The following is a 124,041-nucleotide window of genomic DNA, read 5'->3' as shown; positions in this document are numbered from 1 at the left end:
CTCCCGGCCAGGTTTGCCCAGAGATCCTGGAGGTTTTGTGCCTTCCTCTGGGCACAGAGCAGGGGTCACTGGGGGAGTGGGAGGGGGGAGTTAGTTGTGAATTTCCTGTGTTGAGCAGGGGGTTGGGCTAGATGACCCCTGGGACCCTTCCAGCTCTATGTTTCTATGTTTCTTCTGTGTGTCCCCTTCTCCTAATAATTGTGGCCAGAGGAAGATCAGGTGGGGCAGAGCCTCATACGCAAGCTCCCCTCTCAGGAGAATCAATGGGGCTGGGCAAAGCCTGCTTCTTTTTGCAGGCGTGTGGGGTCCAAGGGTCTGGCGCTCAGAGATGGAGTGGCCGGAGCGAGACTGTGCTAGGGCAAGCCGAGCAAATGGCAAATAAGAGCGGTGGGCCCCACTGGCATGAGACCTGGCTGAGCTCGGGGTGTTCCTCTGTCCAGCAGTAGACTCCGGGTAGGAGTAGTTACTAATCAAAAGGCTGGAGTGAATGAATGGAGCTTCCCATGAACACCCTAGACCTGGGATGTCAAACATAAGGCCCGCGGGCCGGATCTGGCCCCTTGAGAGCTCCTATCCAGCCCACGAGCCAGTTGAAGCAGCCACCCATTCCCCACTCTCGTTTGGGGCTGGCTAGGCATGGCCCAGCCCGACCAAGTGACATTTATGGCATATCCAGCCCTCGTAACCATTGAGTTCAAGACCCCTGCCCTGGATTGCAAAACCAGCAAAACTTGTGAAGGTCTCGTCCTCCCCTTGTGCTTGTGATGTGTTACAAAAGAGGTGGGACAATCAAAATCTCAGCCTGGAAGGAATGGCACGGGTTGAGGTGGGGGGGGACTCCCCCAATTCAGCCTGGTCTTGCAATTCAGCCTGACATGCGCTCTGATTCATAGCAGTGGCTGGTTCTGAGAGGGTTCGTGTTCACTGGACAAACTTCCCAGTGTGGTATAGTGGTTAAGAGCAGTGGTTTGGAGCAGTGGAGTCTAATCTGGAGAACCAGGTTTCATTCCCCACTCCACCGCATGAGCGATGGTCGCTAATCTGGAGAACCGGATTTGATTCCCCACTCCTACGCATGAAACCAGCTGGGTGACCTTGGGCTGGTCACAGTTCTCTCTGAATTCTCTCAGCCCCACCTACCTCACAGGGCATTGTTGTGGGGAGGGGAAGGGAAGGTGATTGTAAGCCAGTTTGATTCTCCCTTAAGCGGTGGAGAAAGTCGGCATATAAAAACCAACTCTTCTTCTTGGGTATCGGAAGCCGCTCAGGAGGGTTTTATGGTGGCACCCTCCACACCCAAGTGTTGCACCTCCAAAACATGATGCTTGCACACGTGCACACCCAAAATCTGCACCAACCCCATACACTGGCCACCTTCTCCATTGGTGTCCATCAGGAGTCTCCTTTGATTGTTTTGAAAAGAAGACCGGACACAGAAGACAAGGAAATGCCTCCCCCAAACACAAGCATATTGCATTGATTTTTTTAGGTGGGGGAGCCCTTTCTCCTTCCTCTCCCACCCAAGTTCAGAGACCCATTCTGGAATCAACACTAGGGTTGCCAGGTCCCTCTTCGTCACCAATGGGAGGTTTTTGGGGTGGAGCCTGAGGAGGACAGGGTTTAGGGAGGGGAAGGACTTCAGTGCCATAGAGTCCAATTGCCAAAGCAGCCCATTTTCTCCAGGTGAACTGATCTCTATTGGCTGGAGACCAGTTGTAATAGCAGGAGATCTCCAGCTAGTACCCAGAGGTTGGCAAACCTACCTGACACCCTCCAGCCAAGGGCACCTGGGGCTGGGCAAAGGATCCCTGCCCTCTTCTCCCTGCTCCAGCTTGTACCATGGATGCCCCAACTACCAGGACACAACCGAATTGCCTAAACAATTACTCCGCCTGGGCCCATCCTTCTCCCGTCCCTGTGGGCTTTACTAGCAAGTACAGTTGGCATCGAGCCTCTGCCAGGATCCCTTGATGGCAGTTTCTATGAAGGATCTTCCAAAATTAGACCGCAAGTTTCTGTGAGACCCTCTGTTGCTTGAGCTTGAAAACTGGTGCCCGCAGCCCAACCCATAAGGAGCTTCTCCTTGCAAACCTCATCGAAATAGGCAGGAACGACACAAGAGCATTACCATAAAGGGGTAACGAATAGGGCTGCCAGCTCTGGGTTGGGAAATAACTGGAGATTTTTGGGGTGGAGCCTGAGGAGGGTGGGGCTTGGAGAGGGGAGGGACTTCAATGCCATAGAGTCCAATTGCCAAAGCAGCCATTTTCTCCAGGTGAACTGATCTCTATCGGCTGGAGATCAGTTGTAATAGCGGGAGATCTCCAGCTACTACCTGGAGGTTGGCAACCCTAGTAACGACCTGGAGGACTGTAGCAAACCCTCCCCCCCCACCTGCCCACTTGGATCTGTCCAGTTCCTATCCTGTTGCCCTAAAAGATGCTCCAAATCCAGGCTGGCTGGCTCCCCCTGCCTTCGGGAAGTCTGCTTCTGGGCAAGATTTCCCCCTTTAAGGGAGACCTCAGCTTCGCCTCTCTGATCGCAACCTCTTGCTGCATCGGTTAGGAATCGGTTTCTTTTCAAATGTTTTCCCCATAACAGTTGTTACCGCACTAGGTATTCCCAGCGATGTATTAAGAGTATGAAAATGTTATAAAAAATACTGTTCGCACTTTCTATGTATTCCCACCGATTTATTAAGAGTTTGAAACTGTTATAAAAAAATACTGTTCGCACTTTGTTTGGCCCCTTTAGCTGTGAAGACGTCTTCCAACCATTTTTTAGCCGTGGCATCCAAAAACCCTTTTAAAGCGATGTTTTTTATAACATTTCCAAACTCTTGATACATCACTGGGAATGCATAATGCGGTAACCCCCAACGTTAATCTTAGCATTGATTTCTGATCCTGGCTGAGTTTCCTGATCATCACCAGCTAACTTATGGCTGAAAGGAAAGTCACGCTGTCTTAGAGTTGCCAGGTTCTCCCTGGCCACCAGATGGGGGGTGGGGGAGGGTTGCCAGCTCCAGGTTGGGAAGCTCCAGAGATTTGGGGATGGAGCCTGGGGAGGACAGAGACCTCAGGGGAGCCATAGACTGCAGCCTCCAAAGCATCCATTTTCTCCAGGGGAACGGAGAAATGAGCTGTAGTCTGGAGATGAGCTGTAATTCCAGGGGATCCCCAGGTCCCACCTGGAGGCTGGCATCCCTAGCACTGTCGCCACCCCCCTTCCAGGATTCAAGAGCAGCGAAGCCGCCACCCCAAAATGCAGCTTTGGAGGGAGGGAGCTGGCTACAGGTAGCCTCAGGGTTGCCAGCTCCAGGTTGGGAAATACCTGGAGATTTGGAGGGTGGAGCTTGAGGACAATGGGGTTTGGGGAGGGGAGGGACTTCAACGGGGTATAATGCCATAGTAGGGTTGCCAGCCTACAGGTAATCGCTGGAGATCTGCCGTTACAGCTGATCTGCAGCTGATAGAGATCAGTTCACCTGGAGAAAACGGCTGCTTTGGCAATTGGACTGTATGGCACTGAAGTCCCTCCCCTCTCCAAACCCCGCCTTCCTCCGGCTCTGCCCAAATAAACCTCCCACCAGTGGCAAAGAGGGACCTGGCAACCCTATGCCGTAGACTCCACCTTTCAAAGAGGCCATTCTCTCCAGGGAAACTGATCTCTGTCGCCTGGAGATCCGTTGTATTAGCGGGAGATCTCCAGCCACCACCTGGCGGTTGGCAACCCCAGCCTTCAGCCAGTCCTGTGGTCCCAGAATTAGGGACAGCCTCTCCCACCTCACCCCACCCGTGGCTTTTTTGGGAACCCTCCACGTGTTCCTCTGAGGCCAACGTTACTGGCAGGTGTAACCGAAGATGCGGCCGCCGCTTCCCCCCTGCCGCGTATGCTCAGCCCAAAACATGGCTGTTCCCCCCTTCTCTATGAGAAGGGGGCCACTCTAGCTGGGCTCTTGGTGGTTCTGTTGGGGAGGCTGACGGGGGGTGGGCAGGTGGGCATCATGCGGGAGGATTTTTATCTGTAAAGTGTAACATAAGAGTCAAATTCCGAGCTGCTCCGACTGTTCCGAGGGGAGGAAGCAACCTTTTGGACTGTTTCATGAATAAACTGGTGTTTTAGAAGAAAAAAACCTTGCTATGCTGTGTTGATTTGTGTTCTGGGGAGGGGACAGAAGAATCCTGCAGAGCAACAGTTCTCAGATTGCTTTTTTGCGGGCAGCCTGCGTTGCCTTGGATTCGGAAGCGTCTTGAGAGGCAGCGTGATGTAGTGGTTAGAGAGTTGGATCTGGAAGACCCAGCTTCGAATCCCCGGTCTGCCATGGACCCTCGCTTGGTGACTGGGGTCCAGGTCACACTGGCAGCTGCATTCCGTTTGCCAACTCTCTCCCAAACTCTGATCTGGCCGTACTTTTCTAACATCATGGCTGGATTGCTGTAATGCGCTTGGCAAAGACAAGTCAGAAACAGCAACTGGCTCAGAACATGGCAAGCCAGCTGTTGTCGGGGACTAGCCAATGGGAACGTCTCTTGCCCATCTTCAAAGAGCATCGCTGCCTGCCTGTTTTCTTCGGAGTCCAATTCAACATGCTGGTTAAGACCTTTCAAGCTCTTCAGGGCCTCCGACCCACATCAAGGGCTGTTTCTTCCCATTTGCCCCTGTACATTAGCAATAGTCCTCAGGTTGCCAACCGCTGGCTGTCCCCGCTGCTTAGGGCAGCCCACCCTGCATCAACCAGAGCCCAAGCTTTTTCCACTGGAGCCCCCGCCCTGTTGAGCAGGCTCCCTGGGGGGGGCACCATCTCCAAAGGTTTTTAGGAGGTGCTGCCAGGCCATTTTATTCACCAGGGCTTTTATTTATTTGTGTTATTGAGAGCCAGCATGGTGTAGTGGTTAAAAGCGGTGGTTTGGAGCGGTGGACTCTGATCTGGAGAACCAGGTTGGATTCCCCGCTCCTCCAAATGAGCGGTGGACGCTAATCTGGTGAACCGGGTTGGTTTTCCCACTCCGGCACATGAAGCCAGCTGGGTGACCTTGGGCTAGTCACAGTTCTCTTAGAGCTCTCTCAGCTCCACCTACCTCACAGGGTGTCTGTTGCGGGGAGGGGAAGGGAAGGTGATTGTAAGCCGGTTTGATTCTTCCTTAAGTGGTAGAGAAAGTCGGCATATAAAAACCAACTCTTCTTCTTATTTATAGGAGCAAAATTTTATTGTATATAGCCATTGGCCATCACAATCTACTAAAACAGACAAACAATAATACAAATACAATGGATTAACAAATAGAATCTTTAAGTAGGTAATGGAACAATTCCATTTAAAAGATAAGTAACTGCCAAAAAAAAAAAAAAAATCAGTGGGTTATAGATCAAATAAAGCCTGAACTGACCCTAGAAGCTAAAATGACTAAACTGAGGCTGTCGTATTTTGGCCACATTATGAGAAGACAAGAGTCACTAGAAAAGACAATCATGCTAGGAAAAGCTGAGGGCAGCAGGAAAAGAGGAAGACCCACCAAGAGATGGATGGACTCAATAAAGGAAGCCACAGCCCTCAATTTGCAAGACCTGAGCAAGGCTGTCAAAGATAGGACATTTTGGAGGACGTTGATTCATAGGGTCGCCATGAGTCGGAAGCGACTTGATGGCACTTAACACACACACAGATGCTCCTTCCGATATCACCTTAAACCTTAAAGCAAACAGAGACTCTACATGATGCATATGCATCAATATCAGACAAGAGAAATATCCTCTTTTCTGCATCCGAATGTATACTAATACCGGATAATATTCCTGCCAAAAATTTAGCCCTGGGGCCAGCATACAATGGGCAAAATAGGATGCAGTGAGGTAAGTCATCCAGCGTTGAGGATCCACAAATGCAGACACATTGATCCCTTGGCGTTTGAGAATAATGCCCAGCCAACAAAGCTGTTGGCATAGACTGAAAGCGCAATGATGTAAAGGACGCTCTAAGATTAGAATTTGTGATGTTGGCTAAATAGGGAGCTCTAAAGTGGTCATTTTTAATTAATTTGTGCCACAGTGCTGCTTTTGATTTTAAAATTAACGATTGATCGATCAGTGCGTCAGCTTTAAATACCCAGCCTCTAAGCTGGTGGTTATCAGCTAAAATTCCTAGAAGATCATCAGGGATGGAGTATTGTGAAATATGTTATTTATAGTCCACCTTTCTTACTCAGAGCCCTGTGGCGCAGAGTGGTAAGCTGCAGTACTGCAGTCCAAGCTCTGCTCACAACCTGAATTCAATCCTGACGGAAGTTGGTTTCAGGTAGCCAGCTCAAGGTTGACTCAGCCTTCCATCCTTCCGAGGTCGGTCAAATGAGGACCCAGCTTGCTGGTGGTAAAGGGAAGATGACTGGGGAAGGCACCGGCAAACCACCTTGTAAACAAAGTCTGCCTAGGAAATGTCGGGATGTGACGTCACCCCATGGGTCAGTAATGACCTGGTGCTTGCACAGGGGACTACCCTTACCCTTACCTTATCTTTCTTACTCAGACTCAAGGCGGATTACTCAGAGTGAGTCAATACAATCAACAGAATGGGATATTCAATGAACAATTAAATGGGATCAGGGTTGTAGATAGGATTGCCAGCACTGGGTTGGGAAGCACCTGGTGATTTTGGGGGTGGAACCTGGAGAGGGTGGGGTTTGGGGAAAGGGGGGGACCTCAGCAGGGTATAATGCCCTAGTGTCCATCCTCCAAAGCAGCCATTTTATCCAGGAGAACTGATCTACATTGCCTGGAGATCAGTGGCAATAGCAGGAGATCTCCAGACCCCACCTGAAGGTTGGCAACCCTAGTTGTAGAACCAATCAGAAATCTAAAAACAGAACTGAAGCAAAGCATAAGTATTAACATGACACATTAAATTATGCAAAAATTCCGTAGTACGATCTTAGTTTCAGCAAGCTAAACACAGTAGTACAGACCACAGTCCTTAATAATTTATCCAAGGAACTTTTTGAATCATTTAGTACAGTGCAACTCTATTGTCTTTAAGGGGGTCGTCTGCAGGCAGGGTTGCCAGGTCCCTCTGTGCCACCGGCAGGAGTTTTTTTGGGTGGAGCCTGAGGAGGGCAGGGTGAGGGGAGGGACTTCAATGCCAAAGCAGCCATTTTCTCCAGGTGAACTGATCTCTATCGGCTGGAGATCAGTTGTAATAGCAGGAGATCTCCAGCTAGTACATGGAGGTTGGCAACCCTATCTGCAGGCATTTTTTAGGGACCAAGGGAGTTATTTGGTGTTTTCGTGTATATTTTTAATTTGAGTTTGTAAGCTGTCTTGAGTGTCAGTGAGGTGGTGTACAAATCAATCAATCAATCAATCGAGTACCTCAATGAGAAGATTATTCATGGCCAATGAGCTTTCATCACAGCTGGCCACTAGGCACCAATGCACAGCTGGTCATACCAAGTGACTGGAAACCCCCAGTATGAACCCCCACAGTATGCCCCAGTTCCCAGAATCCTCTGCAAGGTGTTTCTGCGGAACAAGCTCCCCAAAGTCCAAAATCCAGAGACATTCTCTCCAAGGGCTGTTTTTCTACCTTCAGCAACTTGCCACAACCAACATGCCACAAGAACCTCCGTTGTAAGATTTTTCTAACACTGGAAGCAGCAACCACAATCTTTCCTGAGTCTCTGCTTCAGACGTTGCGACGCATCCCATGAGCAATAGACAGAGGCTCCATGGAGAACTGTGCAGAAGGGAATTATAATTGAAACAGGATCCAGCAGGAGCAGCCTCTAGTGTCTGCAAACTGGGGCAAATTGGACCAAAACCATGGGGGGGGGGGAAACATGGCCAAATACTCCGATAGGATTGCCAACCTCCAGGTGGCACCTGGAGACCTCCTGCTATTACAACTGATCTCCAGGGTTCATTTAATCTCTAGTCTTCTTTAACCTCTATGTGGAACTATTGCCAAGAACATCAAGAACTTCAGAATGGGTTGTCACCAATATGTGGATGATACCCAGCTTTATTTTTCCTCAACTAAGCGTCTGGAAGCTGCTGTGAAGATCCTGGGCTAGTGTCTTGAGGCTGTGGTCAAGAGATTCAGGGTAAATAAACTGAAGCTTAATCCAGACAAGACTGAGGTGTTGCTTGTGGGGATGACAGAGTGCTTAAGGTGGGGTTATCTTGGACTGGACCTTGTCTGTGGATAGACAGGTTGGTTCTCTTGCTAACAGTGCCTTCTTTCAGTTACATCTGGCTCATATATCTGGCCCCTTAGACTCTGCAGAGCCATGCTGAGCCACGCTACCATAACTTTCAGATTGGCTACTCTAATGTGAACTAATGTGAACTAAAGGGGCGGCCTTTGAAGACACCTCAGAAGCTTCAATACGTACCAAATGCAGCAGCAAGTTTCCTGTCTGGGGTCAGGCGCTTGGAACAGGTAACTTCAGTAATGTGTCAACTATGCTGGTTATGCATTTGTTTCTGGGCCGAATTAAAAGTGCTGGTTGTCATCTTTAAAGCCCTTCCCAACCTAGAGCCTTCATGCTTATTGAACTGCATCTCCTCGGATACTCCCGTGCACCAGCTACCCTCCTCAAACAGCCTTCTCTTGGTAGTACTCTCACCTAGGAGCGTCCATCAAGTCATCAGCATTTTCTGGGATGTCCAGTCTTCTGGAATGGTTGCCAGAGTGGATGCAGAGTGTGTGTTCAGTTGCTGCCTGCAGGAAGACGTGTTAGACCGTGTTATTTCGGAGGGCATTTGGTGGAGAGTAAACTATATGGGCAGATTTGGTGGCATGTTTGAAAATATGAAGTTGCCATATATACTGAATCAGACCATTAATCCATCAAGGTCAGTTTGGCCCAAGACTGGCAGGGGCTCTCTAGATCAAGATCCATTGCATCACCTACAGTGTGTGTGTGTGTGTGTGTGTTAAGTGCCGCCAAGTCGCTTCCGACTCATGGCGACCCTATGAATCAACATCCTCCAAAATGTCCTATTATTAACAGCCTTGCTCAGGTCTTGCAAACTGAGGGCCATGGCTTCTTTGATTGAATCAGTCCATCTCATGTTAGGTCTTCCTCTTTTCCTGCTGCCTTCAACTTTTCCTAGCATGATTGTCTTTTCCAGGAAGATTTGTTTTCTCATAATGTGACCAAAGTATGAAAGTCTCAATTTAGTCATTTTAGCTTCTAAAGACAGTTCAGGATTGATTTGATCTAGAACCCACTTACTTGTCTTTTTGGCATTCCATGCTATCCGTAAAACTCTCCAGCAACACCACATTTCAAAGGAATCTACTTTCTCCCTGTCAGATTTATTCATTGTCCAACATCACCTACTATCTGATCCTTTTTAACTGGAGATGCCTGAACCCAAGACCTTCTGCATGGCAAGGAATGATCGACCACTGAGCCACAGTCCCTCCAGTCTAACTTGGTATTGTAGTTTTATTTAATTTTAGTTGCTTGAGGCTGAGGAAACAAGGCAGGATATCAAAATATCCAATTCTCAATGTGGCCCCAAATCCAGAGATTGGAGCCATGGTTCGCAGAAAAATCTGAAATCTTAAAAAAAAATTGACACCCCCTAATAATAGAAACAGTACTTGTATATTTAAGAAATGAATGCTCTGTGAAATCTCAGTGGCCATTGTAGGGAGTGTTAGGCAACTATAATCATATAGCCAGCCTTGAAATCTTGGTTTCTGTCAGTAAAAGGCATGGGGGGAGGGCTTTCCAGGACTATTTTGGCCTCCCAGTCCACCCCTGCTCCTCTCCCTCCTGCCCTGGAGGAAGAACTCATCGGGGCCAGGCTCAGCAGCAACTACCAGGCACCTTGCTACCATGCAATTTGTTGAGGTGCAGTGGTGGGCTTGGTTTGATGCCACACAATTCACCCGGACCCAACCATGCAACTTGCGCAGTTTGGACACAGCCGACCGGAGCCACTTGCTAGCACAGGACTTTTGCAACCTTGCTAGATTTTTCCCAGGGAGAGGCTGCCAGGGGAAGGGAAGGAGGGAAAACTGAAAGCCTCTGTGGTGTAGTGGTTTCTGTCAAAGTAAGGTCTAGGATGTGTGTGTGTGTGTGTGTGTGTGAGGTGCTGTCAAGTTGCTTCCGACTAACGGTGACCCTATAAATCAATGTCCTCCAAAATGTCCTCTCTTTAACAGCCTTGCTCGGATCTTGCAAATTGAGAGTCGTGGCTTCCTTCATTGAGTCAATCCATCTCTTGTTGGGTCTTCCTCTTTTCCTGCTGCCTTCAGCTTTACCTAGCATGAATGTCTTTTCCACTGACTCGTCTTCTCATAATGTGACCAAAGTACGACAGCCTCAGTGTAGTCATTTTCGCTTCTAGGGTCAGTTCAGGATTGATCTCTAACCCACTGATTTGTTTTTTTGGCAGTCCATGGTATCCGTAACTCTCCTCCAACACCACATTTCAAAGGAATCTTACTTTCTTCCTAGAAGCTTTCTTCATTGTCCAGCTTTCACACCCATACATAGTAACAGGGAATATGATGGCATGAATTAACTTGATCTTGGTTGCCAGTGACACATCCTAGGATACACAGATGCAAATTCCCACTCTGCCATGGAAGCTCACCATTCTCCCTCAGCTTAACCCACTTCACAACCCACTTCACTTCGCAAGGATGAAATGGAAGAGATACAGTTGCCAACTCTGGGTTGGAAAATTCCTGGAAATTTGGGAGTGGAGCCTGTGGAAGGTGGGGGATGGGGGGGGATAATGCCATAGAGTTCACCCACCAAAGCAGCCATTTTCTCCGTGGGAACTGATCTCTGTAATCTGGAGATCACGTGTAATTCCAGGAGATCCTGGAGGTTGGTGATCCTCAGAAGAGAGGAGAACAACGGAAGATGCTTTGGGGATGAGTGAAGTAAATAAATAATAAATAACGCAGTAGCCTGGGCGGGGGGGCAAGATGAAAGAAAGATTGGTTTGTGGTGGGAAGAGGAGCAGGAAAAGGGGAGAGGATACTTTTACAATCTGGATATTCCCATCCTCCGTAGAGCATTCTCTCTTGCTAGGCTCAATGCCTTTCCATCAAGGATGCTGTATGGAAGGTACCACCAAATCCCAATACAGGAACGGATCTATCCCTGTGGTTCCAACTCCTTGGATACAATTGAACACATACAGTTTGACTGTTCTCTATACAAAACATCCCGTGGGAAATGGTTAAAAACTTGGTTATATTCAAAACACCACCTGTCTAATAAAGTAAAATGTCAATTCTTATTGAATGATTCAGTACCGGAGATTACCGAGGGTGTTGCCAATTTTCTAGTGGATGTGATGAAAGTGCAAAAACCTACAAGCTCTGCTATTTGATTATATTGCTCTTTGTTTTATTTCACTGATTTTATGTTTTATGATCCCTTTTTGTAACAATTGTAATAATTTTTATGCCAAAAAAGGCCTATGAATGAATGATATGGGAGCTAGGCGGAGGAGGAAATAGCGTCAGGAAGAGGGTACGGGGGCAATTAAGCGATCCCTGCACGTCCTTGCGGGTTCCCCGCTTGTAAAACAAAATGTTTAAAGGCATGCATTGCTGGGCTGTCGGATGCCATTCTTGTTCCTCTGGCAGAGGAAATCCAAACACAACCCTCTTGCTTGGAACGTTTATTTTCCCTCTTCCAGGTCAGGACGCAGATGAGGGATTTGTTTTAAATCACCTTTTTGCCACAAAGGACGGCCTGTGCGTTGGCAAGATCAGTAGCTTTATGTTTCCTTCCACTTCCCTCATTAAATTTACTTATTAGGAACAGGCTGCGATCAGATTTTCGGTGATTAAAAGGCCGTCGCATCTCACGAAGAGCTTCCACTCTGCGGCTCCAAAAATAACCCGGAAATCTGGTCTGCAGACAAAAGAATCGCCCCCCTCTTCTCACGCCTCCCTTCGGCAGCTGGCCCGCAAAGCGCATGCGCAGCTTCGCGACCCAGGGGCGGAAACGGACGAGGACCGTTGCAGGGAGGCCGTCGAAGAGGCCGTCGGCGCAAACGCGCACGCGCAGTGCGGGACGCGCCTGCGTCGAAGAGGGAGCGGCGCTTGCGCGGAGCGGCGCGGGGAGGGCGGGGGGAGGAGTGAGAGAAGCGGGCGGAGGGAAATTGCGATTGATCCCCGGCCGTGCGGGTGCCGTTCCGTACGCCTGCGCGCCGGGGCTCGCCGCTCTGCGCATGCTCCCCGCGCACAGGGGAGGGCGCTCTGCGCCTGCGCGGGGAGCGCTGTGGCGGCGGGGCCCTGTGTCTGAGGCGGCGGCGGCGGCGGCCGACCGAGCCCGCCCGTTCCTCTAGCGGAGGCAGCCGCGGGCCCCGCCCCCTGTCATGGCAGCCGCGGCCTCCGACTACCCCGGCCCCTGCGGGCGCTTCCTGCGCAGGCCGACGCCGGCCAGGCCCGTCGGGTAGGCCGAGAGCGGCCGAGCGAGCGAGCGAGCGACCAGAGGCAGGCGGCCGCTCTCCCCTCCCCCCCTTCAAAGGCGCCAGCCGAGGCGAGCCGCGACAGGCCCCGAGGCCCCCGCAGAGCCCCTCCGCCGGGGCCGCTCGTGGATGTGGGACAGGATGGAGGCCAAGACGGTGGTCTACGACCTGGACACCTCGGGGGGCCTGATGGAGGTGAGCGGCGGCGGCGGCCCTCCCCCCCTCGGCCCCCCCCTCTCCCCTCCCCCACCCCATGGCTCACCCTCTCTCTCTCTCTGCTCCCCTCCAGCAAATCCAGGCGCTGCTGGCGCCTCCGCGGAGCGACGAGAGCGGCGGCGGCGAGAAGCGGAGCCGGCGGCCGGACCGGGGCGAGCCGCACCCGCCGGGCCCCCACGCGCAGCAGCACCACCACCACCACCACCCGCACCACCCCCACCACGCTCCGCCCGGCGGCGGCGGCGGCGGCGCGCAGCACCACCACCACCCGCCGCAGCACCACCCGCCCCACCACCACCACCACCCGGCCGCCGCCGCCGCCGCGCAGCACCGGCGCAGCGGCCGCGCCACCAACCACGACAGCTGCGACAGCTGCAAGGAAGGCGGGGACCTGCTCTGCTGCGACCACTGCCCCGCCGCCTTCCACCTCCAGTGCTGGTGAGCGGACGCCGGGCCTCCTCGCCCCTTCCCCACCCACCCACCCACCCACCGCCCGCCCCGGGTCCCCTTGACAGCCCGCGGCCGCCACCCCCTCGGTTGGTTTTCCCCCGCGGAAAGGCCCGTTAGACGGCCGCCTCGGAGCGGAAGCGCGCCGGCGCTTCTCCTCCCCGCCCCGGCTCCTCCGGCCTCCCTCCCCTCCCCTCCCCTCCCGCGCTTGACAACATGGCGACCTGCCCTGAAATCGTGATTATTTTATTCCCAGCGCCATTTTGCCCGGATCGTCTCTGCGGGCCGCCTCCCCCCCCCCAAAAAAAAATCTCCCCGCCTTCGCTCGGGGGTGGGGGGCGCCTCGACCCCGCCGCCCCCGCGTCGCTTCCAGACGTGGCAAGCCGGCGATGGCCGCGGCCTCGCAGGAGACGCCCTGGGGGCACGCTGCGAAAGACCGTGGGGCGGCGGCGGGGGGGGGGGGAGAGTAGATGGAAGGAAAGACGGTCTCTCCCCTCGTTGGCTGCGCTCACCTCTTTCCCGCGCCGTCGCACGGAGGATCGGGCCCTTCTTCTTTCCGGATGCCGCTGTTTTTGCTTCCCCGGGGCTGATTCGGGTCCTCTCCAAGCCGCCGTGCCCCGTGGGGAAGGTTTTTCTGGAGGAACCCATTGTTCCGCTTACGGACGTTCCTCTGTGTTTGCTTCTTCCAGCTCCCAAAGCAGGCCTGCTTTTTTGCTTGTCCGCCGGGGGCTTAGGAAAGGGCTTGTGTGGTCTGTGTAGCTCCGTCTGACTTCAGAGCAAGGTTGTTCAGAGGTGGAGGGGGGGTGGGGAAGGTGCCCTGCTCTTGTAGCAAAGGGGAGTTGGTGGCTGTAACAGGGAGCAGCTCTAATTGGAGAAATGCCGCCATCGCACCTGGGTCTGCAATCTTGCTTGTGAGCAAAGCCTTGAAGACACCAAGGAACCTAGGGAGGGGGGGGACCCGCAAATCCCTGTTGTCTCTTCTGTGTGTAAACTGGTTTCGTAGAGCTGCAGTTGGCTTAGTTTGTGTTGGCGAGTCCGGATGGAGAGAGGCGGCAGCGGTGGCATGCGAGCATCAGGGTTCCAGTTTTAGAGTTGGTGTGACCATGTCCAGCTGGGAGGTTTCTGGAGAGTGTGGTTTGGCTCTCCCGTTTTCTGGGTCTTTTGTTGCTTGGTATCAAAGCAAGTGAGGCTGTAGGGAGGAGAAAGGTAGCGAGGAGAAAGGTAGTCTGAGGCTGCATCTTGCAGTTTAGTGGCTGAAGTGTGAATGTTTCCTTGAGTCCTTGTGGGAGAATGCTTGCTTGCTTTCCTCCAGGAAATCAGAGCCAGTGGCATCCTTCCCGGAGGCGCAACTTGAGACTTAGTTGTACCTTTCTTGCAAACCGCCTGCAAATCGGCCATTTTGCTTCCCAGCAGGCAAGACACTTTGGGGTCTGTGCCTCTCGTATCTGCTACATTATGGCCACCTCACTGCAATGTGAACCGCGACTCCAGTAAAGATGGACATACCGTTGCAGATCTGAAAGTGACTGCACCACAAATAAGCCAAACTTCAAAGGGAATATACAATATAAAAGTACTGAGTTAGAACGCCTCAAGAAATTAAGCACCTATCATACTACCTTAAACAGACTTGAGATTCCTTATTATAATTTCTACTAAGTCATCAGGACCCCCTTTTTAGAAACTTTGATTGGCTTTTTTTACTGTGTTGGTTCATATCACAGCCCTTCCCTAAGTCTCTTGTGCTTCAGGCCGATTCTTCCTCATTTAATTGTTTATCCTACTTAATTACGCTTTACTTATCAACACCCCATGAGAGAGAGCCTGGAAGTTCTGACTTCTATCGTCACCCATTATGCATAACAACCGAATCCATTCCAGTCCCTTATGCAGAGAATCACAGTAAGCCTCTCTCTGCCCCACCTTCTCCCCCCTTCTGTAGTTTTCATTCCAAAAATGTGGCAAATGGTTTCCACTTCATAGTATTTGAAGAAGTGAGCTCTGACCCACGAATGCTCGTGCTTGAATAAATGATTGCCCTTAAGGGGCCACTAGATTTCTCTCTTGTTTTGCTATAATATACTAACACAACAACCACTTCGGAATTATCCATTAAAGCTGGCCGTGAGTTCCAACTGCTGACAGTGTATGGTACCTCATTGAAGCTGTTTTTAGCTTTTGTTAAGCCCTCTCTTCTGTTCAAACTTCCGTGACTTTTAGACAGTTGGTTTCTTTGTTTGTTTAACTGTGGTCTTGCTTTGGGTGGGGTCAGTTTCCTGTGTTCATAATTATTACATCTCACCTCAGATGCAAATGAAATTTACTCGCTGTATTTCTATGCCGCTTTACCTCGTTGCTTAAAGTGGTTTGCTGTAAAACAAGCACATTAAAACTTACCAGAGACCTGACATATTAGAATATTAGCACAATTAAAGGCAGTTAAAAGCAAGTGAGCAAAAAGCCCGCTTAAACAATACAGCATTACATTGCGGCCTCAACTGGATGAGAGAAGAAACAGCCCTGACTACAGCTGGCAGCCCCTTCCATAAGGATTGGGCTGCTGTAGAAAACCCTTTTGCCCCAGGATCAAGGGTCTCACCTCCCTTAAGGAGGGAAGAGAGCGCTAACCTTGTGAGGATTTTAAGGTCCGTCCAGGCTCTCATGGGGGAGAGGCAGTCTTTCAAGTACGTGGGAGCCAACCTGTAAAGGGCTTTAAAAGGTCAAAAACAACACTTTGCACTGGATCTGGAGGCAAGAAGGGAGTTAAAACATACTGCCATCATATGGGTGCTCTGGCTAGTTCCCATTAATAAACAGGCTGTCACATTCTGGATCAGTTTGCAGCTTCCAAGTTTTTGGGGGCAGTCCCACACAGAGCATGTTACAGTATTGTGGTCTTTTCTGTTGCCAGATAAGCTGTGTCCAAAAATTGGTGAATTACCCTGTCCAGGTATAGGTGAAAGAAGGCTCTCCTAGCAATAATGCTGACCTGCTTGTCCATTGATAACATTGTGTCAAGGAGGTATCCCTAAGCTCTTTACTGAATCCATCAGCTTCAGTGCCACCCCATCTAACACAGGCAACAGAATCCCTTCCAGGACCTTAACATTTCTAAGCAATGTCACCTCTGTTTTATCTAGATTGAACTTCAGTTTGTTCTTCTTTTGCAACTTGATCATGGCCTCAAGACTGTGGTATCTGGAGGCTTTACACAAATAGACATACCTTGGTGTTATCAGCACATTGATGGCACCCAACCCCAGAACTATGGACAATGTCTCCTAGTGGTCTTACATAAATACAGGTTGAATATCCCTTAACCGGACATCCGGACTGATCTGCAAACCGGACCTTTTGAGCCGGCATGCAGGCATTACTCACAGGCCCTCAGCAGTGCCATTGATGGTTCAATATACACAAAAATATTTTAAAAAATTGTTTAAAATTGCATTTAGGCTATGTGTATAAAGTATATATAAAACATAAATGAATGTCATGTTTAGACTTGGGTCCCATCCCCAAGATATCTCATTATGTATATGCAAAAATTCCAAAATATTCCAAAATACAGAAACATCTGAAATATGAACCGCTTCTGGTTCCAAGCAGTCCAGAAAAGGAATATTCAACCTTTATTAAACAGCTCAGGAGAGAGGACATATTCCACATGTCACTTCCCAAGAAATAAACTCCATATCTCATTTCACCAGTTTTGAACCCTATAATTTGTTGCTTTTTTTGGTTTGTTTGTTTTCAAGCAAAACCTTTGTACTCAACGAGTCTTTTGGAGTAAGGTGGGGTAGAAGTACCATAAAATAAACATGATTTAACTGGAGTGGTTAAATGCCTCCTGTTGCTTTGGGCATTCACATGTGAGAGCTGGGTGCAAAATGCAGCAGGACAAGGTCCTAGCCGTAGTTTCGAGGAGAGGTTCCAGAAAGTGTGTGGGAAAGTGACCCTCCTTGGGGCCTGAGAACCTACTAAGAGCCTTGAGGCATCTGATGGTGAAAGGTGCACAAATTTGGGCTGGCCTTGGTAACCAGGTAAAACATCTAGTTGTCATAACCCTGCTTTAGAGAAGGAGGGGCAGGTCTATGTTGCTCTATTGAATTTTGGAGGCATTCAGAGTGACTCTTAAAAACAATGTAAGATTAGCAGTGCTCTTTGCCCTACTTTCCTGTCCAGCTCCAAGCTTGGAAGGTAGGCTGGAGCTTGCCCATATTGAGCTGCATTTCATGCCTTGAGTACCCAGCAGAGCCCTTCTTGTGAGCTTGCAAGTGGGGAGGGCTGTTGAAGTGATTGCCCCCAAGGTTCTGTTGGGCTTCCAAAGTACCGTATGTCAAAGCCAGGCGCTGCATCACTGTAGCCAGAGAAGGGAGAGAGCAAGACACTTAATTGGCCCGTGTGGAGGTGTGAGGAGATGTTCACAAGGAGAATGGGTGCATCCTTATTTTTTATCTTTTGCTGCATCTTCAAACCTGCCGTATCTATATGTGTTATCATTGAAACAGAGTGGTGATTGAGCTCTAATGGCTTGATGTTAGCCCTTGGGCCAGTCGCACACTCTCAACCTGACCCGATCTCACAAGGTTGCTGTGAGGATAAAACAGAGGAGAAGAGAGTGATGTAAGCCACTTTTGGTCCCCATTGGGGTGAAAGGCGGAATATGAATAAAAGTAAATAAATCAGAATAGAGAAGGGCTGTGTAACCGTGGTTACAGCCCGGATAACCTACAAGAACCAATGAACTCTGACCGTGAAAGCCTTCGACAATAAAATAGAGAAGCTTTGTCATTTTGTTTTTCAGCTGTTCCTTCCCTTGCGATTCATGGTGCTTCTGTAATATTGCTGATCATATTTTAGCTTGTCTTCCATAACAAGCCTGTGACATTTGTTCTGTGACTCTCAGGAATTTGAATTAGCTGAGGTTGCCTGATGGCTGAAGTTGTTGTGCTTGGAACTCTTTGCCCTCATTTAAGATGAAGTTTGGTCTAGGCATCTTACCATAGCCAGCATGCTTACCATAGCAGTGACTCCATAAAGAATACAACATGAACTTGAGCAGCAGATCAAAGCAATTTAGCTTGCAGCTGGATCTGGGAGGAAAACTTTTTAATAAACTGTGGGGTTTTTTAAACCCAGAAGGTGTTCCTTTGTTGCTTCCTTTTGCATCTCTTTACCTGCAGGGACTGGTTGAAATAGTGTCTTTTCTCCCTCCTTAAAAGCAAGAATATGTGCATGCACACACCTCGCAGCCCAATAAAACCTCTCTCTTTTGTGTGCATTTATCATCCTGCAAGTGAGCTTAGTCCACTAAAGGCCATGTTGCCTCACAGGCAGGTTTCACAGAGGAATTAAAAGAATGTTGGGGGCACTCACTGCGTAAAACAGGTAACTAACAAGAAGAAAAGTCAGTTGCAGAATTCATGGCAGGTGAACTGGCTTTTCTCCAGAGTACCAAAAAAAGGCCTCCTTTGAACTCAGGACTATGGTATGGTTCTGGTCAAATCCCATTTCTAACTTCCTGTTTGGCTCTCAAGTTGAGGTCACTGTAGTAACAAAACCACTTAACTTCCTGTGGAAGAAAATACAGGCCCTTGTAAGAGAATTTTCCTTTTGCACCCAACTTCTGACACATCGTTGAGTTGCCTTAGAAGTGCCTTTAAGCTGTCTCCCCAATCCGGGTTGTTCCCACGGTCAGTCGTTTCTTTTCTGGGGACTGCTTGGTTGTATCTCAGGTTACTGGTCTGAGCGGCTGGCTCAGCCTCCTCTGTCTAGTGTTTTGGCACCCCCCTCTCCAAATAGTTCTGTGTTTCAGAGTTGCAGCAAGTGCACAAAATGAGCTGGCAAAGGATTGTGGAGTCAAATGGGTTTTATTTCTCTGAGTCTGTCAGTTAATGTCTGCCTCACACAGGGTAGGAATTCTCTCTGCCTCCTGAAGTTAGTGCGGGACATTATTGGCTGTATTTCCCTCCTCTTCAGTCTACTTTTACCTCCCTCCCCCAGGTCCATTCAGTTCTGTACCCAAAATTTGAAGTCTGTATACATTTTCTTCTTTCTGCCTGTAGACTAGTCAAGAAAAAAGATTGATAGGCTTATTAGTTATGTTGGCCTGGGCTAGCAGTAGGGTTGCCAGCTCCGGGTTGGGAAATACCTGGAGATTTGAGGGATGGAGCCTAGGGAGGGTGGGATTTGGGGAGGGACCTCAGAAGGGTATAATGCCACAGAGTCCACCCTCCAAAGCAGGCATTTTCTCCAGGGGAACTGATCTTGATCATCTAGAGATCAATTATAATAGTGGGAGATCTCCAGGTGCCACCTGGAGGTTGGCAGCCCTAGCTAGCAGAGACCATAATAATTTCCCGTGGTATAGAAATTAGTGAATGATAACACTGTGGAGGGCTTGGGATGTTGCAGGCGCTAAATTAATGTAAAAAAATTGCCCTGGCACCGTGGTACTGTGACATCTGGGTTGAACCTGGAACCTCTGTGGTCATGCTCTGTGATTTGTTTGTCTGAATGTTTTATTATTAATAGTTAATTCGTTAATGGCTGCTTACGGGGATGCAGATTGTGGAGAAGGCTTTACATGCAGAAACATTCCAGGTTCAGTCTCTTGTTAAAACAACTCAGGTCTAGGAAAGAGGCCTTGGAGAGCTGCTGCTAGTCGCAGCAGATAGCCTTGGACTGGGTGAAATGCTCTGACTGAGAATAAGGCAGCTTAGTATCTTCAGGGTTGCATTTGCCATGACAATGACTGACTAGAACGAATGTGCACTGGGATTGTGCAGAGATGGGCTGAGCTACCTAATGCCCCAGAGACCATGGCAGGCAGAGGAATCTCTGGACGTTTATTGGCTGAGGTGGTTACATTCCAAATTTCTGGCTGCCATTGACCGAAGAGCAGGAAAGAAGCAGGGGACTGGAAGAAGAAAAGGCAGTGGGCCAAAGGAAACAGGAAGGCCTAAGAAAGGAGACTTGTGATTGGCATATTCCCCTTGTTAACTCTCAACCAGCAGAGTGTTTCATGTAGTTGCCAGGAATCTCATATTGACTTCGACCAGATTTTTGCTTGCAGCTTCTGTAGCTTATCTGTATCACTGCTAGGCTTGCATTCCCCCCACCCCCAGCGACAGCTTAGCCTGAATTTGGAATGATTACCATGAAGAGCTGGCGTTGGTTACCTAGAGTGTTGAAGAGTGTGCCTGGTTCTGAGTAGAGGATAACTTCCTCCCCAAATAGAAATATTTGGTTCTTGTATCCTTTTTCAACTACCTCTTCTGTATTACCCAGGGCTGCTTCATACATGCATGTTTCTCATGAAGATGGTCCTTATGGTGACTTATACATGCAAAGGTTCAAGCGCAGTGGGGGGGAAAATACAAAACCTCTGAAGAGGTCAAAAGATCAACCAGCTCACAGAAGCTTACATTGTCCCTTCCTATGACACTTCTCAGTGAAGTGAGTTCACACATTCAGCTGTGTTGCACAAGCTTGTGTGAACTGTACATTGGTTGTCAGGGAGTGTGGGATTGGCTTGGCCAGCCAGCATGGAATGGTTTAGGGCAGAATGAGAAGCTAAATAGAACCATGAGTGTGAATTCTGTGGAAGCACTAATACTGGGGGAGAGAAGGAAAGGCATGTGTGAACTGGCATTGTTTACTGGTGTGGGGTTTATACTCCCTCCCCCCCTCAAAAAAACTTACAGAGCTGGAGCGGATGTGATTCTCTTTCTTGTCTGAAGCTCTTGAAAGGCTTGTTGAATTTGCCTGAAGCAAATTCACAGATTTTATATGCTGTTCTTTAAAGGAACTAAGGAGGATTTTTCTCTCCTGGAAATTGGTTATCAGGAAGGAAATGTCAATCCCAAAGTTGCTTCTTTTTTAGATGTGACTAATAAAGCCAAACAGAAGGTAAAGTTTTCACAAATAGCCCTGTCTCAGGCTGGGCAATCGGATAAGCACCCAGGTCGGTCTTGTGGCGCCAATGTGCACCTTGGGCCTCTGGAAAGCGAATGGTTGTAATTAAGAATCTGGGTTTATTGTAATTTGACCCTCACTTCTCCCAAGCTTGACTGCCTTTCTCATGGGAGGCCAGGATTCCACTGTGCCTGGTGTGCAGCCAGCCCCATGCAGCTTAAAGTGCGGTTGCAGCTTTCAAGGCCCTGTTTATTGTTGAGTTTCCTAAAAACGATTCTGAAGCGCATGCCGGCATATACGGGGGAAGAGCACAGGTCAGTGGTGAGTGCATGCTATGCTGGAAGTAAGTCCTGCATTGAAACCTTGGGATCTCATTAAAGGCTCTCGGGTGGCAAGACTCCCATCACTGGTCAGAGTGGACCATTTTCTTACAACATTTATAACTCACTCTTCTGCCCAGTCAGGGCCTCCAGGGTAGCTGTGTATGTGTGTGTAAAGTACCGTCAAGTCACAGCAAACTTATTGCTGTAAGGTTTTCCAGGCAAGAGACTAAAAGAGGTGGTTTGCTATTGCCTTCTTTGCATAGTGACCCTGGTATTCCTTAGAGGTCTCCCATCCACATGCTAACCAGAGCCAACCCAAGGTGGCTACCGTTGAATTAACTTGGTATAGGGATGTTCCTTTATATGTAGACATACTTCCTGTTTCAGAGGTGGACTTGTAAACACTGCCATGGTAGGTGATGGTGCTTCAAGAGGAGTTGGGTGCTGTTTCAAAATTAGGTTCTCGTATTCTGCTTGTTCTTGGATTCTGTGTTTAGAGAATAGTAGAAGCCTGCTTGCCCTGACCTGGATAGCCCCAGACTAGCCTGATCTGGGCACATCTCAAGAAGCTAAGCAGGGTTGGGCCACGGAGGCAGGCAATGGCAAACCACCTCTGAACGTCTCTTGCCTTAGAACCCTACAGGGTTCAGTTGTGACTTGATGGCAAAAGAAAAGGGGGAAAAAAGGAAGACGCCTGTTTGGAGAGAGCTGGAAAGTAACTCCCTGGAAGATTTCGAGAGACATCAGAAGGAAGCAAACTTGAACACTAGTTTTGGCAAACTGGGCTGATGACCAGTTGTATGACTTAACAAACCATAATTTAGAACAAAGCTCTTTAAACTGTGGGTAGCGACCCCATGTGGGGTCACGTAACTGAATGTAGGGGTCGCAAAAAATTTGGCAACAGTGTGCAAATTTGCTTTTGTCTTTAATAAATAGTAATATTATATGTATACCAAAGAATTGTTTTAAAAATAAACTTCGTTATGATTTATTATCAGTAGATGTTTGATTTGTATACCTATTTTATATACCTGGGGTCGCGTAAAAATTTCTTGGGCAAAAAGGGGTCAGGAGTGGAAAAAGCTTAAGAAGCCCTCATTTAGAAGATATATCCAAAACATACGTTCTCAAACTGAGAATGCCAGTGCAGAATGGAGGCCTCTCTGAACACAAGGGTCCTGCCACGTTGAGCTCTTGGCTGGGCCGCCTGTGTCTTTCTGAAAAGGAGGCTTGGAATCTGCTTTGATATGGTCCCTTGGCAGGGCCACCTTAGTACAGTTTGGCTTCCTGCTGCGGCTCCCTCTGTGCCGTTCGTGTGGCTTCCTCTGTGGATTCTTGTGCAGTAAGCAGGGCTGTTGCAAATTTGGAAGCCAAAGAGAAAACCCTGCTTGGAAAAGATGGCTTTCTGGAGCTTGGATCAAATGCGACTGGAGTTTCTTTCCCCTCCCCTGTGCAAATAGTTCTGTTTATAAAGAGTTTGCCAAGGGTGGGGGAAGAGAAAACACTAAACTTCCTGAGAAACATTCAGCATGCTGGGTCTTAAGCATGCAAAACACACACAAACGCGCACACACTGGGCGAATCTTACAGCAGTGGGCCTGGAGGAAATCGCATATCCTGACCTGCCCAAGAGCTTTTCATGAACACCGGGAGTGTACTGAGAGCTCAGCTGTGCACAACACTAGGAAATGCATGGACAGAGCCATCCTTTTTTCAAATTTAATTTTCAGGTTGCGATCAATACCTCACCATGGGGGTGGGGGGTGGCCTTCCCTTCAGTGTCTTATCTGAAATGGTTCCAGGAGGCGACTCTGTACCTCATGGGGTCATTTCATATCAGGAAAACAGTGTGAGCTGGAGAAGCTTACCCTTCCTTGAGCTGGTTGTCCCAATTCAAACGGCTACCCGATTCAGACTCCTGAAAGTTGGATTTTAAAAACTACTTGCAGCTCTGACTGCAGAACTCCCAGGCATGTTGCATGCGGAGGAACGCTACGCCAAGCTGGAAACTGCCGTCTACAGGGTTTGAACTTAGCAGTGGCCTGAGGACAGGGCTTTGCAGCTCAAAAAAACAACAACAACCCACCCTTTCCCAGTTGTCTGGCAGGTAGTATCCAGCTTTTGTTTTCATTGTGAAATGCTGCTCTGATCATAGAAGTGATAGGATGTTGAGAGCAGGTCCTCCAGGAATTCTTTGTAGCCGCAACAGGGGAGGAAAGAAGGACTTGCAGGGGGGGGGAGGGATAAAAGGCCAAGCCCTCCTAGAAGAAACGGGCTTTCCTTGTCATGGAGGATTCTGTGATTGACTGAAAAGGTTGGGAGAATAGGTAAACACTGAGAGACAGTATATTGCAATGTAGAAACATCATTTCTGTGGTCAGGCTTAAATGATGTGTGGTCAACATTGCTGATAAGTGTATTTGGTTTTAATTAGTGTTCTGTTGCCTTGCAGTGGTATGTGAGTTTTACAGCAAACAATAAGGTATCTAATGAAATGACCCTCTTGTTTCACGCTTCTGAAATACTTGTGGTTTTCAGGAGGCAAAGGCAGCAGATGTGTATTGTGTTTCATGTAAATATCATCTTTCATCCCGAAAGGATTTCAGATCAGTTTGCAGCCTATATATAGAATTCAGAAGGTGGCCATATCAGGGATGAAGCACAGCCCCTACCAGCTCCCAGGAACTCCTGCCTCACCTAGTCAAGCCATAGGAGCCAAGTATATGAGAAACACCAGGTAAAGTTAAGCAGGTACTAACTGGGGGGCAAAGCAGGGTGATTCTTTCAGCAGGACGACCATCACAAAGAGGTAATATCTTAGAAGACTTGCAGCGAAATCCTTTGTCTCTGTGGCCACCCGATTCCCACAACCTCTTCCTTGGTTTTGTTCCTTCCACCTGGAAAGGGATGAATTGCAAATGTTGGTTTCTGAATGGCATAACTTGTTTTAAAGGCAGGTGGATTTTTAGTGATCGGATTGGAGCAACAGAAGCTCTTGTGACTGCTGTTTTCTCCTTTCCTTGCTTCCCCCTGCTGGCAGGATCTTAACAAAGAGCTCTACTGTGAGGAGGGAAGGGAGCTGTTTCCTGATCACTGATCTGTCTGTTGGAAAAGATGAGCTGTTTCCATTTCTCTGGTTTTGGCCCACGGCAGGGAGCTATGGCTTGGGAAAATGTCTGCTAGGGAAAGCAGTGGTCCTGCTGCTCTTCCTTTGTGGTAGGAAAGGGCTATAGCCAAGACAGTTCACATGCAGGTGTTTGCCCCAGAAGACCTTTAAGGGACAGCTGCAGAGAGGCATATATGACTTGGTGCAACACAGCTGTTTTGCAGAACTGAGAGTTTACTGGCGTGGCAGTGTTTGTTCTTTCCTTCTCAATGGGTCCCAGTTGAAAGTCATTGAGTACCTTAGGTACGAGAGATGGGTATGCTATTGAGGCCTGTCGACTGTGACCCAGCACATAAATAGCAGAACCTTGAAAGCCTGTCTTTCTGTAAGCTCTGTGGTCAGTTCCAGAAGTCTGGGATAGGGGGTCCTTCCAGAATCTCAAAACAGGCGTATAACTTCAAGAGACTTAAGAGTCCAACTCAGCTATAAGTGCAGAGTGCAGGTGAGGCTTGGAAGCCACACACACCTGGAGGAGAGTGGCAACACTTCTTAATAAATGTGATCAGAATCACAAATATGGAAACTTCTATAAATGCTTCTCCTGAGGATGGTGAGGTCTCAATTCTGGCAATATTAGGGCTTTTTTCCCCTCATTGTCAAATCTGGGTTGGGGGAATGTTTTGTGGCCCTGAAGCTGGGCTGAGTGCTGAGGGGCAGCAAGCTTGTGGGAATGAGCAGGGTGTGCTGCACAAAGGGGCCCTTTGTCTGTTGTCTGTGGCACACTCCGCATGGATGGGTACTTGTGTGCCTTTTGCAGCTGAGGCTGAATGCGTTGGTGCATGTCATCTTCCTTGCTGTACAGGCTGGATCCTGCCTTTTCTTGCCCAGTGTTTCCAGAATGCCATCATTATACCCCCCCAAGTATCTCCAGCATTGCAGACAACCTTCCCCATCAGATCTGTGGATAAAGCCGTTCTATGATAAAAATGGCAATTTCCTCAAGATGGGGAGGGGCTGTGGCTCAGTGGTAGAGCATCTTCTTGGCATGCAGAAGGTCCCAGGTTCAATCCCTGGCATCTCCAGTTAAAGGGACTAGGCAAGTAGGTGATGTGAAAGACCCCCTGCCTGAGACCCTGGAGAGCCACTGCTGCTCTGAGTAGACGATACTGACTTTGATGGACCGAGGGTCTGATTCAGTATAAGGCAGCTTCATGTGTTCAAGACACAGAGGGCAACTGTTAATTGGAAGAATAAACTATTAAATGCTAGTGTTCCCCTTGGCTTTTTAAAGACAGGTCATCGCCTTCAGCTGTACTCGCAAAACCTCCTGCCAAGTTGTTGTGAGTCAGAGGTTTTGTTTATGTTTCCTCCACTGTGCTTGAACCTTTCGCAGGTGATGCTTTTCGGCCTTCAGACCTGTATGGTGTTACAACGAGTAGCAAAGGGTGGATTTTTTATCATCCTCTGCAGTATGCCATTCTGTGGCACTCAGAATGTACTCAGGCTCTGCTATAAAGCCATTTTTGAATTTTTCACATTTACTGGAACCATCACTAATAAATGGAGTAAAGATACTGATTCTAATTGTTCAATGAGCCTTGTATCTATTGTTGCAGTAGCTTTTACAACAGTAATCCTGTAAGGTAGGCCAGCGCTATAATCACTGTATTGCAGATTGGGAGTTGGGCCTGAGCATGGTCCGGACGTCTGCTGAGTTTGCAGCAACAAATCTGAATTTGGATTCAGGGTAACGTGGCTGAGCATTTCTCTGTGTCTTACAAGCAAAGAGCAGCCCTGTTATATTTGTGCTGGTGTCAGAAGGGGACGGGAGCCTTAATGTAATCAAATGTTACTGGTGGAAATAATGAGCAATTGTGAAGTCCAACAGCTGGTCAAGATATGTTAAAGTGCTTTCTTAACATGTTTGCATACCAGCATTTTTTCCCAGGCAGCATTTCTCACTGTTTCCCTGACACCTCTCCGAAGTGCATTAGTCTCCCAGCTTCGCAGGGATTGAAACTTGGTCTCTCCTGTGCCCAAACTCTACCTGTAGTACCACTCCAATTCCCTTCCTTACAACAATTCTGTAACTAAAATCTGGTAAAGAAAGGGACAGAATTTCTTTGTGTGTGAGAGAGATGTTGACATTCCGGTGCATGTTGAACCCTTTAAAGCACGGGCTGCCACCTTTGCACAAAGTAGCCTTTGCTGGCCCAGGAGCATCAAGGGAAGATAAGCAGCCGTCCCTTGGGAGGGGCTTCCTCGTAATGGTGTGGGCAGGCTGTGTTCTGGCTCAAGGCGGCCTTCAGACTTCTCGGATCCAGCATCCATTCCTCGCTCCATTTCCTGTCTTTCCTCTGTTTGCTTTCTTGTGCTGCTTAGGTTGGGCTTCTGCACATTCTAGACTTTCCCCTGCCCTCCGACTCAGTGTGTGGCTCTTTTCTCTGAGCCCCTGCCCTCTGACTCAATGTGTGGCTCTTTTCTCTAAGACGCAGCATGAAAACAAGGGGGAATAGGAGCACCCGCTGGTACAACCCATGTAAAACCTGGTCGCAATCTGCAAGGGCCCCTGTGTGAGATCTCTCTTTGCTGAGGCTTCAGCAGTAAATGGTATTTGGGAAGGTCAGCCATGTTCGGTTCTTCTCAGCAAGGTGTTCTTGCCCCAAGAAAGTGCTTGATAATGTTGGACACCCTTTCCCCTTTGCAAGCCTTGTGTGCACCTGTAGAATAACAGCTGTCCTATCAACTAATTTAAGGTGACTGTATGTGATTCTGGATAGCTTCTCCGTGAACTCCATGAGAAAAGAGCTTGAAGGGGGCAGGGGGGGCAGGGCCAGAACCCTTGTGCTTTGTGAAGTTTCGTCATAAAAACAGAGGGTAAGGATGGCAAGCAGCCTCCAGTTCTTCGGGCAGAGAAGCTAGCGGTACATCCAGCCAGAAGGCACGGTCTAGAAGGAGGGAGAGGAATGCATCTCCTAACAATCCTGGCTCGAAATGGATATGCATCCTGGTCACATGTTGGAGCTGAAGAGTAACTGTCTGCCTCTTGTCTCTTCTCATAGTAACCCTCCATTAAGTGAGGAGATGCTGCCTCCAGGGGAGTGGATGTGTCATCGCTGCACTGTGCGTAGAAAGGTAAAGACGAGACGTTTCCCGAATTGAACCTCCCGGGCTCCGGATGTAAATCTCTGTGCCTCTGTTGCTGGAAACAACCCAAGAGATCTGGCAGCTTTGGGGGGAAAATGATAAGGAAGAAAGCAGCAGCAGCTTGCATTTAAAAAAAAAGTAAAGATTATCTTAAATCCCAGCACGTTTGTTTCAAATGGCAGCCTTTTTCAGTCAAGAGAAAAACTACTTCTTCAGTCTATGAATTGTTAGATGAGTTAGGTCACGGAGCACCTTTGATGAATTAAAACCACCTGTGCCTCTGCTGCTGCTCAGCGTGGTAAATCCACTCTAAGTTGCTGTTGTTGCTTAGCGTGGCTGCGACCTGCCCCTTTCGCTCCCTCCTCAAACAGCTGTATTGCGAGTAGGTTGCAGCTGTGAAAGGGGAGCGGTTGCCGCACTGGCACAGGCCTCTGCCTCTTTCAGGCTGGCAGCTTAGATTGCCAAGCAGCCCAGTTCCTTCCAGCTAGCTTTAAAAGAATGAAGCGGCCTCCTGTTGTTGCCATGGCAGCGAAAGGGGAAATGAGTTTGTGCCTGCCTCGTGTTGTATGGGAAATGGGCGAGGGAGACGATTGGGCCGGGTTCTGGCTTGTCGTCGGAGATGGCTGCCCGATTTGCTGCAGCCAACAAGCCGGCACGGCTGAATGCAAATATTGACTCCTGGGACTGCCAGCTTGAAGGTGTGCCTGAAGAAGAGGAGGGCTGGAAAAAACATTTCAGAGCCTGGGACTCTGAGGATTTCTAGGGTGCAGTTCAAGTGACAGCTTTTCCTCTTTTGCTGCCTCATGGGAGGCACCCCCACATTTGTGTGTTGCCTCTGCACCTGTTTAAAAATTCCGCTTAGTGCAAACACAAAATTGTGTTTGGGCCATCTTCAAGCGCTATGCTCTGGAAGTCATCAAATCCCCCAGACATGTACCAGAGGAATCAAACGGTACGGCAGATTGCTTTAATGGAGAAACTCGTCCACGAAATCATACTGTCAAAAGGGTTAGTCACAAGGACTGGTGTTCTTTTTCTTAACATAAAGAATTGCTCAGCAAAATGCAAAGCCATCAACTTCTCAGGAGTCAATTTTAGAGGACGTTGCTGTTTAGTGCACTTTAGTGAGAGCCAGCGTGGTGTAGTGGTTAAAGAGCGGCAGTTTGGAGTGGTGGACTCTAATCTGGAGAACTGGGTTTGATTCCCCACTCCTACACATGAGTGGTGGACGCTAATCTGATGAACCAGGTTGGTTTCCCCTCTCCCACACAAGAAGCCAGCCGGGTGACCTTGGGTCACAGTTCTTTCCCAACTCTCAGAGCTCTCTCAGCCCCACCTACCTCACAGGGTGTCTGTTGTGGGGAGGGGAAGGGAAGGTGATTGTAAGTAGTAGAGAAGGTCGGCATATCAAAACCAACTCTTCTTCGCTTTCATAAATGTGATCAGAATGTAAAGAATTTGACTGCTACAATTTCAGCAATCAGTACCTTTCACATATCCCACTGGATACTGCTATTGCATGGTAACTGAGTGCCTGATAGGATGTCTTCATACATTTTCTCTTGTCTTGCTCTTTGTATTTCTCAACTTCATGCTTATGTATAATCAGAAAGTTCATTTAAAAAAAAAAAAAGCTAGCCGTACTTTCCCTAGTACTGAGGAGGACGCCTCGCATTTTCCCATTCTGCCCGCTGTGTTAAGTCTGGCTACCTGGTTGTGTCTTGCAGAAGCGAGAGCAGAAGAAGGAACTGGGTCATGTGAATGGCTTGGTGGACAAGTCTGGGAAGAGGACCACCTCCCCCACCAGCGACGCGGACTTCTTGGACCGGTCGAGTGGCGGCAGCCTCCGGGCGCTCTCTCACGCTCGGCTCCTGGAGCGCCGGGCAAGCCGGCCCGGCACACCTACGTCTAACGCCAGCACCGAAACGCCCAACTCGGAGCAGAACGATGTGGACGAGGACATCATTGATGTGGATGAGGACTCCGCCCCCGCAACAGAAACCGACTGCGGGCAGCCCCATCTGAAGCGCCCTTTTGAGCTGCTCATTGCCGCTGCCATGGAACGGAACCCAACCCAGTTCCAGCTGCCCAATGAACTGACCTGCACCACAGCACTTCCAGGCGAGTGGAGCGCTACCCTCGTGTGTGCTTTGTGTTCCCAAGGGGCCATCTTGTTTCTCCCAGCTCCCTGTAACCAGGTGCCAGAGGACATACAGGATGCGGCCAGTCAAGGGTCTGAACTGCACAAGATGAGGCAGGCCTTTAACCCACCCTCTTGTTCTGGGGAGTAGAGGCGCCCACCATAAGCAGGGCACTTGGGGCAGGGGTGCTTAGCTCTTCTTCTAACGTCCGCATGTTTTCTCCTCCCATCACCCCGCTTTCCTCTATCTGCGAGTTTAGGTGTTATCGAAGTAACAGGGAGCTGTTTCCGTCTTCTCCTTTAGGTACTAGTAAGAGGAGAAGGAAGGAGGAAACCAGTGGAAAGAATGTCAAGAAAGCACAGCACGAGTTGGACCACAATGGGTTGGTTCCCTTGCCAGTGAAAGTCTGCTTCACATGCAGCAGGTATCCACATGGGTGAGGGGGCAGAGTGAGGCATGCCGTCGTGGTGTTTGGGCTTCAAGGGCCACTGTGGAGTTCTGTGCCTGCTCTCTGGTGATGGGAGGGGTGGTCTAGGAGCCTCAGCAGGGTCTGCTGTTGGGTGGCACCAGGGAGACCTATTGACGTTGGCCATGCCCACGTTCTCCCTTGCAAAATAAATGGGTGGTGAGAGGAAGAATGCGCATCTCTCTCTCTTCTCCCCCTTCCCCACCTTTTCCAAGGAATTTCTGAGCACCTGCAAGAGCAGGCGATTCCCAGCTTTTTGTTGTTCCAGGGTCCAGATCCTGCCTCAACCATAGTCAGCTAACAATGTCCCTGCCTTGGTTCCTCATCTGTAAAATAGAAATTCCCATAGCCTTTTATGATGTGTAGGAATGACGGATGTGAGGATGAACTGAGAAGCGGCTTCATCTGTAGATGGAGAGCTGCCTGAATTGTGCCTGGAGAAATTCTAGGTGCTGAAAAGCTTCTGGTAGTGCTCAGGGGGTTGTGCGGCACTGCTCCTGTCTGGATAGTCATGAGCGGTCCTCCTGGGGTGATTCCAGAGTGGTTTGGTGTGTCAGAGGTGTTGCCTCAGCCATCATTCCAACTCATCAGTTCCTTGCTGTAATTGTAGTCCCCCCCCCCCACTACCACCACCAGAAACTGTCTGGGTACATCTCTGGGCCAGCTTGCCGTTTTGTTAGCACTTCATCCGCTCCTGCCAAGGCTGGCCCCTCTCCCATCTGGAGTCTGTTTTCTGAGAAGCACATTGGTGGGGACAACTGGAATTTGCCATTCCTCCACATCTAGTGCTAGGGAGCCCAGGTCCTGCCCACTGCAACACTGCTCTCTCCCCCTTCCCTGCACCCAGTAGGGTAGCTGCAGCTTGGCCTTGCCTGAGGAGCTTGTCTTGGGGTACGCCTGTCTTACTGCCCTCAGGGCCAGTATCGCTTTCTGTTGCTGCTGTTGAGCTGCAGGACTTCCCAGTTACTGCTTCTGCTGTTCCTCTCCCACCACCCTCCACCCCACCCCATGTGACATTTCCTCCTCCTTTTCAGGAGCTGCCGGGTGGCCCCTCTCATCCAGTGTGATTACTGCCCACTCCTGTTTCATATGGATTGCCTGGAGCCTCCACTCACGGCCATGCCCTTAGGCAGGTGGATGTGTCCGAATCACATCGAGCATGTCGTGGTAAGCCAAGCCCCCCCACTTCCGGTCGCCCTACTGGCATTTATTTTATCTGCGCATCCTCCTCTTTCTTGCCGCAAGTCACACGGTTCCCCTTGTGGGGGGTTGTAACGTGGCTCCGCTTCTCCTTTCTAGCTCAACCAGAAGAACATGACCCTGAGCAACCGGTGCCGGGTGTTCGACCGCTTCCAGGACACCATCTCCCAGCATGCTGTCAAGGTGGATTTCCTGAGTCGGATCCACAAGAAGCATCCGCCCAATCGGCGGGTGGTGCAGTCAATGAAGAGAAGGGGTTTGAAGGTAGAGATGGCAACGTTGCTGATTAGTGGCCAGCAAGGAAGGGGGGGCTGAGCTGGCTCCGCATCTCAGTATTGAGGGGGCCGGGCAGCTTTGTTGCCTTCCAGTCTCACAGCTTTGCCAGCAGTGAGGCTGCATGGTTTTGGAAGGAGGTGATGCCCTCTCCAGTCGATGAGGTTGTTTCCTTTCTGGAAGTCACAGGCCTGGTTACTGCTCTTAATAAGGAGCTTTCCCTCCTGCCATGTTTGTTTGCTGTGAAACCGATATGTGAGGCAGCAGTACTGTATGTACTGTAAGGAAATGGTTCAGAAAGATTCTTTGGTAAAGGAATAGGCACAGAAGATCACACTGCTGTGTACTGTCTCTTGCTGTAAGTATGCTCCTGTGTGTGTTAAGTGCCGTCAAGTCGCTTCCGACTGATGAATCAGTGTCCTCCAAAATGTCCTATCTTTGACAGCCTTGCTCAGATCTTGCAAATTGAGGGCTGTGGCTTTCTTTATTGAGTCAATCCATCTCTTGTTGGGTCTTCCTCTTTTCCTGCTGACCTCAACTTTTCCTAGCATGACTGTCTTTTCCAGTGACTCTTGTACTTTGGACACATTATGAGAAGACAACATCCTCAGTTTAGGCATTTTAGCTTCTAGGGTCAGTTCAGGCTTGATTTGATCTATAACCCACTGATTTGTTTTTTTGGCATTCCAGGTTATCTGTAACACTCTCCCCCAACACCACATTTCAAAGGAATCTACTTTCTTCCTGTCAGCTTTCTTCATTGTCCAGCTTTCACACCCATACATAGTAATAGGAAATACAATGGCATGAATTAACTTAATCTTGGTGGCCAGTGACACATCCTTACACTTCTATGCTCCCACTCAATAATAAATGCTGAGTAATAAATACTGACTGCTCTCCTCCTTACAGGTTCCTGATGCTATAAAATCCCAGTATCGGGTTCCACCACCATTGCTAGCACCCGCGTCCATCAGGGACGGGGAGCTCATCTGTAACGGGGTCCCCGAAGAGTCCATGCATAAGCACCTTTGGAATTCGGAGCACTTAGCCACCCAAACGGAGCAGCAAGAGGTAAATGCAGAGAAGCACTGTCCGATGTGGTTCTGTAAGGCTGCTTTGCAGCCAGTCTGGAGGGGGTCCTCCTCTTCAAGTCTTCGGCATTGGGCTATGCTGACAGCTGGCTCTTGTATACTGCATTCCCCACAACTCTAATAGCTGGCGTTGGTGTGCTTTAAAAACATTCCCTCAGACAGCTCAGCTGGGAGTCCCCCGATGAAGATTTTGCATGGAAAAGTGTCACCTACTAAGCTCTGATTCTTGATGAGCTACTTCGGGAGCGGCTCTGCCTGAAAAGCAGGAGAAAAACCTAAATGTTTCCCCAATGCTTCCCAGGAGACCACCTTGTGGCACTCATGCCAAGCATCTTAGATGTCTTCAGGCAACCGCTGTGCAGGAAAGGAGGCAGTTTCTGTTATGGGAGAGGCCCAGCTGAGGACTTCTTGCACTGTTAAGGTGGAAGATGCATCTTGTCTGGGCAAGTCTGCATTCTGAGATCCAGAACTAGGTGTCTGGCCTATCTCCTGTGGGGCATTAAATGGCCAGCTTACCTGGCCTGGAAACCTCCAACCCCTTTTGTTGTAGATGGTCAGGCTCTCTGGAGAAGACCTGGGAAAGAGAGACAATAGCATCTATATTCCCCTCTCCCCAAATAACAAAGTGAGTCCCTAACATGTGCCTTGGGCTACCAAATGGTAGGAGGGATAGAGCCATTTAAAGTTGGTGGGGGCTATCAGGAGGCCTGCCATGGCCCCTGGGGCATCAGCTCACCTTTCCAGTACAAGAAAGAGAAGCCCTGCTGGATAAGGCTTGGTGGGCAAGGACAGCCTTTGAGTCCAGCTCTTCTTACAGGGGGCAGTTCTGGGGGTACCAGTACCTTTCAGGCTGAGCAGTTATTTCCAGATTAACTTCCATTTGTCCAGCATGGTGACAGTCAGCGTGGTGTAGTGGTTAAGAGTGGTGGTATGGAGCAGTGGGCTCTGATCTGGAGAACCGGATTTGATTCCCCACTCCTCCACATGAGTGGTGGAGGCCAATCTGGTGAACTGGATTTGTTTCCCCACTCCTCCACATGAAGCCAGCTGGGTGACCTTGGGCTAGTCACACTCTCTCAGCCCCACTTACCTCTCAGGGAGTCTGTTGTGGGGAGGGGAAGGAAAGGTGATTGTAAGCCGGTTTGATTCTTCCTTAAGTGGTAGAGAAAGTCGGCATATAAAAACCAACTCTTCTTCTTCTTCCATCCTCACACCTGTTGGAGGGTGTTGGTGGGCTGGCCGTGAAGGTGGTAGGGCTGTGGGGTTGTTTGGTCGCCGGGCAGCCCGTGGCGTCTTCTGAGTGTGTGACCTTTGTGTCTCTGCTTTCAGTGGCTGTGCAGTGTCATTGCCCTGCAGTGCAGCATCTTGAAACACTTGTCTGCTAAGCAGATGCCTTCACTTTGGGACTCTGAACAGGCAGAAACAGCCGACGTGAAACCAGCAATCGTGGCCGACGGCTCCCTCACCGGCCCATACCAGACAGCTGACAAGGCAAACATCCCTTCCATCTACCCGGCATCCTGTGGCCCCGGGATGGCCACCCAGAACTCCTTGGGCTCTCTGCAGGAGGACGCTCACTACCCCACGTGTCCAGACAGGCCCAAGAAGGCGTCGCCTTGCGGGACATCCAACGGCCCCAGCCCAGCCTCAGAGGTGAAAGTCAACGGCCCGCATTTCTACAGTGACTCCGGCGCACACTTGACTGACTCTCCGAGGCTAAGTGGGCAGGGCAGTGTGATATCTCCCGGCCTGACCCATCGGCAGCCGTGGCCCAGGCCCTCCACACCTCCGGCAGCTTGCGGGCTCCTCAATCACATGGCAGGGGCTGTTGTAAAGACTGAGAATGCGGTTGGGCCTGTTTCTTGCGTGCACCGGAGTTCTGTGCCAGTTGCGGGCATGCCGACGTCCATCCTGAGCTCCTGCACCAGCCTGGAAGTGGCCGGCACTTTGCAGAGGAAGAACGCACAGACGCAGATCGGGCCTTTGCTGACCACAGACTTGGGGGCAATGGATTCTCCTCTGACTGCCACCCGGGCACTCACTCCTCCCCAAGCGACCGTGGGCGACGGGATCTCCGCCGTCGGAGCAGCTCACGGATTTTGCTCCCCAGCACCGCCTCCAGGTGAGTGGGCGGAGGGGATGGCTGAATGCTGAAATATTCAGGAGAATTCCTGAGTGTGGGCGATGCTACCCCCTGATCAGAGTGGGGTGACAAGGAGAGCCCTCTGGGGGATTCTTTGGGGAGGAACTGTGGATCAGAGCACCCTGCTTTGTACGCAGAATACTTTTATCTTCCCCACCGGCTGTCGGGATCCAACTTCCTGTAAAAAGAAGAGTTGGTCTTTATAAGCCAACTTTCTGCACCCCTTAAGTGGTACAGACTCAAACCGGCTTCCAATCACCTTCCCCTCCCCACAATAGACACCCTGTGAGGGAGGTGGGGCAGAGAGAGCTCTAAGAGAGCTGTAACTAGCCCAAGGTCACCCAGCTGGCTTCGTGTGTAGGAGCGGGGAAACAAATCCAGTTCACCAGATTAGCCTCTGCCACTCATGTGGAGGAGTGGGGAATCAAACCCAGTTCTCCAGATCAGAGTCCGCTGCTCCAAACCACCAATCTTAACCACTACACCACGCTGTAAGGCAGCTTTGTCCGTTATTATACTTTTTCACCTGAAACTCCTGTTCCATTTTTCCTTTGGCAGCTATAAAGTGTTCAGGGGTGTAGTAAGGGACGGCCCCGGTATTTGCTAAGCCCCGCTGTCTTGGCGGTTGCCCAGTTGATGGCTTCTGTTGTCTTCTGCTTTGGTCCTAGGGTGCTCGTGCCTGTTTTCAGTACAGTATCCAGAACATGGTTGGAGCACCAGTCCTGTGTGTGTTCTTCTGCGAAGGAGAGTACACTCCCCGCCCCCCACCCCCTTTGCAGTCTTACTTGTTGCATTACTTGTTGAGAGCCAGCGTGGTGTAGTGGTTAAGAGCAGTGATTTGGAGCGGCGGACTCTGATCTGGAGAACCAGGTTTGATTCCTCACTCCTCCACATGAGCGGTGGACACTAATCCGGTGAACTGGATTTGTTTCCCCACTCCTGCACATGAAGCCAGCTGGGTGACCTTGGGCTAGTCACACTCTCTCAGCCCCAGATTTATTTTATTCAGTAAAATAAATCTGGCTGTTATGGGGGGAGGGAGCTGTGCTTAATGGACCATTGGTCTGATTTGGCAGGACTCTTTTGATTTTCATAGGCCAGGTTTGTGTACTTTTGTTATTGTGGCATTCTCCAGAGAAGGCTCAGAAAGCAGGATGGTCAGGCAACTAGGGGATTTGTGCATCTTAGTACCAGGTTTCCCTTCCCCCTCCTGTGACTTCTATTAAGTGGGCCTGCTCACACTAAGCGTAACTCTTCCATTTAAAAACCTCTCTCTCACCTTATTTCCTGGAACAAGCACCCGAGATTTATTACAGTGCTGTACTAAATCACTAAGAAGCATCATTGAAAAGCCCCAGTAATACTTAACAGCACGTGTAAAAATGAAATAGTTTCCTCTACCCAAAAAGGAAATGGTACCATGTGCCATGATTTCAGGAGCTCAGTTGAGGCTAGAAAGAGTGGGTCTGAGGGTGCGTTGCTGCTAGAAATGGTCTTTAGAGTTGGGTTGTAGTCAGTGGTGTCTCTCTGTCTCCGTTGGTGGGCTTGGGGGTCTCACTGGATGTTCTGGGACTGCTGTAACGATTGTCACCATAAACGTTTTGCACGCCTGCTGTGCAGCAGGCTAGAAATGGCCTGGCTCCATTTGGGGAGAGCAGCAATAAGGTGACAGCTTCTGGTTCTCTCGCCTTCCTCCTGCAGACGGCAAGGTCAGCCCGAGCGTTTTAACGGCGCCCTCAGTGCTGCCCTCCAACTCTGCAGCCCCCCTGGACCTCACCTGTTCCCTGAAAGCATTAATGGATGGCAGCGGAGGTGAGTCCCAGCTCCTTTCTGTTACGTGTTTCCAAAAAGCGGTGTGCTGGTCTGCAGGCTGCCAATCGCTTGCATGTTGATCTTGCTTGCTGCTGTGGCGGCGGTGGCCATGTGACCTGAAACAATCTCTTCCTCACATGGGCTGGCATTGGCATCCAAACTCCCCTATGTAGAGATGTAAATTTCCAAAAAATTTGAAGCCTGGTGGGGAGAGGAATGAAGTTTTGAGCAACTGAAATGTTTATAACCCTGTGCTATCAAGCCAACTTTTAAAAAACTAATTTAACAATGAAATCCATCATTTATAACTTAGCATATCAAATGATAGAGCCCCTGGTGCAGAGTGGTAAACTGCAGTCAAAAGCTCTGCTCACGACCTGAGTTCAATCCCAACGAAAGTCGGTTTCAGGTAGCCAGCTCAAGGTTGACTCTGCCTTCCATCCTTCCGAGGTTGGTAAAATGAGTACCCAGCTTGCTGGGGGTAAAGTGTAGACGACTGGGGAAGGCAATGGCAAACCACTCCGTAAACATAGTCTGCCTAGTAAACGTTGGGATGTGACCTCACCCCATGGGTCAGTAATGACCCCGTGCTTGCACAGGGGACTACCTTTACCTTTTATATCAAATTATTCTATTTGGCATATTCATGGAATTTAAAAGCATAAATGTCTTAGTTTTCCATAAGGAATTGCAAACATACCCAATAGTTGAGAGAGAGTTGCAAACTGCTGCACCCCCTGCAACCTTAGCGCATGCATCTTTAATTTTTGCTCTCTGAAAGGTGTGGGGGAAATAAAAATTGAAGGTAGAAACACATCCCGTAGCAATAAAAAATGTATCATTTGGACAGAAATGGCCTTATAGAGTCACAGTACACAAGACTGCCAGTATATTTGGATATCAGATTATTTATAATGTTGCTAAAATACTGGACTCTTTGAAAATGTATTTATCATTAAAGACATTATAGCATATCAGCTGTTGCCAAAATTAACATTTAAACAGGAAACATATTCAGGAAAATATGTTGTATACGTCTTCACTATACATATAATTATCTAACACTGTAGGTTTTCTTGCATAAAATTTTTCATGCTGCACGTTCTGAATAAAACTTGCCTAAAAAAAACAGTTCATTAATATATATATATATATATATTTGGAGTTGTTTTTTTCAGTGCTCCCCCCAAATTTCCCAATTTTTCTACCGGACAAATTGAACAGAGTCCTTAGATTTTTTTAATGCTATACATTTAGAGCAGTGGTTCCCAAACTTTTCAAGCCACCACCCCCTTGGTTCCACAAACTCAACCCCAGCGCCCCCTACTCTATCCTATAAAAAGCATTATTCAAAATAGGAGTTTCAAAACAGTAACAATTAATTGCACATCTATTCAAAATCAAATGAAAACTTTTTAGTTGAAATTTATTCAACAAAACTGATGAACTTGATCCAGTGGTACCAGCTCTTCAAAGTCTGGAAAAATATTCTGATAGTTTCCACCAAATTTGCCAACATGGTGCCATAGCTTGATCTATTGTAAATTTGTGAACAACACAGTTGAAGGGGCCCACCTCTAGCGCCCCCCTGCTGCCCTTGTGCCTCTTAGTCTCCCCCTAGGTAATCCCACCGCCCCCCAGGGGGTGGTACTGCCCACTTTGGGAACCACTGATATAGAGTGATGGAAAAAACCTATCTTGAGAACCATCACACTCATTCCAAAAGAAAGAAAATAGTTCACAGCTGGGGGGTTTTCCCAGCGCTTCTCAAAAATTTCCTTTTTTTTTCTTTTCAGAATTTCCCCATTTTCCCGCTCTGAAGGAAGGGCATCTTGATCTTTGGGTGTTTCTCACCCATTGCTAGGGGTAGGCAGGACTAAACTAACAACTTCCTGTCTCCTGGCGAGGAACACCTCCCCTTCCAGTTCTTCTCCTGCCTTCGCTGGGGTGAGAGCGTTGCAGCCATAGCTGCTGCCTAGGTCTAGTGAAATTAGGTTAGAATAGATTATTTTCCTTACCTTGCCGTATCTAATTGTTTTCCCTCCCTACCCTCCCTCTCGTTTGGGTATGTTTGTTTTTTAAATTTAAGCTCCCGGCTCTGCCGACCATCAGCTGAGCCACAGGAGAAACAGCTAAGCCGCGGGAAAGACGCGGCAAACAAAATGGCTGCCAGAGAAGCTGCATCGGAGGACATCGAGCTCCTTTCTGATGCAGATCAAGAATTGGCCTTAAAATCGGCTCCCACCGTTAGCCGCCCTGGCAGACTATCGGAGAGGGAGACCGGAAAGTCGTCGCCGCCATCTACTTCGGCTGGAAAATCGCTGAAGAAAAACAAGTCTAATGGCAGGAAAAAAGGCGGCAGCCGCAAGCGCCAGCTTAAGCAGAGTTCCGCTTCGACCTCTAAGGTCCCCGCTGGATCCTCTGCTGCACCTTTGGATGTGGAGCCCAGGATACCTACAGAGGGTAAAGTAACCCACTCTTCTGAGGAATCCTCCCACGTTTGAACAGGTGCATAGTATGATAGAGGGCTCCATGGAAAGACATTTTCAGAGGCTCCAATCTCTTATCCTACCCTTCCAGCAGGATTATCCCTCAGCCACTTCCTCAAGGGTTTTCATATAGTTGGACATCTTCCCCTGGGTCCTCAGTCATATCTGAAACCATGCAGGAGGAGCCTGACTACAGCCAAAGCGCCCCCCTCTAGGCAGTGGCCCACTAAGGCAGCTATGAAAGCAGTGCCAATTAGCCAAGAGCAGAGAAATGAAACCTACCCTGTGGATAGGGATTTTGGGGCTGTCGATAAGGAGGAAGGAGAGTTCGTTTCAGATTAAGAACTCTCCATTGTTCAAGAACAGCAGCCTCGGGTGTTCTGATTATTTCCAGCCTCTTTTGGCCAAGGCACTTTTTGCTTTAGACCTATCTGATGAAGCTGAAGCTCCTGAGGAATCTAAGCCTAAATCCAGATGTAAAGGTTCCAAGGAATATTTCCCACAATGTGAGGTCTAGACTATTAAGGTCCCCTTACCAGAATACTTTGAGAAAGTTATTAGAGCTGAATGGGACAAACCCCTACATAATAAACAGTTCTCTGGCAATGCCAAGAAACTATATGATATGGCCTCATATGCAATAGATATGTTGGAATTGCCTGTGGTAGATGCTCCTATCTCTGCCCTTCAATCCTCTGACTTCCTGGCAGAGGATGGAGTGGGCTTTATTAAAGATCAGCTCGATAGGAAAATGGAATTTCTTTCCAGAAAGGTGCATGAGGCAACTGCACTGTCTATTCAGGCCAATACCACAATAGCACTGATGGCTAGGGCTTCAAATGCCTGGATAAAGAAGCTCACTCAGCTTTTACCCACCGCAGATAAAAAAAATAGCCGAGGGCCTGTCTCGAGTGCTAAAGGCGTCCTCCTTTATGACAGATGCCTCCTTGGACACAGTAATCTTCGCTGCTAGAGCGGTCGCCTCCAATACGGCCATTTTCAGGGCCCTATGGGTAAGGCCATGGTCGGCTGAGTACAGGTCCAAGACCATGTTAATGGGTCACCCATACAAGGGTGGAAAGTTATTTGGAGAGAGACTAGATAAGATGCTCTCCAAAATTAAGGATAAAAATAAGGCGATCCTTAAATCCCATAAAAAGGAACCCCGTCCTGGCCAATACTTTCAGTCCTTTCGATCCTACCATACCTTATCCAGGTTCAGATAGGATCAGAGACGCCCACCCTGGGCTCCTCAGAGAGGGTCCTATCAACGTTTCAACAGATTCAACCGCCCCTCACAACCACAGTCCTTTAGGGCGGACAAACCTGACTAATTCTTCAAAGGAAATAAACAGCGATGCCAGGGATCCAATAGTGGGGGGAAGGTTACAACTTTTCCTTCCACAGTGGCACCACTCCCAGACGGATGCCTGGGTACTACAAATTATTCAGCAGGGATATCTAATAGAATTTCATCACAAGCCTCCAGATCTCTTTGTCGCATCGCCATGCTACCGCAATGCTGTAAAACATCAGAGAACGATGGAAGCCATTTCTCACTTGATCCGGATCGGGGCCATAGAGGAAGTACCTATTCAGGAACATCTCCAGGGAGTTTACTCCATATTTTTCACAGTCCCCAGAAAGAATGGGGACTGGAGGGCTATCCTGGATCTCAAATTTCTCAATCGATTCATCCAGGCCAAACATTTTTGCATGGAGACACTGCGAACCATCATAGAGGCACTGCATCCAAACACCTTCACGACATCCATAGATCTCACAGAGGCTTATATGCATATAAGACGAGCCTCTTATGGTGGACCAAAGTCGACAATCTAACAGTCAGACAACCGTATCTACACGAACAGCCAGTCCAGATGCTTACAGACGCCAGCCTCGAGGGATGGAAAGCCAGTGGCAGACTCCTTTGCTCAGGGCGTATGGAGCCAGTCAGAAACATCTCTCCACATCAGTCTCCTCGAACACAGGGCAGTACGCCTAGCCCTTATCAAATTCCACAACCTTGTCAGAAACAAACATGTGCTAATCAGGACAGACAATGTGGCGACCAAGGCCCACATCAACAAGCAGGGTGGGTCTCACTCCTCTCGCCTGCACCAGAAGTCATCGGCCATCATGATCTGGGCAGAAAAACAACTTTTGTCTCTGAGGGCAGAACGGTTATGGGGCATCCACAACACTGAGGCAGATTGGTTAAGCCGTCAGACCCTCCACGAAGGGGAATGGATGCTGAATACTCAAGTCTTTCAAGCCATCACCAGCTGGTTTGGAACGCCCACGGTGGATCTGTTCGCCTCAGTCCAGAATCGTCAGGTGGAAAGGTTCTTCTCCCAGTTCTACCATCCGGAAGCAGAGCAAATGGACGCTGTTCTGACTCAGTGGCCTCCGGGTCTCCTATACGCCTTTCCACCACTTCCTATCCTTCCGAAAGTCATCAGGAAGATAAGGGCAGAGAGAGCGGAAGTCATCCTGATCACTCCCAATTGGCCATGCCGGCCGTGGTTTCCTGAACTCATGGAGCTCTCCATCAGGGCACCTTGGCAGATTCCGACATCCTTGGATCTCCTTCAACAAGGACCAATGATTCATCCAGATCCTGGATGGTTTCAATTGTCCGCTTGGAGGTTGAAAGGGCAAGGCTCTTAGCCCTTGGGCTTTCCATGGAGATGGTGGGGACCATCAAAGCCAGACATCCTTCTACTACAAGGATATATCAATACACCTGGAAAGCCTTCTCCAGGTGGTGTCACTGGAAGACGATCAACCCTATCTCTCCTAAGCTACCTCAGTTACTGGACTTTTTACAGAACGGTGCACAGCAGGGCCTTAGAGCGGCAACCTTACGAAAGCAAGTGTCTGCTATTGCCTCAGACTGTCTGGATATTGATGGGATTCCTCTGTCATCACACCCTCAGGTTAAGGCTTTTATTAAAGGAGTAGCTCCGGTGACTCACCGCTTCCCTACCTGGAGACTGAACACTACTTTCTGCTCTAACCAAAAGTCCCTTCTAACCTATTAGAGAAGTTTCCTTACGATTAGTAAGGATGAAGACCTTATTTTTAGTGGCCATAACCTCTGCCAGGAGGGTTTCAGAATTGGGTGCCCTCTTTATTCGCAAAGACTTGTGTATCTTTCACAAAGATAAAGTCGTGCTACGTACTGATCCCTCGTTCACCCCCAAAGTGGGTTCCCGGTTTCATCAGTCTCCCTTCCTTTTGTCCTAATCCTTCTACTCCCAGAGAGCGGAGTTGGCACACCTTGGACCTGCGTAGAGCTATTTATATATCTAGAACTGAATCCATTAGGAGAATGGAATTTATGTTTATCTCCATTTCTGCACCCAACAAGGGACTTCGCATGTCCCGACAGTCTATCAGCACATCCATTAGACAATGCATCAGAGAAGCCTACCTAGCCAGTGGTCTCCAAGTTCTGAATGGGATCACAGCCCATTCACTGCAAAGCGCAGCCACGTCGGCCGCATTTTTCAAACAAGACTCCACTGAAGAGATCTGTAAAGCGGCTACTTGGTCCAACGTGACTACCTTCATTAGACATTATCGAATCAATACTATGGCATCCGCCGAAGCGGCATTCAGCAGACGTATTTTACAGCACGTGGTGGAAGATGATGAGGACTGAGTTCCCACCCGTTATTTCATTGCTCTTGGAGATCCCAAAGATCAAGATGCCCTTCCTTCAGAGTGGGAAAGGTACATTGTTTACTCACCGAGAAGGTCCTTTCCGCTCTGAAGTAGAAGGGCATCTTGCCCACCCGGAGATGGCAACATCATCTTACAAGGGTGGACTGAAGCACACCAAACTGGCCTACGGTTTCAATCGGCCTAATAATATTGTAGCAATACATATAGAATGGTTCTAAGTTTATCGTTCAGTTTATTGTTGTTTGTACTCCTTGTTTGTGAGTGCCTTTCCCTGTCTCTTGAGCTTGCTGTAGAATAACTGGAAGGGGAGGTGTTCCTTGCCAGGAAACAGGAAGTTGTTAGTTTAGTCCTGCCTACCCCTAGCAATGGGCGAGAAACACCCAAAGATCAAGATGCCCTTCTACTTCAGAGCAGAAAGGCCCTTCTCGGTGAGTAAACAATCTACCTTTTCCCCCTGGACCTTCACATTTCTACTCTCGAGTCTCGTCAGTGAGCCTTTACTAGGAATGTTGCAACTGCTGTAGGCTTGAGGCGGGCTGACCCACTGCAGTCTCCTATTGCTTGCCACTCTCCTACAAAAAAGCCAAAGGCGGTTGGTTACGACAGAGGCAGCACACAGAGGGGGAAATGCTCCATATGTCTGTTCTGACTCTGAGATAGCAGGAGAGCGGGCTAGCCCTATCTGATCACGTTTCCCGCTGCTGTTTCCTGCTGCGGGAGCAGCATTTGCTCTAGGACTGGATGCTTTGCTTCTAGTAGCCAAGAGAGGTGTACTCGGCACTCGCCACTCACAACCCCCTCACTCAGCAGCCTTCTTCTTCCCTCGACAGAGATAGAGATTAGCATGCTGGACGAGAAGCTGGTCAAGTTCCTGGCCTTGCAGAGAATCCATCAGCTCTTTGCTTCCAAAGTGCAGCCCCTCACAGGCAGCAGCGGTGCCTCCCAGCCCAGCCCCGAGGGCAGTCAGGCTGAAGGTAGGTGCAAGCAGAACTTCGGCATCTCCCACTGCTCTTGGGCATTGGTCGTACGCAGCGTCTGCCACCTTGCCCGCTCTGGAGGCATGGAGGAATACCAACATGTTCAGTCGAGCTACGTTTTCAACCACTGCCACACTCCTCCAAAGCAAATTGTGGAGATGAGTGGACAGTGGGATTTGGGAGCATCAGTCACACTCTCAAATTATTCTCCAGGCCTCATCAACAACTTATTGGCTTTTCTCTTTTGCGGTTTCCCATCATGGGGGGAGGGATGATCCGTCGAGGCTGGGAGCCTGGCTGGGGCTGTTTCTTTCCCCCTCCTCTGAACTGCTGGTTCCCTCCAGGGCTCCATTTGGGTGCTGCACAGGAAGCAGCAAAGAAAGGGCAGAAGTAGCAAAGAAAGGGTCGGCCCTGGCTCTGGCCTGGTGGAATGCTCTGCCAAGGAACACCAGGGCCCTGCGGGAATGAAGGTAGTCCCACAGGCTCTGTAAGATAGAGCTATTCCACCAGGCCTGCAACTGAGGGCAGCCGCAAATACCATCTTTGCTGGCCTCCCCCACCCCTCACCCTTCAAGTATTTCAAATGGTTTGATTGAGGGGCAGCCTTCTGTGTGGGATTTTGTAGTAGAGAGGGATTTGTATGCCATCTCTGATTATAGTTTTAAGGTTTGATTTTATTAACAGTTTTATTGTTGTTGTTATTATATGTTTAGTAAGTTTTTTAAATGATGTCTGCCCTGAGCCAGCTTGCTAGGGAGGGCGGACTACAAATATGAAAAATAAAAATAAAATACGAAATACATAAATGATAGATGCCAGTTGCTGGGTGTGGGGGCTAGGTGGAGATCAGGGGCTTATTCCCCTCCCAAGAGATTTGGGACTTGCTCCGCCAGCGCTTTTGCAAATGGGTATGGACCCATTTTATAGACTAACTATAAATGAAAGAGTCAAAGATACTGAGTGTCAAACGGATCTCTTGAGATCCCCTGCATTTATAGCACCTCAACATTCCAGGTATATTCTAGCACCAGCTGTATATTTATACTCCCTGGAAAGGAACACACATAGGAGGGCCTATACACTGGCCAGATGTGCAGCCCTACCATCTACCATATTAGAAGGGAGATTTAAGAAAATTCCCAGGGTGGAGAGACTTTGCCCATGTAACACAGGGGAGCTGGAAACCATTGAGCGTGTATTTTTTAGATGTCCCCTCTACAAGTCAGCCCTTCAATATTATTGACCCTTTGATTAGGGAAATGGGCTCTAGTGATGAGGGTGAATGGACCAAAAGCTGGAGCTGGGAGACAGCTCACCAATCACCACCCAGGTTGCAAAATAACTATGCAGTAGCAATGAAGCTATGTCACCTTAATGTACTTCCTTAATCTGTGGAAATGTAAACTTGGGTGATTCCTAATTTTATTGGCCTTGGTTGTAAACATCTACTCTGTATGGTCAGTTTCTAGCCGCAAATAAGAATTTATTTATTCCCCTCCCAAGAGTGTTATGTTTTGAAGCACTATTTTTTTAGCATTTGCAACAAAAGATGTGCGTATTTTACACATAGCGTCTCCAACCACCTTAAGCCTAGCCCCCTGCCTATTTTTAGAGGGAGTGTTCCAAGTGGAGGTGCGCTCGGTGCCAAAATAAGGGTAGGACTGAGTCTATTGGGGGGGGGGCAGTTTTAGACAGAATGGACCCATTGAGGAAGACACCGAAATTCTACTTTAAAAAAATGATTTGTCCCTTCTCTCCTCCCTTTCCAAAAACAAACCCAAGCCCTCCAGCAGAGACCGAGGGCTGTGCAGGTGCTGTCCCTGTTCCAGCAGGGACCGCTGTTCTGCCTCAAGCAGTTGTTGGCAAGAGGTCATGGCCTGTGGCCCGTGTTTGCAGAGTTTGGCTCTCATCTGAAGGAAAGCATGCTCTTGCCCCCCCCCCATGCCTCAAACTTGAGTTGTCAGGAGGTTGTTCTCATAGCTCACACGACTGAAGGTGTGTGTTCTCCCCCATAAAGGATCCTTTCAAGTCCTTTGCACACAGTTCGGACCTCCAAAAAGATCTTTTTAAAGCTATGACACCCTGTTGAAGGAATGAGGGGCAGGGGAGGCGAGGTTTTTGGGAAACCAGCATGGCTTTTCATACCCTACTTCGGACAGCCAGGAAGATGCCTGTTGGGCTACGGAGCCAGTTGCGTGCGCATCTGAGAACAGATTGCATGTTGCATTCTGTCAAGCGCAGTGGTGTGTGTGTCAGGAGCCAGCATCTTCATTCAGAAGGACATTCAATTTAGGCTGTGGTTCATGTGACATCTGGGTGGAAGGCTGCTTTAGGGTCTGGGCTGCCTTAATTTGATCAGGTATAAAAGCCAGTATAGACAAAACACTGTATCACATTCAAAAGGAATTCTTCTCAAATTATATTATGTATTCTAACTTTATCAATTTCTGACAATCATATACAATATAACAACAATATTATATGCAAACAAAAAGGATCCTAATTGGTTACATACAAACTGAAAGCGCAGTGCTAATATTTCTCACTATGATTCAATAAGAGTTCATAAATCTTCAGCCTCGTGGTATACGTTTCATACATAGGTTGCCAATTTGATCAGGGGCAGAAGTTGGGGGGGGGTGTTCCAAAGGCGAGGGCTTCCTCCTCTTTTCCCTGCTCCTGCCTTTGTTCTTAGGGGGATGAGGTGTGTGTTCTGCTCCTGCCATCTAATGAGCGCCTCTGCTCTGCTGTCACAGGGGAGGGTATTGAGGTAGGTTTCTCTCTCTTCGGGGGCACTTGCTATTGAGATCACCTTTCTGTCTTGCAGGGCAGAGGAAGGAGGTGCAGGCCCGGGCTGTCTTCTACCCTCTGCTGGGGATGGGCAGCGCCGTCAACATGTGCTACAGGACCCTCTACATTGGGACAGGCAAGGGCCCACTCATTGCATGGCTAGGGACCCCCGGCTAGAGCGCGGCCCACAGCTCCCAGCCCACCTCGAATCCCCCTCTGGGCCATGCAGAAACTCCACGTGACCGTGCTGCAAGCCATTCCCACTGCCAAGTCAGTTGGGAAAGGGGTCGTCTCGGAGGCTTCCAACTAACAATTGGAGGGGGGGGCTTCCCCTTCACATGGGAGGTGGGGGGGCTGAATTCCCTCTCAGCATCTTTCCTGCTCCCAATTTGGATTTGCCTTCTGCCTGAATCCAAGCTTGCAGGTGACCCAAGAGTCTCATCCCTTCTCGTTCCCTTGGCAGGAGCTGACATGGACGTGTGCCTTACAAACTACGGTCACTGCAACTACGTGTCTGGCAAGCACGCCTGCATCTTCTACGATGAGGTGAGCTTGTAGGCTGTGGGGGGCCCCCTGCACAAAAAAAGGCCTGTGATGCATCCTGGGAAGGGAGATAGATTAAATGCATGCATCTGCTGGGGGGCGGGGGAGGGTTAGGTAAAGTCTTCCTTCTGTGGGGTCATCCAGAGGGGTCGGGGGCCCTTGCCCACTTGAGCACATGAAGGTACCTTCTACTGAATCAGACCTTTGGTCCATCAAAGTCAGTATTGTGTCAATTGTACTGTTCGCTCAGTTCAGGAGGTTTTAATGCCTTCTTGCTTTCAAGGCAGAAAGGGCAGGACTAAATTAAGAGGAGGGGGCAAGGTGTCTCTGGCCTTGCAAGGGAAGTATATCAGGCAGGAAAAAAATTGGGTCTCCTCTGTAGTGAACACATGAAGCTGCCTTTGTCTGAATCAGACCCTTGGTCCTTCAAAGTTAGTGTTGTCTACTCAGACTGGCAGGGGCTCTCCAGGGTCTCAGGCAGAGGTGTTTCATTTCACCGACTTGCCTAGTCCCTTTAACTGGAGATGCTGGAAATTGAGAACCTGGGACCTTCTGCATGCCAAGCAGATGCTCTATAAACGGAGCCACGGCCCTTCTCCGGCCCTCGCCATCCTGGTTATTTCCCTGGTGAATGGATTTCCTTTTTCCTCCTTCCCAGAACACCAAGCATTACGAGCTGCTCAACTACAGTGAGCATGGCACAACGGTCGACAACGTCCTGTACTCGTGTGACTTCTCCGAGAAGACGGCCCTCACCCCTCCCAGCAGTATGGTTGCCAAAGTGCAGAGTGTGATCAGTAAGTTCTAGATGCCACGGCCTCTCTGGCCGGAGAAGCGCTGGGCTCATTCCTGCCGCCACGTGTCATGCACTGGAACCTGCAGTGGCCCCCGTTGTGTGAAGACCCCCCCCAAAAAAAACTTTATGCCCCTTGCACAGTGCCGCGCACCTGAGCAGCTTGCAGAGAGAACTGAGCATCTCTGACCTCCCCTCTCTGGCCCAGTGGCTTGTCAGTTTGTGCGTGTGTGTAAAGTGCCATCGAGTCGCAGCTGACTTACGGCAACTCAGTAGGGGTTTTCAAGGCAAGAGGGTAACAGAGATGTTTTGCCATTGCCTTCCTCTGCATAGCGAGCCTGGGATTCCTTGGAGGTCTCATCCAAATACGACCTTTCTTAGCTTCTGAGATCTGACATGATCTCAGAGGTGCTGACCTCATTTGTTATGAGGGCCAGATATGACATACATGTCACTTGGTCAGGCTGGGCCATGCCTCACCAGCCCAGATTGGCGGGGGGGAGGTGGCTGCCTCAGCTGGCTTGCGGGCTGGATAAGGGCTCTCAAGGGGCTGGATCTTAAAAAGAGGTTAGATGGCCATCTGTCAGCAATGCTGATTCTGTGACCTTAGGCAGATGATGAGAGGGAGGGCATCTTGGCCATCTTCTGGTCACTAGGGGTGTGGGCGGGGGGAGGTAGTTGTAAATTTCCTGCATTGTGCAGGGGGTTGGACTTGATGGCCCTGGTGGTCCCTTCCAACTATGATTCTATGACCATATATTTGACACCCCTGAGCTAGCCTTTACTCTCTCGAAATCTGGTGAACCCCCTTCAGGCCAGCTGCCTGTGCTCTACTTTGGGACATATTTGGCAGCTTAATATTCATCAGAATCTGGCCCCCAAAACACCGTGCCTCTGAATGCTTCTGGTCTCGTCATTCTCCGTGTCTAGTCTTCCTTGCATCAGGATTGGTTACCATTGCAGTCTCTGTGGAGCTTTTAAATGTTTTTGAAGTACCAGATAGCCCAAGCTGGCCTTCTATGCTGATTTTCCTTGGGAGCACAGAGAAAAGCGCCAGGACGTGCTCACCCAGGCAAAAGCCTTGGGCCAGCCCCCTCTTGCTAGCTCATCTTTGTGTGGCCTCCAAGTGCTGCAGCTTCCTTTTCCAAATTCCCCCCCTCCTTCCCAGGAAACCCACATCACTGGCTTGGGTGTTCTTGCTCTTCACATGCTTGGGAGCCAGCGTGGTGTAGTAGCTAAGAGCAGTTGTTTAGAGCGGTGGACTCTGGAGAACCGGGTTTGATTCCCCGCTCTTCCACATGAAGCCTGCTGGGTGACCTTGGGTTAGTCACAGCTCTTCTAGAGCTCTCTCAGCCCCACCTACCTCACAGGGGGTTCGTGGTGGGGAAGGGAAGGTGACTGTAGGCTGGTTTGAGTCTTCCTTAAGTGGTAGAGAAAGTCAGCATATAAAAAACAACTCTTCTTCTTCTACCTGATCCAGAATGAAATACGCAGTCACGTTCATTCTGGAGAGGCCCTGTCCTCATCCACGTCTTCTTTTTCCAGAGCGCCACAAGAACCGGAAACAGGAGGAGGAACAGCCGCCGGCACCACCGCCGAGCGAAGAGGCAGCCGTGATGAGGTCCCAGGCACAAGGCTCGCTCCGGAAGCCCTGCAGCTGCAAAGCCAGCAGCTCCAGCCTGATCGGGGGCAGCGGGGCTGGCTGGGAGGGGACGGCCCTCCTGCACCACGGCAGCTACATCAAGCTGGGCTGCCTGCAGTTCGTCTTCAGCATTACGGAGTTTGCGACCAAACAGCCCAAAGGGGGGGACGCCGCTGCCTTAGCACAAGACACAGACTTGGCCGAGAAGCTGTCCTTCAAGCCTCACCAGGTCCCCGTACTGCGCTCCAATTCAGTGCCCTAGGAGCGGACCCGGGGGGTGGGAGGCCTCCCTCCAGATCGAGGCAAAACCCCATTGACTCGCGAACCATGTCTTCTGGATTCCCCCCACCCACCCCCTACGCGGGCCACGAGACTGTTGCCGCCCTTTTGCATGAAGTGAAGAACTTTTACCTTTTTTTTTAATTGTTTGCTCAAGTTTTAGGGGCATTTGCACATATATTTGTACTATACATTTCATTTAAAAAGCGAGAAAGGCAACTGCAGCGCCCGGGGCGGAGCCGGCGAAGGCAGCCGGCTTGCGGACGTCGCCGGGGGCCCGAGCGCTCCCCTTGCAGTTGTAAAATAATCAAAAACTTGTTCTATTTTGTGCCAGTGACAATAGTTTTATATTAAAAAAAGAGAAATACAGTTTTCATACAGCAAAAATCTCTATACAATTATCACTGTTTTATTTAATGTAAAGACGTGCTATTCTCCTGCCGGTTTCTCCCCTTCCCCCCCCCCCGGCCTCTGGTGCCCCCTCCCTGCTACAGTTGCACTAGGTGGATTGTGGGCAGCGAGAACAGAGGCCTTATTTTTTCCCCCGACGGGCATCCTCTTTTTTTCTTTCGGGATAATAAGAAGTATTTGGGGGTTCTGTGTAAATACATCCAGTGACGGCATTGTTCCGTGTTTTTTAAGCTGTGTACAGTGCTACATGTTGGTATGACGTTGCCTCCGGTTGTCTATTGTAGCAAAGCGTTTCTTTGTCGTAAGCCTGTTTTTGTCCTTTTGTTCCACCAATCACCACCTCCTCCTCCCCCTTCCCAGCCCCGTTCCTAAGTTCTGATGTACAGAAGTAATTGCAATGTTTTAGGCTTTACAGAAACTTTTTTTCCTGTATTCTGTATATAAAACAACAAAATCTGTCACTCGCTGGTTTCCGCCTGTCTGTCCGGACCTCGGGCCGGCCCTGTCTCGGCCGTGTAAAAGCTCCATCCGCGGGGGGGCGGGGGTTCCTGGAGGCAGATTCCCTGCTTGTGCCTCCGCCCTCCAGAGCAGCAGCTCCTCCCGCGTGCTGCTGTGTGGACCGGAGCTGATGGCTTCCCCTTCACCAGGTGAAGATTTGGGGCCTGAGGGAGGCCGCCCCTTCCTTTTCCTGCTTTGGCATTGCGGCAGAGGGATGGGCAGCAGCCCCACAGCCTTGTGGGAAAGCACTCCCTGCCTTTTCACAGTCGCCGCCACCCGCTCGGCCCTGGAGGCAAGAGCTGCTGAATTTCAAACAGTCTTAACGCTCACTTTCTGACCTAGACATTCTTCCTTTTTTTTTGTACGAAACCATTGAAGATCTTATGATTGTTCCAGTGGCATTAAGTCTGTATTAATAATAAACTCACATGCTACGATTTAAAAAATCACACCGCTGGGCTAGGCCTGCACCATTCTTTTATTTTGCTCTCCTTAGCTGCCCCGAAGACCCTAGCGCCCTCTCTCCCATTTCTTCACCCCAGAGGCACTCAGAGGCAGAACCCTGTGTTTGGTCTGCAGGTGACCTTGGGCATCTCTAGTTCTACAGGTATACACCGAGCCGCAGCTCTGCTCAAGCCCCTGCCAGCCAATGTAAATGGGGCAGGCCAGTGGTGTGAATCTGTGTAAAGCTGCTTCTCCAGAGGACCCTCCCTCCTCTGTGCTCCTGCTGCAGGAGAGAGGGCAGTTTTTGCCCCTCCTGGCTGTTGTCTGTGTGGGCACAGAAAGCGAGGCAGAAGACTCCCTTCCATTTCATACGATGGCTGATTGGGACAAGGGCATTCATCCACTTCCCTAGAGATGAGGTGGTGGCAAAGTACCAAAGAGAGAACAGATCTGTGTTAAAGAACTTGCAGCCTGAATTTTTGCCAAGTGAGGAAAGCAACGGGGAGGGGCTGTGGCTCAGTGGTAGAGCCTCTGCTTGGCATGCGGAAGGTCCCTGGTTCAACTCCCAGCATCTCCAGCTAAAGGGACTAGGCAAGTAGGTGATGTGAAAGACCTCTGCCTGAGACCCCAGAGAGCCGCTGCCAGTCTGAGTAGACAGTACTGACTGATGGACCACGGGTCTGATTCAGTAGAAGGCAGCTTCATGTGTTCATTAATGTGAACAAATACCGTTGCCATGCACTTGCTAGAGAAAAGACGAAAGGGGAGAATACAAGATGGTGCATCAGCAGAGGTCACCTTGAGGGTTCCTGATTGTCGGGAGGGGGGCTGTGTGGAATTAGGGTGTTACGGTAGCTTTCCCAAAATGTTTGGCACCATCCCTCCTGGCTCATTTGCAGGACATTAGCAGGTAGGCACCACACTGTAAGGCAAAATGGAGAGGATGGGAGAGTAGAAACTGAAGTTGAGAGGGGCCCAGTTCCTCATAACCTTGCCCCCCCCCCACTAAAGATTTTTTATGGCCATGGCCCACAGACCAGCGCTAATCACATTTACATGTTCAAGTTACGTTTTCTCCCTCAAACCAACTAACAGAATAGTGTTATGAACAAGTTCTCGGTTTTACTTTGTTTGTGTTGTGTGTTTCTGGCCACCTTGAATTTTTACACGCCTTCTGCTTGCTGATGGGAGACTCCTTTGTTCTTCTAAGCTATAGCTGATGTTCCTTCTGTCTTGTGGGCAGATGTGATGAGCTGTGATTCTCAAGTTTATTCTGAAGGCAGCCCTGTTGAGATAGTCTTCAGGGTGCCTTCCCCAGGCACGTGGACGGCACTTCATACTCTCACAGAGTGTCGTCCAAAGGGAGGGAATCTGCCAGTCAGGAAGCCGGGCTGAAGTTTTCCTGGAACCCTACATTTTGCACAAATCTCTTGGACCCGTGAGCTACAATAGGCAATGGTAATCGTTACCATGCAGTCCCTTTGGTCAAGGGGAGGCTCAGTGGTAGAGCATCTGCTTGGCACGCAGAAGGTCCTAGGTTCAATCCCCGGCATCTCCAGTTAAAGGGACTAGGCAGGTAGGTCATGTGAAAGGTCCTTTTGTTTCCAACAGCCAGCTACCTTGGGAATCTTTAAAAAGACTGGCATGAAGAGAAGGGATACATCCAAGGTGGCGTGCAGCATTGGATGCTCAGAGGCTGCCTTCCTCGCTGCCCAGGGGGCTCCATAGCTGGCTACTCTCGATAGGTGTGCCTTTCATGAATTTATCTAAGCCTCTGTGGTTGCCGAGGGGCTGTGGCTAAGGGGTAGAACATCTGCTTGGCACGCAGAAGGCCCCAGGTTCAATCCCCGGCATCTCCAGCTAAAGGGACTAGGCAAGCAGGTGATGTGAAAGACCCTGCAGAGCTGCTGCTGGTTGAGTAGACAAGACTGACTTGGATTGACCAAGGGTCTGATTCAGTAGAAGGCAGCTTTATGCATTCTCAATCATTTGGGGAGGGGTGTGGCTCAGTGGTAGAGCCTCTGCTTGGCATGCAGAAGGTCCCAGGTTCAATCCCCAGCATCTCCAGGTAAAGGGACCAGGCAAGTAGGTGATGGGAAAGACCTCAGCCTGAGACCCTGGAGAGCCGCTGCCGGTCTGAGTAGACAGTACTGACTCGGGTCTGATTCAGCATAAGGCAGCTTCATGTGTGTTCAATGCAGCAGGAAGGTAGATTTACTAACCCTTGGAGGAGGGGTGCATCCAGCCGCCGTGGTGCCACGTTTCCACTGAAAACGACCCAGCAGAGGGCGGACAGAACGATGGCGCTGGTCGTGATGGAAAGCCCCGGCCTGCCCAGCGCCACAGCCTTGCTCCGCGGCTCCTGCGCGCCCCCCACCTCCGCCGTGTTTACTTCGGCTTCCGCAATCGCCTTACCATGCTTACCCCTCACCCCCTTCCGGCTTTTCGCCAGCTTTGCTCCGCATCTCCTCAAAGCGGCACCGGGCACGCCGGCCCATTCCCCAACTGTGGGGCCGGGCCATTTCTCGCCGGCTTGCGAAAGTGAGGTGCTTCGCCCATGCAGGCCCAGCCGCCGGTTGCAAAAGCCGGGTCTCAGGCAGAGGTCTTTCGCATCACGGGCTTGCCTGGTCCCTTTAACTGGAGATGCCGGGGATTGAACCTGGGACCTTCTGCACGCCAAGAAGATGCTCTGCCACTGAGCCCCAGCTCCTCCCCTAAAATGAAGCTACATAGTCAGACCCTCGGTCCATCCAAGTCAGTATTGTCTACCCAGACCAGCAGCGGCTCTCCAGGGTCTCAGGCAGAGGTCTTTCGCATCACCTACTTGCCTGGTCCCTTTAACTGGAGATGCCGAGGATCGAACCTGGGACCTTCTGCATGCCAAGAAGAAGCTCTGCCACTGAGCCACAGCTCCTCCCCTAAAACGAAGCTACATAGTCAGACCCTTGGTCCATCAAAGTCAGTATTGTCTACTCAGACCGGCAGCAGCTCTCCGGGTCTCAGGCACAGGTCTTGCACATCACCTCCTTGCCTTTAACTGGAGGTGCCGGGAATTGAACCCAGGACCTCCCGCATGCCAAGCAGAGGCTCGACCACTGAGTCACAGCCAGGGCCGGATTTAGGTTTGATGAGGCCCTAAGCTCTTGAAGGTCATGGGGCCCTTTATATGTCCAGCTGTCCTTTGTCAACAACAAATTGTCTGTTTTTGGTGTGGAATATATGCTATATGGTAATTTATGGACCTAATAGGTATCTAAAGCCATTTGCACATAACAAAATACGTATTTTATCAAAGTAATTGTTGAACTGAAATACAATTAAGAAGAAGTATATTAATAGTGCAATAATGATTAAGCTCGAACTTAAAATGATTTTTTATTCATAACCAACTTATTTATTTATTTATTTATTTATTTATTTATTTTTATTATGGTTTTATTTTATTTATTGTCGAAGGCTTTCATGGTCAGAGTTCATTGGTTCTCGTAGGTTATCCGGGCTGTGTAACCAGGGTCTTGGTATTTTATTTCCTGACGTTTCGCCAGCAGCTGTGGCCAGCCGGCCACAGCTGCTGGCGAAACGTCAGGAAAGAAAATACCAAGACCCCGGTTACACAGCCCGGATAACCTACGAGAACCAATTTATTTTCTTTGTTTTTTATCTTATATTTTGGAAATGTACATCCAGATTTTTTTTTCCTTTAAATTTTTTTTTGGGGGGGGGCAAGAGAGTGGGGCCCTAAGCTATAGCCTGTTCCGCTTCTAGGTCAATCCTGCACTGGTCACAGCTCCTCCCCGATGGGACCCGAAGCCGACCGCTGCCCTGCCGTTCATCCCCGGGCGGGGGCGGTGCAGATGTTGAGAGGCTGAGATGCTGAGCCGCCAGCGGTGCTGGGAGGAGCGCAGCCCGCTCCGGGTTGGGAAATCCCTGGGGGCGGAGCCTGCGGAGGGCTTGGGTGGGGTGGGGTGGAGCGCCCTGGATCCCCCAGCGGGGAAGCGATCGCTTGCCGCCGCCTGCAGATCGGTTGCTCTCCCGGAGATCTTCCCCGGCCGCTAGCCTGGTGGGCGAGCGAGGCAGGCGGGCATGGCGCTGATGCTGGCGCTGAGCGGGCTGGCGCTGCTGGGCGGCCTCTACCTGTGGCTCTCCTACAACTTCTTGAAAGCGCCCATGTGCCGCAACCGGACGAGCTTGCGGGGCAAGACGGTGCTGATCACCGGTGAGCGGGGGCGGGGAGGGGGGAGTCCCTGCGGCTGGGGAGGGGGCCGCTGCGGAGAAGGCCCCGTCTCCTCGCCTTGCAATATCCCCCCCGCAGGGCCGGATTTAGGTTTGAGGAGGCCCTAAGCGATTGAAGGTCGTGGGGCCCTTGATGCGTCCAGCTACCCTTTGTCGACAGCTTTGCCAACAATATTGGTGTTGAATATAGGCTATGCTTGCAGGGGTTCCCAACCTTTTTTTGACCAGGGACCACTAGGACTTTTTTGTTCGGTGCAGGGACCCCAAGGTCCGAAATAAAAATTCCGAGAATTTGAAAATAAACTTTAATCATAACTGGGCAAGAGTCCAGTAGCACCTTAAAGACTAACAAAAATATTTTCTGGTAGGGTATGAGCTTTCGTGAGCCACAGCTCACTTCTTCAGATACAGCTAGAATGTGAATCCATCGGTCTTTAAGTAGAGGAACAGTATGTAAATATGAATAGCAGGCTTGATGGGATTAGGTGTGATATGCAGAAGAGTCTGTGATGTCCAGGGGACAATCAGTTAATCATAACTGTTAGTTAAACATTAAACTTAGAATAATATTTGCATATATATTTTTATGATAGAGAACTTCTAATTGAAAATATTAATTTATTATGGGTTTATAACTTTGTTTCGCGGACCTTGATTTAGTTCTTGCGGACCCCTGGGGGTCCACGGACCCCCGGTTGGGAACCAGTGGGCTATAGGGTAGGTTCTGGACCTGATAGGCATCTAAAGCCATTTGTACATAACAAAATGTGTACAGTGCCTTCTCGCTTCTTGGCCCAGACGTGCAGCAACTGGTTCCAGTTCAGCTGGTTTGCTGGGATGCTCCAGAGTGAACTAAAACCCACACCCAGCGGGGCTTGCTTCTCTTTGATTAGGAACAATTTTGTGGGCACGTTTTGTGTCAGTTGTGCCGTTCTCTTAGTTCAGGAGGTTTTAATGCCTTCTCGCTTCCAAGGGAGAAAGGGCAGGGCTAAATTAAGGAGAGGGGGCAAGGTGTCTCTGGCCCTGCAAGGGAAGTATAACAGGTAGAAAAATCTGTCTCCTCTGTAGTGAACACATGAAACAGACAGACAGACAGACAGACAGACAGACAGACAGACAGACAGACAGACAGATAGATAGATAGATAATTTATTTGCGGCACTTAGCCAGTCAAAACATGATAAAACGGAAAGCATGGACTAATAGATTCTTACAATCAAAGAATTACAGTCCGAATCTTAAAACATTTTTAAAACATTAAAAAAAAGAATTACAGCTGGGACACATCTGTCAATTGCGCTCTTCGAAGGCGACGAGTTTTCATTGCTGCTAAACAAAGTTTCGCAACCTGAAGAGTGGTTGAAGGATTACCCCCTTGTAGGAGCATCTCAAACCTTTCACCTGCCCTGTCAGGTCTCAATCTCGATAAGAGGGGCTCAATAAACTTCGAATAGGGTAATGTATAGCAATTGCAGTTCAGGAGGGCATGCTCAACAGTTTCTAAGTCTCCTGATTTGCAGGGGCAGAATCTCTCTTCCCAGGGAGTCGTCTTATATTTCCCCTCAAGCAAAGCAGATGGTAAGGCTGCACATCTGGCCAGGGTAAAGGCCCTTCTATAATCATTTATCTCTAAATAGTGGAGATAGGCTGCTAGTGCTAGGATGTGTTTAGTATGGAGGGGTGCAGTGAATAGAGGCGCCCTTGCTAGATCTGTTCGGGCAAAAACGCATGGTCACTTTATCCTCCTTTAATCCCTGTTTTAGCCAAGATCGAACACACATTAGGCAAAACGCATGCATTCGATCCTGGCTGAATCCTGGCTGAAACAGGGATTAAAGGAGGATAAAGTGACCATGCGTTTTCGCCCTTTGTCTCTCGATGTCTTTGATCCTTTGGGATGTAATTAACTTAGTTTGTTCCCACCCTAACTGAAGTAAAGCTGGGGGTGTAAAACCCAAGTTGTTTGATTTGACATCTATGGCTATCACCCATCTGGATCTAAAGGAGTCACATAAGATCACTGGGAGAAGACCATTAGGGTTGAAGTTAGTTTTCAGCCAGAGAGAGATCGAGGACAGGACAATCCTTGCCTCCACCTTCATCATGCCAGTTTTGAAACGTATCAGAGCATTTGGAACACATCTTGGCAATTGCAGGGCAGCTCTAAGGAACTTAGATTGCACACGTTCAATGGAGTAAGACAAGAGGGTGAAGAGTCGAGTTGTGTTCCATATAGCATTTGTGCTAGGGTTTTCGCCTGATAAAGTTTGAGTGCTGCTGGAATGTAAAGTGCCCCTTTGGTCCGGAGGAAATTGATTATCAAATGGGCTGACCTTTCCCCCAAATTGGCTACATGAGTATTATGGGCCAACTTGGATCCAGATGCCTGGATTGTCGTTCCAAGATATTTATATTGGGTGACCTGTTCCAGCCTGTGGCCATTAATTCTCCCCCTCCTATATTTAGGACGTCTACCAAAGGGCATGACTTTTGTTTTATCGTAGTTGATCATCAGGCGTTCTTTCTCGCAAAACGTTGCCACTCTCGTAAGTGCCCTCCTGAGACCAACTGGGGTTCTTGAAAGAATTACCGCATCATCGGCGTGGAGCAGTATATGAATATGCCTGTCCGCCAGTTTAGGAGGATGCAAATCTGGTGCTTTCAATGTGTTAACTAGATTATATAGTAGGCAAAAAGCTGGGGGGCGAGAAGACAGCCCTGCCTAGCACCTCTATAGGTGCTTATGGGGGCAGTAAGATGTCCTCCTCTATTACACCTGACTCTCAGTGCTGTATGTCCGTGCAGGGCTCTCAGCAACATCAGGAGCCTTTTGTCTATGTTTGTGGCTTTAAGCTTGTCCCAATCTCTCTGATAGAGATCAGTTCCCCTGGAGGAAATGGCCGCTTTGGCAATTGGACTCAATGGCATCGAAGCCCCTCCCTTCCCCAAACCCGACCTCCTCAGGCTTCGCCCCCAAAACCTCCCGCCGGTGGTGAAGAGGGACCTGGCAACCCTAGTGATCGGGATCCGGTTTAGCGGATCTGGGCCCCGAGGCTAGTATTCCTTTGGCTCCCAGCCCTGATCTGGAGGCGTGGTGGTGTTTACTAAGGCCGGTGCCAGTCATTTTTGCACCCTAGGCAAGGCTAACTACTTGTGCCTGCCCCCCATGACTAACCAATTTTCAAAAACAGATGTCTTGTAGAAAAATAAAACTTTATAAGACGTTATAATTAATTATATTCCGTAACACTGTTGTGGTACGTACCTTAAAATAAAAAATATATAAATTGTCAGTTGCATTCCCCCGCCCCTAAGAAACTAATCGGTTTAAAACTGCCCCTCAGGCCAGTTCTGCACCCCTCTGAGGTCTGCGCCCTAGGCGACCGCCTAGTTCGCCTAATGGTAGCACCGGCCCTGCGTGTTTGTTAATCTGTTGCAGGCAAGCGAAAATGAACAGGACTTGTGTGGCGTTTCAGAAACGTATCTAAGCTAAAATCTATCCCAAACGTTGTGGGCTTTTCTTGAAAGATTCCCGGGCTCCTGAAATCCTTTGGGTGAACCGGTAACATAACAAGCTTAGATAGGGTGGCCAGCCTCCAGGTGGTGGCTGGCGATCTCCCGCTATTACAACTGATCTTCAGCCGAAAGAGATCAGTTCACCTGGAGAAAAAGGCCGCATTGGCAATTGGACTCTATGGTATGGATGTCCCCTCTCCAAACCCCTTCCTTCCCAAAAACTCCAGGTATTTCCCAACCCAGAGCTGGCAACCCTAACTGTGGGAAATTGACTGTAACCAGGAATGTTTGCAATAATCAAAGGGGAGAGCCAGAAAGGGAAAGCATTTTTCCCAGTCCCCCAAAAAACCCCAACCCCCACTCTACTGGCTGTTGGGAGAATTTTCTTACCCTTCCCCTTTCTCTCGGTCCCTCGTGATCAGCTATCTCTCTGCCTGCCTCTTAGCAGGAGCAGAGTTCAGAGAATTTAACCTTGCACACAAGCCACTCTTAAACAGCACACAGAACAGATAACAGTAACCATGTAGTTTTATTGGATTCACAAAAGAATATACGGTAAGAAATAGGGAAAGGCAATACTTAACTAAATATATATGACAGAAAGTAACAGACTCACAGACAGACAGACAGACAGACAGTAACAAAGGCCTTTGGGTCACTTCCAAAGAGAGAGACAGAGATGGCAACCATTCAACGGGTCTGTGGTCTCTCCGTGGAAGGACAAAGGTCTGAGCATCTGGACACCTTCTTATCGGCTGAATCGGGAGGAGAGGGTCTCAAGCAGACCCCTCCCTGTCACATTCTTGAGGAAATGAGTCTCCACAAATCATGAGGCTGAATTGTTTAGAAATACCTTGTTCCATAATAGGTTTTCCATGTCCAGGTCTCTGACAGCCATCCATTCATCCGTTACTCCTTGTTCATAAATAATTTCCTCCCTGCGTCAGCAGGCACTCTGCTGTCCGTTTTAAATGACCGTGTTACCCCTGCACATAATTTCTAGGTACCTAATGTATTCTGGGTGGCTAACTGTTAGTAATGCAAATCTCCTGTTACTTTCTAAGGTCAGGATCCTAATGGAAAAGTTGGGGTCAGCTAGAGGGCTGCTTTCTGAAAGCCTTAGTCAGGTTTTGTGTGACTATAGGTTATAATATTAAGGTATGAATGTGGTTATTCTTAACCCAAATTATAAATATTCTCGCCACCCTGGCATCTTCTTATTTTACCAGATGCTTTACAACAACCCTGGGAGGTAGACTAGGAAAAGACAGAGAAAGTAGCAGCAGGTTATCCAGAGAGTAATAGAACGGCTCAGACTGGCTTCTCCTCCTCCAGTGGAGTATGGCACTTCAATGAACCAGCCCATGATGGAATCTGACTACAAGAATTCATTTCCATCGAGGCTTGAAATCCTCTTCTTTGAACCAGAGCAGCTCTTTTCCTGCCAGCTCTCATTGGACTTTAGCCCAGACATGCTGCAGCGGGTTCCAGTTGAACTGGTTTGCTGGGATGCTCCAGAGTGAACTAAAACCCACACCCGGCGGGGCTTGCTTCTCTTCATTTGTGCTGTTCTCTCAGTTCAGGAGGTTTTAATGCCTTCTCGCTTCCAAGGGAGAAAGGGCAGGGCTAAATTAAGGAGAGGGGGCAAGGTGTCTCTGGCCCTGCAAGGGAAGTATAACAGGTAGAAAAAACTGTAGTGAACACATGAAGCTGCCTTCTGCTGAATCAGACCCTTGGTCCATCAAAGTCAGTGTTGTCTACTCAGACCGGCAGCAGCACTCCAGGGTCTCAGGCGGAGGTCTTTCACATCACCTACTTGCCTCGTCCCTTTGACTGGAGATGCCGGGGATTGAACCTGGGACCTTCTACATGCCAAGCTGAGCCACAGCCACTCCTCACATGCACTGATCCTTCTGGAGACTGTATGACATCTGGCCCTCTGGACAGATGTGGGTGGGCCTCTTAAATCTACCATGCTGACATGTGGACTGAGGGAAGAGGAAAGTTCTCCCTCATCCCCAGCCAAGGAAGGAGTCCTAAAAATCGTTCTAAACACAAACTAGGCCAATCCTAAGAACTCCCAGAGAACTGCTTTAATCTTGTACTTTGCTGAGTGCTGGAGAGGGGCAGCGATTGCCTTGGGATTTGGGGAATGAGATTTCCAGATGAAAGAGTAGTAGTTCTTGTTGTTTTTTAACCAAAGTGGACTAATAGCTATCAAGATAACTGTGAAGCCATTATGATTTTGTATTCAAATACCTATTTAACTTATTTTACTTATTTACTGAGGGCAGCAGGAAAAGAGGAAGACCCAACAAGAGATGGATTGACTCAATAAAGGAAGCCACAGCCTTCAATTTGCAAGATCTGAACAAGGCTGTCAAAGATAGGACATTTTGGAGGACTTTCATTCATAGGGTCACCATGAGCCGGAAGCGACTTGATGGCACTTAACACACACATTTTTTAATAACTTAGTAATTTAGCTTATCTAGATTCGAGTCCATTAGCACCTTAGGGACCAACAAGATTTTTTAGGATAAGTGCTTTGAAGAGTCAAAGCTCCCTTCGGAAAGCTCGTACCCAAATAAATCTCGTTAGTCTGTAAGGTGCTACTGGACTTGAATCTTGCTGTTCTACTTCAGACCAACATGGTTGCCCTCTGAAAGTAAATTAGCATATAAAATTATATAAATTATATATATTTCAAATTATATAAAAATTTGAAATGTGTCAGGCCTTTGCTCCAATGACAGGGCCCTTGCAATGAGTGGTTAAAAGCGGTGGTTTGGAGCTGTGGACTCTGATCGAGAGAACCGGGTTTGATTCCCCACTCCTCCACATGAGCGGCGGAGGCTAATCTGGTGAACCGGGTTGGTTTCCCCACTCCTACACTTGAAGCCAGCTGGGTGGCCTCGGGCTAATCACAACTCTCTCAGTCCCACCTACCTCACAGGGTGTCTGTTGTGGGGAGGGACTGGGAAGGTGATTGTAAGCCAATTATTCTTGCTTAAGCGGCATATAAAAACCAACTCTTCTTCAACTACTGCCAGATCTGGGTGTGTCACGCAAATTACATGGTAGCAGGTTGTTCAGGAGAGGTGTGCAGTGGCTGCTGTCACACAGTAGCAATTTGCCAGATAATCATCTGGCATAACTCCCGGTCCCTGGTACAAGTTGTGCAGTAGCAAGTCTTCTGTGGTTTGTTTATCTTGTTAAATTTATTTTAAAAAAACCCCGCCAAACCTGGGTTCACATAAATATAAATTATATCATAAAACACAATAAAACATTGGTTAAAGGCAGCCCGTAAAGTCAGTGACAAGCAATAGCATATATCCAGAAGGCATAACTAGTATGATATATAGGCCACTGCTGTATTCCACATCCCAAAGATACAATGATTTGGGGTGGGGGGTGAGCAGGGTAGGGAGGCCAGCCTTGATGGTGGAAAAAAAAACGTAGCTGGGCTCATTAGGGTTGCCAGCCTCCAGGTACTGTTGTAATAAAGAATAGTAAGGGGCTCTCAATGATTACTGAGAAAACGTCAGGATGTGACATCACCCCATGGGTCAGGAATGACCCGGTGCTTGCACAGGGGACCTTTACCTTTTTACTCAATGATTATACAAAATCACAAGTATTCAATTTGACATATAACAGTTTACTGTGTCCACATTACAACACTAAGACAACAAAGTGCCAAGTGATTCTCTGTGTTACAAACAATCAACATACAAAACAATAGTTTAGAACTTTGTTTCAATCATCAGACTTGCATTTTTTCTATATCCTTAATCATCTACATGTGCAAAAAAAATTTCACTATATAGTTGTTTAATTTTACTCTTTTTAACAATATAGCAAAAGCAGTTTTCTAATGCCACTAAACAAGGATACAATGTGGCTGTGAATCGTAAAGTTGACAATGTAGCTCAACGAGATATGACGCTATTATACAAGAATGTCGAAGAAGAAAAAGGCAACGTAGCTAGATTAAATATAATGCTACAGTGCAAGATAGTGATGGGACTTGGAAACGCAGTCCGGATTAACAGTCACGCTTTCACTGCTCAAGGCAGCTTCATCATCCAAGATTTCCAGTTCACTGTTATTCCTACAAAGTATATCCACAAAATTACAATAAGATGTCTGTTCTTGTCTTATAATGTATTTATCAAAGTAAAAGTAGAAGAGCGAGCATACCTTGAAGGCAACAATATTTGGCATAAATTTATTTGGCATAAAAACCTCCCACCTATGGTGAAGAGGGGCCTAGCTCTGTCTTGCAGGCCCCGTTGCTGCCAGGCCTAGCCCAGTAAGTCCTCCCTCCAGGGCAGGGAGGAAGGGAGCAGCAGGGGTGGACTGAGAGGCCAGAATGGACAAGGAGAGGGCCCTCCCCCTGCCTTTTACTGACGGAAACCAAGGGTTGAAGGCTGGCAGTATTGTTGTGGTTGTCTAGTAACCACCACAATGTCCACTGGGACTCACAGAGCATTTATTTCTTAAAGCTCCAGGTGATGTTTCTTGTATTGGGCGGGGGTTAACCTCCCCCTTTTTTTAAAGACTTCAGATTTTAATGCAAATTTGGGACTTTTCTCAAGTTTGTAGTAAGGTTTGTCTTGTCTGTTCATGGCCCTAATCTGCGAATTTAAGAATCCGCATCTAGGGCCAGGATGAGAATTACATATAATGGATGATAAATGCCTGTTTTCTCCAAGCAAATTTGTGACTATGCCCAATACTTAAAGGGTGAGCGAGCTGCAAACTGAAACTATGAAAAGAAACGATGCTATTTTAGCAGTTTAGTCTCAGCATTTGCCACCAAAGAGGTGGGGGTGGGAAATAAAAGTTAAAAAATATAAATATAAATTTTGTAGTAAAGAACAAAGCGTGTGGTTTGGACAGACCATCTATATGAATATTAAGAAACTTTATAACATTGAAAACACTGAACATTTCAATGTGTTATCATCATACACAACATACCCTATTAATTGTGAACCAAACTAGTCACATTTACTTAATAAATAAATCCTTGAACATGTAATGTACATATACAGTACAAACAAGAACCCTTATTCCCTAATGCAGGAGATCGTCATACATAAAAATCTTTACGCATTTTAAGTAGAATTTCAGTCCTTTCAAACAAAGTATTTCTTTTTTAGGGCTCCCAAAAATTTCCAAATTTTTCTGTTGGAAAAATTGAACGAAAGGTGTTAATTAAAAATGGGGAAATCGGGGGGGGGGGTCTCAATGTCTTTGTTTTTTGGGGGAGGTAATATCTCTAGAAGCCATTCATGAAACATAGCTGAGGGGGGGTTATGATAGTATTCACTAGGAAGTATCTATTCTCTTGTCTACATCCCATTCATTGCTTCCAGATGACTGGGGAGGGGAAATTTTAAGACAAACTGGGGGAGTGCTGCTTGCTTTTCTAGGCCTTTCTAGAAAGGGGTGTAGTTTCATAAGGTAGCTTCATAAGGAAACCACAGGTGGCCTGCTTTTGCTCTTGCATGCCCCAAACTTTCCTTTGTGGTTGCCGTTGCCTTTGCTTTTACACGCACCAGGCTTGCAAATACGTTTTTGGCCTGCTTTCCAGATTTAGGCTCCTTATCAGTTTGCGGCTACTTCTTAGGAACTGTGTGGTAAGCTTGCATTAGGAACGGAAGATTGTTCACATCCTGCTTCTGTATCAGTTGAGCTGGTTGAAAATCCATTCTGTGATATGCAAAGAGGTTTGAACGGTGTTGGGAACTGGGGCAGATTTGTGCTTGCTCACACGGCAGAGGCTGGGCTGCTCTAGTTCACCTCTCGCCAACTTCATCTCTCTGCTGGCCTTTTCCAGGTGGAAACAAAGGGATTGGGGAAAAAACAGCACTGGATCTAGCCCAGAGAGGAGCTCGTGTCATCCTGGCCTGCCGTGACAAAGCACGAACAGAATCAGCAGTCTCTAACATCCGGAGGGTGAGCGTTCCCTGCCTTCCTCAAAAGGGTGTTGTTTCATGCACTGAATCTCCAGTCCCTCCCAGGGGGAGGGTCGAGTATCAGGGTTACTCCATGAACGCATTTGAACACATGAAGCTGCCTTCTACTGAATCAGACCCTTGATCCAACAAAGCCAATATTGTCTACTCAGACCGGCAGGGGCTCTCCAGGGTCTCAGGCAGGGGTCTTTCACATCACCTACTTGCCTAGTCCCTTTAAGTGGAGATGTCGGGGATTGAACCTGGGACCTTCTGCATGCCAAGCAGATGCTCTACCAGTGAGCCACAGCCCCTCCTCCCCTTGTAAGGGCCATAGCTCAGTGGTGGAGCCTCTTCTTGGCATGCAGAAGGTCCCAGGTTCAATCCCTGGCATCTCCAGTTAAAGCGACTAGGCAAGTAGGTGATGTGAAAGACCCCTGCCTGAGACCCTGGAGAGCCCCTGCCGGTCTGAGTAGACAATGCTGGCTTTGATGGACCAAGGGTCTGATTCATTATAAGACAGCTTCATGTGTTCCTCAAATGTGTTAATGTGTACCTGTTGTGGGGAGAGGAAGGGAAAGCAAATGTAAGCTGCTTTGAGACTCCTTAAAAGCAGAGAAAATCGGGGTCTTCCAACTGAGAGTAGCTTGGCTTTGGGCTGGCAAATATTGCCAAATCCTGCAAATGGCAGCAGCCGCTAAATCCTACTGTCAAGGAGAAGCTTTCCCACACACCTACCTGGTCTCCTGGATGCTTCCATTTTAGCCTCATTCCAGCTCTGGCTGCTGCTGCAAGTGTAGGGAAACTTATCTGCTTTGCTCCCTGTGTCATTGAATCTGTTATAAGCACTTCCCCCAACTTTTCTCTGCCCTCAGGAAAGCGGGAACAATGAGGTTCTCTTCATGAGCTTGGATCTGGCTGACCTGAGCTCGGTGCGAGCGTTTGCGGATGAGTTCCTGAGATCCGAGCCTCGCCTCGACATTCTTATCAACAATGCAGGTGAGAAGAGGAGTTGGTTTTTCTATGCCATTTTCTCTACCTTTTAAGGAGAATCAAACCAGCTTACAATAGCCTTCCCCTCCCCACAACAGACATCTTGTGAGGTAGGTGGAGCTGAGAGAGTTCGGAGAGAACTGTGACTGGCCCAAGGTCACCCAGCAGGCTTCATGTGGAGGAGTGGGGAATCAAACCGGGTTCTCCAGATTAAGAGTCTGCTGCTCAGGTAGAGGAGTGAGGAATCAAACCCGGTTCACCAGAGTAAGAGTCCGCCGCTCAGGTGGAGGTGTGGGAAATCAAACCCGGTTCTCCAGATTAGAGTCCGCCGCTCATGTGGAGTGGGGAATCAAACCCGGTTCACCAGATTAGAGTCTGCCGCTCAGGTGGAGGAGTGGGGAATCAAACCCGGTTCACCAGATTAAGAGTCCGCCTCTCATGTGGAGGAGCAGGGAATCAAACCCAGTTCACCAGATTAGAGTCCACCACTCCTAACCAATACACCACGCTGTCTCTTAGGGCGACTTGGGGCAGAGATGTGCAGGCAGGCGTAGTTTCCTGCTCAGTGCAGAACACAGGTCAGGAATAATGGAGTGAAGAAAAGTGGGGCGGCCAGTCCCAAGGGATTCCTTTATTGCTCCTTTCTGGTGGTTTGGGAAGTTCCTTCCAACAAGAAAGGCCCTGGTGTACAGTTGCAATTGTTTAATGCTGCCGTGTTCCCGAACAGGTGTTTCGGCCGGGGGCAGAAGTGCCGATGGGTTCAACTTGACTTTCCAGGTTAACCACCTCGGCCACTTCCTGCTGACCAACCTCCTGTTGGACCGACTGAAGCGCTGTGCTCCAAGCCGCGTGGTGGTGGTGGCGTCACAAGCCCATCGGGTAGGAAGGATCGACTTTCAGAACATCCACAAGCCAGTAGATGGGCTGCTGAAGTTTTACCAGGCCTACTGCCACAGCAAGTTGGCCAATATCCTGCATACGCGAGAGCTGGCTAACAGGCTGGAAGGGACCAACGTTACCTGCTACGCTGTTCATCCAGGTGGGTGAACTTAGCTCTTGCAAAGCTAACGAGGTACGGTTGTGGGACCCTTGCAGGTCCATCGAGGGTGGCCTCGTTTTCGCAACCCTGGAATGCGAACTGCTTCCTTTTGCGCATTGGTCACAAAGGAATCTCAGCTCTGATTTCTGCCTGCTTGTGTCTTCTAAATAGAAACATAGAGGTGGAAGGGACCTCAAGGGTCATCCAGTTAAACCAGGGGTGGGGCACCTTTTTTCCGCCAAGGGCCATTTGGATATTTATAATATCATTCGCGGGCCATACAAAATTATCAACTTAAAAATTAGCCGACCAAGCCCCAAGCAGGCAGCTTCCCCAGATGACACACACACACCGGCACGGGCAAGCAGGCAGGCATCCAGCCAGTGGCGTACTCGCCCACCTGGTGGCACAGGATGGCCTGTTGCACCAGCCGGGCATAGCCGTCCGGTCGCACACCAGAGTTTCTCCTGCTCCACATGGTCGGGGCTGGATTCTACAGCCGGCTCCTGCTACCTCCGCCTGCAGTGATGAAATGAGGATACACTGGCTAAGAACTCCCCCCCCCCCCGCACATTCTGGCCCTGCCCCCTTTAACCCCTCCATTGTCACCACTTCCGCCCCCAGCCCTCTTGTAGTACAGAGGGAATACGTTTCTCCATGGCCTAGGCGGGAAAGGGTTAACACAGTCTCTTGGGGGTCCTAGCAGCTCCATAGCTAACGACTCTTCTGCAAGGGGGGGAAAGAGGTTCCTTTTCTCAGCAAAACAAACTCACATCCGCCTTGAATAGAGGCTATTCCTGTCTGCAGGAGAGGGTGGATCACCAGTCCTAGATCCTTCTGAGCTAGAGATCTGCCAGGACCCACGAAGGGCCAGACCAAATGATTTCGCAGGCCTTAAACGCCCTGCCCCCCAGGCCTGACGTTCCCCACCCCTGAGTTAAACCCTGCACAGTGCAGGAAAATCACTACCCTCCCCCCACTGACCCCTGCTCTATACCCAGAGGATGGCCAAAAAACCCTCCAGGATCCTTGGCCAATCTGGCTTGGAGGACAATTCCTTCCTGCCCCCAAAGTGGCGATCGGACCAATGTTCCCTGCCATGTGCCAGAAAGCCGGCATGGTGTAGTAGTTAGAGTGCTGGACTAGGATCTGGGATAAGGTTGCCAGATCCCTCCTGACTACTGTCAGGGAATGGCAGTAGGGTTGCCATATCCAGGTTGGAAAACTCCTGGAGATTTGGGGATGGAGCCTGGGGAGGACAGGAACCTTAGTGGGGTACAAGCCACAGAGTCCACCCTTCGAAGCATCAATTTTCTCCAGGGGAACACATCACTGTACACAAATGAACACATGAAGCTGCCTTACACTGAATCAGTCCATCCAAGTCAGTATTGTCTACTCAAACCAGCAGTGGCTCTCCAGGGTCTCAGGCAGAGGTCTTTCACATCACCTACTTGCCTGGTCCCTTTAACTGGAGATGCCGGGGATTGAACCTGGGACCTTCTGCATGCCAAGCAGATGCTCTACCACTGAGCCACAGCACCCCCACCCCCCGGGAATCCCCAAATCCCACCAGGAGGCTGGCAACCCTAATCTGGGAGATGCCAGTTCAAATCCCCACTCTGCCATGGAAGCTTGCCGGGTGACCTTGGGCCAAGGGACACTCTCGCAGCCTAGCCTACCTCACAAGGTGGTTGTGAGGATAAAATGAAGAAGGGTGGAACGTTGTATGTCACTTTGGGTCCCCATTGGGGAGAAACGTGGAGTATAAATGAAGTAAAGTAACATAAAGAATTGGATGGGGATCATGCCATCTACTGGCAGCTGAATCTTCTGAACATTCTGAAGTCCTGCCAGGACCAGCTAATACCGTGTTGGCGAACCTATGGCACGCGTGCCGACTCCGGCACGCGTCGCCCTCTCTGCTGGCACGCACGGCTCAGCTGGGCGGCGGGGCCCCTGCCCTCCCAGCCGCCAGCTTTGAACTGCTCTGTGCTGCCTGCAGGCAGCGCGGAGCAGTTCAAAGGCCCCACCCCCTTCCCTGGACTCTCCGCCGCCCAGCCTTTCCCCTCTCCCCCCCTCCCAGGCCAAAAAACCCTTTGCAGGGCGCACGAGGCAGCCGCCGCCCTCCAGCCCCCTTCTCCCTCCCCCCCCCCGGCCAAAAACCCCTTTGCAGACTAAGGAGGCCAACACAGAGCGGCAGCGCCTCCTTAAAAGCGGCCACACATGGCTGGCCTCCACTGTTGGCTTGCTAGTCGCTAGAGGAGATGGTAGGTTGGTAAATTGCTCCTCCTAACCCGAGTCCGCCTCCCTCCCCGAGTCCCCGGGGTAGTTCTCCCGACCTGGACTGGAGTCTGCTGTGTTTCCAAGTGCATCTCTTCCCCCGCTCCCGTTTCCTTTCCTCCCAGCCTGGGCTGGAAATGAAGCAGCAACTTTCCTTAGTTGGAGGGGGAGGGTAGTTTTCCCAACCTGGAGCCTGCGGTGTGTCCAAGTGCATCTCTTCTCCCCGCCCCCCGTTTCTTTCCTCCCAGCCTGGGCTGGAAAGAAGAAGCTACTTTCCTTAGTTGGAGGGAGAGGGTAGTTTTCCCAACCTGGAGCCTGCGGTGTTTCCAAGTGCATCTCTTCTCTCCCCCACCCCATTTTCTTTCCTCCCAGCCTGGGCTGGAATTCTCTCCTCTGATCCTGGAGAGAATAGGGATGCATCATGACTAGTATCCATTTTGACTAGTAGTCATGAATACCCTTCTCCTCCATGAACATGTCCACTCCCCTCTTAAAACCTTCCAAGTTGGCAGCCATCACCACACCCTGGGGAAGGGAGTTCCACAATTTAACTATGTGTTGTATAAAGGAATACTTCCTTTTATCCGTTTTGAGTCTCTTCACCCTCCAGTCTGGCGGCAGGGGGGAAGGAGAGGAGAGTTCTCCCTTTTCTTTCCACCCAGCCTGGGCTGGGCAAGAGGCAGGAGCTGCCCTTTACTCACCCGCAGGAGAGGCAGGCACTGGCCTTGGCTGGCTTGGGAAAAGGGATGTATTAAAATGAATGAGAGGATTGCCCATTTGAAACAGTGAGAGAGGCTGCACAGCCCATTGAAGATAATGGGAGCCAGGATTGCCCATTGACTTGCATGCGCTCCTTTGAAATAGGTTACAGCACAAAAAATTGCAAAGAAAATGTGGCATAGATATTCCATTAAGGTCTCTGGGCCTAGCTACATTACTCTGCGACTGGAATGACAGCTGCCAGGACTAGTAGAAGTGTTCTGCGACTGGAATGACTAGCCTTGGAGTGGAATGACAGCCCCTGAGATTAGGAGAATGATTCTGCAACTGCAGTAACAGCCCCAGGAGTGGAATGACAGCCCCTGGGACTAGCAGAAGTGTTCTGGGACTGGAATGACAGCCCCCAGAGTGGAATGACAGCCCGGTCATTCCAGTCCCAGAACACTTCTGGTAGTCCCAGAGGCTGTCATTGCACTCTGGGGGCTGTCATTCTAGTCCCAGAATAATGTAGCTAGGCTCAGAAACCTTACTGGAAAATCCATTCCACATTGTTTTTGCTACTCTTTCACCATGAAGCTAAGGGTGGCTCATTTATTTAGCCTTAGTTTTATCCTTACAGCACTCCTCAGAGATAGCAAGAGACACCGTGTGTGTGTGTAAGTGTGGTTTCCATGGTAGAGTAGGGATTTGAACCTGGGTTTCTCAGATCCTAGTCTGACAACCACTATATCATGCTGGAGAACAACCAGGAAATTGTTAATCATTTAAGCTAATTAAAACCTCAGTATTCAGGTTAAATTTCCGTGTTGGCACTTGGCGATAAATAAGTGGGTTTTGGGTTGCAGTTTGGGCACTCCGTTTCTAAAAGGTTTGCCATCACTGAGCTAATACCTTCCTTGGAACCAATTAAGAAGTTACAGGGAAGTCAGCAAACTTTGAAGTTCACACCTCCGGTCCCCCAGCGTTGCCAGTGCTTAAGGGCCTTGGTGGGTGCTTCTCAAAGAACATAAGAAAAGCCATGCTGGATCAGACCAAGGCCCATCAAGTCCAGCAGTCTGTTCACACAGTGGCCAACCAGGTGCCTCCAGGAAGTCCCCAAACAAGACGACTTCAACAGCATTCTGCCTGAGTTCCACAGCACCTCATATATTAGGCATGCTCTTCTGATACTGGAGAGAATAGGTATGCATCATCACTAGTATTCATTTTTACTAGCAGCCATGGATAGCCCTCTCCTCTATGAACACGTCCACTCCCCTCTTAAAGCCTTCCAAGTTGGCAGCCATTACCACATCCTGGGGCAGGGAGTTCCACAATTTAACAGCGTTGTGTGAAGAAATACTTCCTTTTATCTGTTTTGAATCTCTCACCCTCCAGCTTCAGAAGATGACCCTGCATTCTGGTATTTTGAGAGAGGGAGAAAAGCTTCTCCCTGGCCACTCTCTCCATACCATGCATAATTTTGTAGACTTCTACCATATCTCCCCTTAACTGCCTTCTTTCCAAACTAAACAATCCTATGTGTTTTAACCGCTCCTCACAGGGCAGTTGCTCTAGTCCCCTGATCATTTTGGTTGCTCTTTTCTGCACCTTCTCAAGCTCTGCAATATCTTTTTTGGGTGTGGTGACCAGAACTGTACACAGTATTCCAAGTGTGGTCTCACCATAAATTTGTCTAAGGGCAGTATGACAGCAGTAGTTTTATTCTCTATTCCTTGTCTAATTATGGCCAGCATGGAATTTGCCTTTTTCACAGCAACCGCACACTGGGTTAACATCTGGAAATGGCCCTGCTGTACTCTCGCGTTTTGCTTTCTGATTAGTAGCAGCACTTGGGGGATACTCCACCTCCCAAGGAACAGATCCCCTCTCATCCCTGACCCACCTTGGTCTAACAAGATCTATGGTTTCCTTTGACTTTCAGGGTTCGTCGACACAGAACTCATTCACCAATTTCTCATCTGGTGCAAGCCCATCCTCTTTCTCACCAGACTCTTCCTACGCAATCCTGTGGAAGGAGCTCAGACTTCTATCTATTGCGCCACTCAGGAGGGGATTGAAATGTTCAGCGGCCACTATTTTGCCAACTGCAAGCTCCAGGAGCCGTACCCCCAAGCCCGGAACGACGCCGTCGCCAAGAAGCTTTGGGAATTCAGTGAGAAACTGTTGGGGCTCGCCAAGTAAACTCCTTTGTGCCTGGAGGGTGGCATCTCTAGCATTGGGGAGACTGGGAAGGGGGAACTTGCAGCCCATTCCTGACTTCCTAGGACAGTGATGGCGAACCTTTTAGAGACCAAGTGCCCAAACTGCAACCCAAAACCCACTTATTTATCTCAAAGTGCCAACACAGCTAGAAGTCCACATGGGGCTAGGGGTTGCCAGGTCCCTCTTTGCCACCTGTGGGAGGTTTTTGGGGCGGAGCCTGAGGAGGGTGGGGTTTGGGGAGGGACTTCAATGCCATAGAGTCCAATTGCCAAAGCGGCCATTTTCTCCAGGTGAACTGAAATAGCAGATCTCCTGCTACTACTACCTGGAGGTTGGCAACCCTGCATGGGCGACTGAGCGGGGGAAGGAAAGCAGCTGGAGCATAGTCCCCACCCCTTCAGTTTGGGTGTTTTTCCGTTATCTTCATACGAATTTAAAAAGACTGTTATGCGGGGGGGCTGATGGTGGGGACAGCCCTTTGCACACACTCAGAGGCACCTTCGGTTGCATGAACGAGCAGAGTGGAAACCCGAGCTAAGCAAAGGGCTTGGCTCCAGCACAAATGTCAGGCGGGCCCCCGTTCGGCCCTCACCGCCAATCCCCCGCGCTGCAGTCACCAACCAGCCTGCCACAGACGGCTGCCCAGGCGTCCCACTCCCGGTCCAGCCCTGTCCCGGCTCCACCTCTTCCAGTCTTCGGCAGAAGGCTCGTCGTTGTCTTCACTTCCGGAAGAGCCGGGAAGGCACCACCGGTCCCCAGCCTTCTCAGCCGGGGGAACGAACTCAGGCAAACTCTGTGCTGGGGCGACGGCGTGCGTGCCCACAGAGAGGGCTCTGAGTGCCACCTTTGGCACCTGTGCCATAGGTTCGCCACCACTGTCCTAGGACAAAAGTCTTTAGGAGACCAAAAAGGCTGTGCCAGCATTGGGACTCCCTGTCCTTACGCCGCGCAGAGTACTGACCCCCTGCTACTTACACTGCGCAGAGTGGCCCCAATGCTGGTGGGGAGGCCCGACGCCAGTCTCCCAGTGCTGCCATGGCAGTGCCACCCAGGGATGCCAGCTGGGCCTTTTGCTGGTGTCCCACCGGCGCAAAGCCCAGCACCGCATCCCGGGGGTGATCCCAGGGCGTTACTGAGACTGCCTTTTTGCAGGCGCAGCTTCGCTGTTCTCAGTGGGGCAAAATGCCCCATTTAAAATTTTAAAAGCCAGCGGAAGGCTTTTTAAAGCCTTTCGGCAGCCAGGAAACGGGTTTAGAGGCGCCTCGGCCACGCCGTCCCCGGCCGCTGAAAGGTAAGGAATGGGCTGAAAGGTAAGGAATGGGCTGTTGCTAAAGAGCAAATGGCTTTGGACCAACAGAATCACGATTCTCAGGCCCTTTGGGAGTCGGATCTGAAGCCCTGGCGGTTCCCACATGCTGGTCCCTCCAGGGTCTCGCTTCTACTTTCCCTCCTTTATCAGGTTATAAGGCAATAAAAGCAATGACAACGTTTTGTAATAAAAACTACTCCGGTGGGATGGTGTGTCTGTTCCCTCCGTTTCACTCTGCTTTCAGACACACTCAGGTCTTTTGAACCTTCATTTTTCCTGAGAATTGTGTGTGTGTGTTCCGCTCCTGTGTCTGGATGAGGGTCTGACCAGCAATTTGCAGAAGGGGCTGCTGCGTTGGCTGTCCAAGAGATGAGAAGCTGTGAACTAGGGTTGGGAAATTCCTGGAGATTTTAAGGGTGGAACCTGGGAAGGGTGGGGTTTGGAGAAGAATCAAACCGGCTTACAATCACCTTCCCTTCCCCTTCCCACAACAGAGACACCGCTCTTAACCACTACACCACACTGGCTCTACGCCGCATGGAAGACACCGTCCAAGACACGGCAATGGCCAGTGAGTGAAGGGACTTCGCGATGTCAGCCGACTGAGCATACACAACGCACCCACAATGTACAATTCAAAAGCCCAGCCGATAGAGATCGGTTCGCCTGGAGAAAATGGCCGCTTTGGTAATTGGACTCTATAGCATTGAAGTCCCTCCCCAAACCCCGCCCTCCTCAGGCTCCACCCCAAAAATCTCCAGGTATTTCCCAACCCAAAGCTGGCAACCCTATCTGTAAGGGTTTCTGAAGACTGCTCATCTGTCATTTATCTTTGTTTTTGCTCTCTGGCAGCCCTTAATTTGCCATCACCAAAGTCCCTGTTTGTGTGCTCCTAGTTGTTAGGGTTGCCAGTTCCAGGTTGGGAAATACCTCGAGATTTTGGGGGTGGAGTCTGAGGAGGGCGGGGTTTGGAGAGGGGAGGGACTTCAATACCATAAAGTCCAATTGCCAAAGCGGCCCTTTTCTCCAGGGGAACTGATTTCTATCACCTGGAGATCCGTTGTAATAGTGGGAGGTCTCCAACCACAACCTGAAGGTTGGCAGCCCTACTAGTTGTCTAGAAATGGTAGCCCTGTGATGTAGCTTTATTGCCATATGTATTCCTAGAGGTATGGTGTGATTGGTTGCAGGGTTAGTCTGAAGCTTATGCTCCCTTGTGCTGGGGAAAGGGCAGGGAGGGGTCACCTGGGGCTCTTGATGTCAACTCCCAATGGGAGTGTTTAAAACCATATAACTTCTTTGGCAGGTATACTGTGCAGGAGGCAGGATCATCCTCTGAGCAAGCTTAGCATCCTGGCTTAGCTCTTTTCCTCCCTTGCTACACCCACAACTCCACTTCATTCTACCTTTTGTGCCGGCGTTCTCTGGGCATAGGCATGCTGCTAACATTGGCCTCAAATTGGCATGAGAGTATTGGTACACCGGTACAACTTTCTAATGCTGGCATATGCCTGTGTGCAGTGAACTTGTGTGTGGTCCTATGTTCTCATGCAAAAAGGACAACTCAAAGATAGCAAGGTCAGGGTATGTCATGTTACTATGATGTATTATTGTGTAATTTGTTACGGTAGGAAGGGGGAAATAGTGTCTTTCCTTGCTGGGAAACTCCCTTAGACAAAGGGTTTCCTGGAATGTAGCCTGGTCACTTCCTAGTAAGACGCTACCACTGAGGACCTCCTGAGGACCTCTGACCTGCTGAGATTTCGGGCTTTAATGGAAACTGGGTCCACAGTAAGTTGGGTAGGGGTTAAGGACTCCTTCAACTTCTTGTTAACACAAGGAACTCTGCTCAAGCACTGAGGAACCAGCTATACTATGTGTTTGGCTTAGTTAGTGCAACTAACCATCCTGAGCCAAAAAGAGGTTGGATGAGGATTAAAAATAATTCGATATATCTTTGTCCTTTGGCGTAGAAACTCTCGGCCTCGGTATTTCTCCATCTACAAAATGTATTTATTTACTTAATGTATACTCCGTCTTTATCACTGAAATTAAAGGCGGATTACATTGTTACGGCAGTGTAATAAAGACACTAAACAGGCACTCGTTAGAACTGGATTACAAAATTAGAGAACAATGCAAAAATGACAGTGTAATCCCCAGGCGAGCCTGATCTCATCAGATCTCAGAAGCTAAGCTAGGTTGACCCTGGCTAGTATTTGGATGGGTGACCTCCAAGGTATACCAGGGGCGTGACGCGGAGGCAGGCAATGGCAAACCACCGCTGAATGTCTCTTGCCTTGAAAACCCGATGGGGTTGCCGTACGTCAGCTGTGACTTGACAGTAAAAAAAGAGGGGGGGGAGAACAAAACACAATCGGGAAAACAGTGTAATAAAACAATATAATATACAGAACAACCAGTACAACAACATTGGATTACAATGCAATCAATCATGATACTGAATGTAGGTATGTAAAGTGCCATCAAGTCGCAGTCAACTTATGGCAACCTCGTAGGGTTTTCAAGGAAAGAGACATTCAGAGGTGGTTTTGCCATTGCCTGCCTCTGCGTAATATTCCTTGGTGGTGTCCCCTTCCAAATACTAACCAGAGCCGATCCTGCTTAGCTTCCGAGCTCTGATGAGATTGGGCTAGCCTGTAGAAGAAGAAGAAGAGTTGGTTTTTATATGCTGACTTTCTCTACCACTTAAGGGAGACCCAAACCAGCTTACAATCACCTTCCCTTCCCCTCCCCACAACAGACACCCTGTGAGGTAGGTGGGGCCAAGAGAGTATGACTAGCCCAAGGTCACCCAGCTGGCTTCGTGTGTAGGAGTGGGGAAACAATAAACTATGCAATAAAAATTGGGTAAAAATTGCAGTTGTTAGTAGGACACCTGTATTCTTCATATAAAAATGTCCTCCTGAGCTATTTATTTTCATGAATGTCTTCTACAATCCAGATTCCTCAACAGTGTGCTTCATGTGATTTGAAGCGCAATCTGCAGCTCACCCACTCTCACGGGCCCTGGTGGATTCTTGTTTGGCTCAGGGCACCTTTTGAACGCTTGTACAATGCTTTGTGTCAATTTGTCTGGTCCTAACAAAAGGTACCGCCCTGACCTGGATGGCCCAGGCTAGCCTGATTTCGTCAGATCTCAGAAGCTAAGCAAGGTCAGCCCTGGTTAGTATTTGGATGGGAGACCACCAAGGAAGTCCAGGATTGCTATACAGAGGAAGGCACTGGCAAACCACCTCTGTTAATCTCTTGCCATGAACATCCCAAAAGGGGTCGCCATACGTCGGCTGCGACTTGACGGCACTTTACACACAACAAAAGGTACCACACAGATTTTGTTCTTGGTTTTGGATTTTGGGTGGACCAATAAGGCTGTGCAACCTTTTCTACTGCAATTCCTAATTTCAACCCGAGAGGAAATCATCAACAGAATGAATGAATCGGGGTGGTGGTGGTGGGGAATCTGTTCTGAACACAAAGTAACACCACCCAATTTGGTTTTAATTTACTCTCTTACATTGTGCATCGCCTTAAATTTGTCTCAGATTTTGCAGAGATAGAGTTTACAAGGTGCTTCCTGTTGCTCTCAGCCTGCAAGGGAACTGTGCGTCTCGTCTGGCATTTGAGATGATTTGGGGTGAACTTTGCCTGCTTTCTGAATTTCACTGAATGAAAAAAAGAGCAGACGTCATGGAATGAATACTGCTTCCCAGAGAATGTGCTGTAACCTAACACCAGCAATAAAGTTAGACTGTTGGCCTGCGTACATCTGACAGAGGATGTCCTAACATTGTGGCATGATAGATCTGCTTCCCAGCCTGAGTTGTGGTGAGCTCGAAAGCTTGCACTGTGTTTTGCGTTGATTTGATTGGTCCTAACAAAAGGTGGTGAGCCCCGTGGCACAGAGTGGTAAACTGCAGTACTGCAGTCCAAGCTCTGCTCACGACCTGAGTTCAATCCCAACGGAAGTCGGTTTCAGGTAGCCGGTTCAAGGTTGACTCAGCCTTCCATCCTTCCGAGGTCAGTCAAATAAGTACCCAGCTTGCTGGGGGTAAAGGGAAGATGACTGGGGAAGGCACTGGCAAACCACCCCGTAAACAAAGTCTGCCTACTAAACGTCGGGATGTGACGTCACCCCGTGGGTCAGGAATGACCCGGTGCTTGCACAGGGGACCTTTACCTTTAACAAAAGGTGATAAATGGATTTCATTGTTTTTAAACTTTGCATGGACCAATATGACTGTACAGCTTTGCAGAGGCTGAGCATGGGGAAAGAGGTCAGCTCTTTTTGGCCCAACAAAGTTAGCCTTACCAACTCTGGCTTTGAAAATTCCTGGAGATTTGGGGGCAGTACATGTTTCTCCTAGACTCTAAAGAATACCGTAGAGTCTGCCCTCTGAAACTGCCATTTTCTCCAGAGGAACTGCTGTATGGAGATCAGCTTTAGGATTGCCAACACCAAATTGGAAAATTTCTAGAGATTTGGGGGTGGAACAAGGAAGGGTTGTTTATAATGGCATATAACCCACTCTTCACAGCAACCATTTTCCCCACCCCCAGGGGAACAGATCTCTGTAGTCTGGAGATCAGTTGTAATCCCAGGAGATTTCCTGAAGGTTGGCAACCCAAACCAAACTGCAGCCCTTCCCTTCCCTCCCCACAGAGCAACTGCACCATGGATAGGGTTGCCAATTGCCAGATACTAGCTGGAGAACCGATCTCCAGCCGATAGAGATCAGTTCACCTGGAGACAATGGCTGTTATGGCAATTGGACTCTATGGCATTTAAGTCCCTTCCCTCCCCAAACCCACCCCCCTCCTCAGGCTCCACCCAAAAAACCTCCAGCCGGTGGCAAAGAAGGACCTGGCAACCCTAACCATGGAAGTTGGGGTAAAGGTACTCTCTAGGCACCCCCACTTTACCTGTTCATTAGTTTTTTTAATAGACTGCCTTTCAGGAGTGGAAAGGTGTTCTGTTTTGGAAGGGGGGGAGGCAAAATAAAACTGCAATTTCTGCTTATGTATGCACCTGCCCCCCACAGGTACCTGTGTGGAGCATGAAGCTCTTATATATAATTATGTATATTATGTGTGGGAGGGAATGAGGCATGGTATAGCCAGATCTCAGAAGTTAAGCGGGGTAGTACGTGGAAGGCAGGCCACTAGGGTTGCGAGTTCCAGGTTGGGAAATACCTGGAGCTTTTGGAGGTGGAACCTGAGGAGGGAGGGGTTTGAGGAGGGGGGACTTCATTGAATCCACTTTCCAAAGCAGCCATTTTCTCTAGGTGAATGGATCTCTATCAGCTGGAGATCAGATGCAATAGCGGGAGATGTCCAGCTACCACCTGGGGGTTGTCAACCCTAGAGACTACCAAGGAACGCTCTACAGAGGAAGGCAATGGGAAAACACCTCTGCTAGTCTGCTTCTCAGTTGCCTTGTAAGCTTAGGGTTGCGAGCTCCGGGTTGGGAAATACCTGGAGATTTTTGGGATGGAGCCTGAGGAGGGTGGGGTTTGGGGAGGGGCAGGGACTTCTATCCCATACTCCAATTGCCAGAGCTGCCATTTTCTCCAGGTGAACTGATCTCTATCGGCTGGAGATCAGTTATAATCGCGGGAGATCTCCTGCTAGTACCTGGAGGTTTGGTAAACAAAGGTTAGCGTGCTGTGGGATGCTCAGCAAACTAGAAACAGCACTTCACGAAGCTAGACACAATGATTATATAGTAGGGGTATTTAATAACATATCCACCACTGACAGTGTGTAGGCAAAAACATGTGTTGTTAATTATTGCCTTAAAAGTTAACGCCGAAAAGAGGACTATGCTTCGCCGAAACAGAAAGATCACCAGGCTTCTGTTGAGAACAACTGTACTACTGAATTACTACTCTCAAGAAGCATATATGTGGAAGAAAGGGAGGCTGGCACCCCCTTTCATGGACTTACCTATAATGTTGTTATTGGTTTGTAACAAGGCATAGTCCTCTTTTTGGCGTTACTTTTAAGGCAATAATTAACAACACATGTTTTTGTCTACACACTATCGTGCTGTTTCTGTTTCTAGTGAAGTGCTGTTTCTAGTTTGCTGAGTACCTGGAGGTTGGCAACCCTAACCTAATGTTATATCTGTTATATATTATGTATGTTATATTATATATAATACACATCATTATTTATAGATGTATATCCATATATAGATATGTTAGAGCCTCACATATTGTAGGTAGGTCATGGGGGTGCAATAAATAAATTTACATTTATTGTACCCTTTTATGTATTAAAGGGAGGGAGGAAACGTGTCTCAAACGAACAGGACATCTCCAGCTAGTACCTGGAGGTTGGCAACCCTAATGTTATATCATATATTACATATATGATCTATAATACACATCATTATTTATAGATGTACATCGATAGATTTGAGAATATATCATATATTGCATATATGATTTATAATACACATCATTATTTATAGATGTATATCGATAGATTTGAGAATATACCATATATTGCATATATGATTTATAATAGACATCATTATTTATAGATGTATATCGATAGATTTGAGAATATATCATATATATCATATATTGCATATATGATCTATAATACACATCATTATTTGTAGATGTACATCGATAGATAGATTTGAGAATATACCATATATTGCATATATGATCTATAATACACATCATTATTTATAGATGTACATCGATAGATAGATTTGAAAATATACCATATATTGCATATATGATCTATAATACACATCATTATTTATTGATGTATATCGATAGATAGAATATACCATATATTGCATATATGATCTATAATACACATCATTATTTATAGATGTACATCGATAGATTTGAGAATATATCATATATTGCATATATGATCTATAATACACATCATTATTTATTGATGTATATCGATAGATTTGAGAATATATCATATATTACATCTATTATTTATAATACACATAATTATTTATTGATGTATATCGATAGATAGATAGATAGATAGATAGATAGATAATGTTAGAGCCTCACCTATCATTGTGCGTGGGCCAGGGGCTTGCAATACACAAATTTACATTTAATGTACCCTTTGACGTACTCAAGGGAGGGGGGGGGACGTGTCTCAAACGAACAGGGGATCTCCAGCTAGGAGCTGGAGGTTGGCAACCCGAATGTGATACATGACATCTGTTCTATTACACATAATAATATAACCCGCCGCCGCCGCCCCCTCCCTCCCTCCCTCCCTCCCTCCTCGGAGCGCCCCTCTTCCTCGGCCCCCTCCCCTCGCCCTGCCCCCCTCCAAGATGGCGCCAGCGGAGGCGACCTTTCCCCCCCCCTCCGCCCCCTCGCCCCCTCCTCCCTCCGACGCGCTCCCGGTGGGCGGGGCCCGGGGCGGGGCCGCGAGGAGGAGCCGCCGCCGCGCCCGAAGCGCCGTGCGGACCCAGAGCCCGGCCCGGCCCAGCCAAGCGGCGCCAGGGGGGGGGGAGGGGGCTTCGCCATGGGCAACTGTCACACGGTGGGGCCCAATGAGGCGCTGGTCGTGTCAGGTAGGTAAGCAAGCGGGCGGGCGGGGGTGGGGGGCGGCAGGCCAGTCTCTCGTCCCGACACCCCCCACCCGGACACCCCAAGGGCCAGCAGGCCGCCCCCCCCGCTGGGCTGTGGGCCCCTCCTGCGGGGCTTCCCTCAGGAAGGGAGGGGCGGCGCTTGGGCAATCGCGGGCAAAAATGGGGCTAGACCATGCGGTCTCAGCAAGGGGGGATTCCCCCCCGGGGGGATGTTAGGGACTGCTATTCAGCACGGGGGGGGGGAATTGGGACCACTGTTCAGCACGGGGGGGGTTGGGACCGCTATTCAGCACGGGGGGGGGATTCCCTAGAGGGGAATTGGGACCACTGTTCAGCACGGGGGGGGGGTTGGGACCACTATTCAGCAGGGGGGGGGATTCCCTAGAGGGGAATTGGGACCACTGTTCAGCACGGGGGGGATTCCCTAGGGGGGGATTGGGGCCTCTATTCAGCACGGAGGGGATTGGGACCACTGTTCAGCACGGGGGGGGAATTCCCTAGGGGGGGATTGGGGCCTCTATTCAGCACGGGGGGATTGGAACCACTGTTCAGCACAAGGGGGGGAATTGGGACCACTGTTCAGCACGGGGGGATTCCCTAGGGGGGATTGGGGCCTCTATTCAGCACAGAGGGGGAATTCCCTGTGGGGGGGGAATTGGGACCACTATTCAGCACAGGGAGGGGTTGGGACCACTGTTCAGCACGGGGGGGATTGGGACCACTATTCAGCACGGGGGGGATTGGGACCACTATTCAGCACAGGGGGGGGATTGGGACCACTGTTCAGCACGGGGGGATTGGGACCACTATTCAGCAGGGGGGGGGAATTGGGACCACTATTCAGCACAGGGGGGGATTGGGACCACTATTCAGCACAGGGGGGGATTGGGACCACTATTCAGCACAGAGGGAGAATTCCCTGTGGGGGGGAATTGGGACCACTATTCAGCACAGGGAGGGGTTGGGACCACTATTCAGCACGGGGGGGGGAATTCCCTGGGGGGGAATTGGGACCACTATTCAGCACAGGGGGGGAATTGGGACGACTGTTCAGCAAAGTGTGATGTCCTGTAGGTTATGTACCATCTGTAAAATTGTAGCTTGTTTTTAATAACTGTTAGACTATCTTGGGAAGGGGGACAGTGGTGAAAGGGGGGAATGGAGCAATAAAGGTTGAGAATCACTGGGCTAGATGGTTCTCTCTTGGGGGCCCCCACTCCGGGAGTCCCCGAGAGCCCCTGGGGGTAATATTGAACCTGAAAACTGTTGGCTGAACCTTCAGGGATTGCCTTCGAATTATCCCACCACCACCCCCTCTCCCGTGGCATCTTTTTGGTCCCTTTGGGGAATCAGAAAGCGAGTGTATGTATGTCGGGTGGGGGTATGATTTATGACCTACATCAAGTAGGGTTGCCAGGTCCCCCCTGGCCTGCTGGTGGGTGCTGAGAGGGTAGGGCCGCCAGATCCAGTTTGGGAAACTCCTGGAGATTTTGGGATGGAGCCTGGGAAGACATAGACTTAACTGTGGTACGATGCTATAGAGTCCACCCTTCAAAACATCCATTTTCTCCAGGGGAACTGATCTCTGTAGACTGGAGGTGAGCTGTAATTTTGGGGGATCCCCAGGTCCCACCTGGAGGTTGGTATCCCTGACAAGTGGCCCCTTTAAAACGTGTTCTGGTTGGGGCCAGACTGAACTCAACTCTGAATTTTTCAGTGCCCGGATTCACCGTAAAATCCCAGTAATAAGGCAGGGTGCCTCTGAGTATGTGCAGGGTGCTGACACCCCTAACAAGCAATCACAGCCCTGCTGCTGAGCTTGGGGTGGAAGGATTTACCAAAGGCAAAGACTGCTTTGCAAGCGGAAGCCGCAAGCTTGTCTCATAAAAAGAAATTACAAGCGCAGGAGCAGGGCTGCCTTCACTGCAGAAGGATGATCCAGGTTCTTAAAAACAGAAGAGGTTCTTCCTCTTGCCACCCTTATTTGTAGCTAAAGCTAACCGCAGTAGCCAGAAGGTGATGCTGGGAAAATGGTAGTGCTATGCTAACACCACACCCTCAAGCCTTGCATTCGGTCTGCTAATGAGCTGGCCTGTCAGATGTGGCTTTGCTGGAAAAGAGAACATGCAGTTACCGGGCTGATCCTCTAATGCTCCCTTGCAAATGTGCAGAGTTTTCTGATAGTAAACAGGATGTCTGGCTTTGGGCTCATATAGATTTTAACTTCCATTATCTCTACTTTTACGTTTGAAGGTAACCTGATTATGGACAAATAACGCTGCCTTATACTGGATCAGATCACTGGCCCATCTAGCCAAATAGTACCAGGGCGGATGGGCGGTAGCTCTCTGTGGTCTCTTCCATATGGCTTTTCACTGCCCGGTTGTCTGTGGTCTTTTTAAATGGGGGATGCCATGGATTGGATCTGGATTTTTTTCTGCATGCCAAACTCCTGCCTCTGCACTGAGGTTCTATTAATGGTGGTGGACACACACCCCTTTTAATTTTCCTTCAAAGGTGTCTGAGGACCCAACTACTCTCCCTGGAGAACTGGGTTTGATTCCCCACTCCTCCACATGAGTTGCGGAGGCTAATCTGGCAGACTGGATTTGTTTCCCCACTCCTACACATGAAGCCAGCTGGGTGACCTTGAACTAGTTACTTTCTCAGCCCCACCTACCTCACAAGGTGTCTGTTGTGAGATGGGGAAGGGAAGGGGATTGTAAGCTGGTTTGATTCTTCCTTAAGTGGTAAAGAAAGTCAGCATATAAAAACTAACTCTTCTTCTTCTACTACTACTCATGTACTGCATTTACATACTCTTTAAGCGTTCCAAACGGTACACCTACATTGTAAATCAGTACAGAAGGCCAGAACAATTTTCCCCATATTACAGATTTATAGCCTGCCTTTCTTGCAGCGGCTAAAGGCAGATTACATCATCTCAGAAGTCACACAATAGTGTGTGTGTGTTGATTTAATTTAAGGAGGCAAAACCAAGCAACAGGCTGTATGTTTTTGCCTCAGCTAGGCTTGGTAAAAATGTATTTAAAGGAGTTTGTATGTCCCTGATGTTAACCTGATACAGTTAGGGCCCAAGGCTGGTAACAACAATAAATACATTGATGAAATAATAGTCATTGCTTAAAATTATGAAAACACATCATCAAAACAAGTGATTACAAAGCCCCTGCCATGAGGAGTGCATTTGCCTCGCACTTTCTTATAGGGATTGACAGTATTTCAAGCGATCCTTAAAAAAAAACAACGGAAGAATCATGCCCTAGGAATGCCCTCATGAAATTCTTTGGCAGCTGCTGTATACAAGAAGAGGTGTGCCTTTGACTCTTTTATCAGGTCTAAAAATCAAAATCTAATTTATATCATTTTTGGGTAGGCTTTTATCTCATGGTAACTTTTGCAAGCAAGTGTATTTCTTGGGGGGGGGGGGTGTTTTAAGCACATAAGAGGTGCCCTGCTAGATGAGACCATCCAGTTCAGCTTCCTGCTTCAGCCAGTGACCAGGCAGTTACCCTGGAGGGCCAGCCAACAGGGCACAGAGGTGAAGGCCTTGCCCTCATGTTACCTCGTATCACAGGTATTGAGAGGTTTCCTGCCTCTGAAAATGGTTCCCTTTAGTCGTTATGGCTAGCAACCACTGATGGGCCTTTCCTCCAAAAATCTGCCTAATTCCCTTTTAAAGCATCCATGTTTGTGGCCATCATGACAACTACTGGCAGTGATTCCATAACTGGATCACTGGTTGAGTGAAGAAGTACTTTCTTTTGTCTGTGCATTGACCATCTTTTGGGAGACCATTAGTTCTAGTGTTATGGGAGAGAGTTCTCTGTGTCCACTTTCTCCATCCCATGTATAGTTTTGTAAAGCTCCCTCTCTTTTCCTGCTTTCCCTTCACCTCCCAAATTCTGTAGGTATCCATCTCATGTTGACTAGGGCAAAGACCTGGGCAGTTTGTGACCACAGGTGCTTGATCAACCCCCCTACACCTTCATTTCTGTAATCTCAGGTGGGGTGGAGTTCATCAAGTCCCTAGCAGGCAGCTTTAGATAGCTCTGTTCAGATTGTTTGATCACAAGTGGTGCTGTAGGCCTTCCCTAGAAAAAGTAGGGAAAGAAAACAGTAGTGAAGAAGAGGAGTTTGTTTTTATATGCCGACTTTCTCTACCACTTAAGGGAGAATCAAACCGGCTTACAATCACCTTCCCTTCCTCTGCCTACAACAGACACCCTGTGAGGTAGGTGGGGCTGAGAGAGCTCTAAGAGAGCTGTGACTATCCCAAGGTCACCTAGCTGGCTTCATGTGGAGGAGTGGGGAAACCAACCTGGTTCACCAGATTAACCTCCGCTGCTCATGTGGAGGAGTGGGGAATCAAATCTGGTTCTCCAGATTAGAGTCTACTGCTCCAAACCACTGCTCTTAACCACTACACCACGCTGTCTCTCTCGGGACATTAGTGTGCTTTCTGATCTGCTTAGAGAATGTAGCTGAGAACTTGGAAGGCTTCTGGTCCTTCATGGTTTCCCAAGCAGATGGCATTCCACAGGGCTGGGAGGCCCAGGTCTGATGAGCACAGGGCTAATTGATTTCTGATGAACCCGTGGCTTCCGTCTTGGAGGCTATAGCTTGCAGCCAGGCCTCAGCCCCATCACCGTAGCGTGAATTGAGGGATTTGCTCCAGACAGAAATTCAGATCTAGAACATCCATTTTATACGCACATACACCCTTCCTCCCTTTTGCTCTGTTTCCCACAGATTCCCTTGGACAAATTTTCTTTGGCTGCAGGAGCCAGCCCAGAAGTTTAGGCTAATTTTTCATCCATAAGCATTTTGCGCTTTAATGACCACGTTATTTAATTGTTGCTACCACAAAACCTAATCTGTTCACAGTTTTGTGTAATATTCACGTGATGACAAAAGGGTTGTAATATGTAAATAAATATAGGCGTAATCCTGGTTGTCGTCACAACAAAAGCCTAGCCTCTGAGCAGAGCCTAATTTCTCCCCAGTAATTTGGTTATTGCTTTAAAAGGCCCCATTTAGTTAGTATTCCCTATTACTATGTATGGGTGTGAAAGTTGGACAATGAAGAAAGCTGACAGGAAGAAAGTAGATTCCTTTGAAATGCGGTGTTGGAGGAGAGTTTTACGGATAGCGTCAACCGCCAAAAAGACATGTCATAGAATCACAGAGTTGGAAGGGACCACCAGGGTCATCTAGTCCAACCCCCTGCACAATGCAGGAAATTCACAACTACCCCCCCACACCCTCAGTGCCCCCTACTCCATGCCCAGAAGATGGCCAAGATGCCCTCCCTCTCACAATCTGCCTGTCATAGAATCAGCATTGCTGACAGATGGCCATCTAGCATCTGCTACCTCCATGGAAGGAGAGTTTACCACCTCCCGAGGAAGCCTGTTCCATTGAGGAACTGCTCTAACTGTTAGAAAATTCGTCCTAATGTCTAGACGGAAACTCTTTTGATTTAATTTCAACCCATTGGTTCTGGTCCGATCTTCTGGCGCAACAGAAAACAACTCGGCACCATCCTCTATAAGTCAGTGGGTTCTAGATCAAATCAAGCCTGAACTGTCCCTATAAGCTAAAATGTCTAAATTGAGGATAAATTTATAGAATCAATCCAATAATACAATAAAGGCAGCCACTGCCCTCAGTTTGCAAAACCTGAGCAAGGCAATGATAGGACATTTTGGAGGGCATTGATTCATAGGGTCGCCATGAGTTGGAAGTTACTTGACAGCACTTAATACGCACATAGTTGAATATTGAAAGCCAGTAGAGAAAGCAGCTGGTTAAGAAATGAATATATCTACCACCTGTGAATGGTACAAAGTTAAGTTTACATATGAGCGAGCAATAACAAGAACAGGCATATGCATTCTTAAGTCATGCAACAAAGCATTTTTTGATGTGAAATGACAACTAGGCTTTGTATGCCAACTGAGGATTGCTGAAGACACACTACCAAAAAAATATAATGGTTGAAAATACAATATGCCACAGTGAAATTTCAAGGCACCATGGATTTGTCAAACCCTTCTAATAGGAATGATTAGGGAATCCAAGGAACGTTAATGCACACATTGGGAAACCCTTAGGTAGTATGTTACTGCCAGTGTGTGAAGATACATACACACACACACCCTGGGGAGCATGCTTAGTTTTGTTCTGGCACAGGAAGAACAAATCCCCACCCTAATAAACACTCCTCTGCCTTTAGCAATTTCCTTATAGCTTATTTATTTAAATCATCAGATGATGATTTATCAGTTTAAAAATCACTGACATAAATCAAGCATCCCATATTCTAATTCCAGTCATTCCTGGAGAAGCATGCTTACTAATTTGGTTACTGCTCCATGGAACTTCTCTAATAATGCAAAAGGCTTGGCCTCTATGCTCTGTTTGTTTGTCCTTGAGTAACTGGTTGGCCTCTGTATGAAACAAGAAGGTGGACTAGATGGACCACTAGTCTAGCAGGGCTCTTCATATGTTGTGAATACAAAGAATAAAGAATGCAGTACTTAGCATATTAAGCCACATTTGCATTTTCCTCAAAAGTTGCATTTTTGTCCATGACTCCATAGACAAGCAGACTTCAGCTTAAAAGTGCTTGATGAACGATAATAGGTTTTGTTTGAAGATGCTGAATATAGTCTTTAATATATTTATTTTACCTGAAAATAATTCATTTTATATTCATAACTCTAATCTTTCAGGGGGGTTTTAAATTGTTGAATTTAATGACCCAGACAACTGACAAAAATCTAGCAGTGCTTCTCAGATGTGTAGTTGACATCTGCAGCAGGAAGTGGATCCTGACACCATTTCCCAAGTGATTAATTTCGATGATTAAGGGCCAGTGATTAATCTCCTCAAAGTCTGCCCTTTATTGAAGTCAGAATCTTGCTGCAGCTGATCAGCCGTGTGGGTCTTCTAGGTGCTTGGAAGAGTGGTTGGTTTCAGAACGGAACAGGCATAGCCCGAGCCCTTCCCTACAGCCCTGCATAGTGGCCCAGCAGGGGCTGGATAAACTGCTGCCTGCCTGCAACAGTAAACAGAGGGGTGTGTGCCAGCCTCTTCTGTGCTGATGCCAAAACAAGCAATCTGCTGTTACTTTGCTGATCTCTTTCTGTGTACGTTTTTGCCGAGCCCCTGGATGGCAGTTTTGCCAACGTCGGCTCGCCCTGAATGTAGCAGGCAACCTGCCACCCTTCGTAAAACACTCTTGAGTGTTCCTGGTGTGTTTAACTGCTGCAATTAGGCTTCTTCCCTAATCCTAACTGTCATGTGAAATGGTTGTATTGCTAGAATGCGGCAGCCTGTTGCAGTGGAAAGTTGTGTAACAGCCCTTCAGAGAAACTGCTGTTTTTCTCCAGCAGTTGCTATCATCATGTCAATAATCGGAGGAGTCCTTTGCCGTGGCGCGGGGTGTGTGTGTTCACAAGCAAGCATGTTCCGCCCCCCCCCCCGCCCCCCGCCTTTGGTCTTGCTTGTGTAGCTTTGAGTTAGGGTGGAAGGGTCTGCAGGGCAGGTCATGCTCCGTTTCCTTTACTGGGATTGTAAGGCTAAGGTAATTGTGGAAAGAAGGTATTTTTTTAAAACTCGGATGAGAATGGATTAGGATTAGAATTGCCTTGCTGAGTGATGATCTGTCCTGTCCATTTCCAGGTCTGTTAGTTTAGAAGCAGGGCATCCCACTCTTGACTATCCTTAGATCCCCCCCACCCATGCTGAGTTACTAGAGTTTAACCAACAAACATTGGCATACGTACTTTCTGTCCTGTTCGGAAAGTATTTTAAGTTTAACATAAGTGACATGTTCAGTTTTGCTTCCCAAATTACACACACACACACACACACACACACACACACACACACACGGAGGTGCCATTAGAATCCTTCGACAGTGTTCGCCCAATTTGGTACTTGAGACCATGGGCCCCCAATAAACCATTCTCCTAGAGTCACCAACCTCCAGGTGGGTCCTGGAGAGCTCCCAATGATCTCCAGACCTCAGAAATCAGTTCCCCTGGAGAAAATGGCTGCTTTGGAGGGTGGACTCTGTGGCATTATACCCTGCTGGAGGTCCCAACCCTCCCCAAACCCTGCCTTCCCCTGGCTCTGTTCCTCCAGGTATATCTGTAGGAACCTCTCTCAAAGCGAGCCTGGCTCAGGGGTAGAGCATCTGCTTGGCATGCAGAAGGTCCCAGGTTCAATCCCTGGCATCTCCAGTTCAAGGGACCAGGCAAATAGGTGTTGTGAAAGACCTCTGCCTGAGACCCTGGAGAGCCGCTGCCAGTCTGAGTAGACAATACTGACTTCGATGGGCCAAGGATCTGATTCAGTATAAGGCAGCTTCCTGTGTGTTCATGTGGCAGCACGCAGAACAAGCATAGAGGTGGCATCAGCTGGCCTTGTTTCTGGCTGCACCTCCTTTCTCCCCAAGCCTGAATTTTCTGCCCATCCTCTTCTCCCCACCATGTTTGCTTGTCTTTTCAGTGTGTACCTATAAGGCCTTTGAGGGCAAAATTCTGGGTGGCATTCTTGCATTTGGCAATGGAGATTGCATTTCTGGGAAGAGACTACAGCTGTTTAGTGAATTAGCAGTCCTGGGAGTTGTAAAGATGTTGGGTGGGTGGCTGAAGGATCAGCAGAACTGAACTTACAGGCATTCTGTGTAGTTTGGGGTTGATTCCTAAGGCAGATGTCTTTGTGTCCGTGTTCTTGACCCTTCAGTCCCTGAAAGCTGATGCAGTTACACAGTTGGTACTTTTGGATCGTCTTGTTACCTTGGCAAGGGGCAGGAGCTTCAGGTGTCTGCTCCGCAAGTAGTAGTAGTAGTAGAGGGAGAAGAGTTGGTTTTTATATGCCAACTTTCTTTACCACTTAAGGAAGAATCACACCGGCTTACAGTCACCTTCCCTTCCTCTCCCCACAACAGACACCCTGGGAAATAGGTGGGGCTGAGAGAGCGTGACTAGCCCAAGGTCACCCAGCTGGCTTCGTGTGTAGAAGTGGGGAAACAAATCCAGTTCACCAGATTAGCCTCCACCGCTCACATGGAGGAGTGGGGAATCAAACCCGGTTCTCCAAATCAGATTCTACCGCTCTTAACCACTACACCATGCTGGCTGAATTAGACTGAATTTTTTCAGAAGTAAATAACGCCTTCCCATCTTCTCTGCCATGCTCCTTGTTGACAGAAGCTATCTTGAACAGGTCTGCAGGTTTGGAACCTCCAGTGGGAATTCAACAGTTAGCAAGTGCAACTTGTTTGCTTTGAAATGCTGAATTCTAGCAATATTCTGAGAGGGACTAGAAATAAAATTGCCAATAATGTAATGCCCCTGTATAGCTCTACAGTGTGGCCTCATTTGGAATATACTAACATACGAAGCACATGTCAGTTAATTAACTTGCCAATTTAACAGGCTTTTTACTGTAAGCTATACTATCCACAAAAATTATCAATGTATCATCCCAATTAATTGTTGATTATTCCAAAAATCCAGAGTAACAACTACAATTGTTATATATATATGATGTATCAGATGTTATATGTATATGATGTATTATTTTTAAGCTGTATTATTTTGAATTTAGAGAGTCACAACAATTACGCACTGTCAAATCATTCAGGATAAGACTGTTAAGTCTACACGATACTTTGTAGTTGTTACTCTGGATTTTTGGAATACACAACAATTAATTTGGATTATACACTGATAATTTTTGTGGATAGTATAGTTTACAGTAAAAAGCTTGTTAAATTGGCAAGTTAATGAACTGACACGTGCTTCTTTATTACACAGTGATTGTGTATTGCTATCTCGTATGGTTTTCTCATTTGGAATACGGCAACCAGAACTGTACACAGTATCTCAAAAAAAGATATTGCAGAGCTCGAAAAATGTGCAGAAGAGGACAACCAAGTTGATTAAGAGGTTGGAATGCTTTTCCTATGAGGAAAGGCTGAAGAGTCTGGTATGACTAAGGAGGGGCATGGTAGAGGTTTATAAAATTATACGTGGGGTAGAGGAAGTGGAAAGTGAAAGAGAGACAGCGTAGTGTAAGAGCTAGTGTGGTGTAGTGGTTAAGAGCGGCGGACTCTAATCTGGAGAACCATGTTCAATTCCCCACTTTTTCACATAAAGCCTGCTGGGTGACCTTGGGCTAGTCACAGTTCTCTCAGAGCTCTCTCAGCCCACACGGAGGCAGGCAATGGCAAGCCACCTCTGAACATCTCTTGCCATGAAAACCCTACAGGGTCACTATGAGTCAGCTGTGACACACAGAGACACAGACACACACAGAAAGTGAATGGAGAGAACTTTTTCTCCCTCTCCCAGAATACTAGAACTTGGGGGCATCCAATGAAGTAAGACAAAAGGAAGTACTTTGTTCAGCTAGCAAATTGTAGAATTCACTGCCAATGGATGTAGTGAAGGCACAAGTATAGATCGGTGTCAAAGGGAATTATACATTATAGATTCACGGGGGAGAGGTCAATCAGTGGGGTACCAACCATGGTGACTGATGGGAAACCACCACATTCAGAGGCAGTAAACCTCTCAATGTTCAAGCTGGTTTCAGAAAAGGAAGAGGCACTAGAGATCATATTGCAAATATACACTGGTTACTGGAGCATACGAGAGAATTTCAGAAGAAAATCAGCTTGTGTTTCATAGATTACAGCAAAGCTTTTGACTGTGTGGATCACGAAAAGCTATGGCTGGTTTTAAAGGAAATGGGTGTGCCTCTACTTATGATTGTTTTGATGCGCAACCTGCACTCTGGACAACAGGCCACAGTTTGAACAGAATATGGAAAAACGGAATGGTTTCCAATTGACAAAGGTGTCAGACAAGGATGTATTTTATCTCCCTATCTCTTCAATCTATATGCAGAACATATAATTAGGAAAGCTGGATTAGAGTTAGATGAAGGTGGAGTGAAAATTGGAGGGAGGAACATTAATAATTTGAGATATGCCGATGACACTAGGATAGGACATTTTGGAGGACTTTCATTCATAGGGTCACCATGAGTCGGAAGCGACTTGACGGCACTTAACACACACACTGAACTCTCAATACCTGTGGTAGGAGGCAACATTAAGGGAAGGCCTTGGACACTGTGTGAAATGGGACACTTGTCGAGATGGACCACTGCTCTGATCCAGCAGGGCACCTCATGTTCTTCAAAGTAGTCTGCTTAGTGTGGTGTGCCACAAATGCTGTTCCTTTCCCTTGGGAGTGATGGACATTAATTGCACACAGAAGCATGCGCAGCTGGCCCCACTACCGGAATCTCAAAAGTACCCTCTGAATGGCGCTGCACCAAACCAGCCATCAGGGATCTCTTGCTCCCTCACAGCTGACAGAGCCTCATCTATGCAACACCAACAGGAAGCTGCCTTGGAGCTGGAAGTTGAGTGTGATGGGTTACCATACACTTTCAAGCTAGCAGCCCTCCCTTTTTTTCCTGTCTGAAAAAGAGAGATAACCGAACCAGGCGAAGCCATTTGTAATCAAGTGAATATGAGCCATTTCCGTCCTCAAATGTGGCCGTCCCCAGTGCAGCTCCTGCCAACATGTCCATTTGAGCCTTGGGAAGAAATTCTTGAATGCCGTGGAGAGAAAAGGGGGGCTTCATATGGCTTCCTTTCAGCTTTGACTAGCGAAGTGCTGAGCTCATCCTGTACCCTGTCTTGGCTGGCGACTTCCTTGTGCCTCTGCGCTTGGCAACTTCTCCCCATTGCCATGCCAAGGACCAAACCCTCTCCTTTCTTGGGAAACTGAAATCAAACAGCTTCTCTCCCCCAAAACAAAGAGATAATCCTACTCTTTCCCCCCCCCCCACCATGGCAACCATTCTGTGGTGGTACCTACAACTTTCCTCAAATTTCTACAGGCTCAACAAAGTTGGGGGGCTTCTCTAATTTCATGCGTCAGTGTGCCTTGAGTCCAGCAGGGTCAAAGACTTGTGACTGTGACTTACTAAGATGGGGAGGGGCTGTGGCTCAGTGGTAGAGCATCTGCTTGGCATGCAGAAGATCCCAGGTTCAATCCCTAGCATTGCCAATTAAAGGGACAAGGCGAGTAGGTGATGTGAAAGACCTGTGCCTGAGACCCTGGAGAGCCGCTGCCAGTCTGAGCAGACAATACTGTCTTTGATGGGCCAAGGGTCTGATTCAGTATAAGGTAGCTTCGTATGTTCATATGTTCCTAAGATAATGCCCAACTTGATGTGTAGTCCATACTTTTTGAATTGCTTTGTATAGGCACAGATTTTTTTAGATCCTTTCATGCTGAGAGTAAATTTCTAGTCTTTATGACCCAAAAGGTGATAAATTAATACAAGGTCAGTTGGAGTGTGGGTGCATTGGTGAGGCATACCGTGATGCATTGCAAATCTCCTATCTTCTCCTGTGACCAACAAAAGCAGGCTAAACTCTGCAAAAGAAGCTAATAATTTATTTAATTTACAGAATTTTGGTTATAGAATTTGGATTATGTTGGCCCAGAACTTTTTTTTTTTAAAGAGAGCCAGCATGGTGTAGTGGTTAAGAGTGAATGAGTTTAGTTTGTGAATGGTTTTATTTGCATTTAGTCATAGGCCATTACAAGTTAAGAGTGGTGGACTCTAACTTGGAGAATTGGATTTGATTCCCCATTCCTCCGCATGAAGCCAGCTGGGTTATCTTGGGCCAGTCACAATTCTCTCTGAACTCTCTCAGCCCCACCTACCTCACAAGGTGTCTGTTGTGGGGAGAGGAAGGCAATTGTAAGCCAATTTGAGACTCCTTAAAGGTAGATAAAATCAGAGTATAAAAACTAACTCTTCTTCTTCTTAAAGCAAAGTCAGCTGTGCTGTCTTTGGTCCTTTCCGGTGTCCTTGCAAAGCAATTTTCATGTGTACTTTTAAAAAAGTACATCCTGACACCTGCGGCCTAGAAAGCACTCCGTGTCTGTGCTGCTTTGTTTTCAGTTCTTAACACCTCGCTTCCTCTTGGGGAGGGTGAAGATGCTGGAGAGCTCCACCCTGGAGCAGTCACGGCAGCTGCCTCTGTTTGTTCCACAGGTGGATGCTGCGGCTCTGACAACAAGCAGTACGTCGACGGAGGCTGGGCTTGGGCCTGGTGGTGTATTTCCGATACGCAGAGGTAAGCAGGGGAGTCTTCCAGCGTGCAGGTGATGTCCTCTTGGAGTGGCAGAGGGGCAGCTCTTACTCTGGTTCGGCTCTGAGAAACTACTGGTGCTGCAGAGACTAGGGTGTCAGAGGTAGTACCCTGCCTCAGTCAGTCGTCAGGGGAGTAGGATAGGAAAGGGCACCCCCTCCCTTTCTCCAACAACCCACAAGGGTGCAGTAGCGTTTCTGTTTCCAAATTGTACATTCACACACTGCGGTGTGAACTGGTTTGAGAGCTGCCTTAACTCTCTGTCGTCCCTTCCTCCCCAGAAAAAGCATCCTGGGGACTGCAATTTCAGGCGAGTTATAATTCACCTTGCTAGTTCAAAGATGCTTCACAAAATGCCAGTTCACAAGATCCCTTTCCCTTGAGGCCCTGGCCATTAAGCCTTTTTTGAAACTAGTTTAACTTTATAGCTTAGCTATACCAAAAGGGTAGGGGGCAGGGGGAATGACTGAACTATTTATTTATTATTTTCCATTTATATCCCATATCAAAGCCAGATCAGTGATACATGCAGAGATACAGCAGACAACTTCCTCCATAGTGTGGTGCTGTGGGTCCATAGTGGGTCCATAGTGTGGTGCTGTGGGTCCATAGTGTGGTGCTGTGGGTCTTTGAATTCATTTCTTGCAGGACACAGCTCAGCATCACACCATGGAGGAAGTTGTCTGCTGTACCTCTGCATGTATCACTGATCTGGCTTTGCCTGATCAACCTCTGCTGGGATTGGGTAATTATGTCACCTCCCTGCATGAGATGTGATTAGATTGTTCAGTCCTTTCCAAGGCAGATAATTCCTGCCTTCAGAAGAGGCTGCCTGCCTGTTGCATGTCTCTGCATGAGTCACTGCTCAGGGCTGGCCTTCCAAGTTGGAGGCATGTTTAGAGCAGTGATTCATGCAGAAACATAGCGAATGGGAGGTGAGCTGCTTTTTTCGCAATCAGAAGGAAGCCTTTTTTTTGGAGTAAGGAGAGGTGTGTGCCTCTCATTTTAATTCTAAAATCAAGTGTTCCTCTGTCACCAGAGGCATGGGAGAGAGTGGTCTTTTGTGCATGGCTGTTTCCCTCGCTGTCACCCCTCTGACAACTTCAGGTCTTTGTTTTGATTCTGCATGTCGTTTCTGACTGTCAGAGGTCACCTCACTCTTCCCCTTCATTTTCCCGTGTTTTGCATGCATTTTCAGGGACCTGTTCTATCTTGAATTTGAAAACCCGGGCAAAATGTGGGGAAGGAGACCTCCGACGGTCAGAAACGGCATGCGTATTCAAAGACCCAAAGTCATCAGAGGGGTGACTGCAAGGGAAACAGCCATGCATAAAAGGCCACTGGGACTAGGAGATAATGTGATTCTTTTCCTTGTAATTTTACCCACAGCCCAACAGGAGAGCTGTCCTGCTCTCTGGTTAGCTTTTATGGGGGCAGCATGCTTTTTGGCCAGCCAGTGTTGCTGAGAGTGAATAATTGGGGGCAGCACTGACCATAGGCAGAGTGGCCTTCTGTGCCTGAGTTGCTCAGATTCCGGGAGATGGGGGTCGGAAGAGATCTCTCTGTCAACCTTTCAGTCCCCGCCTCTTTCTCCTTCTACCGTAACTAAGACTGTTGCTTGCTGTGTGTCTTCTTCCATGCATCCTGTGACTAACTCACTTGTGTGATGGTGCTGCTGCTGCTCTTGCTGTCCTAAAGCCCAGTGTGTAATCTGTGGGGTCTCTGTGGGATTTGCAGCATGTCCTGACCCCCACCCTGTGGGAGGCACCTCCACCTCCCGACACACTAACAAGGAAAAGGAGAAAGACGAGACTCTCTGGGTTTATAGCCGGAAGGGCGGAGAACAGAGGCTGGCACCACTGCCCGGCCTTGTGGAGGGGCGGGCTGATAGATTCTCCCTCACATGCCACACTGCTGCCTGTGATGTGCACCACTTGCTGTGCCAGCTCTGGAACTGGAGGAGGGGGGAGGCTGCCCAAGGGGCGCTTAGCTAGCTGGAGCAGCTTGGCTAGTTGTATGGTCTTTCGTAGAGGAACTGCCACCTGAGTTCCTCTAGTGTGGAAATCACACCAAGTGTGCATGTCCCATATTCCAGGGCTATGCTATGAGCCCTTCACTTTATCCAGCTGTCCTTCATGCACCCCAATCTCTGGCCATATATGGATGACCCTAAGACCCTTTTGCTCCGTGGCGCAGAGTGGTAAGCTGCAGTACTGCAGTCCAAGCTCTGCTCACGACCTGAGTTCGATCCCGACAGTTGGTTTCAGGTAGCCAGCTCAAGGTTGACTCAGCCTTCCATCCTTCCGAGGTCGCTAAAATGAGTACCCAGCTTGCTGGGGGTAAAGGGATGATGGCTGGGGAAGGCACTGGCAAACCACCCTGTAAACAAAGTCTGCCTAGAAAACGTCGGGATGTGACGTCACCCCATGGGTCAGGAATGACCTGGTGCTTGCACAGGGGACCTTTACCTTTTTTTAAAGACCCTTTTGCAGCAGTCGAAGGGCGACAGAAGAAATAGTTTGAGTCACTGACCCCCCCCCCAGCTTTCTTACTCTAATGTATGGAGATGGAGTGTATTGGCATCATTGGGTACTCCCCCTCCCAAGTTCTGATTAGTTCCCCCCCCCAATAGTAACAGAACAGGGTGAGACTGGGATCGAAGCTTCCTTTAGCATCACCTAGTGAGTCTTTGACAGAGTCAAGATTTGAACTGGGATTATCTCCCCTTTCAAAGTGTGAAGTGGTTGATGGATAGCCAGTGGCTGTTAAATCTAGGGAATGGATGGTTGAACTGGGATTTCACATACTGGTTGCTGCATCACACCACCTGCCAGTTATGTAACTGTAACCCTTAACCCATTAATCCCCAAACACCCCTGTGAAGAGGTCGTCCTTCCCATTTTGTAGATGAGGAGCTCAGGGTAAGGCCTTCTAGGCTGTCTGCATGGATTGGCCCTGGCTGCATGGGAAAGGGGTTGCGGTGGGGGTGGTATCTCTACTAATAGCAAAGGCTTGGCAAAGGCTTGCGGCATTTATCTCAGCAGGGAGCTCACAGAAGGAATTCCACTTCAGATGGTCTTTTAAAACCTTGGCGGTGCTAGTGTAAATTTCAGACAAGCTCTGCGCTCCTTACAAAGAAAGGCTTCTAGTGATGTTTAATAGAAGTGGTCAGTCAAATAGTGGTCAGTTAAATAGAAGTGGTCAGTCAGGAGGAAGGTGAGAAGGTAAAGGCCAGTGACAGGTAAGAGTGGGACTAGTATTGAGTGAATGCCACCACCCCACCTCACGATCAGCATTTTTTCTCTGAGCATCCTTTTCAAATGTTTGAAAAAATCCCTGTGGATACTCTATAGTGATGCTTGGACAATCCCCTCCCCCTTCTCCCTCTCCCCTGCAAACAAAATATCATGTAGTTATAGGCTTCTTACTTGACAGCCTCTTTTTACTTCAGTTACAAATCACACGCTTCCCAGCCTTTTGCTACCAAGGACAATGGGATTGTTATTTTTCACTGCTTCACAATCCAGTTTGGAAGGCAGAAAAAAACTACAAATCCCATCATCCTTGACAGATAATGATGGGGGGGGGGAGGCCCCACACAAAACAATTTAAGTTTTGTTTAGAGGGGGATGAAACTGACACAGTGGGTCAAAAAGCAGCTGGCTTTGGGCAGGGGGGTCAGGTACAAGCCTCATTCAAGTTGGGGGGTCCAGATTCAAAGCATTGTTGAGTTGGTACCAGGGAAATGTATTTGGGCAAGGCCTGCCATAAGCAGGGCCCTGTCCCTGGTTGACCACCCAGAGCAGGGCAGATTCATACATGACTCCTGACGAGAGCCCCGGATTCACCTTGTTGCGCTTTTCAAAACCTTGTGTCGCCTCGACCCCGGAGTGGCTTGGAAACCCAGAAAAGTCCCGTCTTTCCCTTGGCAACTGGGTTCTGCTACTCTCTGGTAACCACCTTGTGTGTTTGCTGTCCTACCCTTGTTTATTGCTGCTCAGACTGTCTTTGGAGGTTATGACCATCCTTTGTCGCTGTGAGAATATTGAGACGTCGGAGGGGGTCCCACTGTACGTAACGGGGGTCGCACAGGTAAATGATTCACCCACTTCTAATGTGTTGTCTCTAACCTTCTTCTCTCCCTTCTGTCCCACGCAGCAGCAACTGTGGCAGCAAGAGGACTTAAGCACTCTCCTTTTTCTCTAGCGGGCCAGCCTTGGTACCTGCACTTTTCTCTCCTTTGCCCCCTTGTTTGGCTCTTGCTACCTGCTGTTGCACTCCACGGTAATGTAGAACGATGCATGCTGACCGACTCCAAATTCAAGGCCCCCCTTTCTGAACCCCATGGGAATGTCGCTGGCACCCGCTCCTTCCCGATTGCCACTTCAGCCTGCTTCACAGGTGTCACACAGAAACAGGAAGGCTATTAACGCGCATCCGCTCTGTGGGGGAAAAGAAAGGCCGCGCGAGATCATGTCTGGGGGGTGGGGGGGAGCTCTCCGTGAGCGCAGCTGAATTGTAGGGCAGATCCTGAGAACTGTGTGCTACTTTTGAAAAAGCGCAAAGTCCTGCGGCCCTTTTAGTTTACTGTGGCGTGGTCTGTCGTAGACTCCAGTCTGCTCCATCAGGTGGTCACCTGTTTGTTAAAGTAGAATCCTCCAGGTACACCTGCTTCTGCCAGACTTAAATCGGTTTCTGTACATGGCTACCCTGTCTGGGTAAAAGTCAAGGTTAATCTGGTCCATTCCTTCCTTTTGTTCTTTGAACATAGAAGTCCCACTTAGGTGCTGCAGGTCTCTCTCTGATCATTCTTGGAACTCTCCTCCATGCCACTGCACTGAAGAGGTTAGGACATTTCAATAAATGTCCTTAAAATGCCAACTATCCCGTTCTGATTATGTTAACAATAAAACATGTTTTAAAACCTCTTCCTCTCTGCCAGTTTAACCCCTAGCAGTGAAAGCCAGGCCTCAAAATGCTCATTAAAAGAAAAAGATTTTCAGCGTTTGAAGGATCTCTAGGCATAGTTTTGGAGCCAACTCCCCTGAGAAGCATCTTTGTTCCTTTTAGAGGTACCAGTGGGGATAGGTAGGACAGGTGCTCTTGAAGTCCAGTCCTAAAGGACTTCACTGGCCTGAATCAGCCCATCAGATCCTGCCTGGAATGATACATCACCAGTACTCTGGTGTCAGCTAGGAAATTAAACTCGGATTTGGGCAACCTAGCTTTAAGTTTCAGCAGATTAGAAGCCAGTTTGGAAAACAGAGGATTATAGTAGCCTACTTCATGGAGTGGTTGTGGAAACAAAGATTTCCATTTTTCCATTGTAATTTTTTTAAAATTTGGGTGGGTCTTATGGATTTTTTCCCTGGCTCTCCCCCCCCCCCAGCTTTTACATCTCTAAGCGTGTGGTGTGTGAACTCTGATTATTTCTTGGATGGGGTTGTATTTCTAAGGCCCACAAATCAGGCAAAACCTCACGATAACCCTTCCAATCATGAGATCTTGAACTCAGCCGGTGGCACTCAGTGATCCTGTTCCATGTAGCTTCAATGTTTCCCCACTCTTGGTTTCTGAAACAACCCCACATTTATTTCTGTGTGTTTGGTCGACCGGCAGAAGCATTGCATTGCATCTGCATTTCCTGGAGCCGGTGCAGCAGGTGGTCCCGGGCCAAGGGGAAGAGCTGAGCCTGTTACCTAGAAACGTGCCAATGTTTTACGTTTTTTGGCAGGATTTCCCTAGAGATAATGACGTTACAGCCCAGGTGTGAGGACGTAGAGACGGCGGAGGGGGTAGCTTTAACTGTCACAGGTGTGGCCCAGGTACAGTAACTCCAAATGCCTCCTTTCAGGAATGCATGCCTCTAACTCTTCTTCCTGGCCTCTCCTCCCTCCTAGGAGGCTGCTTATCCCAGGGGAGAGGCATTGGCTGCTCTGGAAACACTGTCCTTGCTCAAAAGCTGCTTTTAAAAATTTTCCGTCTCAGATTCACACAGCTCCCCAACACCTTTGTTGGGAGGGAAGCCCCTTCCCTTTTTCATCGCTAGGTTGTTGCTTCTCTCCCGCCTGTGCAGCAGAGGGTGCTGTTGCTACTCTGACCTCCTTAACAGTCGGACCCAGCACCCTTCCAGCACAACGATCTGCTTCTCTGCCTAGGTTTGTACGTAGCCGGTTTTTGTCCCGGGTTCCTATTGGTTGCCAAATGAGTTCAGTGCTGTGGCTTTTAGTCTTCATAAAGTCCAAATTCCTGTGGGATCTACTTTGCTCCAGAATGGTGATGAGCAAGTTACATTACTGAGAAGGTCTCTCTGGGGCAGTGGGCCAGGCATTGCCACAGCTGTGTTTTGGAGTGAGTCGCCGGCCGGTCCTGTAATCGTGTCCTGCTGTTCCTTCTGTGCATGAACACGTGAAGCTGCCTTATACTGAATCAGACCCTTGGTCCATTGAAGTCAGTGTTGTCTACTCAGACCGGCAGCGGTTCTCCAGGGTCTCAGGCAGAGGTCTTTCAAATCACCTACTTGCCTGGTCCCTTTAACTGGAGATGCCAGGGATTGAACCTGGGACCTTCGGCATGCCAAGCAGATGCTCTACCACTGAGCCATGGCTCCTCCTCAACAGCTCTTGCTTCTGGGTCCAGATTTGGCTGATCTCCAGTCTCCACAAACAAACAAAAAGTCCTCTTTTGCTTCAGCAGGGTAAATTCCAGTAATCAGCATCTGCTCTCTCTTTATGTTCTGGATGCCACATGGCTTAGGTGTGTGGGGAGCTGGTGAGTGGATGGCCTTCCTTTTTGGTTGCATGGGATGGCCTTCCTCCCCAACTCTGAACTGAAATTCCAGATATGTGAAATAGCCATTTCTGCGTCATGACAGCAAGTGTGGTGTAGTGGTTAAGAGCGGTGGTTTGGAGCGGTGGACTCTAATCTGGTGAACCGGGTTGGTTTCCCCACTCCTACACATGAAGCTAGCTGGGCTAGTCACAGTTCTCTTAGAGCTCTCTCGGCCTCACCTACCTCACAGGGTGTCTGTTGTGGGGAGGGGAAGGGAAGGTGATTGAAAGCCGGTTTGATTCTCCTTAAAAGGTAGAGAAAATTGGCATATAAAACCAACTCTTCTTCCAGTCTCCCCCCCCCCCCCAGTTTAATGAGGCTTTTTAGTTAAAAGGTTAGGTCTCAAGGAAGTGTTTCTTGAAGAGAAAGACATTAACACAGTCTCACAAATAAGCACACGACTTTTCTTGTACATCTGTGTTAGCCATTTGGGGCACTTTGACAGAATGGGTGGATCTAAGAATCTAAGAATCTTAGATCTATGGATCTAAGAATCAGTATGGTTAGAGCGTTGAGATAAGTTTTGGGAGACCCCCAGGTTCAAATCCCTGCTCTGCATGAAGCTTGCAGGGTGACCAGGGGCAAGCCGGTCTCTTTAAACTTGACCTGCATCATAGCGTTGTAAGGATAAAATGGAGGCAGGGAGAATGGTGTTCCCTGCCCGGAGCTCTTTGGAGGCAGGGCAGTGTTAAAAATATACGAAATAAATAAATGTCGGCCTACTCAAACTTCCCTGGAGGTCACATTTGCTGGAGCCAGCCAGGCAAGCCTGCATCTTATCACTTTTGTTGCACGTTCTGGTAAGTGGGTTAAATGAATTGCTAACTGACCTCTTGTTTGTTTAATGATTAGAGGGAAATCCAGACACAGGAGGTTTTCCCGTGACAGCAGGAGAAGTGGACTCTTGTCTTAATAGAGCACCACAATCATGGTGGACCTGTCGGGCCTGAGGTGGCACCCTTTTGCATTTGAGGGGGGGGGGTGTTGCGCGAACACTTCTTCCCAGCTCCTAAACACATTATCTCATTGTTTAACACTGTGCTGTTTAGGGTTGTTCCTGCAGACAAGGGTAGGCAGAGGCTGGAAACTCAGCTGATGAATTTCAGCAGGGCTCGCTCAGGAAGAGTTCCTAGTGGGTTGCATCCCAGGTGTTCGCAAAGATGAGCGTTCCAACTGACCACATTTTGGGGGCGGGGGTTGAGGGTTGGTCAGAGGACTAGCTGAAAAGCACAGGCTCCTGCGTGGCTACGCTGAAAGCAATATGTCTTCTGGCTTGATGGCCCTGGAATCCTGGCTCTCAACTAGTCACCAGTCCTGGTCATAGATATGAGCTTGTAAGAATGCACCTCGCCACAGAAAGCTTTGTTTTATCCTGGGAACGGCATTACTACTCAGATTTAGTGGTTAAATCTACACATGCTTTCCTGTTGAAACTTTGTGATGGGCTTGCGTTCCTCTACCATGCTCACACGCTATGTTTTGTTGTATCAGCAGGGAAAGCACTTTTTTTTTTTTAAATAGGAACACGGAGCACGAGACATCTTGGGCTCCCAGCCTATCCCCTTCTGCTTGAAGCACTGTTCTGATTCTTTGCGAGCCTTTTGGTTATTTTGGTGTTGTTGATTTAAAAAAGGGGGGAATGTGAAGCCTACAAGCCAATGTGAACTTTTCTATTTTTAAAATCCCCTCGCCCCTGCGCTCTCTTAGAATGCTTTCTTGAGAGTTGACTTTTACTCTCAAGGCTGAACTCTGGCAGCTGCAAGACTGGAGTAGGGAGCCTGAGAGGGACAAGAGCAGCCCGTCCCCTGAAACCCTTTCTGCAGCCCAGTGACACTCACCAAGCCCCTACTGTTCTTCTCTGGCTTGTGGGACCTGGACTGGCCCTGGTGCTACTGCTTGGAAGAAGCAGCTGTTCATCATAGCGTAGTGGTTAAGAGCGGTGGTTTGGAGCGGTGGACTCTGATCTGGGGAACCAGATTTGTTTCCCCGCTCCTCCACATGAAGCCAGCTGGGTGACCTTGGGCTAGTCACACTCTCTCAGCCTCACCTATCTCCCAGGGTTTCTGTTGTGGGGAGGGGAAGGGAAAGCGATTGTAAGCCGGTTTGATTCTGCCTTAAGTGGTAGAGAAAGTCGGCATATAAAAACCAACTCTTCTGCTGCTGCTGCTGCTCAGCAGCATTTTGCGTCTCCAGCCAAATAATGCCTGGAAATGGGGTTGGTTGCAGTGGAGGCTCTTCTGCTCCATGCCAGCAGCTCTATCTACTAATTGCTTTGGCAGGGAGGAGCATGGGAGAGCACGAGTGGGCCGTTGGTCTGCATTTTGAGAGATATGAGAAGAGTCAGTGGCAAGCGAAATGACTTTGTGAGCTTTTATGGACTTGAAATGCCGCTGGCTGGGGGAGAGCCCAACAAACCCACTTCATGTGTCTGTGGAAGATATCCTGACTCCCTTTTGCATTGTCCAGACCCAGGAATTGCCTTCCTTTCCTTTATCCCTTAGAAGCTCCTTGATCCATTGATCTTGAGCAGTGTAATTTTAAATCTAATGGTTGAGGGATATAAGGACTGAGATAAATCTTGCCACTGACAATGTAGCCTTGGGATCCCTGTCACTTAATTAAAAAGGCATTATGTCAGACACAGAGGCATTAGAAATTGCCTTCCAGCAAAACGAGGAGAGGGCACAATCTTTGCTGCAAATAATTTGCTCAGTTCATGGGGGCGGGGGGCTGGCTGGGATGGTCCTGTCCCCCAAATCCCTGAATTGCGTGACATAGGCTGGCGGAACTGCGACTCTCTGTTCCTTTGCTCCCCTGAATTGATTTGTATGTTTTCCAGAAATGGGTCTTCTGTGAAACCTGCCTCTGAAACATCCAAATTGTCCTCCAGTGACTGGCATTGCCATGGCAGGAAAAAAGACAGGGTAAACTGGCTGGATGTGTTCCTGAGAGCCAGGCGGCTGGCAAACTAAGTGCCCAGAGGTGGCTTGCGCTCGGCTTCTTTCACGGATAATAGCGTCTCCTGTTGTGCTCTCCCTTTTCTCACCGGGAACTCTATGGTTTTTGCCCACAGGTGAAAATAATGACTGAAAAGGAGCTTCTCGCAGTGGCTTGTGAGCAGTTCCTGGGGAAGAACGTCCACGACATTAAGAACGTGGTCCTCCAGACGCTGGAGGGGCATCTGCGCTCCATCTTAGGTGTGAGGAGTGGTGGGGCGTCCCCCGATTGGCGTGTGTCTCCTTGGGCCCTGTAGATAGACGTTCCCCCTCTCCTGCACTTGCAGGTTGGTGCAGCCCTCGGCCAAAGAAAAGGAAGCAAGTTTCTGCCCCTGGGCATAGCAAGACACACTGTCGGTCCTCACCCACTGCAGCGGCAGAGAAACGTAAACCTGCACAAGCTACGCCTGCTGCAGTGTTGATGGACTCAACAGGGCTTCCATCGAGCTGTGTTCAGCGTAGCTCCCTGGCTCACCGAAGCACCATGAACATCTGCAGATATAAGCAAGCGCTCTTAATTTGCAGAACTGACTCAGGATGCACAGTGTCTGAAGAGCAGTGCCTTGGTGTTGCTGGGCCGAATGACACTCCCACCCAGAAGCAGCCCTGCGTGGAGCCAGCGTGGTGTAGTGGTTAAGAGTGGTGGTTTGGAGCGGCGGACTCTGGTCTGGAGAACTGGGTTTGATTCCCCACTCCTCCACATGAGCGGGGGAGGCTAATCCGGTGAACCGGATTTGTTTCCCCGCTCCTACACATAAAACCAGCTGGGTGACCTTGGGCAACTTACAGCTCTGTTAGAGCTCTCTCAGCCCCACCTACCTCACAGGGTGACTGTTGTGGGGAGGGGAAGGGAAGGTGATTGTAAGCTGGTTTGAGTCTCCCTTAAGTGGTAGAGAAAGTTGGCATATGAAAACCAACTCTTCTTCTTGCTCTGTATCCTGGATCCCCTCTCTCTCTTCCCCAAAGGGTTCAGGTCTTACTAATTTCCAGCTGTTCTCCAGTCATTCCTTTTGGATATGCCAACCACCCTTTGCCTTTGTTTTCATTCTACAGGGACATTGACAGTTGAGCAGATCTACCAGGACAGGGATCAGTTTGCCAAGTTGGTGCGGGAGGTGGCAGCCCCAGACGTGGGCCGGATGGGCATTGAGATCCTGAGCTTTACTATCAAGGTACAGGCAGGGCCACACTGGGAATGTCATCTGGCCAAGATAGGCAGAAATGGCCTGTTAATGCTAAAGCTGTTGTTATCAATTATACAGGCAGCAGAAAAGCAGGGCACTTTGGAAGGGAAGATTAAAAAAAAGAGGTGCACAATGCTTCTTCCATCAGGACCAACCTAAGTCTCATAAAACAGGGAAGCTTTAAAAGCCTCCAGGTTCGCTATTCAGAACAAGAAAGCCAAGGTTTTGGGTGGGGGTGCAGTGCATGACGGAGAAGTTACAGCTTGCAGAATCTCATAACTTATGTTTGGATTTTGTTTGTGGACCCATGCAGTGCCTACATTATTATTATTATTATTTTTTGCTAGAAAGAGCACGGTAGAGCAGGGGTGTCAAACATAAGGCCCGCGGCCCGGATCCGGCCCCTTGAGAGGTCTTATCCGGTATCTGAAGAAATGAGCTGTGGCTCCCAAAAGCTCATACCCTGCCAGCAATTTTGTTAGTCTTTAAGGTGCTACCGGACTCTTGCTCTGACCCGGCCCTCTAGCCAGTTGAGGCAGCCACACACACATCCGTCCTGATCTGGGCTGGCGAGGCATGGCCCGGCCCGACCAAGTGACATTTACGTCATATCTGGCTCTCGTAACAACTGGGTTGGACACCCCTGCTGTAGAGTGTTTAGGGCTGCATCAAAACAGCAGCGATTTCCCATTGCCGCTGTGAATGCTGAGGCATTTGCAGCAGCAACAGAGCACATGGACCACACAATAGTTTTCTAGTACTTTCCTTGCCCCTCAGGCTTCCTCCCCGGCCACCAAAGGTCTTTTTTTGGACTTCTTTTAAAAAATCAGGAATGGATGTATCACTATAGTGTTAAGATACAGCAATAAGTCAATCATCTTTTTTTTTAAAGCCTTCTGGTGGCATGTGGTGGTGGGGAACGGCAGCCATGGAACAAGGGAAACAGTGCTGTTGTGAGTGGGGCCTTCAAAAATACGCACCTTCCTGTCCATGCAGGGTGCAAATGTAGTCTCCCAAAAGATCATAGAATCATAAAGTTGGAAGGGGCCATACAGGCCATCTAGTCCAACCCCCTGCCTAACGCAGGATCAGCCTACAGCATCCCTGACAAGTGCTTGTCCAGACTCTGCTTAAAGACTCCCAGTGAGGGGCAGCTCACCACCTCCCTAGGTAGCTGATTCCACTGTCAAACAACTGTTACGGTCAAAATGTTTTTCCTAATTTCCAGCTGGTACCTTTCCGCCCACAATTTAAACCCATTATTGCGAGTCCTGTCCTCTGCTGCCGACAGGAACAGCTCCCTGCCTCCTCTAAGTGACAGGCCTTCAGATACTTAAAGAGAGCAATCACGTCCCCCCTCAACCTCCTCTTCTCCAGACTGAACATTCCCAACTCCCTCAGCCTTTCCTCATAGGGCTTAGTCTCCCTCAGCCCCTGCTCATCCTCGTCGCTCTCCTCTGCACCCGCTCATACCAAAAGATCATACCAAACCATGTTTGGCAAAGATCACGTCAAAGCTGGGGAAGACACAGAAGATAGCCAATGAGGGGGTGGCGTTGTGTGAATGCTCTGAAATAACCTGCTCCACCTTAGACACAAAGCCGGAGTGAGACCTTCACGTGGAAGCAGCCTTCGCACGGACTTTTCCATTCGGGAGAGGTAGCTAAGAAGGCAGGGAGGGGAGCAGATGCTGCCAGGCAAGTGGGATTGTAGAGACAACCCCCCCCCCAATGGTTTTCCTGTATGCCCTGGCTTCTGTCTTGTCCCTGTGCATATCCTTTTTTGTCCCACCCTTCCACCCACATATTTCCTGAGAGCAGCTTACAATGGCACTAAAACATTTTTGAGTGAGGGCAATAAGCAGTGGAGGTCAGAGGCCAAGTAATGCTTTGGGCACAGAGCCAGGGGTCCCTGGGGGAGTTGGGGGGGTAGCTGTGAATTGCTTGCACTGGAGGTTGGACCAGATGGCCCTTGGGGTCCCCTTCAGCTCTACATTTCTGTGCTTTTGCTATTTTTCTGCAAGCTCTGGGGACATGATGGGAGAGGAGATGTTCCAAAGCACATATGCCACTACCCGAATGCTCCTGTTTCTAAAGGGGCCTGATTTGTGATGGAAGAAGAGGCTAGTTGAAGCTGCGTATGCGTGTGGGGAGGGGGGAGTGCACTTCCTGCTGCAGCTGATGGCTGGAGAGTGACTTCTTACACTCTTCCCTTGCAGGATGTCTATGATAAAGTCAGCTACCTGAGTTCCCTGGGGAAGACCCAGACAGCAGTCGTTCAGCGAGACGCAGACATCGGAGTGGCCGAAGCCGAGCGTGACGCTGGCATCCGGGTAGGTGTGCTGGAGGTCCCCCTGATGTTCTTGTCCTCCCCCCCCCCCTGGTCTTGTACTGGTCGGTGAGCTGAGCCGTGCCTCCCCGCTTGTTCCTGCAGGAAGCAGAGTGCAAAAGGGAAATGCTGGATGTCAAGTTCATGGCAGACACGAAGGTGGCCGATTCCAAGCGCGCCTTCGAAATGCAGAAAGCGGCTTTCAGCCAGGAGATCAATGTGAAGGTGTGTGGCTTCATTCATCGGGGCCTGGGTTTCAGGGAACACATGAAGCTGCCTTCTACTGAATCAGACCCTTGGTCCATCAAAGTCAGTATTGTCTACTCAGACAGGCAGCTGCTCTCCAACGGCTCAGGCTGAGGTCTTTCACATCACCTACTTGCCCAGTCCCTTTAACTGGAGATGCCAGGGATTGAACCTGGGGTCTTCTGCATGCCAAGCAGATGGTCTACCACTGAGCCATGGCCCCTCTCCTAAAAGGTTAAGAATACATGAACACATGAAGCTGCCTTATACTGAATCAGACCTTTGGTCCATCAAAGTCAGTATTGTCTACTCGGACCGGCAGCGGCTCCCCAGGGTCTCAGGCAGAAGTCTTTCACATCACCTACTTGCCTAGTCCCTTTAACTGGAGATGCCGAGGGTTTAATCTGGGACCTTCTGCATGCCAAGCAGATGCTCTACCACTGAGCCACGGCCCCTACCCAATGCAGGGCTGGCAGGGAGCACTTTCGCATCACAGTGTTGCGAGCCCCTTGCTCTGGCACACCTGGGCCCTCATGATCCCTTGAATGTTCTGGCTGCTTTGGAGCAAAGTCGTCTAGCGAGTGGTCCTGAAATGTGTGTGTGTTTTGGTTGGGAATGGTTTTTCATAGGTACAAAAGGGGCTGCATTCTGACAATGGGAAAGAAGGCAGGAAGTGGGCTGTGGGGGCCTGAGAGAGAGGGTGGTGGAAAAGGGAGACTTCACACAGGGTTCTGGGCTGTGTGCTGATGGCAGCCAGGGGTGGAAAATATTTGGTTCTTCTGTAACCCGGCTGCAAGTTCCCAATGAACTAGTAAGGGGGATGAGGATGAGTACTTTCTGGCCAGAGGTTATGACCTCCCCTCTCCCTCCCTGCCCCTCCCCCGCCCCCCAGACAGCAGAGGCTCAGCTAGCTTATGAACTGCAAGGAGCAAAAGAACAGCAAAAGATCCGCCAAGAGGAGATCGAGATCGAGGTTGTGCAGCGCCGGAAGCAGATTGACGTGGAGGAGAAGGAGATCATTCGCATGGACAAGGAGCTCATCGCCACCGTCAAAAGGCCGGCGGAGGCTGAGGCGCACCGCATGCAGGAAATCGCAGAAGGAGAGAAGTGGGTGTTGTCATCTAGGGAGGGGGGGTGGTTCCCATTCCCTCTGGGGCATCAGAAGCTGTAGCAATGGGTGGGGAGGGGGAGGAATGATGGGGTTTTATCTGCTGCAGCGTGGGTAGCTTGGCTCATTAGCTTGAGTCCTCTGCTTATTTTGGGAGTTCTGCTCTACCAGGGGTTGGACCTCAGGGGTTCGCTCAGACTGTCTGGCTCTGGCTCCTGACTTTTTCTCATATGTGTCAGGCTTTAGTCGCCTTTTCGATTGACCCACCTTAGTCCCCATCTTCTTTGGACTCACAAAATGTATATATTTAGTTGCATCTGCTGAAAAGGGCTATGTCCTATGAAAGCTATCGCCACAATTATTGTGTTAGTCTTCTAGGTGCTGCAGCTCCCCCTCTGCATTTTTTTTTCTGGCTCATATGCCCACTTGGGGTGGGGGGGAGAAAATACTCTGCCACCTTTCCATTGTTGCCAGTGCCCAAAAAACATGCCTAAACTCATCAGTAACTAAATATTGTCGAAGGCTTTCACGGTCAGAGTTCATTGGTTCTTGTAGGTTATCCGGGCTGTGTGACCGTGGTCTTGGTATTTTCTTTCCTGACGTTTTGCCAGCAGCTGTGGCAGGCCTGTTTCCCTTAAAGAGAGCCAGTGTGTTGTAGTGGTTAAGAGCAGCAGACTCTAATCTGGAGGACCAGGTTTGATTCCCCACTCCTCCACACTAGCGGCAGACTCTAAACTGGAGAACCGGGTGTGATTCCCTGCTCCTCCACATGAAGCCACTGGGTGACCTTGGGCCAGTCACGGTTCTCTCCGAATGCTCTCAGCACAACCTGTCTATTGTGGTGAGAGGAAGGGAAGGTGATTGTACCTCCTTAAAAGGTAGAAAAAAATCAGGGTATAAAAACCAACCCCTCCTCCTCCTTGTTCTTCTTCTTCTTCCCTTTAAAGGGTGAAACAGGTGCTTATTGCTCAGGCCGAAGCAGAGAAGATCCGCAAGATTGGAGAGGCCGAGGCTTCCGTCATCGAGGCCATCGGCAAAGCCGAGGCTGAGAAGATGAAGCTCAAGGCACAGGCCTATCAGCAGTATGGGGAGGCGGCCAAGATGGCCTTGGTGCTCGACGCCCTGCCCCAGGTGAGAGTCGGGGCGAGTCTGAGGGCTGGGGAGCAGGGAGCGCTCTCCCGGGGGCCTCCCTCCGGGGCCTGTGCCTCAGGAAGTTGCTGTCTTGCCCTCAGATCGCCGCCAAGGTGGCTGCCCCGCTGGCCAAGCTCGATGAAATTGTGATTCTCAGTGGGGACAACAATAAACTGACATCGGACGTGAACCGGTTGCTGGCTGAGATCCCTGCATCTGTGCACGCCCTCACCGGGGTCGACCTCTCCAAGGTGAGGAGGGTGGGGGTGCAGGGGAGAATCTTGGCTTGATCGTCACCCCTTCCCCACTTCTGGGTGTTTGTGGGGGGCTGGGGGGCTGCAGCGGCAGTTCTAGAATGCCTGGCAGCCGTGGTCCTTATCCTAGGACCGGCGCCTAAAAAATGCCTGGCTGCGGTACCTGATACTGTAGCTGGCGAGCATGTCCGTTGGGGTGAACTGCTTGCTCGGGGTTGGTGCTTTTACCAACGCTGCCTGCAAGGTCCGTCCTTGCGTTGCAAGGATGTTGTGACCCTTTGTGGGATAGACACATCCAGTTAGGAGAGGCTGGAGACCTTTCCTCTCCCCTCACCCCACTCACACGCACCCATAACCTTGATGGGTGAAAATTAATAAGGAGACTGTTATTGGGGCTTCTTTGGGGATTCTATTTGGAAAACCGGATTAGATTTAGACGAAGGGGGAGGAACATCAACAATTTCAGATATGCCAATGATACTACATTACTGGCAGAAAGTAGCGAAGACTTGAAACGACTACCACTGAAAGTTAAAAAAGAAAGTGCCAAAGCAGGACTACAGCTGAACGTCAAGAAGACAAAAGTAATGACTACAGGAGAATTACTCAGCTTCAAGGTTGACAATGAAGAAATTGAAATTGTTCAAGACTTTCTATTCCTTGGCTCCACCATCAACCAAAAGGGAGACTGCAGCCAAGAAATCAGAAGGAGATTGAGAATGGAAAGAGCAGCCATAAAGGAGCTAGAAAAGATTCTTAAGTGTAAGGACGTGTCACTGGCCACCAAGATCAAGTTAATTTATGCCATCGTATTCCCTATTACTATGTATGGGTGTGAAAGCTGGACAATTAAGAAAGCTGATAGGAAGAAAGTAGATTCCTTTGAAATGTGTTGGAGGAGAGTGTTACGGATCCCGTGGACTGCTAAAAAAACAATTCAGTGGGTGTTAGATCAAATCAAGCCTGAACTGACCCTAGAAGCTAAAATGACTGAACTGAGGCTATCGTACTTTGGTCACATAATGAGAAGACAAGAGCCACTGGAAAAGACAATCATGCTAGGAAAAGTGGGAGGCAACAGGAAAAGAGGAAGACCCACCAAGAGATGGACTGACTCAATCAAGGAAGCCACGGCCCTCAATTTGCAAGACCTGAGCAAGGCTTTCAAAGACAGGACGTTTTGGAGGCATTGATTCATAGGGTCGCCATGAGTCGGAAGCGACTTGACAGCACTTAACACACACACATTTGGTTGGAAAGACGGCACGTCAGTGTTTTAAATAAAATAAATATCCAGCCTGCTGTCTTCCTAACCTAGGAGCAGAGATGTGTGTGTGTTAAGTGCCGTCAGGTCGCTTCCGACTCTTGGCGACCCTATGAATCAATGTCCTCCAGACTCTGCCAAAATAGCCTCTTGGTTACAAAGTTTGTCCTGGCCCCATTTACTAACAGCCTGTTTGCTGCGTTTCCCCCCACAGATCCCCCTAATCCAGAAAGCAACCGGAGCCCAGGCCTGAGACGAGGCGAGCCATCGAAGAGCACCCCCCCAGCCTGTTTATGCACTCCCCACCGACTGCCTTGAACATTGGGGGCTCCTGTTTCATCAGCGGAGATAGTTGGGGGCTTTGCTTGGGTGCCTTATATCTTTGAGGGACCGGAGCGGAGCAGGTCCGCCGGTCCTTTAGTTTCCAAGAGAGGCTTCTCTTCTGTAATCCCTGTTCCGTGTCATGCTAGCCAAACCCCTATCTTCGTCTGCTGTCTCACAAAGTCTGTGCCTTGACCAACCACCGCCCCTCCAGTTGCTGCTGTTGGGGCTGGGACGGACCCCAAACAGAAGGGATCAGAACAGATCCCCTGGCAGAGAGGAATGGGGTCTGCTACCTGGGGTTCTTCCCTTCCATACTTGGTGGTGAGGGCCACCTTTGGAATAATTTTTGCCTCTGCTGCTGCCACCCCTTGAGGGGAGATAGTGCCACCATTGCGTTGGCCTTTTGGAAGCATATCAGCCAAAACTTTCTGTGCAGTCCAAACGTTGGTTACTCTGCAGGGGAGGTGACTGGGTCTGTCCCAGTTTGATCCTGGAAGGCCGCCGTAATGTGTGGAATTGGCCTCAGTAGCATGTCCCGTAGGCCGAGACCCTTGTGGCGCCTCCTGCCAGATGACCTGCGGGGATCAAAGAGCTCGGAAGACTCAAGGCCACGTTCCGTACCCACGCTCGCACCCCTCCCCCTTTGCGCGTGCACACACTTGGTATCACTCCCCTGTTGTGTGGTATTTACTCAACATACAGATTGTGCCTCCTTTTTGATGCTATGCTCTTACCTCGTTTGTCTAATTTGCAGCGTCACCTGTGTTCTGCTCCCTCATGTCACATGTAGCCGAAGACGCAACTCCCCTCTCCCCTGCTCCCGGCTCTATTAGGTCCATGTGCTGCAGGCGTCTCCTTTTTTCCCCTCCCCCTTTTTGGCGTAAACGGGGCATACTCTAGCTGAGCGTCTCTGAGCCAAAAAGGGCCCCGCCTAAGCTGGGAGTTTCCCCAAAGCTTCGGCTCCCTGAATACCCGCTCCTCACACCCCTGGGCGAGTGCATGAGAGCGTTCGAAGGGGTGGCGGGGTGGGAAAGGACAGCAGCCAAGCCGAGCGGCCCTGAGCCCGTCGAGGACGGCTGTGTTTCCTCTCCACTATGCCCACTGTGCCTGGCCCAGTTGCTACGGGCATCAGTCTTTTCCTTCCTGCTGCTCTGTGCCAAGGGGTGTAGACCCCCTCCCCCTTATTCTGTGCTTGGCACCTCTAAGGCCTCTTGGGTCTGCCTCAGATATAAAGGTGGTTCCACGGGTCCATTGAGGGTTTTTCCTGTGTATGTGGGGGGTGCGCCTGTGTCCCCAGGGGTTTTAAGCAACTCCCACGGTGCCTCCTGCCTTATTAGACATGGCCATGCAAACACACTTTGTGTCCCAAGTTGCTCGCAACCCCTTTGTGGTGTCAGAGATCCTAAGGATGCTGCCTTGCATGATATATTGGGATTCTCTCACCTGCTCAGGCTGCTTTTGGAGTATCCCTGGCTGTCTTCCCCACCCCCACCTGTGGATAATGTGAAGGCCAAAAGGGGAGAGGAGGTTCTTTAGCGCTAGTGTGGAAGAGCTCTGAGCTTTTTTGGGGGGGGAGGGGGGTGATTTGTCATGACTTTCCTTGGATGGCTCTGGGGGGGGAAGGAAGTTGGAAGCCTTGGCTGAAGGCGCCCCCCCTTTCCACACTCAAGGAGGTAGCATTAAACTTTGGTGCCTGCGAGGGAGACGTCTGCCCTCCCTCCGCTAGCGCTGAGCCCTTCTGCATCTCCTTTTCCTCTCTTCCACCCTCGCTTGGTTCTCTTGCCATGGCTGCCATACATATCTCTGCATGTACATGGTGCATGACAGCCCGTGCCATGGGTCGCCAGGGACCTCTTGTTTATTCAAGCGTGGACAAATGTACAATAAAATTGTGGTGACCTTGCTCTGCTGCCGCCTCTAGTCTTTGCTGCTGATCTTAGAAGAGGAGACAGTGTGTGTGTGTGTGTGTGGGGGGGTGTTCTCACCTGCAGGGACTGGAGTGGCTGGCTGTCTCACCCAGAGTCAGTGGGCTGCGTTGGTGCTCCAGCAGCCTCTCCTCTCTTAGGCCAGGCCCATTGTGTGAGGAGAAAGCGGCCTTGCTTCTCTTCCTGGAGTAGGGTTGCCAACCTCCAGGTACTAGCTGGAGATCTCCTGCTATTACAACTGATATCCAGCTGATAGAGATCAGTTCCCCTGGAGAAAATGGCCGCTCTGGACTCTATGGCATTGAAGTCCCTCCCCCAAACCCTGCCCTCAGGCTCCACCCCAAAAACCTCCCGCCGGTGGCAAAGAGGGACCTAGCAACCCTATTGCCAACCTCCAGGTACTAGCTGGAGATCTCCTGCTATGACAACTGATATCCAGCCGATAGAGATCAGTTCCCCTGGCGAAAATGGCAGCTGTGGCTCCCCTCTTCAAACCCCGCCCTCCTCAGGCTCTGCCCCAAAATTCTCCAGGTATTTCCCAACCTGGAGCTGGCAACCTTAGTAATCAAGGGTCTAAACCAAAATGATTAGGGGACTAGAGCAACTGTCCTATGGGAAGCGGTTAAGACGCTTAGGGCTGTTTAGCTTGGAAAGAAGGCGGCTAAGGGTTGACATGCTAGAGGTCTATAAAATTATGCATGGTTTGGAGAGAGTGGACAGGGAGAGGTTTTTCTCCCTCTCCCATAATACTAGAACGTGAGGTCATCTGTTGAAGCTGGAGGGTGACAGATTCAAAAGGAAGTATTTTTTTCACACAACGCATAGTTAAGCTGTGGAACTCCCTGCCCCAGGATGTGGTGATGGCTGCCAACTTGGAAGGCTTTAAGAGGGGAGTGGACATATTCATGGAGGAAAGGGGTATTCATGGCTATTAGTTAAAATGGATACCAGTCATGCTACATACCTATTCTCTCTAGTATCAGAGGAGCATGCCTATTAGGTGCTGTGGAACACAGGCAGGATGGTGCTGCTGCAGTCGTCTTGTTTGGGGGCTCCCTAGAGGCACCTGGTTGGCCACTGTGTGAACAGACTGCTGGACTTGATGGGCCTTGGTCTGATCCAGTAGGGCCATTCTTATGTTCTTATGTTAAGGGTCCCAGAATCTGGGACGCCTGGACCTCAGCAAGTTTTAGGATTTCTGTCACAGGTTGGCTGACACTTCTCCCAGAATAGGGCTCCATATAGCAGTGGTGGACGAGAGGGGGGGGGCATCTTGCAGAAGTCAGGCTTGGTAGGGTCAGACTGACATGCACCTGGGCGGTTGTGGGTGTTGCTACTCCGGGGCAGATTTGGGGTCTTGCTGGTCTCTTGTCTTTTCAATGTTTCTTCTTATAATTACGACTGGCTTGTAGAAGGTACAGTCTGGAGGTGTTTGTGTGATGGCGAGAGGGAGGATGCTTGGTGACCCAGATGCAAGTGTGGGGCTCCAGATAAGCCTGGGTGTGGCTCCTGGTTGCAGACGAAGAAAGAAGAACTGGTATCTACATAGCTGCACCTGGGCCAGGCCTCTCTGCTGCTTCGGCAGAGGCAGAACAAGTGGGGGCAGGGAGGCACGGTGCAGAACTGTCAGCTTGACCACAGCCCAAAGCAAGGCCCTTTCTCCGTCGCTGGAGTTGGCTGCAGACATGTGCGACCCGAGACAGGCCCCTTTCTCTCATGCCTTCCTGCTGGGCTACTCCACAGGGCTCTCTGCCCACTCTTTCTCATTGTAAAGGTAAAGATGCAAGCACCAGGTCATTCCTGACCCATGGGGTGACGTCACATCCTGACGTTTACTAGGCAGACTATGTGTAAGGGGTGGTTTGCCATTGCCTTCCCCAGTCGTCTACACTTTACCCCCAGCAAGCTGGGTACTCATTTTACCGATCTCAGAAGGATGGAAGGCCGAGTCAACCTTGAGCTGGCTACCTGAAACCAACTTCCGTTGGGATCGAACTCAGGTTGTGAGCAGAGCTTTTGACTGCAGTACTGCAACTTACCTAGGGTTGCCAGGTCCCTCTTCACCACCGGCGGGAGGTTTTTTGGGGCAGAGCCTGAGGTGGGCGGGGTTTGGGAAGGGACTTCAATGCCATAGAGCCCAATTGCCAAAGCGGCCATTTTCTCCAGGTGAACTGCTCTCTATCAGCTGGAGATCAGTTGTAATAGCAGGAGATCTCCAGCTAGTACCTGGAGGTTGGCAACCCTAAGCTTACCACTCTGCGCCACGGGGCTCCTATCCTCATTGCACCCAGGCCCAATCCCTGATTGCCTTGAAAGCCAGAAGGGCCTTCGCTGTATAGAAGAGGCTGAGCTCCAAGTTGCTCGAGAAGCATCTGCTTTGCTCCAGGTAGCTGGCATAGCAGGAACACTCTGGGTGGGTAGAGCCCTGCTCTAAGGAGTGCTTGCCACACTGGGAAATTGAGCCTCTGCCCTGACAATATCATGGCTCTCCCCTCAGATGAACGTACGAAGGTGCCTTAACATGGAGTCTGCTAGGGCAGCACTGTTTCCTTTGACTAGCCGTGCACCTCTCAAACGGGGGGGGGGGGGTATCTGCGCTGCAAATACAGACCTGTATGGGCAGCTGAGTTGAAACAGCCTGACCTGTCAGTATTCCCAGTAAACCATTGAACAGTGTGTCTCCAGTGGGTTGCTCGGGAGATCCTGGGAGCTTGCCAGTTTCCATAGAGTAGCTTGCACATTCCATAGAAAACTCAAGGCAAGATCTCCTCTGGGCTTTTTTTTTTTTTTTTTAATGCTTTTATTTCATAGGAGTTTTCTCTGTAGATGATGAGTTCATTTCTGGAGTCTTTCCCCAGTTCTGATTCTGATAGTGGTGGAAAGTACCGTCAAGTCACCGCTAACTTATGGTGACCCCATAAGGTTTTTAAGGAAAGAGAGGTTCGGAGGTGGTTTGCCCTTGCTTGCCACTGTGTGGGCTGAAAGAGTTCTGAGAGAACTGTGACTGGACCAAGGTCACCCAGCAGTAGGATTGCCAGGTCTCTCTTCACTGCTGGCGGGAGGTTTTTGGGCCAGAGCCTGAGGAGGGCGGGGTTTGGGGAGGGACTTCAATGCTATAGAGTCCAATTGCCAAGGTGGCCATTTTCTCCAGGTGAACTGATCTGTAATGGCTGGAGATCAGTTGTAATAGCAGGAGATCTCCAGCTACTACCTGGAGGTTGGCAACCCTACCCAGCAGGCTTCATGTGGAGGAGTGGGGAATCGAACCTGGTTCTTGCTGCTTTTAACCACTACACCACACTGGCTGAGTTCTGTTTCTAGGACAGAACAAAACTTGGTTTCATACTTGAGGGTGGGGGAGCCGCTTGGGATATTCTTCATTACTCAGAAGTAGCTCTCATGAGTGACCCCTGCCATGGAACCTGTAGTCTTTGCGCATAGGTTATGCAGTGTTTGGTGCAGATCCTCACTTTGTTCACAGAGATCCGAGGTAGCTCGAATGTAGGGTTGCAACCTCCAGGTGGTGGCTGGAGATCTCCCACTATTGCAACTGATTTCCAGCCGATAGAGATCATCTATGGCCGCTTTGGCAACTGGACTCTATGGCATTAAAGTCCCTCCCCTCCCGAAACCCCGCCCTCCTCAGGCTCCGCCCAAAAAAGCTCCCACCAGAGGGGAAGAGGGACCTGGCAACCCTAATTCCAGTACTTTTTAAAGACCTCTTTGAGGGAAAGGGGTAGTGTGAATTGAGCATCAGATTTGAATTGGGGGGGGGCATGCCCCGTTAATTGCTGAGGTCGTTGGGTAGTCACCGTCCTTCAGGCTGCCCTAAAACAAAGACAACTCCCCCCCTCCCAGTCTGCTGCCCTGGACTCCTTGGAAGTCACAAAGAGGGGCTCAGAAACTTCTCTGCCCTGGCTCCCTAGAGCTAGCTATGAGGCCAATTGGAGGGGCCCATCCAGCCCTTCCTGCCAGGGCTGGGCACCTGATAACAAGGCAGGGGTGGGGGGGAATAATCAAAAGGCACCCTCAGCTGGGGCCCTTATCAACACTTGACAGGCAAAGGCACAACCCTGCAGATAAGCAAGCTTGCAGTAAGACAGGGGAGGAAACTTGAAATGTTCTTCTATCTCAGTGCTCCAGGCAACCTTTCGCCTTTATAGGGGCAGACCCCAACAGCCAAGCTAGGTACCGTAACTAGGAGTAATGAATGCTTTCCTGGCAAGGGCTCATGTCAAAATGAAGCCTCTTGCCTGAGATGTATATATTTTTTAATATCCTGAGATGTATTTCATATGCTGGCACTTAGCCCTGAAATGGGGGTGTGTGAAAAAAGAAGCATGTACAGAGTGCCATTTCTATCACAGCACACCTTCACTAATTTGGCATCAGGAGCAGCCTTTAATTTCAAACCAGAGAGATGCTGGGTCTTACCTAGCTAGAATGAGCAGTTCACACGCTCTGTCCCCTTTGCCTATGTTGAAAAGGGCTTTTGCTTTCCTCAGGGCTTGCAGCTTCCTGGCTCTGCAGAGAAGAAAGAGCCAGACTCTGATTTAATATGCATCAAACTCGACAGTACCAAAAGCAACACACTTTGCCTGAGATCAGGGGTGCTGTTACTGGGGCTAAGCTCTGTTAGAGCAAGGTCTCGTGTCTACCTTGAACAGCATTTTAATTTTGCTGAGTAGGTATCTGGGAGCCCATCCCACCCCTCTGTTGGTCTCTGTCTTTCCTGAATCTTTAACTGTAATCTTCTGCACTGATATCCCTTCCATGGTTTTGAACTTTGAGCTGGGGCTATTGAGCCCCAGAATAATTTTGAAAGATTCATAAAAGACTGGACATAGATTTTGTGAAGTCCAGATGAGAGTACGTGGGATTGTCCCCGGGAGTCTTTCCTGCAAGCATGTCCAGCCCAAGTGAAAGCTGCTGGTGCTTTTCATTTTTATGGAATTAATTCCAGTTTGGGGAGGGGTGGTGGTCTTCCGCTTAAGTTGAGTCTCATCTTGTTATCCTTGGTGCACTTTTATGTCTTGGAAGTTTCTGTTGCTGGGAGGGGACAGCTGACTTTTGGCTGAGTCCCAAGTTCAGACTAGGAAGGGTTAAAAGGGGGTGGCAGAAAGACAGTATGCTAATAAGGCCAAGGATATATAAAGAGCAGATTCGGAACTCCCCATCCCTAGATGTTGCCAGCATGGCTGAAACTGTAAGTATTTGGGGTGGGGTGGGGTGAAGACCCTAGTAATCGACCTGCCCAACTGCTGGGGCTGTCTTCTTTAACTTTGTATATATATATTTTTTTGGGGGGGAGGGTTTTGCGTGCCTTGAATCTGCTTTTTGTGTGGTTGTTGACACACACACACACACACACACACACACACACACACACACACCTGTACCGTGGCCTAGAATACAGCCCATATGGAGTAGATATAGAGACATGAGGATATTCAGATGGGGATAAAAATGAAATTTCTGGAGGGAAAGCACCTAGAGCTGTTGGTTTTTGTTTCTTTGTTTTTGCTTATTTCTAGGGTCCAATAAAGAAAAACCAGGCGTGTGGGGTGGAGGAAAGAACTAAATTGTTTCTCATTCATTCCTCCTGTGTTTCCATTAGCAGACCTTTTTAAAAAATACTGTATTAAACATTATTCCTACACCCCTAAAACAGAACCTTAGTACCAATGGATAAATATTGGGCTGGGGGGGTGTCCCCTGTTCATTATCTAAATATTGTGATTTCCAAAGGAGGGTGTCTCTAACGTGAGGATTTCCCAGCTTTTATCATGCAATAGGGTGTCAGCTTGGGAAAACAGACCTCATCTTAGCCCAGAGCAGACTAACCGGCAACTACCCCAATGTCCTTCAACATTAGCTTTTTACACCTTTTACCCAGAAAATCCTAGAAGGGAGAGGGAGGGTGGTGGAAAGTGCCATCAGTTGCAGCTGACTTGTGACGACTCCATAGGGTTTTCAAGAAGGGATACCAGCTCTGGGTTGGCAAATACCTGGAGCTTTTGGGGGCGGAGCCTGAGGAGGGGGGTTGGGGAGGGGAGGGACTTCAATGCCATAGAGTCCAATTGCCAAAGCGGCCATTTTCTCCAGGTGAACTGATCTCTATCGGCTGGAGATCAGTTGTAATAGCAGGAGATCTCCAGCTAGTACCTGGAAGATGGCAAGCCTATTTTCAAGGCAAGAGACGTTCCAAGGTGGTTTGCCTCTGCATAACAACCCTGGACTTATGTTCTTATGTTCTTATGACTTCTTTGATGGTCTCCCATCCAAGTACTAACCAGGGCTGTCCCTACTTAGCTTCCAAGTTCTGAGCATCCAGATCCAGGCAGAAGAGAGGGGTTACTAAGAGCAAAAAATGTTTCCCTTGCTATGTTTTCCATGTCTGTTCCAATGAAGTTGGCCCTGCTGGCATTATTTGAACAGCTGATCCAGTAATGAGGCTAGCGTCGCACAGGCACCTTGGATGCTTTGGCACTCCACAACCCATCTAAGTCAGGTTGAAAGTGTTTGAAGGGTCATGGCTTCCCTCCAAAGGGCTTTGAGGAAACAGTTATTTTGAGACTGGGAATTCTTTTTGACGGTGGCTTCCTGCCTATGTCCTGGCCCCACAGATGTTTCCTGCCATCCTTCTGGATCGTCTGTATGGTCAGCGCACCTTACCATGCCAGTGCAGACAGCCGAGAAGTAATCTGCTATTGAAGCTATGGCTGGGAAGCAATTGAAGCTAGGGCTGGGAAGCACTACTGCCCAAGTGCCAGCAACCCCCTTGGAGAGTGCTCGGCCCTGCAGAGTACTTCCTTCCCTGATTCTAGGCATTATTGCCATTAAATAGGTTTGAAACAGGTTTACATATGTACTGGTGCAAAATGTTCGCCACATGCTACTCTGCTGCAGTTTGAAAAGCATCAGCTGGTCAGCTGAAACCCCTTTCCTTTCTGCCTCAGCTAGGATGCCTCAGGTCAGGCAGATGCGGCAGTTTTCAGACCCTCTTACTCCCTGGGTGACCTCATAGTGTGGAAAAGGGTGAATGGGTTCTTCCAGAGGCTTTTCAGCATTCTCCGAGAGGGGTGGTCTTTGGTGGCTGGCAAAGGAACTTCACCATGCCCCAAGTCTAGGGGAAATGCAGCCTTTGCAGGTGTCTCACTTCTTCCCCGATTAAGTTTATCTCCATGTCCAGGTCATTTATCTCCAGGTCATTTTGTGTGTGTGAATTGCCTTCAAGTTGCAGCCGACTTCTTGCAACCCCTTATGAGGTTTTCAAGGCAAGAGACTAACAGAGGTGGTTTGCCAGTGCCTTCCTCTGGGTAGAGGCCCTGGTATTCCTTGGTGGTCTCCCATCCAAATATTAATCAGAGCTGACCCTGCTTAGCTTCCAAGAGCTGACAAGATCAAACTATACCATGCTGCCTTCCCTCCCTGAGGGTCATTTTTAATTTTTAAAAAGGAGAGGTGTGCTGGTTCTTAGGGCTGCCTGTTCTCTAATTCCAGGTGTGTTTCAGGTTTGAGTTGAGTTGGTGAAAGACACTCTGCACATGCTCAGAGGGACTCTTGCCCTCCCTACTTATTTCAGATTCTCCTCCTAACTAGTCTCTTTCTTGTTCCTCCAGCTCTCCAGTTCCAGAGCCAGCTGCTGAGACTTTCTAAGGCTCCAGGTTGGATATCATCATATACTGTAAGTTGGAATCAGACACTACAGTATAGATGATGTACTACCTTGAACTCCTTATCCAACTGACCAGCCAGAGCTTAAAGTCTTCAGATGTAGGATTGGGGTCATGGGGAGTAAGCACAGCTGCATTTCTTAAGCTTACGGTGCCTAAAGATGTGGTACCTTTCCCATCCACTTCCAGACAAGTCAGAGGTATCTATGATTACTCAGTGGTGAGAAAGGCAAAGGCACTCTGCATGTGTATTTGGAAGCTAACTCCAAAGATACTAATGAGCTAAGCTTGGGTGATCCCCTGCTCACATTAAACCCTACATTTCTGTGCAACAGGGCAGGCTAGAGAAATCTTAGCAGAATCAGAAGGGGGTCAAAATAGCTGGGATGAACAATCAACACACACACACTGGCAAGCCTGTTGCGAGACAAACTTTGTGATGTGTCGGTGAAACCGTTACCATTACTGAGTTTAGTAATGGTAATGGTTATTCTGCCACCCCAGCCAGCATCCGGAAGAAGAACAGCACCATCCTCCAGCAAGACCTCTCCTTTCCAGGCAGAAGACTCCAGCCCTCCTCCTCGCTCCTATGTGACTGTAAAAAATAAAAACAGTTGCCCCAATGCTTCTATGTACCTGTTCTCCCTTTTCTTTGCAGGGTGTACCTAGGTTGCCAGCTTTGGCTCTGGAAATCTGGGGGGTGTGTGCCTGGGGTTGCCGAGTTTGGAGAGGGGAGGGAGCTTAGTGGGGGGTGATGCTAATAATTTGGGTTGCCAACTCCAGACTGGGAAATTTCTGGAGATTTAGAGGGGGGTTGGGGTGAGGAGGGACCTCAGTGGGGTATAATGCCATACAATCTACCCTCCAAAGCAGCTTTTTCTCCAGGGGAACTGATAGCCATCGTCTGGAGATCAGTTGCAATTCTTGAAGAACTTAGGCCTTGCCTCAATGCTGGTTACCCAAAATGCATCTACATCTCTGGTGAGAGTAAGCAGGATGGGTTTGTTGGCTGATTAGCAAAAATAAGTGTTTTAGAGCCCCTAGGCAGTGCAGACATGCTCCTAAAACATGTTAGTCTGAATGGCAGATTGCAGTGGCATTTAGGTACACTTTTCTGTCTCTGAACATGACAATTTGCAAAAAGAAACATAAACCCACAGAGTTGGAAGGGGCCTCTAGTCCAACCCCCTGCACAATGCAGGGAATTTGCAACTACCTCCCCACTCCCCCAGTGACCCCTGCTCTATGCCCAGAGGAAGGCAAAAAACCTTCAGGATCCCTGGCCAATCTGGCCTAGAGGAAAATTCCTTCCTGATCCCAAAGTGGCAATGGGCATGTAAGAAAGGGCCACAAGAGCCGAGCACTGACTCATCCCTTCTTGCCCTCCCTCTCATGTTCTAGCTAGGTTCACATCTAGTTGGATCAAACCAGGGTCCATGTAGTTCAGCATCTAGCCTCCAATAATGGCCAGCCAGATACTCCCATGTCAGGGCATGAAAGCAAGGGCTGTCCCCATGGTCCCTCCACTTTGGTACAAGGAGGCAGACTGCCTCTGGACATGGAAGTTAACAAACTACTACATTTTTAAAGCCCTTCTAAGCATCTTCTGGCAATGAGGGCTATAAGTTAATTATAGGCTGCAAGAAGAATTACCTCCTTTGTTTGGCCTCAACTTCGCGCCCATCAAACTTTATTAAGCAACCTCCAATATTATGAAAGGGGGAGAAAAATATCTTTTCACGGTTTGCTGTGTCATGAACCTCTACAGCTACGGCTTTTAAATACTATTAGAAACAATTAATGGAGGGCAGGTCTGTCAACAATTAAAAGCCATCCGGACCTATCCACCAGACACATGTCCTTGGAACATTTTTTTTTGGGGGGGGGGATACAATCCGGTTTTCTTTTTAGTAAAGAGGTATCCTGCACATGCCTGTGGGTCCTATAATAATAATAATAATTATAATATAAAATTATTATTTTTATAATATAATAAATCATATATTTATATTATATCATAATATATTATATTATATATTATATATTACATATAATATATTATATAATAAATTATATTATTAAATATAATTTTATTAAATATAATAATTATTAAATACTATTAGAAACAATTAATGGAGGGCAGGTCTGTCAACAATTAAAAGCCACCCGGACCTATCCACCAGACACATGTCCTTGGAACATTTTTTTTGGGGGGGGGGGATACAATCCAGTTTTCTTTTTAGTGAAGAGGTATCCTGCACATGCCTGTGGGTCCTATAATAATAACAATAATAACAATAATAATAATAATAATTCATAATAATAATAATAAAATAATTATATAATAAATTATATTCTATTTTATATTCTATAATAAATTATATTAAT

General features: G+C 49.0%; 3 protein-coding genes across 4 annotated transcripts; all 3 read left to right on the top strand.

Moving 5' to 3' along the window:
- The first annotated feature begins 12,545 nt into the window (after window positions 1–12,545).
- Window positions 12,546–49,963, top strand: PHF12 (PHD finger protein 12). The gene is made up of 16 exons (XM_056865331.1): window positions 12,546–12,639; window positions 12,734–12,812; window positions 12,987–13,098; window positions 27,522–27,594; window positions 29,334–29,727; window positions 30,051–30,171; window positions 31,248–31,380; window positions 31,513–31,677; window positions 32,599–32,760; window positions 34,110–34,902; window positions 36,625–36,735; window positions 43,745–43,888; window positions 46,719–46,817; window positions 47,145–47,227; window positions 47,883–48,021; window positions 49,563–49,963. The coding sequence occupies exons 1-16, from the start codon at window positions 12,574–12,576 to the stop codon at window positions 49,919–49,921; spliced, it is 3,033 nt and encodes a 1,010-aa protein (XP_056721309.1). The 5' UTR covers window positions 12,546–12,573; the 3' UTR covers window positions 49,922–49,963.
- Window positions 49,964–55,374: 5,411 nt separating this feature from the next.
- Window positions 55,375–72,228, top strand: DHRS13 (dehydrogenase/reductase 13). Its single transcript, XM_056865329.1, has 5 exons — window positions 55,375–55,507; window positions 64,892–65,010; window positions 65,885–66,008; window positions 66,730–67,041; window positions 71,969–72,228. Exons 1-5 carry the CDS (start codon window positions 55,375–55,377, stop codon window positions 72,226–72,228), a joined length of 948 nt encoding a protein of 315 aa, XP_056721307.1.
- Window positions 72,229–81,082: 8,854 nt separating this feature from the next.
- On the top strand, window positions 81,083–112,289 carry FLOT2 (flotillin 2). Of its 2 annotated transcripts, none has more exons than XM_056865341.1 (11): window positions 81,083–81,146; window positions 94,290–94,371; window positions 100,121–100,211; window positions 104,291–104,414; window positions 105,267–105,385; window positions 107,616–107,729; window positions 107,831–107,950; window positions 108,864–109,078; window positions 110,027–110,210; window positions 110,312–110,461; window positions 111,943–112,289. In XM_056865341.1, exons 1-11 carry the CDS (start codon window positions 81,098–81,100, stop codon window positions 111,979–111,981), a joined length of 1,287 nt encoding a protein of 428 aa, XP_056721319.1. In that variant the 5' UTR covers window positions 81,083–81,097; the 3' UTR covers window positions 111,982–112,289. The 2 variants fall into 2 exon arrangements, with proteins under 2 accessions (XP_056721319.1, XP_056721320.1); XM_056865342.1 differs by lacking the exon at window positions 100,121–100,211 and adding an exon at window positions 98,388–98,478.
- Window positions 112,290–124,041: the final 11,752 nt, after the last annotated feature.

This window comes from Euleptes europaea, chromosome 19, assembly GCF_029931775.1.
Source record: "Euleptes europaea isolate rEulEur1 chromosome 19, rEulEur1.hap1, whole genome shotgun sequence".
In the NCBI taxonomy this organism is placed as follows: Eukaryota; Metazoa; Chordata; class Lepidosauria; order Squamata; family Sphaerodactylidae; genus Euleptes; species Euleptes europaea.
The sequence above is the reverse complement of the archived record's forward strand: the minus strand, read 5'-3'. Positions and strand labels throughout refer to the sequence as shown.

Excerpts from the sequence above, each read along its gene's own strand:
- PHF12 (XM_056865331.1), top strand. The coding sequence starts at position 12,574 with ATGTGGGACAGGATGGAGGCCAAGACGGTGGTCTACGACCTGGACACC. Across the intron at positions 12,640-12,733 it reads CCTCGGGGGGCCTGATGGAG|CAAATCCAGGCGCTGCTGGC; the intron begins GTGAGCGGCGGC and ends GCTCCCCTCCAG. Across the intron at positions 46,818-47,144 it reads GACCCTCTACATTGGGACAG|GAGCTGACATGGACGTGTGC; the intron begins GCAAGGGCCCAC and ends TTCCCTTGGCAG.
- DHRS13 (XM_056865329.1), top strand. The coding sequence starts at position 55,375 with ATGGCGCTGATGCTGGCGCTGAGCGGGCTGGCGCTGCTGGGCGGCCTC. Across the intron at positions 55,508-64,891 it reads CAAGACGGTGCTGATCACCG|GTGGAAACAAAGGGATTGGG; the intron begins GTGAGCGGGGGC and ends GGCCTTTTCCAG. Across the intron at positions 66,009-66,729 it reads CATTCTTATCAACAATGCAG|GTGTTTCGGCCGGGGGCAGA; the intron begins GTGAGAAGAGGA and ends GTTCCCGAACAG.
- FLOT2 (XM_056865341.1), top strand. The coding sequence starts at position 81,098 with ATGGGCAACTGTCACACGGTGGGGCCCAATGAGGCGCTGGTCGTGTCA. Across the intron at positions 109,079-110,026 it reads GAAATCGCAGAAGGAGAGAA|GGTGAAACAGGTGCTTATTG; the intron begins GTGGGTGTTGTC and ends TTCCCTTTAAAG. Across the intron at positions 110,211-110,311 it reads TGCTCGACGCCCTGCCCCAG|ATCGCCGCCAAGGTGGCTGC; the intron begins GTGAGAGTCGGG and ends TCTTGCCCTCAG.